This window comes from Lepisma saccharinum, chromosome 24 (assembly GCF_977018435.1).
Source record: "Lepisma saccharinum chromosome 24, izLepSacc3.1, whole genome shotgun sequence".
NCBI lineage: Eukaryota > Metazoa > Arthropoda > Insecta > Zygentoma > Lepismatidae > Lepisma > Lepisma saccharinum.
Genome location: NC_139252.1, coordinates 44,438,963 through 44,548,012, shown reverse-complemented (window position 1 = coordinate 44,548,012; position 109,050 = coordinate 44,438,963). Strand labels below are relative to the sequence as shown.

The 109,050-nt window shown below is 38.0% G+C and overlaps 1 protein-coding gene across 1 annotated transcript; it reads left to right on the top strand.

Annotated features, from left to right (window-relative positions):
• The first annotated feature begins 6,565 nt into the window (after window positions 1-6,565).
• LOC145978170 (uncharacterized) lies at window positions 6,566-105,713 on the top strand. Its single transcript, XM_083110609.1, has 15 exons — window positions 6,566-6,674; window positions 11,892-11,939; window positions 12,509-12,550; window positions 13,272-13,436; window positions 15,383-15,524; window positions 34,413-34,518; window positions 55,707-55,934; window positions 58,766-58,894; window positions 71,011-71,257; window positions 92,613-92,663; window positions 94,670-94,834; window positions 98,533-98,671; window positions 101,786-101,891; window positions 104,287-104,511; window positions 105,168-105,713. Exons 2-15 carry the CDS (start codon window positions 11,903-11,905, stop codon window positions 105,357-105,359), a joined length of 1,974 nt encoding a protein of 657 aa, XP_082966735.1. The 5' UTR covers window positions 6,566-6,674; window positions 11,892-11,902; the 3' UTR covers window positions 105,360-105,713.
• The last annotated feature ends 3,337 nt before the right edge of the window (window positions 105,714-109,050 follow it).

The window sequence follows — 109,050 nt, the reverse complement described above, 5'->3', positions numbered from 1 at the left end:
ACCAAATAAATATAAATAAGCATACTTTGATACATTTTTTTACACCAGCGAGTGATCAGACACTATCCATGTCACCATTGAACTCTAAAAATTGGACATGCATCACTTCAAAGAAAAATTATTATAAAAATAATATTTTTTCATAAAATATATTCTTTATTTGTCTAAATTTGTCAAAATACAATTGCTTCTGTTCTGTTAAGAAGTATTTCACTGCAGATTCTTCGCTATAACCTCTTGTTGGAGTGCAGTAACATTCATTTTTTCCTGAAAGGAAATAATGTCATAATATCAATTCTGGTCAGAATTTTCATTTCAAAAAACAATATTTTGCACAAGTAAAATAAACATCTTAGCCTTGAAGAAAATTGCAAAGCAACATCAAGAATTTACATTCTTCATGTCAGCACCATTCAGTTTTTTTTATAAAAGTAACCTTGGAGAATGCCGTAAAACCGATTGAATTTTGGCAAAAAAATTGCTTTTACTTCATATTATTTACTCAGAACTAGCATAAAGATTTTTAGTGAATGCTCAATATGTTATGTAACATCTAAATCTTTAATATTAGTGAAAATCAGTGTTTCCATCTACTTTTTTTAGAAAATTCCTCAGCATTCCGCAGAAAAAATGTCATATTTCATCTTTCTTTTAACATGCCAAATTAAATACAACATCTGCAACTTGTGCAATTATGCAGTATCATAAATAGATTTTAACCTTTTATTTTATTTTTGTCAATAATCTATAATTCTACCTACCTAATTACGAAGAAATTATGATTGTATGTATTTTTAGCATAAAAACAACTAAATATTACCAATTTTTTACCTCTTGAAACTTAATAATAACAATTGAACCACAAATGACCTAAATCTAGTATATTATACTTGTATTGTTTCATAGTTTTGAATTATTATAACTTCAAATCCAAATTTTGTCCAAAAATGATCATTCTTGCAAAAGAAACTAATCTTAAATCAGCCATAAAATACTTAATTACTGCTAAATCTGCATGAAAACTAACTGTTGGAGGCATAAACATCTTAGCCTTGAAGAAAATTGCAAAGCAACATCAAGAATTTACATTCTTCATGTCAGCACCATTCAGTTTTTTTTATAAAGGTAACCTCGGAGAATGCCGTAAAACCGATTCAATTTTGGCAAGAAAAATTGCTTTTACTTCATATTATTTGCTCAGAACTAGCATAAAGATTTTTAGTGAATGCTCAATATGTCATGTAACATCCAAATCGTTAATATTAGTGAAAATCAGTGTTTCCATCTACTTTTTTAGAATATTCTTCGGCATTCCGCAGAAAAAAATTCATGTTTCATCTTTCTTTTAGCATGTCAAGTTAAATACAATATCTGCAACTTGTGCAATCGTGCAGCATCGTAATTACATTTTAACCTTTTATTTTATTTTTGTCAATAATCTATAATTCTACCTACCTAATTACGAAAAAAATATGAATATAGTATATGGAGGGCATCACAAGCCTCATGAGAAACACAACTATACAAGACTACATGAGAGAGAAAGAGAGAGATGATTAACATAAGTGAGTAACCTAACAAGTGATTAAGAGAGAAATATAATTAGGAATTTAGTTTTGTCACACAAAAAATTACCCATATGGTGATTGATGGCTGGAAATATTGGAAAAGCTAGCTTTGCACATTATCTACCTAACCTGATAAGCAGCATGAAAAAATGAAAGTATACAACAAAATCTCTTCTGATTTTACATGTATTTCATAACAAGAATTTCTCACATTATAGTGGATAATGAGACAGGTCAAAATACTTATATAAACACTAGCTTGATAGCCTGGAATAGCTAGTCATTTTTTTATAATATACACTGTCTAGTCATGGCACTGTGACACTACTAGTAGTCATGGCATACTGTCACTTTCAGAGGGCTGTGTTTTTTTAAAGCCAGTATCATGTTTGTTTTGTTTATAATAGCACTTCATTGTAAACAGAATTTTGATTATGACTGCTATGTTCATTTGAGCTATTATTAAAGGTTTTTTCATAGGATAATTTTATTCTTGATAGCTTGTGCAACCAATCGAGAGCTGATCTAACAAGTATGACCGTGGCTGTGGTGCTGCCGTAGACTTACATTACGTAACGATGTCACAGAACAAATTAGTTGATTCGTAATTTGTAGATAGAGGCTCTGAACGTAACAACTTACGTGGTATTCTACGCCTTTTCACAACGCACAGGGAAGTGAGAAACAACATTTTTTTTAAAAGAAGAGGACAAATTTTGTGCAAAATTTAGGGGGGGGGAGTCATATACCGTAAACGAAAACTATATAGCTATTTTTAACAGTAAAAACATGCAGGGAAATACTTTGCGTCTCGACCATTCACTTTTTCACCACACACAACGCAGGCAACTTATTTCTCGCGATTATAGTTTCATGAGGTGGAGAAGTTCAGTGCTTCTTTACGTCCACATATTTGAATTAAACAAACAAAACAAAATACTTCTTTAAACACTGGCTAAACTGCCTTGTTTCCACTCACCTTTTAACACACGTTACACAACACAGATTAAATATATAGCGTGCATAAGTATAACACAATTAAACACACTTTGGCATTAATAATATTCAACTTACCGCTCAATAAACAAGATTATTCTTCATAAGATGTGCACGACTCCCGGTCAGCGTTTAAGGTAACAATATGGCCGCCACAGAAAATGTCCCGGATGGCCGCCACGCATGCATGATGACTGAATCCAACGTTGCGGAAATGTCTCTGAAACATTTCTCAGAGATGTAAGAAAAATGAGACGTTGCAGAAACTAGACAATGAAACTATAACATTGCAATGTTTCAGAAACAAAACTGGGACTTCATGTGATGCTTTCTGTAACGTCAACGCGAAACCAGAATGTTAGAAACATAAGTGAAAGATTGTAATATTTCTGAAATATGTTTGAAACTTGGTGTGCTGTATGGGATGGACCCAGGAGCAATGAATCCAGGTTCTGTCTTACTAGTGAATCACGACGTGTCTTCATCTGGAGAGAATCCGGAACACGGTTCCGTCCAGCTAACATTACTGAAGTGGACCATTACAGGGGTGGCGGAATCATGCTGTGCGGTGAGATCATCCTGGGGTCTCGCACTCCCGTGCATGTCTTCCCACGGGATACCAACACAGGTGCGGTGTATCGGAAGGACATTCTGGACCAGTTTGTTCGTCTGTTCGGGGTGCAGTTGGCCCTGAATTAATTCGGATGAATGATAATGCTCGTCCCCATCGAGCTGGCATAGTGGATGTGTAGCTTGAGACTCAAGACATCAGACGATTCGATTGGCCCATTTGCTCACTAGACTTGAACCCAACAGAGCATGCATGGGACATGTTTGGCAGGCGAATTGTGCAAACTGTTAAAACAAGCTTTAAACCCGAATTTAAATAAATTATTTTAAGAACTTAAAGTTTGGTTTATGTACGCCACTTATTGATGCTCCGAATTGTGACGACCGAGTTTCCTCACCGATTGTACGCAGGGAGGGCAAGGGAGCGGAAGCGAGTGACTATTTGAAAACACGGGGCCTGCGTGTGGCCAGTTCACCGCTAGAAAGAGCGTTGACGGGAGAAAAGTGCTTGCCCCTTTCTGTTTCTCTGCCGCGCTTGGCAAAGGCAATGTTGCTACATGAAGGGAAATTTTGGTCACACATACATAAACACATACATACAGAAATGATAGGTACGGTTTTTAAGTATGCTAATGCAGAGATCAACAGAAGTCTGTGTAGCGGTATGTTTCAATTCTTGACTTGCATTAGCATACTTAAAAATAATAATCTATTCCTTAAAAACATTTAGGATATACCCAAATTCAAAAGAAATAGTAGGCGAATTGTCCATCACCATTTTCAGTCAGTCTGTTTTCCACAATTGGATGGTCATTAATTGAAATAAAAACGTCAATAAGCAGAGGATAACATCTGCTTCACATAATCGGAATTCCATATTTTAAAACAACACAGGATGTAGAATAAAAAAGAATTAAAATAGTAATGGGCAATTTGTCTACTATATTATTACTATATTAATGACAATGGTCATGGACAATTTGCCGATCAATAGTTGTGAATCCCTTTGTACGAAACCTTTGTAAGTTGCTTGCAAAGACAAGATCAAACCTGCCTCGTGTTGACACAAAGGGAATTTGCATAGATCGAATACGCAGCACACATCAGCTGGATCAAGCGCAGCACAAACAACTTGAAACGTGACCGAAACTTAAGACACCGCTGAGTGAAGGTGAGCAATGCATTATTTATGCAGGGTAACGAAAGCACGCTGCGGTGACCTTGCTTCAGCTATGCACTGCAGAGCGTGGTATCAGCTTTTATTGTCTTATCGTACTTCCTTATCTTTTCCCCCAATAGAGCTAGTCGCAAATAATGTGATTCAAATTGTTTCGCGAATGTTGTTTATTTTTGCCCCTTGCATTGATTCTGAGCAGTAGCGGCGATTGGGTTCCAAAACCTGGCGGGCAAGGTGACAAAACTGGGGGACAAAGACAGTATATTTCCCTTTGTAGATAAGGTTTAGCATAGTGCGGGGGTAAAAGTGGGGGGCAACTGCCTCCCTCATCACCGCTACTGATCCTGATGAATTACTTTGACGAAGGAGCGAATTAACAGGGGTGCCCCCACTAGACCACATGTCCCTGCCAATAAAGGTAATAATACTCATCTATAATACTGTAATACAAATATTTCCAGTATTTCCTCACGTAATGTCAGAATCATACGAGGCTAGATTTCCTGCTGGATGCTCCAGTTTGACTTGGACTAATTATACGGTACGCTCATCTGCTAGTTTTCGCCTCACGTTATTCGTTACCGTACTTGTTGGTATATTTTTGTTCCCACAAGGCATTGCGCAGTGCAGACAAACTAAAAAAAATGGATGACTGACTTGAGGTAGAACGTCGTACGAGAATAGACACTGCTGTTATTATTAAAAATTAAAAGAAAAGCATGGGCTAGAATCGGCTAGAAAGAAAATATGACAATGAAAATGTACTCAACAAGCTTTTTAATAATTTGGTATGTATATTCATTCATAAAATAATATTTTATTCAAGTAAATATGTCAGACATTTAATACACTGCTAATAAGAATTTGCATTATCTGCTAGTCACATCTATTGTGTACAAATCTCATCGCTTTGGATAAATTCCTAAATACAGTTGAGAGTACTTTATACGTAACTCAGTTCTGCGTAATTCTATTTTATACATAAATTACTGTAGGTCTCGGCAAAATATAATTTTAAAACGTAAATTAAACCCTATTTATATGTAATGCATTTATAAGTAATTCTGTGTTATACGTACTAATTTTCATAAAATACAGTTGTTTTGTACGTGACAATCTCACAGAAGTGATAGTTTTCAGTTTCTACTACCTAGGTAATCGGCCATGGAGAACAAAGAAAGTTACACGCTTGAACAGAAGTAAAATGTATACAGGAACTGGACGCTAATTCACACAAAACTAAAACTGAAGTAGCTGCAGATTTAGGCATCGCTTATAACCACACTTTGAAGTCATTAGTAAAATCAATGCTAATTTAGACGATTTTTTTGAAAAATCTGGTAGTAAAACTATAAAACTATAGTGTCTACTGTAATATTTCAGTGTCAAAGTGTTCACTAATAATGTGGCAAATGTATTGTATATTTAAGAATCAAACTTTTAGATTCGTTAATTTACCACTTTATGACAGAAATAACCTGTAGAATATATCTTGTTCCTCAAAATAGATACAATTACAGTATTTTAATAATGATATGACATGGTATCTAAATCTGATTTGTAAGTAATTCTCAGTTATACGTATTATTTTCTCTTCACCTTGACATACGTATAACACGTTCAACTATTAATGAACACTAATGAACCCCATCGGGCGAGTGCCCTAGTTGCTCTGCCTGAAAGAAAGCCGTTCTAGGAAGACCTGAGTGGACGAGAGGCTGACTTTTCAGTACCTTCCAAGAAGGTTGCCCCTTACACCCCTCTCCGCGATTAACGTAAAGGAAGGGGAGGGAGGGAAAGTAAATATGGGTGAAACTTCTATTAATGACCACATGCCCGCCTTAGTTTATCCATACATATCTCCTCCCCGCTATCGTCACTTCTGCATAAACCCCATCAAACTTTCGTCGAGCACCAATGTTCGAACATGAAAGAAAGGAGTGGTTACATGGAACTAGATGTTTTTTCATACTCTTCGTCATCGCTTCTTGAGCAATTTCCTCGCAATCTCGCAAACTTCCCGATTCACCGATAAAGCGTACGTGATTGGACGTTCCTCGCCGAGGAAGAGACTAGTAAAAAGAAGAGAAGTTGAATACGAATGGGGAGGAAGAAGAGAATAAATCGCTGGGACAGCTGGAGGAAAAAAAAATCCGGTGAATGCCCGCAGGTGGAAAAGCTTCATTCCTTGTTCACATGGGCAGACTGTGGCACGACGTCTGGGAAGGAGTGGGTGGGTGATGGAACTTCAGATAACGCTTGCATATTCACTTGTGACTGGTCCTAATTAACGAGGCTGACATAACAAGTGACAGTCGGTGCCTGAACATCAGTGCCTGCTCGCGAGGTGGACGTAGCTACAGGTGAGTGGAAAGCTTCTTTACGTTTCTGCATACACATTCACTGTACTCGCGCATGCGTATTGCTCACGAATTCCACTGCAAATGAAGGTGATTCCTTTTTAATCCTGGTTTCTTCTTGATTATTTTCATGTGTTACTTTACAGGGGCGGCTTAAGGGCCGGGGCGCCGCCCTCAAGGGGGTGCCAAACCGGTACGACCCTCTTCATTAATATCAAAACCTTATTTCTGATTATATGATTGTTTGAGTTTATTTTTAAGTCAGCTTTATGCACCGAAAGCTCAATAGAGATCAAATCTATAGTTTAAAGTGTGATCCAAACCACCATGTTGCAGTACCAGGTGCGTGGGTATTTATTTTAAAAAGAGCTGAATTTATTGTTGACAAGAATGGTTTGAGTTGGCGTTTTAAGTCCACTTTATGCGCAGTAAGGCTAATCGGGACTGTACCTACGGTTTAAAGTGGGATCCGAACCACTGCTCCTGCGCCGGGTATCGAACCCGGGACCCCTTGATTACAAGGCTACAACGCTACCACTGCGCCATCGGGGAGGCTATTGTTGACAAGAATGAACTGAAGTTACAGCTGCATATCACAATACGTAATTATCTCAATATTGAACTAGAAATTGCAAAAAATGGTCTATTTTGATAAGATAATTGACGATTTTGCTTCATTGAAAACAAGAAAAGTTAAATTCTAATTATTTTTTTCTGAGATATCAGTTAAGTTTTGCAAACATTTTGTAGTAAGGCTAATCGGGACTGTACCTACGGTTTAAAGTGGGATCCGAACCACTGCTCCTGCGCCGGGTATCGAACCCGGGACCCCTTGATTACAAGGCTACAACGCTACCACTGCGCCATCGGGGAGGCTATTGTTGACAAGAATGAACTGAAGTTACAGCTGCATATCACAATAAGTAATTATCTCAATATTGAACTAGAAATTGCAAAAAATGGTCTATTTTGATAAGATAATTGACGATTTTGCTTCATTGAAAACAAGAAAAGTTAAATTCTAATTATTTTTTTCTGAGATATCAGTTAAGTTTTGCAAACATTTTGTAATTTTTTCTTAGAATAATGTTTGATACATAGTTTATAGCGATGTTATTTTTCCAAGAAGAGTTGAATAATCTTAAATTGCAAGTTTTTCTACTCGGAACATACTGCACGCTGTATTATTTACTTAAATTATTATTCTTAACCTTTTTCATCTTCGTTTATATTCTGGTAACACACTGCTGAAATTTTCTGTTTCCAAAATAGTAGTAATAGATGTTCTCCAGACACTAAGACGTAACTGAAATATTCTTAAATGTGCTAAACTTTGTTTAAAATCAGAAATACAAACTACGAATCTTTAAATATAACCTATATTATTTCTAATAGTTTTTCTTTTCTTTCTTATTCCAAAATTTGTAGGATGTAAATATCACAAACCATGGCATAAGAAAATATTGAACGAAGCGTTTGGTAAAGGTGGGCCTGGTAAATTTTCGAATATCATATCGGTCCCCATCGAGACCGAGAGGGTGGGACACCAAGTCTCGGTCGGGACTCGAACCGCAGAACCTTCGGAAGCTAGATCGGGAGTCTACTACTACGGGTGGTGTAGATGTTTCAGAAAAAAAGTGAAAATTTTAGATGTTTCATGTTGTGGATGTTTAAAATATTATCTGTAGTAGTGTGATGCTTATCGCGAACCATTCTTTTACGATATCGTTATCGATATCGATATGTTAACACGGAAAAATGTTGTATAATACTTTTGATGGGGGAGATAAGTGACATTCCTGATATTGTGGATGTTCTTACAATGACGTAGGAGTTCGTTTTCTTCTGTTTTTCTCTTGGTGTTTCGACAAACCGAAAACGTTTCCCTTTTAAAGTCCAAAGTTGTCCACTTTGCAAGTAAAGCGTTGTCGTACCGGAATCTACCAGTTCTGGCGGTGGCCTCGATTACCATGCGTCGGGAAGACTCAAAACGAATGAAGAGGAACCGAGACCAAGCTTAAAATCGGATACGAACCACTGATCCCCCCATGGAATCGGAAGTTGCGTATTCTTGTCTCCCTCCTCTCTCTCTTTCCATCTTTCTTCCCTCTTTTTCTTCTTCTCTTTGTATTTTAATATCTCTTTGTTATTCTGTTTCTATTTTCCATCTTTCTCTCTGATTTTTTGTGTATCTTTGTTTTTCTCTCTTCTCTCTATCTCTCTCATTACATATTCGTTCGAATCCCACTCTAAACTATAGGCCCAGTTTCGATTTGCTTATTGGAGCATAAAGTTCACTTGAAACAAAACAGAAAAATTTTGACGGTGAAAAAAGGCTGCCATTTGTCAATAAAATGTGCAACTAATACCAGTATTAGAAGCTAGGTATAGAACTAATTTACGTTTATATCGTCAAAAACGTTGTAAGTGTGATTAACCATCGACGTCTTGAAGGGGGGAGTAAGGGAACCACGCTCCCTGGAAAATAAATGTTGCCACGCATATATTTCATTTCAGTCACAGTAATTTATGTTAATTATTAGAAGGATGTTGCAGGAACATAACTTCAAACGAAGGAGAGTTTTTTGAGGGGCAACACTATTAAGGGGGGAAAATATTCCTCGTTCCTCCCCTCTGAAAAAAATATATTGCGTGTTCCTCCATGAAAAAGTCCTGCGGACGTCCATGGTGGCCCCTGCAAATGACTGATAAAATTATTAAGAATAAACTTAGATATTATGCAAGATACAGAGAAAGAAATATTGTGTAAAGGGGGTGGGGATCGAATTCCCGCGCAAGAAAAAGTGATTGTTGGAAATCCAACAGCTCTTCGTTCCCCTTCCCTGAAGCTGATTCTTAACAAAGAAAATACCATTCCTCCCCCCCACAACCGTTGCCTTGGGCCGACAGTCGAAGCTCTTAAAAAGGCCTTACTCATCCAACTATCTGTGCGAGACTCAGGGAAGATTTCTGTGAAATATTTTCTTCTTTCTGTACGACAGTCTGAAGCTGAATGATGTTGAGCGAATATCATGCAACAAACTATTGGGCGCCGATTTTGTAATAAGATGTCGCAACTAAGTAGCATAATCTTAGTTCATTCTCCTACCCCGTCCCCCCATCCTACTCATCGCACGTAAGTCAAACACCTTCTCGGTCAAGCTCCGTATTTCATCTTCTGACGTAAGCGCGAAATGCTTTCGTGGTTAGGTTTGTTAGGTTTAAATATTTTAGCATAAATACACTACATTTAGCCCAAAAAAAGCATTTAACCTGACGTCAGAAGACGAAATACGACACTTAACCGAGAAGGTGTTAGACTTACGTGCGATAAGTGAGACCCGAAGGGTAGAGAGGGTGCGAGAAAGAAACGAAAGTTAGAGAAACGTAGTGGCTTGAGAATATTTCCATCATCCTTCGAACCCACTCGAACAAATATCCCTGTCGATGGCACTTCTCTAGCTTAATCACGACGGCGAAGATGGTTTGTTATAATGATGAGATAGATGAAAGAACGCACAATGAAACGTACATGCCTTATTCAGGATTTGATTTTGATTTGATTTATTTTATTTTACTTCGCGTTTTGTGCCTCTTGGCTAATTTGCGAAGATGAGGATGAGTGATGAAATGATGAAATTGATGAATGGACATTCACAAACAACCATGCCCGAGCGGGATTCGAACCCTGGACCCTTGGCGTCGCAGCGCGATGTGCTAACCACTCTGCCACAGGGTCCGGCTATGCCTTAATCAGGAATCGAGTCTAGCTCCCTTGGTTATCCCAGCACGCTGACCATTTCGCAACCTACAGAATTTTCCACATGGGCGAACTAATTGGTAGAGTAGCGAGTATATTTGTTTTGTATCCTTGTTTTGTCTTTATTGTATATATGTTGAGAGAGACTGACATCCTTAGCTGTTTTGTTTGTTTTTCGTTATTATCCTTGGTAAAGTATATTTGAATCAAAACTAATTGCTTATCTTTTGTTGTTACAACAAAAAAAACTCGTCGTACCTACGCCTTGTAATCAAGGGGTCCCGGGTTCGATACCCGGTGGAAGCACATTGCACAGTGGTTCGAATCCCACTTTAAACTGAAGTTTCAGTTCCGATTAGCCTATCTGTGCATCGAGTGGACTTAAAACAGCAATTCATTCATTCATTCATTATAACAAAAACTATCTTCCTCGGAAATTTTTGGTTGGGTTTCTTTTTAGGACAAGATTGTTGCTGGGAAGATATTTCCCCTTCTCCCCCAGGATTTCGCACCCTGGTTATTTATCCAAACATTAGGTCATAACTGTAAATTTTATTTTGCATATTTTGGTCACTTTTATATCATAAAAATCCTAACTCGGATATACGGAATTCAGGACACAACCGACGCCAACGATCTTCTTTATTTCTTTCTTCTTCCGTATCATTGTCTGCCCCAGTCTCGAACTTCACAAATACCGAGCCACTTAACTCTGTTCGGCGCAGTTCGGAAGACGGTAGGAGAGTTTTCCTACCAACAATGGCTCACTTGAAGGTGAATAATAATTCCTCCCATTATTCACCCATGACAGATGTAATCGTCTTGAAAATGATCGTGCAAGGGCAGAGGCGGGAATCCCGCGTGAGATTAAGCTCTCATTAAGCAGCTTTAAGAACAGATAATGCCATCATCTGTTTCATACTGACTTGTTTCTGACAAAACGACAGACTAAAGTTCACAGATTACCCTTTACTCTAAAATTTGATAATTTATCGTACGATTGTTTAGGCAGGTTACTTCTTTCTACCATTGTGACATGTCCAACATTTTGTAGTAGTAAATACGAGTAGTATAGAGTGGCTGAAGTTGTATCTCTCCTGAGTCCTGAAGCACATTGAATGAGAGATTGAGATCTTCCATTGGTGGAAAACGAACCACGTGATTTGCGCACGCAGCTGCAAGTTGGAACTTAGCCCTGTCATTGGACGACGCAAACGACCAGCAGAAATAGTAAGGTAGGATCTCGCATTCATTTTGTCTCAACAAAAGACTGTCGGTTTCAGCATTTCCGCCTTTCTATCCCTTCCATACTTCAGAGCAGCATTATCATTGATCCTTATCAAATATACAAATAAACCACCCATTCTTTTGTTAGGATAAAGTCGATCAGTTCATTTAAATAAACTTGTGTTTTCTGAGTTCCAGAAATTATATTTTTCAGTCATATTTATTTCTTGCAGGTGACGTGAAGATGCTGAGGCTTTTGCTGCTAGTTCTTCTGTCAGCAGGTAAAAAGCACGAAATGTTGCCATCCTCTGAAAAATGTCCCTGAAGGTGTAAATGACACAGATGCTTGCTTCTCTAATTTCTCCCTTCATCAAACAAAATCAATATGTACCACATCTAAATTCAATTGTAAAGCTGTGTATAGATATGATTTTTTTAATCAAATCATTTTGCAATAGGTATCGAATTTTGAATTTTTAAATTTCTTTTTTTTTCATTTACGGTTGTTACAAGCAAGTTAACGTTTTGATATACTCATATTGCCTTCGTCAGATGTTTATTTTTAAATTAAAATATTATAGTTATTATATATATATATATATATATATATATATATATATATATATATATATATATACACGAGTACGTTGTAAGTATGTCATACATAACTGGAAATTACATCAAGGAACTTGTTCATTTAGTTGTAAAACCGAAAATTAGAAGATATAACTCTATAGTGTACAATAACTATTCATTGTAGGATACCTATTTGATTACTTTATCGAGTTGTAATGTTTCACCGTGGCTAATTGTTAATTGTGAATTTTCATTAAATCTTATTTTCTTCCAGGCCTGCATTGCCACAAAACCCACCTCGACTACTCAAAACCAGGTGAGCTGTTCTGAAGAAACCACAACTTTCTTTTCTATCTTTGAGGTAGGTGACGTGGGGTGTAGATGGGCGTAGGTAGCTAGGTACTTTCTGCATCCCCATGGGCAAGTACACCCTTCGTTCGTTAACAATTTTTTTTCTATTTTCCTCATTTTTACGTCAATTTTCTACCTCTTGTGTTAATCGCCACGATGAGAATGAATAACTGATGAATTTGATGAAGGAACAAAGACACGCACGCCTTAAACAGTGTTTGAACCCGACGCCTCTGATTTCATAACACGTTACGATGACCACTCTAGTAACGGAGGTCGGAAATTGTTATTTTAAATGAATTCCGAATTCTTTCAAATACACCAAGTTAATTTCTTTCTTGGTGACAGGCAACCTCAATCCAGTGCTGCAATTCTGCAACTGTCTCAACGAGAGAGTTGTACACCGCGCCTTTCAGATTACCCCAGGCACAAAAATCGAAAGGATTCAAGCCAGGTGAGCTGAGAGGCCCACTTCGACCGATCCATCGTTGACCATATCTTCGAGTTAGATGCCGTCTCACAGTTACATCAAAATGTGTCGGTGCACCATCATGCGTAAACCATAGCAGTGGCAGCAACTACAGTACATTCGTACGTTGTCAGTATCTCGCAAACTGTTCATTTTCGGTTATTGTTGCGCTTTTATATTGTTTCCAATTGTATTGTAAACGTCTTGGCTCTTGCAGGCCAGGAGTCGTGGAAGTCGGAGCACTCGTCATGCGGCGGACATCGCCAGTCGCCCATCAACATCATCAGCCACAGAGCCGTCCCGGAAGATCTCACGGCTGTCGAGATGGTCCACTACCACAACATCCTGGAGAAGCCTTCCATAAGGAACACCGGACACTCAGGTGAGGAACGTCACTGTGATCCATTCTATTGTCCTTATAATAAAAGCAAGCACACGAAACTTCTGCATGATATGCGTTAAGTCTGCTGGAAAATTTTCATGTCTTTTAATTAGCGGCTAGCGGTAGCTATAGCAACTTGGAGGCTAACAGCATCAAGCCTGAGCTCTCTAACCTACTCACGTATGCATGCAATGCCAAAAATATAAAACAATCGAACCTGTCTAACCTATTTACATGTCGCTAGCCGCTGGTTTCTTTTTCTTCTCCTCCGTGCTACTATTCTCGGACTGGTGAGACTTCCTAGCTGTCAGCGAACATTTGTCACTTTTGTAGGCGGGTAGATCTATAGAACATTCTGTGTTGTCCCTTGAACCAATCAAGGTTCGTTACCATGGGGACGATTTGTATTTGTTTTGTCGCTGTGGCTCAGTCGGTAACGCGTCTGACTACCATGCTTAAGGTCCCGGGTTCGATCCCCGGCCGGTTCAAATACGGGAACTTTTCTAACGTTGGGAGTGGCTCTGGCGCCCACCCAGCGTCGAATAACATGGGTACCTGGGGAGAACCCTAGGGGGTAAAGGCGGTCAGGGGCGTAATGCTGGTCACATCACCCCCACTCACGACCGGATCAAGAAAGTGTGGGACGTTACCCCCACACCCCCTATACGCGTTCATGGCGTGGTGCTAAGCACAGGGGAGCACTTTACCTTTTTTGCCGCATTGCCAAACTTGCAATGTTTTAGTAACAGTGGGTGGGTAACTTCATGGAACGTCTCCGGTCCTCCCAACCCCACCTTCCACGCTTTATCCATTCTTGCATGTATCAATTTCCTTGGCACCCTTTCCTCATTCATCCTCTCCACATGTCCCAGCCAACCCAGTCTTCGAGACTACAAATCTCACTGTCTTTTCCGTTGAGAGTGTTTTCAATTTCTACAGTGGTTTTTATTCTCCATTATTCTTCATCTCTCACAAAGCAATATATCCTTCGTTCTTAAGATTTTCCTCTCAAAAACATGTAAAGCATTCTCATCAACGTCTGTCACAGTCCACGTCTCTGATCCGTAGGTCACTACCAATCTTATAAGAGTCATATGGATCTTTACTTTCAAATGTTGAGACAGGAGAGTTGATTTCAATAATTTATTATTAGCATAATGTGCTATATTATTCTTTTATTAATTTCTTTTGTCACTGACTTCTCACTGTTGAGGATCGTGCCCAAGTAGCTGAAGTCTTTCACATTTTGAAAATTATGTTGACCAAAGTTTATACGAGGGTTGGGGCATAGGTTATCCGTCATGGCAACTATTTTTTTTGACGAGAATGCGGAACGGGCACGAAAATCCAAAATATACAAATTCAAGGGGGCAGTGTATGATACTGACGAATTTATGAACAATGCAGATCATGTGTACCAGGTGTAGGATAGGAAAGCGAGCAAATCATCCTTAAAGATAGCATCGTGCCATACGTGTTTACAAGCCAGAAGGCATACGTTAGAATTACAGGAACAAGATATGTGCATACTACGGTAGGACATTATTCCCCACAGTTTTCACCAGCTCCCTGTGGCATTCTTTCGCAGTTCTTTCCTAAGAACGGCTATATTGATACAAGAACGCTGTTCACGCAGTGCGACGGCGGTACGATAACCGATCATCACACTGCCATCTAGTGACACGTTTACATACTACAGGTGCCACCTTCTCTGGAACATACGGTCATATTGTGGTACCACAGTTTAACTTTCAGAAAAAAAAACAGGTTGCCATGACTTATGTCCCAGTCCTCGTATTTTGATCCTATCATCTTTCTTCCGATGCTAATATTTTCATATATTTGGCTTTTTCTTTAATATTAATATATATGTATAAGTAAATACATGTGGAAAAATAAATTTCTGGGCTTCATTCTGTTCATTTCGATAACTGGTGTCTCCACAGTATCCCTAACGGCTGAGCAGTCGAAGGCAGTGCCGTACATCTTCGGAGCGGGTCTCCACGGTCTCTACAACTTCCGGAAGCTGCACTTTCACTGGGGGGCCAGGAACACCAGGGGCAGTGAGCACCTCCTCAACGGAATCAGGTGGGCCCTATTCTTCGCAAATACGAGACGCATCCAGAAAGTTTGGTAATAAAACAAGAACGAAAAAATTTAGGTGAACAAAATCTTTATACTCTGAAAGTTCATACCCTGAGTCAGTGGTACAGGAACGTTGTTCATTTGCGGGGGTACAAAATTCAGCCTCTCATATATATGTATATATATATATATATATATATATAAAATATACTCCACAGGGACCTAGGTATAATGTGAAGGCATGAGAAATATTCCATTTTAGGACAACTCACACGAATTTCCGTTTTTTAATGCAAAATTTGCATAAATGATTTTTTTTCTAGCTTTTCTTAGAATTTATGGATATTTAAAGAACAGATTTTAAGACCAGATAACAATTCCGAAACATATAAAGCTCTGAACCTTCTTCTGCGCCCATCTTGAATTTAATGGAACGGAAAGTCAGGAGTTCGAAATGTGAAAATTGTGAACAAAGATACAAAGATTCATTTTAATGCAGTGTGAGATTAAAGGGGATAAGGAGGATTCATCCTCCTCTATCTTGAGCCATCCCAACCAGGAATAATCATCTCTCACCCACTGGATATACAGATCCTAGTATTGAATATATCATACATATACTTATAGAGTTCCACTTCAGTTCAGTTTAATTTTAAAGTCCCATAGCTACATATAAAAATATCTTTAATCAATTTATGGGAGATGTGTACCACATCCAATACCTTTTAGAAGCCATATATTCGGTATTTTCTCAGATATCTAGAGGGCGTTGTAATAAAAAAATACTGATTTGAGATGGTTCCCGATCTACTCGTTAGAGGTCAAACTTTGGAGCATTTGTAAAACATTTGACAAAGCATTTGTTTGTAATGTAATTAGCTGTAAGTAGAGGGATTGGAGGTGTTCTGCGCCATACTTGGTACGAGGCCTATTATTTTTATTAATTTAACCACAATAGAAAACCTATTTTGACGATGTTTTTGTCGATTTTATACTATTGCAAATCTGTGTTTTTTCATCTCATACTTGGTACGAGTGGTACGAGGCCTATTGTTTTTATTAATTTAACCACAATGGAAAACCTATTTTGACGATGTTTTTGTTGATTTTATACTATTGTAAATCTGTGTTTTTTCATCTCGTACTTCGTACGAATGTCATAATTTCTTACGAGTTAAAGTACGTAACGCCTACACCCACGCACACCTACACCCACGCACACCTACACCTATTTATTTCCGGTCCACTTCCGATCCACTTCCTGTCCACTTCCGGTCCATTTCCGGTCTACTTCCGGTCTACTTGACAGACACTTGTGAGTTTTTCCAGGTTTTTATTGAAGTATACACCCACACCCACCCACGCCCACCCACACAAATTTTACTTTCGGTCTACTTCCGGTCTACTTCTATTATCTCTGGAAATTCTGTATAAATAACATAGCTGAAAATTTTGTCGTAATACAGTAGCTACAATTATTTTATCTTGAAGAGGGTTCAAGTCGTTTTTCACACAGATTGAATTTGTATGAATTTGTATTTGTATTGAATTTTGTATTTTTTTTCGGAGAAAATTTGTATATAAATACCAGAGCTGAAAAAAATTATTATAATTATAACTATTGTCTTTTTTTAAGTTACATTCTATCAATTATCGTAAGTTTAAAATTGTCTTATTGAATCTTGACATATTAAAAAAAATGTCATCTACCACTTTCATCGAATGTGTCATTTGTGGAAAATTCATCTCCAAAACTAATATTAGCAAGCATAGGGCAAGATGTTGCGAAGCAGGTTCGAAAATAAATCGTTTGTTACCTACTAGCCCTTGTACTCAATGCGAAAAAATAATTATCATTGCTAATTTAAGTAAACACATGAAAAGTTGCAAAGCATCAACCGGACACGGAATATTGAAAAGAAAAATTGATCATCCTGAAACTGAAGCTTCTACTTCTAAACAAATGAAGATGTCTAATGATCAAAAGCCGATTAGATCTGCATTCAACGACCAACTCTTGGATTTATGTTTTACTTCGAATCCACGCTGTGATATTTCTAGTTTCTTGAGTGAAATTAAAACATCTATCATAAATATTCTGAAAAATAAACTAGAAAACAACTGCATAAAAGTCTATGTTGATCTAATTTGTGAATATGAGAAACCCAATGGTACAAGAAATATTTTCTTTCACAAAACGAGAAACCAAGTTCTTTATTTGGCAGACATTGATAATTTGAACGTTTTTTATTCTAATCTTACTAGTGAATTGATTAGGAAACACGATAAGTTCGAGGCTAAGGGATCTATGCGGAAGTCCTCACAGGTTAATCGCTTATGTAAACAAATTTACACCTTTTTCTGCTTCGAGCTACGTTCCACTTCCGGTAGAAATTCAGCATAAGAGAGCTGTGCTGAACATTTATAACACCGACAATAAGTGTTTCATGTGGTGCATTTTAGCAGCGCTTCACCCGGTTCATTGTTCAAATAATCCGCAACAGGTTAGTCATTACACACAATATATCGATGAGATTGAATATGCTATGACAGGCATCGAATACTCTGTTGGTATTTCCGACATAACAAAGTTTGAAAACAGGGTACGAAATAGAGAAGGAAAACGATTAGCGATAAATGTATATTCGTATACTTCAGTTAAGAATTTTGTGCATCCTGTTAGGATAACTAATATTGTTGATGACGAAGCCGTGGAAATCAATCTGCTTCTTATTGCTGACGATAACAAGTTTCATTACACGCTAATTCGTTCACTCTCCCGCTTAGTCAGAAGCCAAACAACCAAGCATGAACACAACATCGAGGTGTGTCCAAGATGCTTGACCACGTTCGACGATCGAAAACAAGTCGACTACAGAAAATACACCGGACGTCAAATTGCTGCTTAAAAACTTGCTGAACATAAAGTCTACTGTGGAGCCAACAGACCGGCTCGCATGTTAATGCCCAAAGCGAATGAATTCGAAGAATTTAAAATGCACAAGGCCTTGTTGGAACATCCGGTCATCATCATTGCGGACTTTGAGGCTTTTCTCAAACCATTGTCTTATTGCGATCCGGATCCAGAATTGTCTTCCACAACACCGTACCAGGTTCATGATCCAAATAGTTTCGGATATGTTGTTGTTTGGCAAGATAGGATAGATAAGCCATATATATATCGCGGACCGAATGTTATTGAGCACTTTTTCAAAAAGATGATGGAGGAGGTTGAGAACAATGGCAGCTTCTTATGTCAATCGAAATCAATGCTTCCACTATCTAGCGATGAACTTAAATCTTACAATAACATTGAGACGTGTCCAGTGTGCGATCAACATTTCACGAATGAGAATCGGAAAGTATTTCACCACAATCACTTCACCGGAAACTACATTAGTGGAATCTGTAACACCTGCAACCTCAAGATCCAGAAGCCCAAATTCGTACCAATATTTTTCCACAATGGATCCAATTACGATTTCCATTTCTTAGTTAGAAATCTTGGATACGATACGCAAAGAATAGATATTCTTGCTCAAAAAGAAGAGCGTTATATTTCTATAAGTAAGAAAGTTAAGATTCCAGCAACGAATGAAATCATAGAGATGAGGTTTCTAGATTCTTTTAGATTCCTATCGGCAAGTATCGATGCTTTAGCGAGTAAACTTACTGACGAACAGTTTAGAATTACAAAAGCTAGTTTTCCCAACGTACACCTAGAGCTGATTAAACGTAAAGGCATTTATCCTTATGAATATGTAACAGATGTATCTAAATTTGACGATGACACTCTCCCATCTCAAAAAGAATTCTCAGTCAACTGAAAAGAACCGGAATCACGAACGAAGAATACGAACATGCGAAATTAATATGGAAGGAATTGAGATGCAATACTCTTGGCGATTATCACGATGCGTATCTCAAATTAGACGTAACGATACTTGCTGATGGATTCCAAGTGTTTAGAAAAACAGCAATAAATATTTATAAATTAGATCCAGCACAGTTCTACAGCGTTCCAGGTTTGGCGTGGTCTGCTATGTTGCTCCAAACCAGGATCAAGTTGGAATTGATATCGGACGTGGACATGTTACTTTTTATAGAAAGGGGGATACGTGGGGGGATGGTACAATGTTCGCAGAGATACGCAAAGGCAAACAATATTCACATGTCTGAGAATCAATACAATGCAAATCGGCCATCGAATTACATATTTTACGCTGACGTAAACAATCTATATGGGTTTGCAATGATACAGAAACTTCCATACGGAGGATTCGAGTGGCTGGATCCTATTTCAATTGATATTAATCGTTTCGACGATCGTGAATTTGGTCTGTTCATTGAGGTGGACATTGAATTTCCAAATACTTTGCATGCTACTTTTTCCGATTTGCCTTCGGCTCCAGAAATTAAATGTCCACCTGATTCTAATCAAAGTAAGCTTATGTTAACTCTAGAGAGAAAAGAGAGATATGTCGTCCACTACAAGAATCTCCAGTTTTTGATTGGGAAGGGTGTTCAGGTAGTACATGTGAGAAGAATTCTCAAGTTCAAACACTCTGCATGGTTAAAATCTTATATTGAGACCAACACGAGACACAGAACAGCTGCCATTTCAGAATTAGATAAAGATTTTTATAAACTAATGAATAATACCGTTTATGGAAAGACAATGGAGAACGTCAGAAAGCATGTAGACATAACATTGGTTTCGGATAACAATAAATGTAGAAAATTAGTATCTGATGCTAGATTCAAATCGCGAAAAATTTACAACGAGAATTTAACACTTTTTAATCTAGATATAAAATTGATAAAATTCAGAAAACCTATTTACGTTGGCGCAACGGTTCTCGACTTGTCGAAACTGTACATGTTCGAATTTCACTATAATATTATGAAACCTTTCTATAATGATAAGCTGTCAATTTTGTACATGGACACTGATAGTTTAATTTATGACATACAAACATCTAACCTCTACGAAGATCTTAAACATCCTTCCATGCTTGGGTATTTCGACACTTCTTCCTATCCTCAACCCAACAGATTTGGAATTCATTCCCACAACAAGAAGGTTCTCAGCAAGTTCAAAGATGAGTGTAACGGCGATATTATTGTTGAGTTCGCTGGTTTGCGTTCGAAGATGTATACATTCAGAACAGAGAACAGCGTCACGAAGAAAGCAAAAGGAACGTGCAAAGATACTGTGAAAAACAAACTAATATTCCAGGATTATATTTGTTGTCTTTCTTCACAGTCGAGGATACTTCGAGAGGATAATAGAATACAAAGCTCAAACCATGAGATTACAACGAATAAAATAAAAAAGTAGCCCTGGATCCACATGACGACAGGAGGTGTATTCTCGAGTGTGGAATCCATACTTTGCCTTGGGGGCACTTTAGTTTAGAAGTTAATAATAATTGCAGTCTACACGTAGTTTAATTTTTTATATATTATTCTCTACTATACTATTAAAGTTTTTCTATCACTCTTTCATTTTTTACATCATAAATATATGATCTCTCCACAATTAAAATTGCACTGCATGTAGTATTTTCAGATAGAGTTTCATGAAATTCACATATCAATTTTATATTAGTTCGATCATTTATAACTACCAATTTTCTTTTTGATGCGTTGATTAAAATGATTGGTCTGTGAATTATGAACTCATCTGGATTATAATACATGTCTATGCTACCTTCAGTTACTCGTTTAAATGCACTGTAAGCTTCATATAACTTTAAATAATCTTGTTCTGCAATGTTTAAATTGTAATTTTCACGAGGAAATACTTCATTTCTGCCATTCTTCAGATACACATTTTTAACTTTACAATTATCAAACTGGCTGCTATCTTTTTCCTGATTGTCATCTCTCCCTGTCTGAAACAGCACAGCTACGAACTCTGGCATGTCATATTGCAAAGATTGGAACTGATTAGTAAGATCAAATTCAAACAATTTACCCTCCACTGACCCCTGTATGCATTGATAAGTATAAAACTGAATCGGAATTTGGGGATTTTTGAAAATGTTCGCTTTGTACGTATTTGAGAGCATAATTCGATTCATATTCAACTATAGGCATTCGCAACTCCATAGACTGGATCACACATTTCGCAGCTTCGGGTAAACTAGCCTCATTGGCTGTTCCATCTGCATTCAAAGTTTTGTATCTCATGATGGCATTATGATCATTGGGTGCTCTGCGAAATATGACACTCAAACCACCTTTCCACATAATTTCTTTATAATCAGAGAAAAATCCAAATAGCAATCTCATGGGGAACAGTACTGTGTGACTTGTTGCTTGAATTTTTGTTCCAGCTTCGAACCCACCAACTTTATAATATGCACTCTCTGATTTGGACAGTTTCAATGTCCCTACTGTAGTGGATGTAATTCCAGGGCAATCAATCCTGTCAATCACTGTACCATGCTTTCTGACTTCAATTTGAGAGAATAAGAATGGAACAAAATTATCTATAAGTTTTATATTAGCCCCAGGGAGGGGATATTCTTCACCATTACTTTGTTTTACAATATCAAATTTTATATACAGATCAGATCTATGTGGATGAATAAATCCATCCCCTACTGTGATGTCATACTGTATCTTTTTGTTGGACTGATTCAAATTTGCAAATGTACTCCCGTTTGGAGGGAAGAACTGTAATTTCATAACTCTCGATATTTTCCATCTTGGTATTTATTTATATATTTTTAATATTAATTTATATTATCGCAGTGCTATTAGCACCGGCAAAGTCGATGATCTCATTTTTCTCATTCGTAATTGTTATCTCTATGTAATTAACTTTATCAATAGAAACAGGGAAATAGACTGGTGGGATTGGGGAATAGAAGATAGGTTCCATAAATTCCGAATTCGGTTTAAATGTAGCAATGATACCTGTCTCCTTGTGGCTGCCAATCAAATTTTCTTCTGCTTTGATAATCATACCTTTGGCAATGTTACAGTGAATATTCAATGTCTCTATAGCTAAGAATTTCGGTATAAATTTACCTACATGCCTAACACCTGGTTCTAATTTGCTATTGTTTTCAAATCCTAAAAGTTCTCCCATGGTAGATAAATTCACTGTTTCATTAGTAGTTACAATCTCCACTCTGTGTGTTACAGAATTTTGAGAAAGCAAGACAGTAGTTGGAAGTTCAGACTGTAAAGTAGATAAGTTAACTGTCCAGGAGGAATAATTATTTTTTCATTACCTACTAATATAGTATTGTTGTAGGTAGTTACATTCGGAATCAGATACATACTGTAGAATGCTCTCAGAGCTATGGATTTTGGATAGATAATATAATCGTGAAGATGTAGTTTCAAAACCGAAGCCTCGCTGGAGAGAGGAAAATTCCCATACTTAATATATAATACAGCTTTTGAAAATCTTTTAATTTGATGTTTGGTATTTTATTTAAAATTCTGAGCATCGTAATGCAAACATGGCCACATATAATTTGATCGAAATCTTGAATACGATCGTCGTTGTAATAAATTTTAACATGTTTCAAGTAACGAATTAATTCTGTAGGGGGTTTCCCTCCGAAAGAATCGAAAATAAAAGCATTGTCATTTTGTTTATAATAGCATATCCAGTGAGTACCAACGTTCTCGGACTTGTCCAAATTCACCACGCCACATTCTCGAGAGTAAGTACTACCTTTAGGGAGAGAATCAGACATGAAAACCCCCCCTGAAGTGTTTAATTTTAAATATTTTAACTAAAGATTCAATGTCTTGGTTCGTGAGTGCTTCCTCTTTTTTTTTAATTTTCTAAGTGCTCTAGACTTCACACCTTTGCCTATTTTTTTCTCCATGGCAAGATTATGACGCCTTTGCTCTTCTAGTTCTGCCTTATTCTTCTTCGAATCAATCACAGTTTTGGCAATAGCAGCACTACCCCCAGCCAAGCTCTCAACAGCCCCCAATGCAGCCAGGATAGCTGGAATGCTGAATATGAATCCACCACTGTGTGTTTTCTTTCTTGCATTTTGCAAACGTTTTAATTGTGACGTACTGAGTAATAATTTTATTCCGTTCCCTTTGGCTATACATTGCCTCTTCTTCTCTTGTTGTTTTTTTAGTTAAAATCGAATTAAGTTTTAAATTTTTAAGATCGTGATACGGTATTTGGTACACAACTCCTTTTGGTTTGATGTTGTTGTTGTTGTTATTATTATTATATTTCAGTGTATTTATATTACAAACCCCACCCTAATTTTTGTTTTGTATTCATAGCAATAGTTGTACCCAACGCTGTTATTTTTTCACCCTACAATGCATCTCTGCTTGTTAATCTTCCAAAAGCTGCCTCTTCCAGTTTTTGATCAGCCACATGACGATCATTCAGATCTTTGTGTGTGTTGTATGCAATATCATGTTCTTTGCAAGCTGCATCCAGAGGATTAATACCCCTGTCCCCTCTCTCTATTCGTTTCTCAAGTTTTGTACCAGGACCACAATATTGGTAACCAGGTACGTGTAACTCGAACGGAAGTTTATTAATAATATCATTCACTAAACCTCGACCCTCTGATATATTCCAGAATCTAGCAGGTAGAGTATTGATAATTTTAATTAAGTATCCTATACCTTTAGGATCGTTTACAATAAAATTAGCTAATTTGTCACTAATCATGTTTACAATACCCATTTTCTCATTATGGAAATTATTGTTCCCAGCATTTTCCTCTCCTGCTATAACAAGCAACCTATCTATAAGTTTTCTCACATCGTTTACCCATACAAATTGCTTAGGTAGAGTATTGTATTGTTTTATACCACTACCGGTTTTGAGTTGATTCCAGATAGGTTTAATCAGATTCTTGTATTTATCCCCGCTGCTCGATTTTACACGCTTTTGACTAGCATCGTTATTTTGGTACAAAGTATCAGAGAGTGTCAAAATTTCAGAGTAACTTTGATAATCATCTTCTGTAAAATGTTTTGGTTGTTTTTTGGTAATAAGCTCCCATAGCCCTACGGTACCAGGATATCTAGACCAGCTGTTTCTCCCACTCAAATTAATTTTTATGTTGTCCCCTTCGAATGTTACTTTAGACTTGCCAATTTTCCATACTACGCCTTCATTACCCTTCATAGTTGGATACAATCCAAATACTTCATCTTTTTCGAATTTTCCTGTACTCAAATAATCCCTTGCCAGGGGACCCGACTCGATTTTCTCTGACACCTCTATAGCTGCTTTAGCAGGTGGTTCCTTGAGTACCAGGGGTGTGTGGATGCTAGACAATGGCGTAGGAGGGAAATCTGCATAATTTTTAGCAGTAAGAGGTACCAATTCATTGATGAGGTTTTTATTTTGTTCTGTCACACTCTTAATCTCTTTACCGAGACCACTGATTGCATCGATAATAGGTTGGTCTTGACGCTTGTGTTGTTCGTAAAAACCTCGATTCTTTGATTTCCAGCCTTTGAAACGTTTGGACAAGTACTCTCGTAATTTCGAATTATCTTCTATTTTATGTTTTGACATTTTTTTGATTAATGGTTATTTTATATCGTTTCAACGATTAAAAAGTCGTTGATTTTATTTCTAAATTTACCATTGTTAGGTTTACGAGTCATGTCGATAGTGAAAAATCCAAAATCGTCGCTGTTCCAACAAGATGAACAGAATTTTGAAAATTGATTGTAATTTAAGTCTCCTCCCACATAATCATCGTATACATGTTTCAAATTAGTATGATCTTGACGAAACAAACAGATTAAGTTTGTATTATTTCGTAGTAACTGTTTGGGAATTTTGGAATAAGTTTGAGCTAAATAAAAGCAGTCTATTTCTTTGTGACGACCCTGTGTAAAGAAATTTCCAATCTCATTCTGATTTTTCAAAATAACATCATCGAACACCACAACAGAATTTTTCAAACATTGATCGAAAGGTTTTATTGTTGATGCAAATATAGCTATGCCCAGTCCCTCGTACAGCTTCATGAGTTGTTGGTATTTCGGTTGTTTTAAACTCTTTGAGAATACATACAAGTGTCTATTTTTCCAATCTAGCCAATTGGGGGCAAGCAAGAAATTATCAACCAGCAAAGTGGTTTTTCCACAACCTGATGGGAATGCAATGAGGCATCTTATGTTATCAGGTAACAACTCTCCATTTTTCTTATTAGTTTCCACTACATCTGGTAAACGCTGTACCACATTCCATGTTGGTGTCAAAGAATCACCTGGTTTGCTTCTATCCAACTTTTGTCTGGCAGACCTAGCCATTTTCACATACAATTTATTATTTTTTTCTTCAATATTTTCTCGATTAGATATGTATCTCGATATTTTGTTTTACTAAGTTCCTCTTCATAGAATCTCCCTTTCAATATTTTGTTATGATTATCTTTTATGATATATGTATTTCTATTCCCTGGTAGAACTTGAACCACTGAGAATAACTCCGTACTCCAATTTTTAGTGAATCCCTTCTCGAATAACTGTTTATATTTACTGACCCTTACCTGATCCCCTATTTTAAACTTTGGCTTCTTGGTAGTGTATTTATACTTTTTACAATAAACAGTAGAAATCAATCGTTGCTCATCAATTATCCTATTAATTTGTTTAATATGGAATAAAGAAGAAATCCCTCAACAGTGGAAAGAATCCATAATTGTTCCTGTGTTTAAAAAAGGTGATAAAATGAACTGCAATAATTACCGTGGAATTTCTCTACTCTCAACAACATATAAAATATTGTCTAACATTATTTTAACAAGACTGACCCCATATGCTAATGAAATTATAGGTGATTATCAATGTGGATTTAAACGCAACAGATCAACTACAGATCAAATTTTTCACATCAGACAGACACTTGAAAAAAAGTGGGAATATAATCAAAATGTCCATCAGCTATTCATTGATTTCAAAAAAGCATATGATTCGGTCAAAAGAGATAAATTATATAATATATTAGTAGAGTTTGGAATACCTAAGAAGCTTGTTAGTATGATAAAAGTATGCACCAGTGAAACAGAAAGTAAAATTCGTGTGGGTATTAATATGTCTGACAAATTTACAATTCATGATGGGTTAAAACAAGGAGATGCATTATCTCCATTGCTCTTTAATTTTGCCCTGGAATATGCTGTTAGGAAGGTAAAAGAGACTAAAGAAGGACTAAAATTAAATGGTGTGACTCAGTTGTTAGCATATGCAGATGATGTAGACTTACTGGGGGATGATGTGAATACAATTAAGAATAATGCTAAAATATTTTTCAAAACTGCTAAAGAGATAGGTTTGGAAGTTAACAAAGACAAAACTAAATATATGCTTACAGGCCGAAACCAAGTGTTAGGTAATAATCAAAATCTAATTATTGATAACAACTCGTTTGAACCAGTCTCCAAATTCAAATACTTAGGAGTAATATTAACAAATGAAAATTATATTAAAGAGGAAATAAAAAGTAGGCTTAATTCAGGAAATGCATGTTACTACTCTCTTCATAAACTTTTGTCTTCTCGTTTAATATCTAAGAAACTAAAAGTTAAAATATATAAAACAGTAATTTTGCCTGTACTATTATATGGATGTGAAACTTGGTCCCTTACATTGAAAGAGGAACAGAAATTGAGGGTATTTGAAAATAAGATCCTTAGGAAAATCTTTGGACCTAAAAGGGATGAGGAGACAGGTGAGTGGAGAAGGTTACATAATTTAGAACTACATAATTTGTATTCATGTCCAGATATTATTAGAATAATTAAATCAAGAAGACTTAGGTGGGCAGGCCATGTGGCACGAATGGGAGAGGAAAGAGGAGTTTACAGGATTCTTGTTGGGAAACCTGATGGTAAGAGACCTGTAGGAAGGCCAAGACGAAGATGGAGGGACAACATTGAGATGGACCTAAGAGAAATCGGTAGGGATGGAAAAGAGTATATAGATCTTGCTGAAGATAGGGAAAGATGGAAGGCCTATGTTGCTGCAGCCATGAACCTTCGGGTTTAAGAAGGCTAGGGAGTTAGTTAGTTTGAGTTAGTTGCATTAACTTAGCAAATGTAGCATTGTAAAATTCTTTCCCTCTATCTGTCTGTAAATATTTTGGTATCCTTCCCTCACTGAATATCGACTTAAAGGCCTCGGTAACACAAGTACCAGTCTTGGATTTTAGGGGAACAGCCCATGCATATTTGCTAAAAGTATCAATAACTGTAAGCATATATTTGTAAGCATGATTTATCTTATCCAAATTTTTTAAAGTGCCCCCCTTTAGGCGAGGAGCCATCTCGATCAGATCAGCCTGAAACAAATCATTTACACCTTTCGTTACTACGCTTAATCGCTTGTAATTGCGACGGGCTGGTTTGTGTAATTCGTGAACTATATCTTGTCTTGACATCGAGTTCGAAGTGAGAATATCGCATAAAATGGATTGTCCTCAGGGTATAACCGCTTTATGTCAAATACTAGCTTGTCACCAATTTCAATATCAAAAACTGATAATTGTTCGTCGTCATGTACTTTATATTTATTTGTAGACTCATCCCAGTATGCAAAAGTTATTTGAACTGCCTTGTGTATACCATCTTTTCGCACTATAGTAAACTGTGGAACTTCAATATGTTTTCCATGTTTTAGAAAACTAAACTTCAGAAATCGTAAACGACCATCGACAAAAAAATTCATGTACCTGAGTGTACGGATATAATTTGTAAACATTGCCAGCATTGACGTACGTCCAGTGCCCTCGAGCATTTGGAACACTTTGTAACCTAACAATTTCCATAGAATAAAATTGACGAGTATCTACGTCATCTAGTCTGTTTAATACCGATTCCAAGTGTTCGTTGATAGTACGAACCAACTCATCGTAGCTAGGTTTTGGTTTTTACATCAACATACAGTTGTTTATATTCCTCTTTGAGATCGTGAAGTTGAGTAGCAAAACCTGATAAAGCAGATTCTTGACTTGCTTCAAGAGTGGTAATTTGTGACGTAATATTAGAAATAATCTCTTGTAAATTTTCTACAAGTTTCAATTTAGAACTTTGCGTAGCAAGATCGTGTACTTGACTTCTGATTTCTGTAAATAATGCATGTAGTTCGTTAATTATTTGATTGTTGGGGAGACTGGCAACAGTTTCTCTGATTTGCGCAATTCCTGCTTGAATGTTTTTGATATCTTCAGATTTTAAAATTCGATGTACTGCTCTCCTCATAGCTCTGATTTCTTGAGAAGTAGGCAAAGCAGCTACAGTATTCTGAAGTGTGGTGAGAGTTAATTTTATAGCATCGAGTTCTGTTGCATCAGCTGCATTTTTCAAAATTTCTTGCAGTTCCGTTATGTCATCCTGCGTAGGTGTAGACTGTTGCAGTGTCTCTAATTTACTCTGAATGTCGTCAATAAGATGATGGAAATGCGATAATTCTGATTCGGTATTCAAGCTTTCAAGCTTAGTAACTTGCTGTTGAACTATAGCTAGGATATCAGTAATGCCAGGCAGTTTCGATTCCAGTTTCCTGTACACTTATTAGCTCATTTCTCATAGTTGCCATAGTATCTTCTATGTGAGCTATGGTACCTTGTATCTTCCCAAAATCTTCATAAGTCTCCAACTGCAATTTGATGCCGGCAACGCTCCGAGCAATAGCATTTAATTCAGAAGATGAAGGTAAATTATTGATAAAATCTTCCAACGTCTGCAGTTTCGATTGAACTTTCGTTATAGCTGTATGCAGTTCATCTGTCTGTAATTCAGATTTGATACTTTGCAATGCAGGAACTTCGAAAGATTGAAACTGTTCTTGCAATTTAGCAATACTAGCATTTACCTGCTCATATTCTTCTTGAGTTTTGATATTCTGGATGATGGTTTGCAGTTCGGTACGAATACTGTTTGCCTGGTCATTTAATTGCTGTTTCAGCTGTTCGGTATTCGTTCTCTGGATTTGTCTAAATTTATAAAGTTCTTTTTTCAAGTTGGCAATATTCTCTTCTAAGTTCCGAAGATTATCTATTGAAGCTAAATTAGTATATTTCTCAAGCAAAGATCTGAGTTCTCCATCAATTTTTACTATAGGATCAATCAGTTGAGTTTGAAGATTTGTAATCTCTGCTTGAATATTTAGATTTAGCGAATTCTGTAATATGAGTAAATCTGATTTCAGTTTCTTTAGACGTGCATCTAAACTAGCAATCTCGCTTGAATTACCTGGAATCTCCTGTCGCCTTCTATTACCAAATATATCCATGTTTTTTTGTTTTAGGTATTTTATATATTAATAAGAGGATAGATTATTCTTATTTCGATAAACAGAGGAATCAATTTATCATACTCTCCAATTATCTCAGCATACAAAAATTCACCAGCTTCCACATCATAAGACGTATCAGGAAGTAATGTACTATGTTTAATTCTATACAAATTTCGACCTATGTGCAAAACTGCCGCATTGGGTGGTGAAACGTTTATTTGAATTTTCCCACTAACAGGTAACTTATATGATGATAAGTTATTATTAAATACAAATAAGTGCTTTACAGTATCCTCGTCAACATGAGACCAAATACTATTCAAGTGAACAAGAAGTAACCCTTTCAATTGATGAGAAATTTCTCTCAAGACATCCATGTTCACTTGAATTCTCTCTACAGGCTGATTATGTTGTTGCTTTTTAAACCCAAAAATATTCATGTAGTTTTATTTTATATTAGCTATTTTTTTACTATACATAAAATATATATTTGTACTAAGTATAAAAAATATCACCCTGTGCTTAGAACATGAAAAAAATTATGAGCAGCACTGCAACAACACGTCCGCACTCTTCAAACGCTCTCACGATACTGATTGACCTGTAATGCTTTCGCATTTAAATAACCTAAGCGCGGACCGCGTTGAAAACATCAGAAACAGTGAGCCAATCATATACACCCATTACGTCATAACCAACCAATCAGAAAACAACACATCAGATACAGGGTCATCACAATATTGCGTAATAACTTGTTGCATAACATTGCGCAACATGATGCAATACAAGTAGACCAGAAGTAAATTTGTGTAAGTGTGCATGGGCGTGGGTGTGCATAGGTGAGTGTAGGTGGGCGTGGGTGTGCATAGGTGAGTGTAGGTGGGCGTGGGTGGATGTGGGTGTAGGCGTTACGTACTTTAACTCGTAAGAAATTATGACATTCGTACGAAGTACGAGATGAAAAAACACAGATTTACAATAGTATAAAATCAACAAAAACATCATCAAAATAGGTTTTCCATTGTGGTTAAATCAATAAAAATAATAGACCTCGTACCACTCGTACGAAGTACGAGGTGAAAAATCACAGATTTGCAATAGTATAAAATTGACAAAAACATCGTCAAAATAGGTTTTCTATTGTGCTTAAATTAATAAAAATAATAGGCCTCGTACCAAGTATGGCGCAGAACACATCCAATCCCTCTACTACTGTACCTAATGACGCTCTTCAAGCACTGAAAGTACTATCATTACAAATACAAAACCGAAATCCTTCAGATCTCAGAGCAAGGAAGGAAAACTTCAATTCTTGGCGGACAATATGAATAACCGGCCAAGGTTCCCTTTCGTATGTAATGGTATTAAATGGAGATACGTGCGTCTGTTTTAAGGTGATATGTGAATTTAAAGTGAACGTTAAAGTATAGCAAAGCATGTGCGCGTCACAGTTAGAAGATTTTCACATCTACAAAGAAAATCCAAAACACATTCCCATTTCGCCGGCCACCGTGGCGGAGTAGTTAGCATATCGCGCTACGACGCCAAAAGTCCCGGGTTCGAATCCCGTTCATCATCACTCATCATCATCTTCGCGATTAGCCAAAGTGGAAGAAATGCGAAGTAAAATAAACCAAACCAATCAATCAAACATTCCCATCTCACTCAAAGACCTTGTGAATCCAATCCAAAATTGACCAGTATCTACAGCTGAATGTGAAAGCGGGTTCAATGCCATAAACCTCGTCTTAAATGATTAGAGAAATCCTTTAGAAGTTTTAAACCTACTTTTCCTTTCCTTAGACCCCCAGTGCAATGCTTTCAAGGAGAAAAAATTGCAAGAAATTGGATCATGTATAAGTATAACAGTGTCCATGACAAGCCAACTGGCAAACCATAGAACCTGCAGTGAGTCTCATTTATCTCGTGCATTTATTTGACTAATGTAATTTTCTTTCAGTTTGACTTTAGAGTTTAACTTAAAGTGGCGTTTGTGTTACATTCGATATGAAAATTAGATTTTATGCAATTAATGTTCAATTTTAACTATACCTAATAGGAGGTAAAAATAAGTCCTCCCCTCTGATAAAATCACAAATTGCACCCTGTTTTAATGTCTAGAAAACATTTCATTTCATGTAGGAATGATATCAAGATGCGACGACTCGAGAATTGTCACAGCCTCATCCCGCCTCCTGTGTGGTTGGTGAGGTCCTTCTCTTTCTTGTTTGTGCTTATTTTTGTTTCGGTTTCCACTCAAACGTTGGTAGAGCTTATTCTTAGATTCACTTTATGCTCAGATAGGCTAATCGGGACTAAATTTACTGTTTAAAGTGGAATCCAAAGCACTGTGCATGTGGAACCCTTAATTACAAGGCGAAATTGCTCGTCATGACCCACGAAATGTTTAGTATAAGCAACACGTACATTGTGTCACCACTCAACGTTTTACAACGTATATATACGTATATGTCATTGAAGCAAAAACTTTTCTTAATAACGTTTTTCTGCTTTACATCTTGTTTCGACGCTGCGAACCGTCGAAATGCGAAATTGTATCGTGAATAGATGATACCGGGCATCAAAGACTCGCAATTGTCACTAATGGATTAACTTTGCAATTACGGTAAACAAATATACGATTTACTTGAAAAAATCAATACGATATACGCTTGGTATGTCTGGATAAGTCATATAGTAATTTAAATTTATTTTAAGCAATTTCTTCAAATATGATACCAGAGTTTCGAACGAAATCGTCTCGCTTTGATATTGCAGATATTTATTTCAGCCTCATCTCGGAATTTGAGAGGAAAAAGACTTTTTCTTGTCTCAGTACCATCTCTATTTTTTTAAAAAAATATTAATGTATAGGTAGGTTTAAGTATAGTTTTCCGAACACCCTCTTACAAAGTTATGAAAATTATGCGTGAGGTACAGGAGTACATTGTACCCCCTAAGTTGGTCTGTCGTTTCTCGTCTCGTTTGTGTAAATATTTCGTTTCGAAAAATTCCATTTGAAAAGTTCATATACCTTCCAGATGAAGATTTGTATCTTATCTTCGAATCGATGCGACCCCTTTTTTAGGAAAGTGTACCCCCCCCTTACGCAAATGAGAATTCGTCTGGAGCGTGATTTTTTGAGAGTAAACTTTATCTGATTCAATTATTCCACACACATTTTTTAAGAAAAATCATATCCTTAAGGAGGTTTCCAAGCAAGCACAATGTAGTAGAATAAGTTTACAATGGTTTGAATTTCTGTGGTAAGAAAGATAATGCTTTAAGTTATAAACAATATATATATATATATATATATATATATATATATATATTAATTGAGCGACTTGAAAATATGTTCTTTCAACAGTAGCACCTTGCATCTGTAAAATTATCGAAGGGGGTACAATAGAATTTACGGATTTAGGGGGTACAGCACACCCCTTCCAAAATTTGGGAGGTAAATGTACCCCTGTACCCACCCGTTCCTGCGCCACTGCCTTGAGTTATTTTTCTACATAGGCATCATAGCACTGAAAAACTTATCGTATCGGGAGATAAGTTTATATTTTCCCTTATCATACATTTATTCCGTCACCTGACTTGTGGCGACACCTATGTGCAATCTTTTGGCGAAAAGTAGTAGGAAATCAAGGGAATTCCAAAAAAAATCTCAAAAACGTCAAGGAAAATAAAATGTCCTTGTTGTGATGTGTATTTTTTCATGTACAAGGGAGAGTCAAATGAAACCCTTAATTTGTTTTTATTTCTTATCTAGTAGATTCCTGTATGTACGGTTGCATAAGTTGGCTGCATTTTAGCACAGACCTATTGCTGATCTACATATATTTTCAACTTTGAGTTAGTGCTTGTATACCTTAAGGAGAATAAAGTCTTTGGGGTTCCACTGCGAAGGTTTTCCACCCATCTGCCTGCGAACTGAGGCCATTGTCGAACTTTCTCCTCCATTAGTAAACTTGCTGGTGCGGTAAGCATGCACAGAGATATTATTGAATTTACACTTGCCGAGAAATTTCTGCACGTTTTAGGCTAATAGAGGGCAAGAAACTATTTCTCTTCACTCGTGCAAGTGTGTATAGGTTATGCCATCTTTAAAATAACAAAACTGGCGTTTTGAAGCTCACTGGATTAGTGTTGCAGCCTTGAGGTCATTTTGTAAATAACAGTTGATACCTCATGTAAATTTGAGCTGTATACAGTCTACCCTCCTACAATTTTTGGGGGGGGGACTCATGTAATATTTGCAAATACTAATTTGCTATCAAATTTGTGCTTTGTATTGAAAAAGAAATACGTTGAGAAATTGTCCCTTTTTAGCTAGAACCAGCACTTCCACATTTCCGCTCTACAAATGTACCGTAAGCAGAGTTATAGTAAGTTAAAATATTCGAGAATAACATGGAAATGTATGTCAAAATGTCTGGAAGAGTCACGGAATTTGATTTTGTCAACTGAATGGGAATCTTACATGCATATTACACCTGGTCAAAGCAATTGAAAGCTGAGACGTTCACAGTAAATAAAAAATGATTGAATGTAGACAAACTTAAGCTTAATAACTTGTAACATATTTGAATTTTGCTTATTCTTCCTCGCCTTTTCCAGATTCCCCATGGAAATGCACGTCATCCACTACAACAAAAAGTACGAGAACTTCCACGAAGCTCTTGAACACAAAGATGGCCTCGTCGTCCTCGCCTTCTTCTTCCAGGTACGAATTCGAAACGTGATTTTTTTTTCGTTGTCAGGTTGGGGTTTTTGCTGAAATCTCATTATACATTATTTTTACGTGATTTTCTGCTATGCATTAAAATATTTGGTACAATCCCTCCCGCAACTGCCGCAGGGAGGAAATATCTAAATTGGCCAGACGACACAATACAAACACAAACATTGAACATTAAATCAGGTCAGAGAGCCGACAGCAGCTCTTGGAGTACGGGGGAGGGCTTGAAGTCCATCCACCATTCTGCGCAGAATCTGGAGAAATGTTGGTTCCAGAAGTAGAAGTAGTAACCGACGCAGGTTCTCCATGTGGTCGGTGATCTGAGGTGAACGTCTCCTTGTGGAGATCTGTGATTGGCTGGGAGAAGAAGCAGCCACGTTTGGACTAGGAGCATGCTTCTGTGGTTGAATGGCGCTATTCGTCAAAGTCGAAGATGGTTGAATAGGTGTCTTTGTTACTTGAAGTGGAGGCAACTTCTTCTCATTGGTTTTGGGGTTCCTATTTGACTTGGGCGAGCCTGTAGAACGTGAAGCCTGAAGTATCCGTAGATATAAGGGACAACCCTTATAATTTGCCGTGTGACTCCCAGCGCAGTTGGCACACTTTGCTGGGATATTTTGAGATCGGTTTGGAAATTCCTTGATCCAATGTTCTTCCGCGCACTTAACGCACCGTGGGGGTGTGTGGCAGCAGCGTTGGCCGTGGCCGTACCGCTGGCACCGGTGACATTGAAGCAGCTGTGGCGATCTGAGTTTTTCCACCGTAACATTAAAGTTTGCGATGGAGACGAGTCCATAAATATCTGTAACAGGGCGCTGATATTCACTGCGACGCAAGGTTACGACTATCATGAGTGTGGGTACCTTGGTAACTAACTAACTCTCTAGCCTTCTTAAACCCGAAGGTTCATGGCTGCAGCAACACAGGCCTTCCATCTGTCCCTATCTTGAGCAAGATCTATATACTCTTTTCCATCCCTACCGATTTCCTTTAGGTCCATCTCAACGTTGTCCCTCCATCTTCGTCTTGGCCTTCCTACAGGTCTCTTACCATCAGGTTTCCCAACAAGAACCTTGTAAACTCCTCTTTCCTCTCCCATTCGTGCCACATGGCCTGCCCACCTAAGTCTTCTTGATTTAATTATTCTAATAATATCTGGACATGAATACAAATTATGTAGTTCTAAATTATGTAACCTTCTCCACTCACCTGTCTCCGCATCCCTTTTAGGTCCAAAGATTTTCCTAAGGATCTTATTTTCAAATACTCTCAATTTATGTTCCTCTTTTAATGTAAGGGACCAAGTTTCACACCCATATAATACTACAGGCAAAATTACTGTTTTGTATATTTTAACTTTTAGTTTCTTAGATATTAAACGAGAAGACAAAAGTTTATGAAGAGAGAAGTAACATGCATTTCCTGAATTAAGCCTACTTTTTATTTCCTCTTTAATATAATTTTCATATGTTAATATTACTCCTAAGTATTTGAATTTGGAAACTGGTTCAAACGAGTTGTTATCAATAATTAGATTTTGATTATTACCTAACACTTGGTTTCGGCCTGTAAGCATATATTTAGTTTTCTCTTTGTTAACTTCCAAACCTATCTCTTTAGCAGTTTTGAAAAATATTTTAGCATTATTCTTAATCGTATTTATATCATCCCCCAGTAAGTCTACATCATCTGCATATGCTAACAGCTGAGTCACACCATTTAATTTTAGTCCTTCTTTAGTTTCTTTTACCTTCCTTACAGCATATTCTAAGGCAAAATTAAAGAGCAATGGAGATAATGCATCTCCTTGTTTTAACCCATCATGAATTATAAATTTGTCAGACATATTATTACCCACACGAATTTTACTTTCTGTTTCACTGGTGCATATTTTTATCATACTAACAAGCTTCTTAGGTATTCCAAACGTTACAAATATATTATATAATTTATCTCTTTTGACCGAATCATATGCTTTTTTGAAATCAATGAATAGCTGATGGACATTTTGATTATATTCCCACCTTTTTTCAAGTGTCTGTCTGATGTGAAAAATTTGATCTGTAGTTGATCTGTTACGTTTAAATCCACATTGATAATCACCTATAATTTCATTAGCATATGGGGTTAGTCTTGTTAAAAGAATGTTAGACAATATTTTGTATGTTGTTGAGAGTAGAGAAATTCCACGGTAATTATTGCAGTTCATTTTATCACCTTTTTTAAACACAGGAACAATTATGGATTCTTTCCACTGTTGAGGGATTTCTTCTTTATTCCATATTAAACAAATTAATTTATGAATTTGACATATTAATGAATTTCCACCATATTTAATTAACTCAGCTGGTATTAAATCAATGCCAGGTGCTTTGTTATTCTTAAGCCTTTTAATAGCATCTTTAACTTCAGTCAAGTTAGGTTCTGGAACTAAAGGTTCTGCTGTGTGTACTTCATTTACTTCTGATTTATCTCCTACAATGGTACCTTGGTACTCGACGAATTTTCTGGAAGTTGGTATAGTCGACTAACAGATTCTGGAACGAATCCTAAATCCTGAAGAGCTTCAAATAGTTCTCCTTCCGAGTGATCCGGGGGACCTTGACAAATAATGACTTTTAGGAAGCTTTTTGACGCTGATCCTATAGCGAAGTTGATTGTTGGTTTCCTGTCGCTTCGCAGGAAATGATTGACGATTATAAAATCTTCGTTGGTTTTACAAAGAATCTTGAAGTAGTTCTGGTTGTAGACGAAAGTTGGTGGTGGTTCCGAGGTTATCTTAATCGCCTCCTTAGCAATTGGGGTGCAAAATGTCGTGTAGACGAAGAAAGCACCATGCTTGGTTTTGTAATATCCTTTGGGGCCGGAACCCCTGACCAGTGACTGCCTGCGTCTTTTACCCCCGATATGGGGTGTCGAAGAACGAGAAGAACTAGACATCCTGTCTCTATTAGGTCCGACGCTGGGAGTGCGAAACGTGAGAGAACTTGTTCTCTTAAAAGACCACCCCTTCTGGCTGTCGCATCCGTAATTTTTATTGCAGCCAATCAAAAGCATTGTTTTCAACCATTGGTAAAAGGGTCAAATTTGTTTAACCTATTGCAGACCTAGATTTCCATGTGCTGTGATGTAAAAATGAAAATCGTATTAATTGTAGTCTGTAGTAGAGTTGAAGTTGGTGTTATCTTTGTAATAAATGGCAGTCCTCTCAACAAAAGTGTATTTTATCCATATTTACTCCAGATAATGAAAGTTATAAAAATAAAATATATTTGAAATTTTACAAAAGAGAAACCCAGAAACTTTCGCATTTTTTCCATTTTTTTAAGTAAAATGTGGGGACACGAGTGACATGTCGTGAGTTCCATCAAATTTCAGGCGATTTGTGTTCATACGTCGGATGCCAGAGGTAGATTCAATACCATTGCAGACCTTTTATTGAAAAAAAAAAACTTTTGTGAAAAGCGTTTTAAATGACACTACAGGTAACTGTATTGTTCTGTTATTCGAGTATGTCAAAAAATCATACGTATATTAATGGATAAAAATCAGAAGTGATATATCGTCATCAGTAGGGCTCGGAAGTTGAAGACCTATAAATTGCCAAAAAAAAAGACCTATAAAAAAACCTAAAAATATTAAAAAAGGACCAAAAAACGGAAAAAAGGACGTATAAATGTGATCCAAATTAATTAATAAATTGAGTTTTAGTTACATATTTAATGAATAAAAAAAATACAAAATTCTGGTAGTATGGAACACACAGTGCGAAAAAACTGAAAGCTTCAAAACAAGAGAAAGTTGCCAGTTACAGCGCGACCTTCCAGACAAGTTACGGTTAAAGGACCTTGTACCGTACCTGCTTCAGTCGTCCAAAAATGTTTTTCTCTCGTTTCAGGGATGGTTCAAATATATTTATTTATTTATTTTTCTTATTTCTTTACTACAGAAAGGATGTTTAAGAGGTGATGAACTGATGATGATTCGAATTGAGAATGGGCCATAATAACGTTGTCGAAAGAAGATGAAGTTGAAAATAAAAGCCGTTAAGACCTATAAAAAAGGCTAAGAAAGGACCAATAAGCCAAAAAACGCCGATAAAGGCAAAAAAACACATAAAACTCACCTTTTTTCTGGCGTACAATGACTCAAAATGAACATATATTATGTTTGGCCTCGTCTTTGGACTCTAGGGGAAAAAAAGATTTTTCCTCAACTTCCGAGCCCTATTCATCAGTCTTGGAATCTCATGGTACTAGTCGCAGATAATAGCCTCTATGCACTCACTCGTCTAGTTGTTTGCAAAGTGCTGACTCGTCTATTTGGTCGATTCTGTGTCAAGTACTAGTGCATTTGGTGTCTACACCGTTTGCACCACGTTCCGGAGCGGTGTACAGTGTGGTGTATGGTAGCGTGCTGCGCGCTAACCAATCAATTGAATGTTTAAAACAGCAGACGGGCACTTGTTGAAACTTCTCAACTTGAACACCTCTACAGCGTCTATTTGGTTGAACACAATTTCCTTGCACCAACCTGACACCGGTTACTTGTCGAGTGAGTAAGATCAAACAAGCAATAAATACATCCGAAAAAGAACAATAGCCGTTTTTCAGAATGATAGTAACGAAAGTCTGATTCAGTATACGAGATCAAAATTAAGGTGGCTTTATTATTTCACTGCGAAGTCGCTGGCACACTTTCGAAGTTCGTTTCCTGATAAACCAAGTAGCGCCGAAGGACAAACCAACGAAAAACTTTATTCATGCCCTGACAAGTAGTAGGACCTTCCCGATGGCGCAGTGGTAGCGTCGTCGCTTTGTAATCAAGGGGTCCCGGGATCGACACCCGGCGGAGACACATAATGATTCGGATCCCACTTTAAACTAGGTCCCTAGGAGTCCCGGGTTCGATACCCGTTGGAGGCACATAGTGGTTCGGATCCCACTTCAAACTGTAGGTCCAGTCCCGATTAGCCTTTCTGTGCATAAAGTGGACTTAAAACAACAATTCAATCAATCAATAAACTAGGTCCAGTCCCGATTAGCTTACTGTGCATAAAGTGGACTTAAAACACCAACTCAAGAAGCGAAGTAAAATAAAGCAAATCAATCAATCAATTAAAACACCAACTCAATCAATCAATTAATCTGACAAACGGTAGTTTAGCTGTGATATAATGCAGTCAACAATGGGAAGGAACACGGGTACACGAAACTTATCTTTGGAGGCATTCAGTCTGCTGTCGGAGGTTAGTTCATAGGAACTTGTTTTGCATAGAGTCTAGTAGAGAGGCAGCACTTCGTTCCTACGCGTCAGCAAAAATTTGATGCGACTGGTGTTATGTTACATCCGGTCGTAGCGGGCCACGAGCGGTTTTATTGTTGAGTCAGCAGAACGTGTCTGATCACGTTGAAGACATCGGAAGCGGTGGGGGGAGGGGGTCAATGGATTTGTCACGTTGTTTCTTGATGTATGCTAACCTAACACGTGCATATGTTTGTGTGTGTGTGTGTGTGTGTGTGTGTGTGTGTGTGTGGAGGAAATGCGCGCGCAACCATTGCGTATGATGGAAAGACATGAAGAAATGATTTAAAGATGGCGCCGAAGGTGCTGTATCCCCCGAAAGCTTAGCGGCTAAGGTTATTGCTCTGTAAAACAAGAGGCGTCGAGGGTTCGATTCCTCACCTTTTTATACTTCAAAGTAGACGGTACACGTCACAGTAGATTCCAGAACCAATTTGATCTTGACCACCAAGCTGTTTATCGTTGTTGAAACAATGGAGAGTTATCTAACACAACGCTGATGCTCGGAATATGAAGGCGGGGTTTACAAACGCGCATGCGTACAGTGGTAATGCTACCTGGCATTTGTTGTGCTGTTGTGAAGTGAATTTTGTACTAAATGAAAATTGTCTGTATGTGTGTGTGTGTGTGTGTGTGTATATATATATATATATATATATATATATATATATATATATATATATACAGACACACACAATTTATTTATTGATGAAGTATATATATATATATATATATATAATACAATACAATATAATATATATATATATGTAATTTGAAGATACAACATATCAGTAAAATCTAACAACTAGAAAAATATTCATAACATTCGACTTTTATATTATATGTAATTTAAAACATTCTTCACAGTTTGAGAAATGGAGTGCTTGTGGAAACACCCGTTCTCTGCAATATTGGCTGGTCCATCAGGATGCGGAAAGACATATTTTGTGAAGCATTTTCTACAGTGTTTACCCCAAATGGTAAATGTAAAATTCAACAATATTTTGGTGTGCTACGGGGAATGGCAATCTGCATACAATGATTTCCCTGGTTTTGTACAATTTCGGGAAGGAATGCCTAATATTGACCAATTTGTGCCAAATTCTGGACCTCATCTTATTATTATCAGATGAGGGAATGCGATCAAAGAGTCACAGATTTATTCACAAAAGGGTGTCATCATCGTGATATTAGTCTTTTCTTTATCACTCAAAATCTATTCCATCAGGGAAAAGGGAATAGAGATATATCTTTAAATAGTCATTATATTGTATGCTTCAAAAATCCAAGAGACAGAGCCCAAATTAATTATTTATCTAGACAAGTATACCCGGAGAATCCAAATTTTATAAAAGATGCATATTACAATGCCACCGCTGAACCCCATGGATATTTGCTGTTTGATCTGAAGCAGAACACTCCGGAAGAAGTACGTTTTCGGTCTCGGATATTTCCCGACGATGATATCAATTATGTATATATTCCTACAAAAAAAGCAAGCATAATCACTAGTCGTTTATTCTGTCATCATGGCTCCAAGAGTGAAACACGCTAAAGTGCTCCAAGTTTTGTCGGATGCTAAACCAGCTCTTCGCAGAGCGATATTACAAGCTGCTGATTCTTCCTTAGTTAATTCAATCTGTGAGTGTTGTTACAATGTTCTAAAAGGGAATGTTCCTCTTTCAACACCTCAGAAAACAAGATTGAGCCGGTACAAGAAGGTGATACGTAATCTCTCTGCCAAAGGACACTCTACAAAGCAGAAGAAACAGATACTAGTGCAACACGGAGGATTTCTACCTGCGTTATTAGCCCCTTTAATAGGAGGTGTGTTATCAAGTTTATTTAAGTGAAAAAAAAATCTGAACATGGAGCATGCCAAAAAAATGGTTATAATACCTCAAGAATTTATGGATAACATAAGACATCCTGTTATGTCTGCACCATCTACATCCTTATCGCAATTGGATCAGGATATGCAAGTAATTTTGAATCTCAAAGGTCTTTCGGATGATGAAAAATGGAATCGTTACAGCATTGTGCTCCAAAAATTTCTGTCTATTACTCGAAAACAAAGAGAACCTGTGTCGCTACCGATTACAGAATCTACTGAGAAGTTGACTGATATGAAAGAAGAAATTCTAGCTGCTACACCTAGCATGTATCGTAGAAAAGCCGAACTGTTGTATGAACGTCTTTTACATAATAGTAATATTGTTTGGGATAAATATGGGGCAGTTTTTATTAACAATAATAAAATTGAAGGCTCAAATATTGTCGATCTAGTATCGGATATAATTCGACCACGAAAAACAAGCAATCCTGTTGGGTGGCAACTGTTCAATAGAGCTCTGGCGTTATCTAATATTCCTCAAGAATATATTGGAAACCCCCGGAGACAGGAGTTTATTCAACAGATTGTTTTTGGCAACCCCGGAAGCCATATCCCGCTGTCCGGGGCTAACCAAGAAGAGGCACAAGAATTAACAGAAGCAGCAGAAGAAGAAGAAGAAGAAAAAGAACCAATTTCTTTTGTATCATCATTTCCAGGGCACAAACGTAAACGTACTGTTCCAGTTTGGTCAAGATACAAACCATGAGCGAAAAAATATTAGAGAATATCTGGTACAATCCATCTCATCCAGCATCCTATTCTACAGCTTCAACACTATGGAAAGCTGTAAAAAAATCCATACCATTGTCAACAATCAAACATTGGTTGACAAAGCAAACTGCATACACTTTGCATAGACCTGTAAAGCGTCGATTTCCGAGAAACTTTTATTTTGTGCATAATATCGATGACCAATGGCAGGCTGACTTGAATGACATGCAGAGTTTGCGGAATCACAACAAAGGGTACAGACATATACTCACAGTTATTGATATTTTTAGCAGGCATGCTTGGGCTGTCCCTGTAAAAAATAAAACTGGTGTATGTATAAAAAAGGCTTTCCAGCAAATTTTCAAACAAAGCAAAAGAAAACCTTTGAAATTACAAACTGACAAAGGCCGTGAGTTTACCAACAGTATTGTGCAGGAATATCTCAAAAAACAAAATATTTATTTTGCAACAAAGAATCCTGATATTAAACCTAGTATTGTTGAAAGATTCAACAGAACTTTAAAGGAACGCATGTGGAAGTATTTTACTAAGCAAAGAACCAGCTGTTATGTTAATGTACTCCCAAAGCTTTTGAAAGCTTATAATCATAAAATTCACTCGAGTATTAAAATGGCAACAGCAGATGTTACTCCTGAGAAGGTTTTGAAAGTATGGCACAATATGTATGACAAAAAACTCAAATCTGATTCATCTCCACTATTGTCATTGAAGATGCCATTCAAAATAGGAGATACAGTGAGAATAACAAAAACCAAAAAACGCTTTGACAAAGGTTACATGGAAAATTGGACAAGAGAAATATTTGTGGTGGAACGTATTTTGAAAATAAATCCTCAAGTGTATGAATTAAAAGATCTACAAGGACATAAAATCGATGGAACATTTTATACGGAAGAGTTGCAACTGGTCCGCTTACCGGATATGCATGAAATTGATAAAATCCTTGCGACCAAAGGTAAAGGAGCCAGTAAAAAGTTGTTAGTTCATTGGAAAGGTTACTCCAGATTATTTGACAGTTGGATTAGCGAATCGTTTTTGGAGTCAAAAAAAGAGAGAGAGAGGCATAAATTTTTGTAGATATTCTCATCAGTGGTTCAAATAACCTTTATAACACATTATGAGAAAAGCAAACGCTTTCTACATTACTTTGCCTAGTAACAGTTCCATGAAATATTTCCCCAAGTAATACTCTAACTAATTACAGCACAAAGCTTCAGAACCGTGTGGAGTTGGACACCAACAAATGGGAGATGGCATTGGTAGAAGTGCATTATCCTTATTCAATACTAAACGTTACAAGATTTAACACTATATTCAATATAAATCTATGGATGATGTCAAATGGAACGAACTTCGAATATCCGAAGGCTATTACGCATCTATAAACAGCATTGTTGCAGAAATCAATAAATATTCTGAAACATTAAATTTTAGTCTCCGAAATCATCCTGCGTACAAACATGTGACTGTTGATATATCTACCAAGCAGAGAAACATAAATGTACAATTGTCACCTCAACTGGCACGGATATTAGGTTTTAAACCGACCGATGATCTATCAGAAGTAAAAATTGGACGCTCGCCTCCAAATGTTGTGAGAGAGATTCCTTCCCAGATGTATATTTACACAGATATTGTGGAATCACATATGGTGGGAGATGCTATCGCCCCTCTATTACGTATTATAAACATTAATCCTATGGAACATACTTTTGGAAGTGATGGTGTGCAAATTTTCGATTCACCACATTACATCCCAGTGCAGGAACATAATTTCGAACAAATAGAAATTGACTTAAGGGACAGCACTGGTGCACACATCCCATTCTCCTTCGGACTAGTGTGTTTGAAACTTCATTTTAGATGTTGTGGTGAAAAGCTGTGATTATGAATGACCCATATTTTCAATACTACCATCAACAAGCTGGATCTGGTGTGGGTAACATATATTACGGTGCTGCCTATCAAAAAGGACATGGCATTGGAAGTTTTCTTGGAGGACTTTTTCGGTCAGCTTTGCCTCTTATCAAGAAAGGAGCGAAAGCTGTAGGGAAAGAAATGTTAAAAACAGGGGTAAATGTGTTAGGTGATGTTGTAGACAAAACACCCCTAAAACAGTCACTACAATCCAGAATTTTGGATGCCAGATCAAATCTTAAAAGAAAAGCTGAAACAAAGCTAAAGGAAATGATTGGTTCAGGTTATCAGGGGCATAAACATTTCAAAAGGAATCACTCTGCTTCGGGACAGCGAACTGGAAGGACCGCTCAGAGAAAGAAGAGATCCAGTGCCAATACAAACACCAAGAAAACAACCAAACGCAACCGTAAAAAATTTCAAATAACGTCAGATATTTTTGATTAGATATGGCGCTAATTAGGGAGAAATCATGTGAGTGTTTTAAAAGTGAATTGGATATTTTCTTGGTAAAACCTACTCAGACAAGCATCTTAGAACACCACACCATCGGATACAAACCTGTTAGTTCTCTGGCAGATAATGCCCCCACCGAGTTTGTAATACCTAGACATGGTGATGATTATATGGATTTAGCACACACAATGTTGAATATAGATGCCAGAATTGTAAAAGCGAATGGTCAGTTATTGCTACCCACAGATAAAACAATTGGGCCTGTGAATGATTTTCTCAATGCAATGTTCAGCGAAGTACAAATCTACTTAAATAACAAACTCATCTCGTTTCCATCTCACATGCACCCATACAGGTCTTATTTTGAAAAAGCACTGAACTATGACATATCTGCAAAATCATCTCATCTCCAAAGTGCATTGTGGTACAAGGATACAGCAGGCGCTTTTAATAACGTTTCGGAAGACAACAAAGGCTTTACAAAACGTTACCAACTAACAAAACAGAGTAAAACATTTGATATGTTTGGTTACTTGCATTCTGATATTTTCAATCAAGAGAAATTTTTGATCAATGGAGTGGAAATGCGAATAAAACTGATTTCTTCGAAAAACTCTTTCTGCTTGATGGGATTAGATGACAGTGAAGGCAAAGTGGAAATTCTGGATGCTACACTATATGTGAGAAAAGTATCGGTCAGTTCATCCATCAAACTTAGTCACAATCGCATACTGCAAAAACATACAGCAAAATACCCTCTAACAAGAGTACAACTTAAAGCTGTAACTATTCCAAAAGATATTGTTTCAAAAACAATTGACAATGTGATACTTGGACGTCTTCCGAAACGATTAGTTGTGGGGTTTGTTACCAACGATGCATTCAACGGCACTCTGTCGCAGTGGCGATGCTACATAAAGGGCAACTAGGGCACTGCCCCACAACAATTTTAACATAAAAAGTTCATCTGAAGAGACGATCGGTATATACGCGTAAATATTTTTTTTTCCCTCAACCCCTACGTTACTGCAACCAGACTTACAGGGTATGCACCCTGTGCGAGGTTAATATACGTATTTCTCCGTCCTGTTGGAGAGAGTTCAATCTCGGCTCTGCCCCGGAGACGTGACGTCACTGACTGATCCAAACATTTACAGCATCGGCAAGGGACGGTCCCCTCACAATGGAAAAGCGCGAAATTCGTAGCCGTCTCTGGGCAGGGAACGAGGTGCCCTGCCCATTCATGTTTGCCTCATTCGCCGTTCAGTGTTTCCAACGCTTGGCAGGCAGTTCATTCGTTCTTCCAGCCTGCAGCAATAAGATAGAAAAAAATCCCTCGAATGCTTTTCTTCGCGCTTGTTCCGGCGACCTGAAAAGTTGACAACACTTTTTATTGCACAAACTAGTCCCTCGTATTTTTAAAAAGATCCTTCTTTCTTCCCATTGTAATACGGATTTGGATTTGAGTTAGTGTGTGAGTTTGCGTTGCGTTTCGTCTGTGCGTATTGGTCGCTTATGAAATAATTAGTTTTTCGCGATTTTATAGTTACTGTACGTGTTTATTTATTTGTGTAATTGTGTCTGTGTTCCAGCAACTTGACATGCAGAATATCTTCGTAAGTATAAACGAACTTTTTGGGGGTACATGGCCATTGTAAAATGTTGTAACTGAACTTAACGCTGCATCATCTTCCTAGTTAGTCATTGATATTAGTGGATACTTGGTGAATATGACATTGAATCATGTAGAAACTTTAATATCTACGCCTTTCAATTCATTGACAATGGAAGAGAAACTGCAGTGTAACATTTTCCTAATCATTCCAGTATCAGTGACGTGCACTGAGGAGTAGCTAGTCTAGCAGAGATAGATCAATCAATCTCAAATCTCTAATTATTTTCAAATCACAATATTTATTCTTTTGTTGAAGCCACAGTTCATATGCAACACTTTTTTTCACGCGCTTCTCGTCCCTCGGTGCGTTCAGCGGCCTAGCTCGCTCTTTCTCTGCCTCACAGTTCCACGTAGAAACGGGTTTTCGAAGGGAATGGGAAGATTTCTGCCTGTACCTCCCTTGGCCCCTCGCCCCCGCTCCAATGGTTGAAAGCCCGTGCTTTCAGGTCCTCCAGTCTATCTCCTATAGGACAGATAGGGGATTGGATTCCCTTCGCTTCCTTTGTAAATCCTCTCTAAGGGGAAATTTTTCTGCAGTACTTCTATTCTCTGTATTTACACTACTTTTTACACGTTGTAAAATATGGGATGATGTACTTTTATTATTTATGCAATTGGAACGTCTTACGTGCAGACAAAAATGTTACGCTATGCTTTTTTTTAAATATGGAATATATAATGATTAATTAACAAATATTTGCTCACGCTCTCTCTTGCTCTCGTTTTAGTAGTGTTTAATTTAAATATACTAATCTCTTGGCCTCCAATAAAAAAAATGGATAAGCTAAACAATCATAAATACGGATGTACTTATTTGGGCAAGTGAACGTGCGTTCTAATTCTTGTTGTTGGTTTCGTTTATTTTACTTCGCTTTTCTGCCACATTTGGTTATCGCGAAAATGAGGATGAGTGATGATATGATGAAACTGATGAACGGACCTCACAAACAACAATTCAGGCTAGAATTCATGACGAGCGTGCATTCTTGTTCTTATGTGTTCTACTCTGTCTGCAGTGAATTATGAAAAAATTAGAAATGAAAAATGTATCCCAGAACTCAAAAAGCCAAATGATTATCATTGAAGAAAGTAGAAAAAAGGTATGTTTATAGGTGTGTTTTATTACCCATCACTTTTTCTAGCTGTATTGATTTAATCGGAATAAGTAGCTAAGAGCTTGGAAAGTCGTGAGGGACAATCATGAACAGAGAATTCTAGGCTCCTGATTTCACAGTGCCCTGCAGATGCACTGGGAAGAAAATATTTGTATTTTCTTCTCTCATCCATCGCTTTACCTAATTTCTGCCACGACGATGAACGTTGATTAAATTAAACTGGTGAAGATTGGTTGCAAAAAAAGCACTCATGCAAAGGCCAGGACTTGAGCCCGGATCCTTCAGTAACGAGATCGTGAGATGGGGAAATTAGGGAAATCAAGCAATGCAAAATTTTTGAAAAAAAACGTTAATCATATATAAAGATGGTATTTCAAAAATTCAATTGAAAATTACTACTCAGGAAAAATGCAGTTTGCTTTACCGATACCCACGTATCCGAATGGTTAGCGCCTTCCTCACATGTTTGTTGTCGGCCGACCTCTGCGGAGGAGTGCAAGTGGTCCCGGATCTGTACCCGATGGAGGTATATAGTGGTTCGGATCCCACATTAAAATATAGTTCTAGTCCCGATTAGCCTTTCTGTGTATAAAATGGACTTAAAACGTCAAATCAACCAACCGGGGGGGGGGGGGGAGTGGTTACCACAACGCGCTACAACACCAGGAGTTCCGGGTTCGAACCCCTACCTGGACATGGGTGTTCTTTGTGTTTGTCCCTTCATTAATTTTGTCGTATCATCTTCGCGATTAACCAAATGTGTCAAAAAAGCGAATCAAATCAAATCATTCATTGATTTATTGTTTGATTTGGTTTATTTTACTTCGCTTTCCGCCATTTTTGGCTAATCGCGAAGACGATACGATATAATTGATGAAGGGACACACAAAGATCACCCATTGTCAAGCCGAGATTCAAACCCGGCATCTCTGGCTCAGTAGTCAAATCAAATCGTTTTTGATTTTCGAAAGTGGGTGGAAGTTATGTGTACAATTTTTTGTACTCATTCCTAACTTTGCAATTTTTCCTGTATTTGACGTTCTTCTTTTAGGAATACTGGGCCCTAAAGGGGGGGGGGGTTATGACCCGTTGGGCACGCCACTCATTGCTACCCCAAGTGTCGACGTCACCGCACGTCACTGTCCAGTATCTACCCAAAGTTTAGTTACTGCAAGCGTATAGGGTTCCGACGTCAATATTCGAGTTTTTTTTTTATTCATGTAATTTGTTCCATACGTTGCTGATTTTTCGTATTCCTACGTAGTGAGTATTTAATGCTCTTTGGAGAGATATCTTGATCAGAATGTTAATTTTATTCCAAATTGTTCAAACAATTTACTTACTCCATATCAAGGAACTCCCCTCAAAAACCTTAAAGAGGAATATAGAGGTAAACTGACCCCCTCCCCACCCAAAAGAAAAATGTGCCCTGCCTGACTGAAAAGGCACGCGCCGCCCCTGCTCTGTCTACAAACCCATTCAATTTTCAACATTTCAATTACAACTTCTTTACTTTATATGTTGATGGAGTCCAAATTCCCGGCAAACCACTTCAACCAGACTTTGAAAACAACAAGTACATAACAGCATATCACACATTATTCTCTGGAACAGGGATACACTATATGGATGAAGGAAACAATATATCGCGTGAGGAATACCCCCAGGGATACGCATTACTTGTTTTCGATATAACACCAGACGCAGCTGCAAGTGCCATATCCCACTGCAGTCTTCAACGGCAAGGGGCTGTTAGCTTGGAAGTCCACTTCAAATCGGCTTTGGAATCTACTGTGACTTGTGTTATCTACTCTGAATTTGACGCTCTCATGGAAATTAATAATCAAAGAGATATTCATCTGGATTAATTGTATAACAAGGTGAGTTGCACAATATTACTATTTAGTGTCCAGCAATGCTGTCGACTTTAAATTTGCTTCACGGGTTAATATCAAATAGAGCCTTTGACAATCATCATGTTGGGGTTTTCGCAGCTAATGAATTACCTGTACATGTGGAACTACCAGCAGCGTTGATTGTAAATACAGATCCCAAAGATAGCCCCGGGAAGCACTGGGTAGCAATTTACATAGACAGTAACTCCCGGGGGGAATTTTTTGATAGTTACGGAAAACCTCCACATGTGCATAACCATTTGCGATTTTTGGAAAATAACTCTAAATTCTATACGTACAACACTCATCAGATACAAAGTTACGGGTCTGTGTACTGTGGGCATTACTGTTTTCTGTATTTATTCCATAGAGCCTCTGGTAAACCCATGCATAAATTTCAAATTTTATTCCCAGTACCGATAAAAAACGACAATATTATAACAACTTATTTGCTGACTCGTAAATTAAATTTATAATACTCGGTACGTATACTAGAAAATATTGACAGTAAATACTGTTTGAAATTTTATACAAGTTACATATAGTCCTAATAGTATATTAATAATTTTGTAGCGTTACAGTTTACAACAGCTTACTTATAATATTTATCTTGTTTTGTGTCTTTACAGAACAATGACGCAATATCCAGAGATGGGATCTTTCAATGCTAGATTGTCCTCTTTCAGAAACTGGCAATCAAAAGAATTCCCGTTTGTAGAAGCTCTGTCCGAAGCAGGATTATTTTACATTCAAAAAGAGGATAAAACAGTATGCTTCAAATGTGGTGGAGGATTATACCGATGGAAATACAGAAACAATCCAATACTAGAACATCGTCGATATTTTCCATTTTGCCCCCTGTCTATAAACCTAATTTCAGATCGACAATGCGGTTGATGCTTTAATTAAATTAATTAATATTTGTTATCCAATATTTCCTCAATATGACGTTTATGATATTCTGCTGATTTTTCTTTCACCATTGATCTTTGTAACGCCCCGCCCCCTCCACCTTTTTTGTCCAGCACATGCTTGGTTTGCTACGCGCGCATGCGTCTCAAAAACACACCCACGCATGTCTTCAAATGTATATCTGCACGCTGCGACATGCAGTATCTCGCAGTTCTTAGTCATGGAATCCTCTATTTCGATGCCGCTGAAAAAAAGATTTCAACCGTACACTAATTTCAAGGGGGTTCTTCAGAAAGAGAGCGATCAGCATTTACCTGAAGAACAAAAACAAGTAACTAGTCTTATACGCCAGTCGATATTATTTGATCACGTCTACTATTTGAATGCTTCGAAAACAAAGGTTATCTCAATCGGACTTTCCTCTCATCTGGATTTCCAACCTGTGGTCAGGCTACACAGAAGCGGGGCGGCCGGTGTTGAACTACAGTTGCAGGAGTGGCACGCTCTTCAGGAATTGTTTCCAGTAATCGACAATTACATCGCTATTCCAGGTGAGCAGCCTCGTGTTTCCTACCCACTAAGTGAGCAACATGAATTGCTGATAACCACACTGTACAATCGCCGTCAGATCATTATAAGGAAGAAACCAGCTTACGGTTCCCTGGAGATAGTGTTCATCGCAGAAAGTTCGTGGCGGAACTTTATGAACATATTTGTGTGCATCGAGCATGCGAAAGTTATGTGTGAAACAGTGTCGCCGTATCTGAAATCATATTTTGGAAACTGTGTGGAATCTTGCATTCTCGACCTTCGCGAACAATGTTTCGGTTGCACAGATATTTCCCCTGTCCATGCATGTAATAAGGAGAAGTTTGTGCTTTCCCATCTACATGGATGTACAAAACCTGAGCCTTTGTCTATACAAAACATCGACGGAAAAAGACTTTCCAAAGAAGTGTTTGTTTTTTGCGAGAACATGCTTGTGGAAAAAATAGTGAAACATTTTAATTCAGTGGTTGCAGCAGAAAATGGATATGATAGTGACACAATTCCTTATGTGGGTGAGTGAACAAACTTGAAGAATAAAAACTTGTTAAATAACATGCTGATAAACTGGTGACACAATATAAACATTTTACATATGTATGTGTGTGTGTGTGTGTGTGTGTGTGTGTGTGCGGCTCTTTTGAATTTTGTAAATATTGGTAATAAACAGGGATAAAATATATGTCTTGGTTTTTTTCACTTATCACCCTTTTAAAAATCCTCATGGTTTATATTTTTACTGGTAACAATCGTTAATAACAACATTAATAATTAACTATATAATGAAAAAGTGTGCATTGTGGACTTGTCGGAGATAAAGCATGAGAGATTTTCTTCACACTGGTAAGAATCTGTGTTAATAACAACATTAATAATTAACTATACAATAAAAAAAATTGTGTATTGTGGACTTGTCGGAGATAAAGCATGAGAGCTTTTCTGCACAGCGCTGGACACGCAAAAGCAAGTATCTTTATTTTCATTCTATTTCTAACAGTGATTCGCTATTTTTTCTTGTCACTATAAAAAAACTAATTCATTTTTTCTTTTATCACATCTGTCGCCATTTTGCTTGTTTTTGTTTAATTCCTCTTTATGCATTGAGGTTAATCGAAACGTAACTTTAGACTTTTACATGGAATTGAAACATAGAATGTTGCCTCCTTTGATTGAATCGAACCTGTGACTCCTCTTTGATCACAAAACAATAGTGACGGCCATCTTGCTTATTTTACCTACTCTTTATGCATTTAAGATAATCGTTACTGGGGCCCCACACGGCAAAACAACAGATTCTAATTTATTCACATTTATTTTTTTTTTATTTTAAAAACAACATCATTATCAGCCAATTTGACCTTGTGAATCGAACCCGGGGACCTTTTCATTACAGCATAAACATCCTTGCACAAAAAGCTAATCGGAACTTTTAAACAAATACAATTGAATATCCAATTTTCACCAACATTGGGAATCGAACCCCCAACCACTTGGTTAAAACATCTCGCTGAATAAAAAACACCCCCCGCGCCGCGCCGCCCCACCCCGCCCCGTACCGCGCCCCGGTCGCCACCGCCGCCGCCGCTAAACACAAAACGCGGCCGCCATTTTGATTTTATTGAAATACTATTTATGCACAGATGGACTAATCGGGACCTATAATGGCGGGACAAAACAATTGGCCTCATTTAACTACCTAGAAAATCCAACCCGCGACCTCTTCATTACCAGGCGACAACATTAACCACTAACCCAACTCGATTTTCGAACTCAACCATTTTGTTGCCTTTATTTACACACAGGCTAATCGAGACCATTCAATATTGACATCGTCGCCTTGTAATCAAAGGGTCCCAGGTTCGATACTCGGTGGAGGCACATAGTGGTCCGAATCACCACTTTTCAACTGTAGCTCCAATCCTGATTAGTTTTGCCGTGCATAAAACGGACTTAAAAAACTAACTCAATCTATCAATCAATCAATATTGACTCTACCAGGAATCGAACCCTCGACGCCTCTTGTTTTACAGAGCAATAACCTTAGCCGCTAAGCTTTCGGGGGGTACAGCACCTTCGGCGCCATCTTTAAATCATTTCTTCATGTCTTTCCATCATACGCAATGGTTGCGCGCGCATTTCCTCCACACACACACACACAAACATATGCACGTGTTAGGTTAGCATACATCAAGAAACAACGTGACAAATCCATTGACCCCCTCCCCTCACCGCTTCCGATGTCTTCAACGTGATCAGAAACGTTCTGCTGACTCAACAATAAAACCGCTCGTGGCCCGCTACGACCGGATGTAACAACACCAGTCGCATCAAATTTTTGCTGACGCGTAGGAACGAAGTGCTGCCTCTCTACTAGTCTTTCTTCTCCGAGGAATACTCAATTTCCTGCAAAATGACTTCGCGTCTGTATCGATTACATCATACTTTTTTCTCTTGTTTCTTGTAGCAGATGGAAGGAAGTCTTGACGTTTCTTTTGCATTTGTTGAAGGTTGATGTTTTGATGTTGGCAGCCTGGAGAGACTGACTTTGCGTGTCAAAGACAAGGACGCTCGCAGAATTTTTCTCAGATGGGCAGCAATGTTCAAAGTGAGGGGGATTTTGGGGATGCTATCCCCAGTTAAGAATATTCTCATAAAGCATCCTCCAAAAGGATATTTTGCATAGGCATCCCCAAAGCACTGCAATTTCTCCATGTTGATCCATACAAGCATCCCCCACCTTTCCCTAAACTGGGTAAGAATCCCCCCCCTTTCCTCCCTAGGAATTTTCACTTCGAACACTGTGAGCAGAGTAAGGTTTTATACGTATATTGCCCTGCAATAATAAAAACTGATCTTTGACCTTTTATTATTATACAAATCATAAAATTGAAATTGAATTGAAAATACCTTGGCGTTGTTGTCAAGTTCACACATGAGTCCACTATTTAGAAAGTGGATTCGCCTTGCTTCTTTTCCGTAAACATCTATCTCTTTGTTGATGTACAGTTTTTTTGGTTTTTTGTGCTTTTTCACGATTCACAGATATCAGACAGAGACCATTTAATTTGCTCTTTCATGGCACCTCTCATCCATGTTTTCACGCTATAATTTCATCATTGGAATTTTATAAAGGTTTTCCTAATCAGGGAGGGCAAGTGCCTCCTCTGGCCCCACTCTGCGGGCGCTCTTGTGTAAAGATCTCAAGATGTTTTCCCGCTTGAAAAATTCTTACGATTCTAATTCCTTTGAGGCTTCACCTTGCGGTTCTTGTGGTTTAGGCCGGTTAGAGTTATAGCTGTTAGTGATTTCAGAACATATAAGTTGCGCATCTTCCTGGTAAGGACAAGGTCGTGGTCAGGAAACGCGAGGCCCTGTGTTCTGTGTGAGGTCATCATATCATCTCTAATCCTCATCGTCGCGATTAGCCAAAGATGGGAAAAAAGCGACACTAAGTAACAAAAATCAATTAATCAAGGAAACCGGAGGCCTTTAGTGAAAATATTGATAAATTGAATTTCTCGTAGAAATTCTTTGAACAACAAGTTATTGAAAATGCATAATTTTTCACATTGTCTCTCTCTATATATGTGTGAGCGTGTGCGAATAAAGTAATATAAGTCATCCGTTTCTCAACTAGTTGCTATTAAGATTACATTTCATTCAGTGGTGCACAACTAATTTAAACCTAATTATATATTTGTCAACAATCGTAGAGATAATCGAACAATCACTCTTTATGATTGTCATAATTTCTTTATTAATATTTAATTTCAAAATTACATGTTAATGAACGCATAAAGTTTTTTAAAAAAATTAGAAATGCATTTACCAGTAAAGTTTACCGAGCCGTGGCTTCACGAAGGTTGAGGACCACTGCTGTATAGAACATAAAGGCAAACAACTTTTCTTTATTTTTTTAATTTTAAGGCTTAGCATTAAGAGGATATAGTGCGGGGACAAAAATGGGGGCAAGTGCCCCGACACCCCTATTAACTATATTTTTATTAAAATTAGTAAATTAGAAATTATTTTTACGTGGGCAGGTAAAGTAATGGTATAAGAATAGGATATACGTAATATCACTCATTCTCTAGCTTATGTCTAGTTAAAATCACTAAAATCTCTCAAAAAACAGTCACCCTGCCAAAGGAATTAGTGTCGATTTTTTAATGGATTATTTCTTCAATACAAAATGGTTACTAGGTACAGCTGGTGAAAAGAAAAGTTCCTGATCATTATTTTTGCTTATTATTATTACCAGTAGTAGACATAAATTTTCATAAGCACTGTGAGCACAAAGCTGACAATCTAATCCACTCAATGAATCAACTTCACAATACACAATAGCAGTGGCGGCGATTAGGGGGTGAAGGGGGCAGTTGACCCCCACTTTTTGTCACTTTTGCTCCCGCTCTATGCTAAACCTTATCCACGAGGGAAAGTAAACTGTCTTTGCCCCCCAGATTTGGCAACTTGCCCCCCTAGTTTTGGAACCCAATCGCCGCCACTGCACAACAGTAAACATGTAATTTAGTGATTTAATAATGGACGAGGTATGTGTTTCGGGGGGGGGGTCCAGACCCCTTGGAACCACTTTTAAATACGCCATTGATTTGCAACAAAATTTGTAATAACTGAAAGATACTACCCTTTCTATTGTTAGCTTCGCCATTTTCAAACTCTCCGTATCGTACTTTCAAAACGAAGTGTCGTCCTCTTAATTCCAGGTAGGAGAGCACCACAACAAGAAACTGGAGCCTGTCATCCGACACCTGACGGACGTCGATGAGGTTGGCACCGAAGTGGCCCTGAACTATACGTTCCCCCTGTCGTCTCTGCTTCCGGAGGACTTGGACCACTTCTACAAGTACGAAGGCTCCCTCACCACTCCCCCCTGCACGGAGGTGGTCACGTGGGTCGTCTTCCCCGATGCCATTCCCATATCCTTCCACCAGGTGAATGCCAAAACTTTTATGTAATTTTCATGCATATGCCAGTTGTGTTATGCCTATATTACAAAACGCCATTGGTCTATATAACAAAAGAGAGTAGTTCAGTTTGTGTCCAAGAGGAGAGAAGCTACTACAGCGCTCGACGGATTTTTTTCTTAACGGCAGGAGGAACAGTTTGTGTTTTCAAGCCACATTCGAGGACCCTAAACTGCTCCTTCCCCACCGACCTTTCTCCTAGAGCTGGCGAAAGAGAGGCCTGTGCGCTCTTACGCTTATGGTAACATTATTTTACTTGATCTCTTGGCAATACCAAATTTTCGAAGGCGTAGAAGAAACAAGAACGGAAAGAGGACACGTTGAAGGTTTGCCTTGTCGTAGGGAAAAATCGAAAACTCCCATTTGTTTAGCCGTAGTTGTTGAGTTTTATCGTCATAAGGAATGAATGGAATCTGAGAATTCTTATCATATTTTTCAAACATCGTTTCCAGCTTAATCAACTTGAAAAATCACTTCTACTTGCAACATGGGGAGAAATTCATACTCTCTTGTATAGTCAGGCTTCTTTTAAGCAGTAGGGAGCCCATTCCGACCATATTGAAATAAATTACACTTGGTCACTAGAAAACGACGGTACCAAGTATCTGAGATTTAGCATCATGCTCCAGTAGCCGAGAAGGTTCTTTATAACCTGTGGCATGGGCCTCAAAATTTTTTCCATGGATGGCAAACGAGGTATATCCCCACAATAGTGTTGTTCCATGAAAAAGTCATTCAGTTTGAAGTTATCATTCTCTTCCAACTCCCTTATAATAACTGACATTACTGTGACTGAAATTAATTTATACGTGTAAAATCGATTCTTATAGATTGGCATTCATTTTCAAAGGGGAAAAGAAGAAGGGGAGGTAGAGAAACAAAGTTAGAAAGAGACATAGAAAGATTGAGAAAAAGAGGGAGGTAGAGAAACAGGTTTTCAAACATGTATTCTGGCATTGCAGTGTTGCCACCTGTTCGGCAGGAAAAAGTAGTTGCCATATGTGTGCTTTGAATGTGTGTGAGTATGGGGTGGAATGTGAATTCTTGTGAAAATCTCTCAAATTCTGCACACTATCTTCCCCTGAAGATAATTGCTTTCGAATTTCTAGAATAACGAATTCACATTTCCAAGAAATTTCCGACATGCATTTCATGCATTTTGCTTTAATTTTAGTACTACTACATCGAAGATATTTCGGGGGATTGAACACTCAACCTCCCCCCTCGGCACACGTCTTTTAAAAAAGTTAAGGCAAATCTCTGAATCAGTCGTTTTGTACAATGCCACGCTTTCCTAGTGCAACTAACAACGACCTCGGCAGCAGGAAAGAAACATGGGCTGGGAAATGCGAGGCCTATTCCATGCTTATCGGATCGTAACGAAGGGATTTAATAATGAGAAATGCCTTCGTCATTTCATTCAAATCCAGGTGTTGAATTTCTATTCAGAAATCGCACAGCCTTAATCCTCTTTGGTGTTACAGGCCATGCTTTCCAATTGAAATGAGGCCTTCAGATTTCCTCTTAAAATACTTTCAGTGCTGGCATTGGAAAAGGATTTTCTGTAAATGTGTCGATAGAGAAAAGTAATATCTGTCAGCGTAGCTATCCTCTAATCTTTCACTTTATTTTCAAATGGTCAACCTTCGTGGTCTAGCGATTAAGGTGATGCGGGTTCGAATCCCGTGTCGAAAAGGTCCTTCTTCGTCTATCTTCATGTCCTTCATGGACATTAAGTTTGAACTTGGTAAAATAAATTTGGTCAACAGTTGTAGGTGCTACTATTTGTATATCTCTTTTGTGTATGAGTTTGGGTTTACTTAGAATGTAAATATACTAGCCTAAGACATCACTAGTTTTCCAACCAGATGTGTTTATTTCGCTTCCAAGCACTTCCTCTTGCATAGTGACAAAACTTAAGAAAGTTTTAAGAATTTTAAGTATCTTCGAAAGTATGAAAATATTAGTTAAAATATTCCAAGTAATCGTTCAACTTACACATTGGAAATTGGTGTATTAGCAGACCTTCTGGTTTGTATGGACGTAGATGTCTGTTTCATGTAAGGAAGACAATTTTGCAGAAAACTGACAGTAATCTTGACTAAGCGATAATACTTGACGCGACCATACAGGTCACAAATTAACATTCCATGACGTAATTTCAGGATTGTCACATTATCTCATGTAATAATACCGCAATTTGCTTCTTTATACATCATTTTTGTCCAGAATACACTTCGACCGACGTTACTAGTTTTTTAAAGGTATAATTCGTGAAATTAATTAGTTTTTATTTCTCCTTAACGAAAGTAAAAACTTTAATAATTAATTTTACATATGAGTGCATGAAAATTGCGCTGTACAAATTACATGGTAAATTAAATCCGCTGACTGTACGTTGTTGGTGTTGCCGTGAGTTTTAAGTCCAATTTTATGCACAGATAATCTAATTGGGGATGGGCTTACAGTTTAAAGTTAAATCCGAACCACTGTGTGCCTCCATCGGATATCGAACCCGGGACCCCTTGATTACCAAGGTGAGCCCGTTGGCTGTTCATCTCCCAACCTTCATTAAGTGGCTCTCTCCCCCATGTCCCCCCGCTTTCGGGGCCCCACTAAGCACGCACTTTAAATGATGAGCTCACTAAAGGTACATATCGTCGCGATTGTCCTTAAACGGAAGAAAAGCGACGGGAAGTAACAAAGGTACTGTAAGAATGCATGAAACTTCTTTTCTAAATGCCTGTACGAAACTAATCTGGAGACAAACAATTACAGATTTTTTTTTCCTTTTCCAGATGCACAAATTCCGAAAACTGGCGTCAGCTGGTTGGCCATTCAAAGACACTTTCCGCCAGGTTCAGCCAATGGGAGACAGGAAAGTTTTTGTCAGAAAATTCATCAACGGTCGTCACGTGTTGGTCGCTTGAGTGGGCCTCAGAGCTACGTTTTTGCTTTTAGTCGTTAGAGTGCTGAAAGGAGCCAAGGAATGGTACAAATACCACACGTCGTGATCAGAGCTTCTGATTGGACAGTGAGCGAGAAGATACGTTGAGAGAACCTAGCATCTATGAAGTGAGAACTGTGAACAATGAATTTTGACTCTACAGGATTTGGTCCGACTAAATTTTACAGTAGAAGGTAGATCCTAGGAGTGTTTAGGTTCTTCATGGCATTCGGTAGAAGTGAAACTTCTCTACGTTTGCACTCCGTGTTGTCGAGACGAGAAAAATGTATCAAAATATTTTAATAAAGATAATAGTAATACAAGAACGTTCAGAAAGCATAAATGCATGTGGATTCCTATGGAACATAACTTAGGTTTTCCCTTTTCAAGTATCTCACATGTCAATTGTTAATATCAAACTCAAACGCCATGTGCACAGTGGTATGCATAAGTATTACCAAGCAAATTGTCCATCACTATGTTCGTTCGCTTTGTTGTGCACAATGAGAGCTTCGAGGATTGAAACAAAAATCCAAACGACCTCTGCAGCAGCATAAGTAAAAATCCATTCCTTATAAACATGTAGGATGCAAGAGAAAATTTAATGTAAGTAGTAATGGACAATTTGTCGTGCACCACGCTGTATGTAAAATGTACATTTCATGTTTCAACTCTTGAAAGTGGAATAAATAAAACTTGTGCAACCTTCAACACGAGCTTAAGACAATTGCAATTAATGCAAAACTGGGGACAATTGTAATTAGTTCATGGATAACTTCCTTTTAAAATTTGCAGGTAAGGACAATTGTGACCAATTTGACTTGCCCTGGGTGGTGACAAACTTTAATCCCACCACTCCCCACCATTCATGAAACTTTGTCAACTGACCTAAAATTAAGAACATTCCTATGGATATGTACTTAATAGCCAATTGCATGTGCAATTTTACGATCTATTCCCAACATATAAATATTATAATTAATATTAATGATACCACCAATTCACGATAAACTTTCCAGGATTACGATACTACCCTCCAAATCAATTGAAATGAATTATAGTATCAACAATTATCTTACTAACCTGAACTAGAACTCGTCAAGTAGAACTATAAAAGTACATGTTTGAACTATTATAGGCCTATATTTTATATGCTCCCTACTTTCCCGTGTCATATTATTCTGAGATAAATTAACTAAAAATTATTCCAACCCGCTACCCTATTAAATAAATACGATTGACGATCGTAAAGCTTGCACCAGTTAATATGCAACTTAAGAATAAAATCCTTAAATTCGGGCAAAAACTCCCCCCCCCCCACGCGCGTAGTTGTAACGTCGTCGCTATGAAATGAAGAGGATCCGGGTTTGATACCCAGTGGAGGCACATAGTGGCCCGGATCCCACTTTAAACTACAGATTCAGTCGCAATTAGCCTATCTGTGCATAAAAGTGAACTTATAACTCAAACAAACAATGGGCAGTACACGATATCTTGATTTGGCAACACTGAATGATCGATGTATAAAAACGTCTTTGTATGCACTTTGAGGACAAAATTCAACTCAGTCATTCTCTAGACATGGAAGGTCGGCTGTTCGATTTTCCACGATGCACAGCGTGCTTGTGCAGAGGGTGGGGTCAGGCAGGCTCCAAGCAAACTGAAAAATTAATTATCGGTCGTTCGAATCACAGGATAGTCGTGATTCTTCAGGAACATCAGGGCGGTTCACATGCAAAGCTTCACTTTAAGTGACGGACACTGCAAACAGGTGACCAGGTGCATAGAGCTGGAAAACAAGTTGCTTCATTGCACAGCTTGGGAGTAACGGGAGCAACGCATACGCAACTCTATCGGTACTTGGGTCCGTTGGCGGATTTAGCGGAGGGGACACGGGGGCATATTATTATAACGAACAAAATAAATGTTTCACCAATCATTTTCTATATAGTAAAAGAAAAAATAAAGTCTAGCACAAATGAATTGATCGGGAATAGACTTACTGAACACTTATAATAAGTATACCCCGGAAATCGAATCCGGGACTTTGTTTATACTTGTTCCATTCCAGGATGAAATCTTTAACACATTTGACAAGATAGAAATGTTATACAAAAATTATACAATTGTTCTACAGTTACAGTTTTACAAATTAAAATAAAACATTATAATATATGCAGTGTTATATAATTACAAAGTGTAAGACTAACAAGGGAGGTTATCTAAGTGTCCCCCTCCGATTTGCATGAAACTTGGCAGGTGTATAGAGGGGCCCAAAGGAAGAAATAGGTGTTTCGGCTAAAAAACAGTTCTAGGGGACAACTCCTCTCAAATGTCAAAATGAGGACAAATTGAAATGGGCATTTGACCCCTGTGTCCCCCTCCGATTTTCATGAAACTTGGCAGGTGTATAGAGGGGTCCAAAGGAAGACATACGTGTTTCTTTTTGCTTTGGCTGCCAAATTACACCTGCCAAGTTTCATGGAAATCGGAGGGGAACACTTAGATAACCTTCCTTGTAAGTGTATTAATTACAAATCGCGCACACGCACACACACTATACTATATATATATATATATATGTATATATATATATATATGTGTGTGTGTGTGTGTGTGTGTGTATGTGTGTGTGTGTGTGTGTGTGTGTGTGTGTGTGTGTATATATGTCTGTATGTATGTATGTATGTATGTATATTAGCAGGTAACAATATGTTATAAACACATTCTTACTTTCCAAAGAAGCGCTCATGTGGGATGGCCAAACGGAACCGGATCCGAAAAATTTTAGGATCCGGAACCAACCGGATCTGGCCATCCCTAGTGCTAACCTCTCAGCCACGGAAGTCGTCACCATCAAACACAGATTGTGTGTATTCAGTCTCCGTGACGGAGTGGTGAGCGCAGCACGCTACACAAGGGGAATCGGGTTCGAATCCTGGCCTAAGCATGGGTATTCTTTGTGAATGTTCTTTCATCACTCATCCTCATGTTCGCGATTAGGCAAAAGTGGCAGAAAAGCGACGCTAAATAACAAAAATATAATAACACACTGTGTTTAATGTATGGACGTATCAAGTGTATGGTTAAACGGTATAATGAACTCTGCACAGCTGTAACACTGTCATCTAAAATAAGCCAATAATAAGTAAATAATTTCTGAACATAACTAAGGAAAAATATTAGTGAGGCAGTGATGTGGCAACACTGCCGACGTCCCCCTTGAAGAGTGTCGTGTGAAAAAGTGATGAGTGGGCTTCGAAAGGAACACAGCCTGAAGGCCACGGGTCCTTCTTTCTAATTTCGCCACATCAAATATTTAAGTATGTCAGGAAAAGGAACGATCTCGTAAAGGAAGAAAAAAGCAAATAAAAAGGAAGAGACACGGAATACCAATAATCAATGAAGCGAGTTGCTCCATCTTCGTCCACATTCTTGTATTATGATGTCTCGCTGTGAAGACGAGAAGCTGAAATATTCAAGTGTCGTGTACTGTGGCGATAATCAGACCAACACAGAGGAAGGGGTGACCTAAAGAAGGGTCCTCAAAGGCTGATTTCATAGCAGAGTCATTAGGGAACCCTTGTTCTAACCATTGGAGAATTTAGCGGGAGAAACAGGGGCATGTGCCCCCACACCAAATCCATAACTAACAATTATGAAAAGTGACGACATCGAGCAACACAAAATAGAGTCTTTCAACCAGATTATTTTTCAGACTGTCAAAGAATGAAAATAAACATTTTAGCACAAATAGTCTAATCGGTACTGGATCTATTTGAAACTCAAAAATGACGTCACTGAAAATCGAAGCCGAGACATCTTAATTACAAGTAGACAATGTTATTTATCTTTCTCTTTTAATATACGAATAGCGTTAATGCTTCCCTACCACCACCACTCTGTATAGAGTTTCCAGCATGCTAGATTTTTTACGTAAAGAAATCTAACGAGAAATTTAATTTAACGAGTTTTCACCTGGCTCCACAGAATCAAAAATCAAGAGATATACATACCTAGGTATGTAAGTGCCCGTACACATATAATCTGCTACAAATTACAACGATTTTCTTGTGAGAAAACACCAAAACTGGTTAGAGATCGGTTAGTTATTTGAACTCTCCAGCCTAACTATTGCCTATTTGGAGGGAAGCAGGAAAAGGTTTGTTAAGATCTTGCCTTGACTCATTCTCATCCAACAGGTTGGTAGGTGCCAGGTCTTGTCCCGAGTTGATATCTTCCTGGAGAAGAGGTCTGCTCTAAAAAGGTTTATTAAACGATTTTCTTGTGGCATATTTGAGGTGAGCGTGGGTTGGCGTTGCTACGGCTGCATAATTTAATGTTCCATCACAGCAGTTGTTTTTTTTCCCTACGTCATCCTCAGTGTAACACGTTTCCTCACACTTGTAGACAAACGTCGGCCCCATTTGCAAAACAGAAACACGGCTCGTTACGCAAAAGGCGGTCGTTTACGAAGAGATGCGTCCCTCGGCCTTGAGAGTCAGGGGACGCATTGACAAGGGTCATTAGTGGAGGAGAGATCCACACCTCACGGTGCAGTGGTAACTGATGCGTGATCAAACAAAGAGCTTCCAAATCGCCTGATTGGGAAACTGGCGGCCGAGGTGTTTACAAGAAACGCAAACGAAAACTCGGAAATAAACTATGGTCGTTTATCAAATAACTTGAAGGTAACTGAGTCCTCGTCTTCTTACGAAGCTCTCAAGGCTCCAGGAATAGTTTCGCGGTGGATGTGAAGGTTCTCCTCACAGCCACAATTAATCCGAATTTGTAAAATTTGCTTTGTAGGCCAATCCAATGGTTACGTGAAAACAAAAGTCTTGTGAATAAGCACCAGATCACCAGATGGCACTGATGTCCTGAACAAATGCTGGTAGAAACCGGATGAAATATTATTTTCCCCTTGCTTTCATATCTGTCTCTTTATACTGCAGAAGCTTTTGCAATACGACCAGCATTGCTATTCGTACCAGAGAAGTTGAAATTAGTTTTAATTGTAACTGATTCAGCCTCTGTGTCAAATTCATTACGGTCTACATTGTGGTCTTGTCACACAAATAGTATATTATGAATATGAGAATATCGACTCAGTAACTGAAAGTATATGATATCAACTTTATTTGGACTTCTGGACAAGGGAATCGTTAGCAGATACTTTGACAAAGTATGCAGCCAATCAAACAATGCAACAGCTGCTTACAAAAAAGCTTCCGTCGGTATTTTTTAATCATACATTTAAAAGAAATATTGCTCAGTGACTAACAAAATTTGTGGACTGATCCCCAATGCGGTAAAGCATATTATTTTATACGACTCTCCCGAGGTTCGCTCACGACTATAATGCACAATCTCTCCAGCTTACTAAAGAAGAACTTAGTGCCTCCACCAGTTTATTCGTGTAGCGAACACATTACATATATATATTTCAGTGCAAACTTCAGGAAACATACACAGAAAGAAGAATTCTTACAGGACTTACACAAGACATCAACCATCACTGGCACTACTCTTTTTACTGACTTCTCCTTCGTTCGGAGTGATCAATATTCTTACAAAATATTCCACCAAGTCATATTATTCTATTAACGACTCTATACTTTAATAACTTTTGTTATATACTACATAGTACTGCATTGAAAATTACCCAGTAGAACAGAGGAACGAACAAGACCAAACGATTTGTATTTGTAACCCTTTCCGTAGAATTTTGCGGCTTAGAATTTGAACATTGTTACAGTGAAGGGAAAAATTGTTGCAGAGATAAATTTGATGGAATTTTGGTTACTGGCCAGGTGTGCGAATAGGTCTATTAAAAGGAAGTTTAAGATTTATCTAGTGGGAGAAGGGCGCCGTATTGCGTGCAGGGGACGCAAAATATCTTCTTGCCCCGGGCGCAGAAATCTCTATTTTCGGATCGGATTTATACATAAATCTAAGTGCCCCAAAGGAGCTAAAAATTTGCAAAGTGGGGAATTCGCCCTCCGTCCCTATAACTCTTCTCCTTATAAATAGCTCCTTGGACATGGGCGTATCATTCTCTTTCTTCCATCGTCGCTATTAACCCAAGGAGTAAGGAAAAACTTACTTTCTGCACAATTGCAACATGCTATCTAGACATATTGGGGTGGGTGTGGAGGTATGGCCCCCACACGTTTACAATCTCACCCGTTTGTGAATGCGATCAGAATCACACATTGACCGTCTCAATGGTCTCACAGGTACAATTTTATTAGAGGCTTTGTAAATCTTAGAGCCACTTTTATGACATTGTCGATATAATTCCCACTTGAAATCGAATTCGAGTCTCCTGCGTGACAGACGACGCCCTACCAACTGGGCCACAGGAATCTCAAGAGGTAAAAAGCGATGTAGAATTACCAACTCTGCTACAAACAAGTAGAGGTTGACCTTTGGGTGCTTCTCCAGAAATTCCCACGAACTACACCACATTCTCAAACAAATTATAGTTTCATTTGTGTATGTATTTTTGAATTTTACCTCCTTTTTTTGCCATTTTTGCCAATCGTGACGATCCCAGACAAATCACTAGAAGCGCCACTCTATTAGTAGCGGAATGTGAAGGAAGCTTGAAGTCAATGTGTACGTACTACAAGGGAAGAGATCGTTGGCTTGGAGTTACAGAATCGCTTCCTTTGACAGCTGAAGATAAGCAGGAAGTAATGTAGTGTTGAGTTCGTGTTGCATGCAAACATGTATAATCACCTGAACAGCGCACATTGCGTCATGTTTTATCCTTATACTTTTTTTTAACTTATCCTGAACCTCCGCGTACTTACCTCAAGTGACGTCATGTGATAAGGAAATTGCCTTTTGTTTAATCGGTGTTATTTTCTAATTTTTCGGTGATATTTCAACCAAAATTGACGTTTTAGAAAACAAGCCGTATTTAGCATAAAATAATAAAACCTCTAACTCCAAATTTATTCGCTTTAGAACTTATAAAATTCGTAAATTAATTGACGTATAACCGTCTGAGACTTCAATCACATTAAAATATTGATACAGAACCTATGTTCTACCCAAAACCATCGCGCACATTTTTGTTGAGAGTTACAAAAAATTTTGGTAACCAAATTTAGTAAAGTTTACCAAATATTTGGTTATGTTCACCAAAATTCCTGACAAGAATGTGTTTTATTAATTCATACAAATCAGTTTATTCTGTGTAGTGAAAAATGGTAGGATTTAATGCAAAAAATATTGCAAAGTAACCCTACACAAAAATGAGACAAGGATTTTGGCTAATCACGTAGACTAGAATAGTTACAAATCTATCATTTTGGTGATATTTTTCATTGCGCGTGAAAAAGAGGCGAATTTCGCGGAATTCACGACTTACTATGCATAAAACATGTGTTCAGCATATGATTTTATTCACTTGAAACCAACCATTTTCTGTCAACAATCAAATTATTTCGATGTTATCGCGATTGCATAAACTTAAAGTCCATAGCTAACCTGGTTTCTCGCAATAAGGAGGTCAATAACAGCCAATGCTTGGCAAATCATTTGCAATGGAAACAGTCGGGACTGTGGCTAAAATCGAGTTCGAACCTCATAACCACCGAGAATCGAAACCGTGACGCCATGATTACAAGGCTACGCTAGCGCGGGAAAAAAATACATTGCATGGAAACTACACCCACACGGTGTGGGAGTAGGGGAGGGCACTTGAAAAGTGTAACAAACGCCTTTCGCAACCACAAATCCTGACCTAATTCCGAGTTGCTGTTCAGCTTTACGGCCGCTCAACCTGTGGAAGTGCATACTTATTAATCCTTCTGCAAGGCACAAGAACTTAGGGATCAGGAGATAACGTGCTGGGATTTGTATTGCATTGAGCAGAAAACATAATAGTTTTTTCGAGAATACGCAGCTAAAAATGATTGAGAAGGTTTGCAAATCATAAATCATTAGTTAGAAGTAGCGAAAATTGAACTTTAAAGTGAAAGAGGCTTCTCTTTAATCAGATATTATTTTTTGTGGCTATTTATGGCTGGAAAAGCAAGAAAATAGTAAAGGAACTTAACAAAAAAATCACCAAACAGATAATATACGTCATTCTATTTTAATTAATTTTACGTCGTTCCCCCTGGGCATCCAGGTAAATCGTAACGATTAGAATGAAATATATAATGGACAAGACTACAATCTCAAATTAAACGCATGGCCTGTTTCTATTTTCACAGGGTGTTAAAGATACTAAATAAGTATTACAGCTGAGTTACTAAAATATAGGACCACGTTTTAAACCAATATTGTACTTCTTGTGATATTTATTCTCTTCCATTCTGTGACAGGGTATGAAATATTTCAGGACACACACGATTTTGAACGAGTAATAATAAAAGTTTTATTCGCAACTTCCGGTTTAAAATTGCCTGATATATCCTTATAAGACCTTTACGAACTATGATTGCCTCACTCATTAAATTTCCCGTTGAGGTTTCACTTCTAAGAACATAAAAGAACTCTTCATAAAAGTGTACATAAGATTGCGGTTCACAAAGCAAACAGATAGAAGGTCACGCCCAAGATGTCCACATGCGGTTGGGGATAATAAAGGTTGAGAACAACTTTTGTTTTACAAGAAATGACGTCAGATGAGTTTAGGAGAAGCATAAGAGTCACAATCACACGTTTTATTTTCAGGAAGATTCTGCACAGAGACTCACTCTTTCTAGTAAAGGAAGCAAGGTTGAAATGAAAAGTTGCAAAGTTCGAACTTGTTTACGTGCATTGAGAAGTCTGAGAAACGAGCTCATATTTTACCATTAAAAAAATAAAAAATTAATTCATACATATACAATACTGGCTAACTAGATTATTTATTGAATTTACCCTATAACCAGGAAAATGTACGGAAGAAAGGAGTCAGCCTCAGAAAGTTGTAACCCAATTTTATGGCGTTTGCTTTAGGAGAGGAGGGCATACACATGAACTTTCAACATAGCTATCGAACTGACATTTCAGCTCTGAAAATATTGTGTCAACTGTATCCCAGCAGAACCTGACTATCCATACTTTTCTTATCTTTATTTCTTTCACTATGACCTACTATAGGAACTGAACATCCAGTAGACCATTTCTTTCCCAAACACTACTTCCGTTACACCTACATTTAAATACCCTAAGCTACTTCTCACGATACGTCTGCAATAAGAATATTATATATTATATCTAGAAATACGTTAATAAAATATAAATAATGCAAGCACAGGAATAAAAACTTGCAACATTACGTTAAGTATTGTCGCAAGCTGCATGTTCCTTTATCTTAAACTTTAAAAGCTATAAATTGTCTTTATCAGGAAAAGGTTTTATGACCACAATGTATATTACTTGCAGAATTGCTTACATTATCTTTCTCCCCCGCTGTATTGTTCTCTATCTTCAAATTCTAAATGTTTGCTATAGGCTTTATTTTGGTACAATAGAATAGAATAAAATAATAAAATAGAATTGTCTCTATTGAGCAGGCTGCTTTGGTCTTGTGGCTCGTTTTGACAACAATCCTTGTCAAATACATATTGCAATAGTAGCTACTTTACATTGTCGATACATTGACAATTGACATTATACTTGCCGAAATCATTGTTACAATAGGATTTTTTAAAAAAATAAAGTGTAGAAAAATACAGCATATGTATTTATAATATAAACAATTAATGTAAACTTTGAATACAGAGTCAAAACTAAAGCCCACAATTAAGTTACTATGAATACAAAGTTAATACTAAAACATATGCCTTCTCATTCCTGTCCATTACACAACAAATACATTATTGTTTAGCCACTAAATGCTTCCTTAAGTTTAATTTGTGTTTCAGGATGGAGGTTCCCTCCAGTCAGTAGTGAGTGTAGTTTATTCCACTCTTTTATCTTAGTAACTATAAAAGGATTCCCGTATAATGTTTTCTGTATGAAACTGGATTTTGGTTTTCTGACGTTGGTTATTTTGTTTGGTAATTTCTTACATTTAATTCATACAGAACAAATATATGCATTGTTAATATAATTGTATAACATCGAACTTTCACGTATTTACGTACCAAAACAAAAATATAAGTTTAAGTGTACGTGCCGCTATTGCAAATAATAATAATCAAATAAATTACGTTTTATTCAAAGAAAGAGTGAGCGTATTATAACTTGAACAGTTTTATTTGATACTAGCTATCCACCCGCGCCTTAATTCTCGTTGTATTGTATTATACACATATGTTCGATATTCTTGTTAGTACATTTATGTGGATCTCTGCCAAACACAACCATATCCAGATTTATAATACACACAACACATCTCTTGAGGTCTTTTGTTTACAATATAAGTGTGCTCTAGATTCAGGGGTTTGGGATGTAAACGTATCAATAGTTTTGAGCTGTGTCGACAAGTGAGAACTTTACAAGCACAGCTATGTAAAAATACTTAATTATATTTCGAAATTTGTATATCTTCTATTTTGTATAAATGTATACAATTACGTCTTAAACTAATAGGACCGGATGTGACGAGTTGTATGGTTGGCCTACCCGAATGTGAACACCCTGTGACACGCCCTCTGAATATTTCCTGAGCGCTTGACCTTCGAGCGAATCCTGCGAAGGCCAAGGGCACCCTCGCGTGTTCTGTGCAATTGATGGAACAATACTTTGTGCAGCGATGCACGAAATTCCCTTTCACAGAAGCCTAGCTTCCAAATAGGTCGGAAATTTGTTGAATGGCCGGTTGCGTGAGCAGGATTTTGGGCTGGAACGGGTCATTACCTTCACCACTCTGCAAAGGTTTCGTTCTGCATCATTTACTTCTCTTCCTACGCAACATTGCGAGTTGCAAGTGTGGAATTGACATTTCCAATAAAAACTGGAAGGGCAAACGTATCACTTCCCCATTTATAGCAATTTTTGTTTGTTTTTTCTTCTTTATTTTCTTTTTCGGTATATTCTTCCGAGATGTTGGTGTTCTTTTTATCGCCAGCTTCGTGTTTATATACATTTTATTTATTTACTTGTAAAATCCCGATAGCTTTTTAGAAGAGCTGGTCTCTTCCACTGCCTGTGAGGAAGTTTTTAGTTTATTCTTACTGTTTAATGTGTTGTGTTTGTCTTGTGCAGGTCCCTTTACAACCTCGCAATATTTAACTTTTCTCAAGGGGCTTCTTACACCCCTTGCTTTAACATTTTAAGTAGGAATTTTAGATAAGGGGATATTTTCCTGTATACATATACATCGAATTAAGTAAATTCCAAGGAATGTTTGGCGTATAAGGAGTGGCCTGAAAAAGTACCCAAAAGTCATCCTCACTTGTTCGTAGTACATTCAGTAACTGTTTCTTGCAGGCCAACGAGGCTCTGGCGGCTGGACCCATGCCCACTTTGTTTCTCTGTGGGGTTGTACTGTCATGTAGCCCGAGCTTTTAACTAGGATGTGGAGATTTTATCCTAGGGTACAGACTTATTAAGGAAGCTATTACTGTGATTAAAAATTAGTGAGGGAGTTCTAACAAACATATTTTATTATTTTCATGTTAGGGCACGTCCTCAGTTTTGTTTTAGTTAAACTTATCCCAGTAATGTGTGACGGACAAGAATAGCCCATAATATTGTATAACAATTCACCCAATCAAACAATCCAAGGAATTTTGTTACAATAATAACAAGATGTCCATGAAATCATGTTGCCATAAAGAAGGTGGATCCTACAGCCTCTGCAATAGTAAATGGAGCTTCATAGTATTCATAGCCTTGAAGGGTGGTAAACAAACGCGCTTATCTGTGAAGCGCTAAGCCCAGAGGGAAGCATTGATGCTATTATAGCAAAAATGCAAAGGGAAATGAATCCGTCTAAAGCGCGTCTTAGCCTTTCTGTGCATAACGTGGACTTGAAAACTCAAACACACTTGGTGAGCATGTGCCGATCGGAAATCCTCACCTCAGTTGGGAAATTTCGAATTACCGTACAGCTATTTTTTTTTTTTTCAGGAGATAGTATGTGGGGAAAGGTGGGGGTGGGTTGGAAACGTTTTTCTTCTTTCCTGAAAACAACGTCGACAGGTCGTTCCGGTGACTGGTGCCGTGCTTTTGTTTCGTCGAGGCACGACTCTCTCGGGCGAATGGGATTGGCACGCTCCATTGGGCACACGACTGGCGATCGCTGGGCGGCGCCCTCCCAGCTGCAATATCACGTGCTCCGGTTGCCATGACGCCCACCGACGCCCGGCCAGGCATTTCAGGCGGCGTCAGTCGTCGGCATGCTGCAGGACCATGAGCTGTTCGACGCTTTTCGTGCTGCTTGCGGCAGGTAGGGGCCTTCTGTCTTAGCAGGTTACTTATGTAGACACACGTCCCGGATAGCAAAGTAAATATATCGGCTTGTATTCTAAGGATCCAGAGTTAGATCGCAGTGTTCGGTATCTCACTTTAAACTAGCCGCCAAATCTAGGTTGTAGTGACATGCGTGGTTTGTTTTCATATATAAATTCTTGTTTCGTTAACCATTGTTTTAGAGCTGAGCCCATACCGATTCCATGACCGATACTCACCGATACTTGTATAATTCCAGTATAAAATAAAAAGGCTATTTACCGAGTCATACTAACTCGTCACATCACTAGGCACGTATTCAGAAATACGGTATGTAATTTGGGGAACCAGTCCGAGCCAAGTGTCTCAGAAATATAATAATAAAAGTGTATCTATTTAATACGTTAATATAATTATTGGTCGATTCGTAATAATATGTAAATTAATTAATTAGTTCTTTATTTCTCCGATGCGTATGAAGTATTGTTGCATGTAACCACAGACTAAGAAACGTTGGAAAGACAACGTTAATAACCCTACATATTTTGTTATTTATTTCTTGACTAAAAAATATTGTTGTTAAATAGTAAAAAGACGCTATAAAATCAGAGATATAACAGCAAATATTCATCATCTAGCTTACGTGTAGTTAAGACCGCTAAAATTTGTGTTAAAACAACTGTCCTGACAAGGAAATTAATGTCAAAGAAGTAAAAAATTGAATATATCTATTGAATAACAAATGGAATGATGGTACGTCCATTTGATGAAGAGTAAAGTTCCTGATAAATATTTTATGTACATTATTCTAAGTAGTGGTGTTCATAAATCTTTATAGGGGCCTCCCCGATGGTGAAGTGGTACCGCCGTCGCCTTGTAATCAATAGATCCCGGGTTCGATACTCAGTGGAGTCCCATAGTGATTCGGGTCCCAGTTTATAATGTAGGTACAGTCCCGATTAGCTTATCTTCCTTAGTACTGCCATTCAAAGCAGTATGTTCCAAATCTAATCTCGGCGGAAATAATGACTGATTTGCTTTATTTTACTTAGCATTTTCTGCCACTTTTGGCTAATTTGCGAAGATTGGGATGAGTGATGATGTGATGCAATTGATGAATGGACACTCACAAACATCCATCCACAGGTCGGGATTCGAACCAGAGACCCCTGGCGTCGTAGCGCGATGTGCTAACCACTCGCCACGGGGCTGGCTTTCGGCGGAAGTAAACAACCCTCATTGGCCGACACCGGCAGTCACGAAAGGCAGAAGTGAAGAGGATGTGTATAAATTGCTGATTCCCCTACCCGCTTGAACGTAGATATAGCAAAGCTAATTTCACAGTGATCTTCATCCCTCTTTTCCAAGAACTCCGCAACTACCTGACCTGTCATTAGTGCGGCGGGGTGTTAAAAACATTTCCCTATCCAGTATTTCTAGGAATATCTATGGACCTTCTTGTCCTGGTCTTTCAATCTGTCACAAGGAAGGGTGAACGAACTTTTAGAAGGGACAAATGTTGAGACGACCTGTTGCCTTTGCCCGCTTTTCTAGCCACTGAAAATCTTTGGTATCGGATGGTATCGGTAAAAGGAAATCAACCGATACTCACCGATACCGATATCGGTATCGGCTCAGCCCTAATTGTTTTACAACTTTCATTTATACATTTAAGTTCATTGATTTATTGGTTATTTTACGTCGCTTTTCTATATCTTTGACTAATCGCGAACATTGATGAAGGGACAGTTACAAAAACACACATGCTCAGGTCGGGATTCGAACTCGGGATCCCTGGTTTTGCAATGCATTCTGATAACCATTCCTCCGCGGAAGTCGGTTTAATGTGGATGGGTAGGAAAATTCATTGAGAGTGTCTGGACCTTGGCCCTGTGATCGGAAAGCCTTTTTATAAAATTTCTCCCACTTTGAAGAACAGCATACTTATTCTAATTTCTGAAGGGGAAATATTGATTGATTGATTTGTTGTTTTAAGTCCACTTTATGCACAGTAAGGCTAATCGGGACTGGACCTACAGTTTAAAGTGGGATCCGAACCGCTATGTGCCTTCACCGGGTAGAACGCTACCACTGCGCCATCGGGGAGGCTAGAGGGGAAAGAAAACATTTATTGAAAATTCCTTCTACAAATCACATTTATATTCGTATGTGTTTTTTCGTTGTAAGTTTTCTGACGCTGTCTATCGCAGGTAGACTATATCAACAATAGCGAAATAAAAAAACGTAAGGAGTGTCCTTTTCTAAAGGTACCAGATGTTAACCTCTATTCCAAATAGTACACCATTGACTGCCTTTTACAGACTAACTAGGCTCTGGCGACTGGACCTGCAGCCAGGATAATCATCCGTAGGAACTGTGTTGTGCCATCCATGTGTGTCTCTGAGTGTCTCGTCACCTATGTCATCGTAACACCATTCATCTCCATCTTCGCGATAAGTCAAAAGTGGCAGAAAAGGGACGTAAAATAAAACAAATCTATCAATCAAACGGTATGAGGGTCCCCTTGAATGATCCAGGGTAAATTCTGATCAGACGAAATTTTTCACAGAATATGGATGCGGTTTTCCAAGACGAGAGAGAATTTTGAAAAATCTTACCCGAGACAGACTAAAGGCCCAGCCTCTTATTAATACACATATCTTACCTTGGATTCGAACTCATGACTACTTATTTTCGCAGAAGTATACCGATCCGTTTCCTTTTCAGTACCAGTGTATACAACAGTCTGCATAAAATAATGTAATAAGTATGGCAAATACATTCGCACCTTCAAAATGATTTGCAGCGCTCCGCCACTGTGCCTCTGTTGTCGAACACTTCTCAGAATCGCGTCTTCGAGGGTTTAAGGTTCGAGTCCCAGCCTTTTTTAGCATTCCTTTGTGAGTGTCATTTCATCAATTCGTAGCTCAATGAAGGCACATCTTTAAACTGTAGGTTAAGACCAGATTAGCCTAATAGCTGCGCATGAAGTCGAGTTAAAAATAAACCAGAAAAACTTCAACGTTTTCCCCTAATTATTCTCATTGTACGATTATTCAACAAGTGGCGGAAAGGCCGCGAAAACTAAAAAAAAAGAATACAATTTCGCACTTTAAAATGTAGATCACTTCATCCTTCCCTTTGGAATAAGAAAAAATTGCCTACTTCTTCATTCTCCATCCCTTTTATTTGTAATTCTTTTGTCTCTTTCTTTCCCTGTAGCTTTCAACCTTCGTTTCTAAGTTTTAGTACCTCTTCCTTCGGATTTACTTCCTCTGTTCTTGAACATTTCTTTTTCTATATTTCCCTACCATTTTATGTCTTATTTCTTCTATATTCTTTCTTTCTATCGACCTTCAGTTATTTCTCTTCCTTCCCTATCTCTTTCTTCGTATATTTCTTCTATATTTATCTTCTTCCTTCTCTTATTTCTCCATTCTTCCTACGTATCTCTCGCTTCTATATTTCTATCCTTCTCTCTCTCTTTCTCCCATCTGAATTTCACTCGTCTTTCTCTCTTTCTTTCTCCTTTGATTCGCTATTTATTTCTCTTTTCCCCCGCTACTCTATTTCTTCCTTTCTTTCTCATGCTTTTATATTTCTTTTCTATATGCGGTGTATCCATTTCTTTTCCTTCTCTCCCCTGTTAGCTTGTGTTTTTTTGTCTCGCTTCTTTATTTCTCTTTCTTTATGTCTCTTACTTATGTTTCTCTTCTCTTTACTTTTCTCTCGCTCCTTGTCTCTTTAATTATCTTCCTTTCTCATTCTCCGCCGGTTCTTTAGTCTTTCTTTCTTCCTATCTCCCTTAAGACACTCAGGGTTGCGATACTTGTTTTACACAAGTCAAATGGTCGGATTATGTTACAAAGTAACGGCAAAGCGTTACCTATGGACGCAAAGTAACAGTAACTATAACGCCCTACTTTTATTTAGTAACTCTTAACTCAGAAGGCAACACTATTCTTGGCAACACCACTCATGTCTCCCTCTAATTTACCTGGATTGCTATTTTAATCTGATTCCTAATTGAGCATACGTAAAGTTGACAAGACATCTCTCTGATACTGGAGAACTGAATTCTATCTTTGAATCGTAAACTTTAGTATGTCTTGAAGTTAAACATTTTTTTTCCTATCTTCAAGACATACTAAAGTTTGCAATTCAAAGATAGAATTCATAAACATTTTTCGTTCTCATGCGAAGGAAAAGGTCGAGTGCATGTTGTTCACGGTTTGTGTAAAACTGCATTACGAGACCGACTTTGCTATCGCTGGCGCTTCAACGAGTGCCTCCACCTATCATTAGCTTCCCTCGTTCTCCCCGACCTCTCAAAGGAACGCTGTCGTCGCTTGCGTGTTGGAAAATACGCTGGCTACAATCTTTACACGAATGTGCTATCTGTGGCGAACTCAGTCTTTTTTAGACTGATCAGCGCTCGCCGGAATTTAGAAATGTATTTCCATAGGTGTATTTAACACAAGTTAAAATATACAAAACAGTAATTTTGCCTGTAATATTATATGGATGCGAAACTTGGTCCCTTACATTGAAAGAGGAACATAAATTGAGAGTATTTGAAAATAAGATCCTTAGGAAAATATTTGGGCCTAAAAGGGATGAGGGGATAGGTGAGTGGAGAAGGTTACATAATTTAGAAGTACATAATTTGTATTCATGTCCAGATATTATTAGAATGATTAAGGTGGGCAGGTCATGTGACACGAATGGGAGAGGAAAGAACACTTTACAAGGAAATATGATGGTAAGAGACCAGTAGGAAGACCAAGACGAAGATGGAGGGATAATGTTCAGATGGACCTAAAGGAAATCGGTAGGGATGGAAAAGAGTATATAGATCTTGCTCAGGATAGGGACAGATAGAAGACCTGTGTTGCTGCAGCCATGAACCTTCGGGTTCAAGAAGGCTAGGGAGTTAGTTAGTAATTTCCACAGGTTAAATGTAGAAGATGGATTATGGAACATCTAGAATGTTATAATGTCTATGTTCAATTGAGTTGTTGATTCGTTGTCAAGTTTCGAGCGATTTCAAGTTATGGATAAGGTGACCAAACATCCTGTATTAGCCGAGTTGTCCCTTTTTTCTGACAAGGGAGGTTATCTAAGTATTCCCCTCCGATTTCCATGAAACTTGGCAGGTGTATAGAGGGGCCCAAAGGAAGAAATACGTGTTTTTTTGTTTCGGCTAAAAAATTGTTTTCGGGGGCAAAACCCCCCTCATATATCAAGATGAGAACAAATTGAAGTGGAGATCCGACCTTTGTGTCCCCCTCCGATTTCCATGAAACGTGGCAGGTGTATAGAGGGGCCCAAAGGAAGAAATTCGTGTTAAATTTCGATTTTAAAAATGTATATTGGGACGCCAATCCCTATTTTGTGACAATCACTTATGAAAGAGAATTGCTGCAACAATGCACCTTATCTACTATTACTATGAACTATGGTATACTAACATCCAGTCATTTATGTCTGACTACAGGGGTCCCGGATCGAATCTCGGCCTGTTATGTTCCTTCATCAATTTCATTAGGGGAGAGTCGTACAGTACCGGCCACCTTAAGCTTATTTATTATAAATGATAAAAGATTAGGAGATAGTCGGATTGAACATAGTAATACGATACCTCAATGCATACTTTAAGGAACACGGGTTCAATTTCTCTGAAATGTTTTCAGAACTACATATATATAAAAAACGAAAAATTGTCGTCCAGTATCGGCCAGTCAATATTTTAATTTTAGGTGGTGGTAACTATTTATAAATGCTTCAGTTTTATGAAGAAACTGTAAACTATGTGTACAAAGGTGTGGTAGTTAACAAATGTGGGAATAAAGTCCGTTAAAGCGGAGTTGAAATCACATTTATACAATAGTCACAAAAATACAAAATATTTTCTTGGTCTACGCATTCAACATGTGCCAAACTCCACATTCGGTACACTGAACCCAATCTTCCTCAAAGGACTCTAGACAAATTATGCATTGTGCAATTTCTACAGTTGTCTTCTTTGGCTTCTTATTTACTGAAGCCAAGTCTTTCATATACGAAAGTAATTGTTGTTTCCATTTCGTCATCAAAAGTCTTCTTAAATCAGCCCATCTGAGGTGTCAGGTCCACATCCATACCACGTTGAATTGCTCTCAATCTATTTCCTAGCGTGATTCTTGGTAAACAATATATACTAGCTGCTTGTCTTGCTGTCATTGCCTCATTTACCGCCCCTTTCATGGCCTCTTCAGTCCATTTACCTCTTTTGTTGCCCTCCTCGTCTGCCATCTTACTCTGAAAACAAAAGCAAGCAGGACTGCAGTAGGTGCGTACGAAATTCTGTGTGGCCGATACTGTACGATCATTAGGTGGTAACAAAAGTTCCGATTACACTTTGTTTATAATCAATTTGCTAAACTATTTACAGGTTTTTGTATCCTTATAGAATACCGATAAACTGAATCTGAAAGTAAAATCAAACACTTACCTCGAACATGAATACCAGGGCCCAGAAATAACTTCTCTCAGGCAGCCACTTGACTCTTCACAGTAACACAGGCACAGCTCTCAGAATACTGCGTGAAAGCGGGTGACCCCGAACTATAGCACACACGAATACATGCCCTTCCCTCCTACTCCCGTGAACTACTGCTATGTAGCGTCAAATGTCCGAACTAGCAATTGGCCGATACTGTAGGACGGCCGGTACTGTACGACTCTCCCCTATATAATCACATATCCTCATCTTCGAGATTAAAGAGAAGTGACAGAAAAGGGAACTAATAAACAAAATAAATTAATCAAATAATTAGTATCTAATAATTAATATCTGACTACAACGCGGTTTATAGTAGAGGACTGCACCTCTGCAGTTATGTAGGAGCATAAGAGGCGATTAATTGACTTTCGTCGCTCTGCGTTATTTACACAGCATTTATTGAATTAGTTTTCAAACATAAGGATTTATGACGAAACAGTTTTTATATTAAAATGTGTACATTTTGCCGTCTCGTTTTGTCCCGTTTTTCCTTCGGGAAAATATGCAAAAATGTCCCGTTTCGTTGTTTTAAAAATCTGGTCACTTTAATTGTGGATTACATTTTTTAAAAAATCGGACCTGCGTGCATTAGTATATTACCGTGTTTGGAATATAGCATCCCTAAAATCCTCATAGTTTTTTTTTAAAATTTTGGAAGACAAGCGAGACAATCGTAAAAATGAAAACGAAATACATAATACAAGATCGTATTTCAGGATAGGATATAAATCGTAGAAATTTGAGCATGTGTTTCAACAAGTTCCTGAGATAATTTTCATCTGACTGTTGAAGTATGCACATTCCTTTTAAAACACCGAAAAGAGATTGGGACTACTAATATGGTCCTGCCCCTCTGTTCATGCATGGTTGAGTGCGTTGAGTGCTGTGCTGGGTAGATTTCCCGAAGTAAATTCTGTACCCCCTAAATCAGAGTGTTCCTGCGCCATTGGTACGTTATTCTTTTTTTTAGTTTTAAGTTTTCTTTATGACCAGGTAGGCTAGTCTGGACTGGACCTGAGGTTTGAACTGGGATGGGAACCACTTTGCAATATGCATCCACTGGGACTCGAACTCGGGATCCGTTGATTACAAAGCGAGAGTGTAAGCCACTACATATCTCGGAGACGCCAGTCAGTGTCACGTGCTTATTTGTGCTGTTTACATACTGTACTTTAGTCGGTTGCGCAACAAACTAGGTGTTGCTATCGATGTTGGCGCCATAAACAAGTGGAGGATAAGGCAGCGGCGGCCTAAATATCAAAAATGTTTTCTCGTTTATGAGGGAATCAAGGGGTCCCGGGTTCGATTCCCGGTTTAGGCACCTAGTGGTTCGGATCCCACTTTAAACTGTAGGTTCAGTCCCGATTAGCCTTACTGTGCATAAAGTGAACGTAAAACAACAAATCAATCAATCGTTTATGAGGGGGGAGGCGTATGCCTCCGCTGTTCCCCTCTGGCGCCATCAGTAGCTGCTACTATCCGAGATACGAGAATTTCTGGCTGTTTGTTGATATTTATCACAAGGGTGTGCTAGTCCGGGAATAACTGGCGTACGCAGAGGGGCTGGTGAGGCTACAGCCCCGTACGAAGTTTTGAGGAAATCAACATTTTTCAACTCGAGAAAAACCAGAGTGGTAAATGCAAACCTCGCTCAAAATGCCCGCCAAATTTTTGAGAGTTGAAAGTTCTAAATATACGAACTATCTTATCATTAGGGCTCGGAAGTTGAAGACCTATAAATTGCCAAAAAAAATACCTATAAAAATACCTAAAAATATCAAAAAGAGGACTTAAAAACGGAAAAAAGGACGTATAAATGTGATCCAAATTAATTAATAACTTCAGTTTTAATTACATATTTAATGAATAAAAAAAATACAAAATTCTGGTGGTATGGAACACACAGTGCAAAAAAACTGAAAGCTTCAAAACAAGAGAAAGTTGCCACTTACAGCGCGACCTTCCAGACAAGTTACGGTTAAAGGATCTTGTACCGTACCTGCTTCAGTCCTCCAAAAATATATTTACTTATTTATTTATTTTTATTTCTTTACTACAGAAAGGATGTTTAAGAGGTGATGAACTGATGATGATTCGAATTGAGATTGGGCAGTAAAAACATAGTCGAAAGAAGGTGAAGTTGCAAAAAAAAAAGCCGTTAAGACCTAAAAAGAAAGGCTATAAAGGACCAATAAGCCAAAAAAAAAGCCGAAAGAGGCAAAGAGGACAAATAAAACCCACCTTTTTCTGGCCTACAATGACCCAAAATGAACATATATTATGTTGGGCTACGTCTTCGGACACTAGGAGAAAAAAAGGATTTTTCCTCAACTTCCAAGCCATAATTATTATTAGGGAACGGAACTTTATGTGCTAAAAAACTCAGAAATATTTATTTTTTATGTGTCATAAATGTTGAAAATATGTGATAAAAACAGGAAAATATGTGACAAAAATAAAAACATTTGGTAACAAAAACAAACTATAACATGCATTTTAAACACCTGAAATTAGTTTCTAAATGATTACCTCTTAGCGACCTATTTTTTGGAAGAGTTGCAGCGGATCACCATAGTTTTTTCCAAATTCTCCATTGTAAATCTGTGACGATTATCTCTAAAAAGCATTTATATTGTGAGAAAGATCGCTCCACGTCACAAGAAACAATTCTTGCATATTTGAAGCACGAAATGTCACTAACGCTGAAGTTTTCCAAAGCTTCCTCTTCCTCTACTTCACCTCCTTCCAAAACACATGCAATTTGGCACAATGTTTGAAAACCTTGGTTTTTCCCCAAAAGTTCTGTACATTTAGACATTTAGATCCAGTGAGTTCTTTCAGTTTCGTTTCTACTATACGGACTTTACCAATGGAAGCTGCCAAAGTGTTTGCGGACGATTCAAGCTTTCATATGGAATTAGAGAGAATGGACAGGTTTGTTGAGATGTATGCCAATTCGACTTTTAAGGAGGGCTCCATCAACAGTTCTTGCAGAATTCTTCTTTGTCGAGATCATTTACAACAGATACAATTTTTTTCAAAGTTCTGGGCATAACATCTGCATCGCGTAACTACAGGTGTAGGGGGAAGGGGAACCTCAGGACATTTTTGTTTAAAAATGTCTATTCTTCTAGGCGACTTGACAAAAACTTTCTTCCCATTTGAAACCAGTTTATCGACATTGGGAAAAAGAGCTCTTATCTTTTCACATATTCTATGCAACGCATGCGCGACACATGTAACGTGCACCATTTTGGGGTAGCTAACGGCAAGACCACTGCATGTAAGCTGCAGCATCTGTCAAGAGAAGAACATTGTCAAATTTTATGCCTTCTGGCCACAATAGCTGCATTGCTTCATTAAAAAGCCTTGCTATCGTTACGTGTAGCCAGCCCCAGCTACTCACAGCTATTTTTTTCCCAATAGGATCGTAGGCGAGGTGCCAGAAGTCTGCCAGCGAGGGTGCTCAAAGACAAAACAAACCTAGCACTCTCGATATGTAAGAGGTGGGGAGAATAAACATTTTTCCTTCGAGGATTTCGAGGTAGATGAAGTCAATGAGCGATTTTATGTATTTAAAATGAAAATTCGCAAAATATGTATTTACATACGGAAAACTGGAAAATATGTGTTTTTATGTAAAATAAAATTTGCTGTGTTGACATATAAGGCTATGATCAGAATTTTTGCAAAAATGAGGGTCTCTATCTTATCGCAGAAAAAACATTTATTTACCTGAAGTTCCTTTCCCTAATTATTATGTATGCCGCCCCCTAGAGAGCTGTTATGTACGTACTATCCACCTTTACGTCAGTACCGGAACCAATAACGGTAAGTTCGTTACCATGGAGACCGAACAACCGTAGAAAGAGAAACTGACAGAGCAACAACATTTCTAATAAACCCCGACAAGCGTATGTTCCAATGTTTATTGGAGGATATAACGTGCACAATTTTGAAACGCGTCTATTTTGCTCATACACAAGTTTTAATCTGTGGTGGATTCATTTCCTTCTGTCGTTGGGGAGGAGGGAAAATTACCAATTTCTGTTTTCTTTACTGTCTCTTTTTGACAGACAGTGAAACAAACACGTGTTCTGCTATACATAGCCATATCTCTCCGTCTCTCTGGTTTCTTCACTTCTCTTCCTATCTCCACTACTTTTATGCATATTCTCTTTGCTCTCTCTCTCTCTTTCTCATGAAGAGCCTTAAAAATCACAATGCACACTTTTCGCCGATTGTAGAGGGAGATTATTTCCGTAACATCTTTGGCAGTTATGCATTTGAAGCTTCGGAACGAGTCACAACTCTCGAAGCAGCCAATTAACCAAGCGAGCCGCTGACGTCATCTCCATCCAGAACCTATCGCTAAGCCCCTTGCTCAGGTTCTACACGCCCACTAGGCTCGCTAGACAGACTCGCGCAGTCCGCTGGATATGTTCCGAAAGTAATTCGACTCTACCTCTCTTGAAGTTTTCCTATCATCGCCACTCATGTAAATATTGTTTAAAAGGACGCTTTGTTATGACAAGAATCCCCGTGCCTTAATTTACATCACGATTTGCAATCAATATGGCACCGGAAATTGTGTTGGAAATTGATTGGAGAAGAGCAAACACCTTTTTCTTGTAACGATTGCACTTTGTATCTCTTCCATCACGCGCCTGACATACGCATCATTGTTGGCCAAAACATTGATTAAAAGAGAAGGAAGAAAAACATTGCAAAAAAACTGCTAACGAACAGGGTGAAAGAATTGCAACGTAAAAGGCTGCGAAACAAAAGCTGTTTGTTTATCTCTTGCATGCAATATTGGGTGCGGATCCACGCATTTTCTCTTGCAAGGACACAAAAGGATATTTTGTTTTGTTGCTGCTTGTTCTCACGTGTCCAGCGTGACCAGAGGCGTAGCAGCCGCTTGCGCCAACCCCACAAGGTTGACCATGTGTCATGCAAATGTAAAACCGAAGAAATTCAACGGATACTCTTATTTATATTCTAAACTCTAGTTAAGTAACAGGTGTATGGTACTCGTAATATAAACTTGGCAAGAAATGTAGGCTTGGTCAGGACTTGAGCCCTGTTATCTGGCATATGATGCCATTTTCTGTACCAAGTTTTTATAAAAAAATATTATTGTGTAGATGCGATTCTTATTGTTACGTGAATTGACTACCAGTAAGGAGGTAAGGCTCCAGGGGTTCTCGACCTAGTGGAGGTGAGATCTGTACCACGTTCCGGCCATCTCTAGCCATGCCCCCCCCCCGCATGCATTAATTAGAGGCTGGGTGAACTCCAGAAACACTTTATGAGGATATATTGTCAGAAAATTCACATCTGAGATCACCAACCCTGAGGATCGAACCTAGGTCTCCTTTGTAATCAAAAATCGAACGATTTCGAGATTTCAAAGACAGGGCAATTAATTGTGTTTGCTCACGTGATACTAGCTAACCAAACAACGTCGACCAATGAACGTCGAAAGCAGCAGGCAGGCATTTATTGAATATTCTGAACACCACTATTTTTGTCTACTTGGTTGAACACAATTTCTTTACATCAGCCTGATACTGCGATGCACCTGAACTACACCTAGTGTACAAACGTGTAGTGAACCAGACGGGGCAAATGAGTGAATCAGGCCGTTATCCACTCGCCATCTGAAATACCCACCTTTTTATGTGCTGTCGGTTGCCTTCTTCTTCCATTAGCTGCGATTTTCGCAACCAGGGATTCAAATTTCCCTCCTGAAGTGAACTTTGAGCTCTGGTTGGCAGAGAACAAAGCACATGCTGTCTCCAGCGCTCCTCTTAGTGGGTGGAATCACTTATGACAGCTGCCAAGATCTTCCAGCAGACGACAAATCACCCAGTGGCGGTTGATCAAGAGTGGATCACGCAGGATATGTACAGATGAAACTTGTTTGCCTTAATAAATCTTTGGATTTATGAATGCCAGAGTTAGTTAAGCATGAACGCGATTACGCGAGCTGGAGAGCTTGAGAATTGTGATGCATTTCGAAATTACTGAAGCACAAGATGATAGGGGCGACTGAATTCGCTCTAATTGCGGCTTACTTGAGAGCTGACCTTCATTGGCCAAGGCCGTGTTGTCTGGACGAGGCATCCCGTCGACACTTCCGTTCATTCCCCATAATTGGAAGACAGATGCAACAATTGGCAAGAAGAAAAGATTACAGGAAATGGGTGATATAATGCACACAGCAGGACATCTGGGTGAGAAAGATGCAACAAGGGGATTCGAAATAAATGGGGAATTCCCTGAGAAAGAAGATTGCTTCCTTGGTCCGCAGGCCTTGACTTTTAGAATCGCAGCAAGCACCACTCCGTGGTGTACCCGATGACATTTCATTGTTTGCATTACCACGCAGCGCCAATCCCCAAGGGACATCTACTGGATATCAAGTATGTTCAGTTTAGCTACGTGGATATTATATATATCCAGTTTTAGGATTTCCGCCAGACTTATTTTAAATGTCTAAATATGTTGTTTTTTTTAAAGTAATCTAATTATGGATATCCAGAATATCCACAGTAGGACTTTTCAATATCCATGGGATATTTTTTGGACTATTTTTAAAATGAATATTGTCATATAACATTTTAAGAAAAGTAAAATTAGGTTCATTTTTTCATAACCGTTCTGGCTTAATTTCACTCCAATCTCCAAGCTTCCACCTTAGACTTGATGTCAGTTTAGGAATCATTTAATATAATATGATGCTTCAACTGATATGTTGGTTGTTCTTCCCCGAATCCTTTACCCGTTCACCATTCCTTCCAATCGCCTTTTGGCAGACACTTCCTCCGGTGTCCAACCAATTTCTTTCTCTTTTCTTGATCACTGCCAGTATCGCTCTTCTTTCATCAACTCTTTCCAGCACAGTTTTATTTCTTACTTTGTCCGTCCATTCACACACATTTCTTAAGCTTCTAGTATAGCTTTTCCTCACTTAGTAGCGTCCAAGTATCTTCGTCATACAATACTATACACCCCATTATATTCATTCAGGCTAGTTTTCTTAGGCTAGTCAGGTTTAGTTCTCTTAGCATAGATAATACCTTTTTTGGTCAAGCCCAGATAAAATGGCAGTGTATTAATGCTAAGAGAACTAAACCTAACAGGCATTCCTCGCTTACGTCACTCAGAACACAATGTTGGTCGTTGCTTGTGTTATGAGCGAGACCCCCTCTTATGCGGGTTGCCCAGATAATTCAAATGCAAGAATTTATAAAATTAATTTTATGTTTGCACAACAGACATACTAGATATTTGATCTGGGCAATCCGAGAATATGCACCAGCTTTTCCCATTTACGGCAGAGCCTTCAACTGCACATTATGTACGCAGGAAGCTACGTGTCTTAAAAAATGTTGCGTATTTCTTTTTACAATTCCCTTCCACGAAAAAGCTGTTATTTTCTTCGACTTTGGGTTTCGTGTTTCTTTGGAATGGAAAAACCTAGCGTTATTTAGATATATGTTATCAGCCGGCGCGTTAACCGCTCTTAGCAAGAAAATTTGTCCTTCGAGTTCTGGCGTCTCCATATTGTCTCTGCGGCGCTCGAAAACATCTTTTCCTATTCGTCTTCTTCACCTCAGGAGCGTCCTGGAGCAGCAGCTCTTCCAGAGAGACTCATTCGAATGTAAATGAGCTCGCGTGTTGCACCAAGTAAACAGCCGTTTTTTTCCGCAGAAGAAACGACCACTGACAGCTCTTGTTGGGGGAAATTGTTTCGAAGAAAGTAATGAGATTGTTTTGCATATGACGTCATACATTCATACCATTAGCCACTTCAAATGTGAAATATAGGCATTGAAAGGGGAAAGCACATAGCTACGACTCCAGGGGTCTCAGGTTCGAATCCCAGCCTGGGTATGGATGTTTGTGAGTGTCCATTCATCAATTTCATCATATCATCATCACTCCCCGCAAATTAGCCACAAGTGGCACAAAAGCGAAGTTGAATAAAGCAAATAAACAACATAGCTATAATTAATGAAGATTTTTCTATGATACATTCCACAGGTTCAGGCGATAGGGTGTCTGACTGCTGCACGGAATACTCGAGTTGGATTCCCGGTGTGGGAAATTTTCATTCAGTTTTCGAACATCGGGCGCTCCGAAGAGCCGTGTCTTGGGAAATTATAGCATTTGCCGCCAGGAAGGCCAAAACTACACGAAGACGCACGAAAGGGCAGGGGAGCGCATTATCCGAACGGAAAAATAGCCTCTGGAATTGTCGCATGGAAATTCCACAGGCTGCTCTCACGTGTTTCGTGCAAGCTTAATGTACTGAACGTTAGGCCATTCGTAGGAAGCAGGCAACGAACATTTTATTATTGGCGGTTCAGGGCTGTCTTTTACAAACGCCGACCTCCGTGGCAGAGTGGTTAGCACAGCGCGATACGACGCCAGGGGTCCCGGGTTCGAATCCCGGCCTGGGTGAGTGAACCCTCACGAAATTTCATCATGTCATCGTTCATTATCATCTTCGTCATTAGCCAAAAAGCGAAGTAAAATAAACCAAATCAGTCATTTACAAGCGACTCTGGCTACAAACCAGTGGGAACCTGGGGCAACCCTTGGGAGAAAGAGTGTAATAGTGGACGGAGCCTGTTACTCACACATCACCTTTATGGTCGAGAGAGACAATATTTTTGGACCCATTCGCCCAAATGTGCCGTCGTAAACTATTAATATTATTATAATTATTATTAATTTCAAACCTTTAGTTTGTGACTGTAATATAGGCTAGTAGGATAGGGAAGTTTGATAAGGTAGATAGAAAGATAAGATAAGAAAGATAGGAAGATAACAAAGAGAAAACTAAATATATGCTTACAGGCCGAAACAAGTGTTAGGTAATAATCAAAATAATTATTGATAACAACTCGTTTGAAACAGTTTCCAAATTCAAGTACTTAGGAGTAATATTAACAAATGAAAATTATATTAAAGAGGAAATAAAAAGTAGGCTTAATTCAGGAAATGCATGTTACTTCTCTCTTCATAAACTTTTGTCTTCTCGTTTAATATCTAAGAAACTAAAAGTTAAAATACACAAAACCGTAATTTTGCCTGTAGTATTATATGGATGTGAAACTTGGTCCCTTACATTGAAAGAGGAACATAAATTGAGAGTATTTGAAAATAAGATCCTTAGGAAAATCTTTGTACCTAAAAGGGATGAGGAGACAGGTGAGTGGAGAAGGTTACATAATTTAGAACTACATAATTTGTATTCATGTCCAGATATTATTAGAATGATTAAATCAAGAAGACTTAGGTGGGCAGGCCATGTGGCACGAATGGGAGAGGAAAGAGGAGTTTACAGGATTCTTGTTGGGAAACCTGATGGTAAGAGACCAGTAGGAAGGCCAAGACGAAGATGGATGGACAACGTTGAAATGGACCTAAGGGAAATCGGTAGGGATGGAAAAGAGTATATAGATCTTGCTCAAGATAGGGAAAGATGGAAGGCTTGTGTTGCTGCAGCCATGAATCTTCGGGTCTAAGAAGGCTAGAGAGTTAGTTATATAGTTAGTTAGTTAGTTAGTTAGTAGGAAAGGGAAACAATGGCCTCTAGTAACAATATACAAATTCGTTTACAATACAACACATGCATTGCCTTGATGGCTGAAGGTGTTGTGTGCTGGATTCACGTTTCTGGAGCTACAGATTGGTTTGGATTCCAAAACATGTACTCTCACCGGCAATAAAAATGGGACGTCTAGATTCTGAAATACTCGCTTCCCTGCAGGGCGTTGTGTGTGTTGCCTAACTCCACGGCAATAAGTGGATTTTAATAGTAAATTTTCAATGGCAACTTCTACCACCGCCGTAGAGTTAGGCAACACACATAACGCCTTGCAGGGAAGCGAGTATTTCAGGATGTAGGTGTCCCATTTTTAGTGCAGGTGACTGTACGTACATGCAGGAGGAACAAATAAACTCTAGGAATCATACCATAAAGTTTCGAAAGAGCACAATCTAGCGAGATGATGTTGACAAAACTTTTTGCGTTTAGCAACTAAAAACGATTCTTTGAACGGTATAATCTTGTATAATAATAATAATAATAATAATAAATTCTTTATTTCCGTAGACCCATATCCATGGGTGTGGAAAACGTCATACAATACTAAATATTACAAATGGAGTAGGATTACAATGAAAAGAACAAAATGCAAACACAAAAATACAAATAAATCATATGGGTTAAACATAAACAGTTATAAGTGTCACATACTAAACTTGTAAAATAGTAAATCCAAATATAGGAGACGTACAATATCAAAAGAATTTAAATGCTTCAATTTACTAATCCAGTTTAACTACTGAAATTCATTGAGATTATATAGAGGTATATCTGTTAAATACTGTATAATTGCTTTCAGTTTCTTGTGAGTTTCTGTAATTTGTTTGATGTGTGTGGGAAGTTTGTTACGGTATTTTATTCCTGCAACATGAGGTGACAAGTCTGAAGAGGGTACAAGGGGTACAATTTGGATCAAAGAATTTAGAGGTTACTGTACCCCTAACAAAAAGTTTGGAGATTATAACGTACACAGTTGACCCCTTTTTTTCGCCACTTTAGCCCCCGCACTATGCCAAACCTTATCTACAAAGGGAAATATACTGTCTTTGCCCCCCCCCCCCGTTTTGGCACCTTGCTCCCCCCGGTTTTGGAACCCAATCGCCGCCACTGATCCTTTGTTATCACAGATTACTGTCATTTCTATATATAATCTGAGGTTCCTATTGCAAGAAGAATAAGACCTGGTTCTTACTGCTTTTAACCACCTTGTAACCCTTAAATTGTTTACGCTAGGATGTCCAATTGTTCGTTTATCCTGTCTATTCCGGCATTCAGTCGATCAGGGCAATCAGCGCTGTCTGGTGATGTGTTTATTTACAAGATATTCGCGAACACGTCGTGGACGTCAGGTGCAGAACGTGAGCGTCAGAAGCCTTGAGCAAGGAAATAAGGCCGGTCAGTGGCTGTTCCCCCCTCGCTGCACTGAGTCATGATCAAAGGAAACGAGCTTCGAAACACTCAGCTGTTTTCTGCACACGGAGAAAGCGTGAATAAACCATTAACTCCTTTCCTGGTCCGGAAGGCCGAGTTCAGGGAGTACACGAATGGGTGTCTCACAACTTGTTCCAGCTCGTGTTTCCAGTAAATCAAATTGAATGTTTTACGCATTCAACGATAAAGCTAGGCAAAAAGGGAATTTCCGCTTCTGTTGCTTTGTAGGCCAAGCATCGTGTCTGCAGTTGTTTTGCTGCTCTTAGCAGTCGCAGCGATAAGGATGATGGAGTGGGGAAGATAAGAACCCATGTCTCACCTAGATTTGAACCCGAAACGTTTACAATGAACCTCTGAGGTATTTTGGGATAATCCATGAGATGCGGGGCGTTTCCAATTAAGTTCTTCGCGTGTGTGTGTGGGCAATGGCGCGGGATCCTTCTTTTATTTGGCCTCCCCGATGGCGCAGTGGTAGCGTCGACGCCTTGTAATCAAGGGGTTTCGGTGGAGGCACATAGTGGTTAGAATCCCACCTTAAACTGTAGGTCCAATCCCGATTAGCCTTACTGTGCACAAAGTGGACTAAATACACCAACTCTATCAATCAATCAATCGTTTTTTTATTTGTGAGGTACAAAGCTTCCAGATAGCACGAAAGCTTATGGCAAGTTTGAGGTAGCTTGCTTATAGTTTGCCAAAGCCATTTGGATACGGTAAGCTTGGTATAAGCATGACACGAGTTTGTTTGAAGCCTACAGCAATTTTGACACCCAGTAACTAGTTGGCTTGATTCAAGCCTGATGCAAGCTTACAGCTTGCCATTTTATGCTTGCAGAAGCTTGTTCGTTTTACACGAAAAGCTTGTTTCAAGCTTGAAGGAGGTTTAATATGCTATCTGGGTTTAAACTCCTTACACACACACCCACCTAGTCGAGAGAAGAATTGTCGTTGTTATGGAAACACGCCCTAAAATTCCTATGTATATTTTTGGCAGCCAAATCGTTCAATGATAAAAATTAAGATGCAGTGCAAGGTTGTTTTCCTAGGAGAGAGAGTAAGTTGTGAATTTTAACGTGTTTTTCCATTCCTTGCGACGGTAATTTTCTTCCTACTGAGCAAAGAGTCGTTTCGATCGATACATTGCATTGGTGACAGTGATAGATCGACAGAAGTGAAAACAAGGATAGAAAAGACGAAATGGAAAACACTATTTGTATATTTGTGTCAAGGGCGCGCCGAGGCGGGATGGGCTTAATCTCCCCCCCAGAAATCTATTCGAAATAGGATTACTAAAAGTAAAGGGTGTACACTCACCTCACTTAGTACTCCGGCAGTTTGTTTCTTTATACAGCATATTTGCAGAAGATACAATTCAACCTACAATTGTATCTATATACGCTGTATAAAACACACCTTATTACTAACTTCCTTGACTGTGCAGTGGGATCCATGAGTATTACCGTGCAAATTGTCAACCACCATGTTCGTTCACTTTATTTGACCCAATAAGAGCTTCAAGAATTAAAAGAAAACTCAAAACAAGCTGTTGACAATTTCTCCACTAACATACATAAAAATCCATCGCTTAAAAACACATAGGATGTAAGAGAAAAATTGATGAAAATAGTCATGGACAATTTGCACAGTAATGCTCATGGATCCTACTGTACAGTGGGATCCATGAGTATTACCCTGCAAATTGTCCATCACTATGTTCACTCACTTTATTTGACCTAATAAGAGCTTCAAGAATTAAAAGAAAACTCAAAACAAGCTGTTGACAACTTCTGCAACATCATACATAAAAATCCATCGCTTAAAAACATATAGGATGTAAGAGAAATTTTAATGAAAATAGTCATGGACAATTTGCACGATAATACTCATGGATCCCACTGTACAATTGGCTTTCTTTGCCCAAATCACAAGATTTCTCAATTTCTTGCCGAGAGATGGAGCAGAATTGCTATCTAACCATGTGACTGACTAAAACTCCCTTAAACTTTAAATCCATTGAAGTCATGGGCGTCGGTAGCGGGGGTCGAATTAGTTCGTCGACCCCTACCCCCACCCTACCCCGCATTTCAAGTTACAAAAAAAAAAATGTTGTTAATAACAGAAATAAGGCTCAGTTTAGTAAGGATGTGAACAGGATAGCCAAAGTAGAAAATGTGTTAGAAAAAAATTAGCGTAAAATATACGAATCGGGTATATATCTCCATTTTCTACCATTTACTTAAAAGAATAAATTGTTTCCCAGTTTTCAAAATTCAAAAAATTAGAGTTTTATGTGAAAGGTTACACGACACACAAACTTTATAACTAAATTTTCCCCTGCCATAGCTTTTTGCGTGAATGTTAGTAACAAAATAGAATAACGATGTATTTCAGTAAACTAACCTTTTGAAATGTAAAAACAAAATAATGCAAAACAGTTGTGCTAGATATTTATTCATTCATCTGGTAGATCATGTAGAATGATCTTTATAGGGAAATAATAATAATAAAATTTGATTTATTTTTATTAATTTATAATAGGTATTATTGTTATTATATATATATTTATTATTATATATTCGTTATATAATAATTATTATTATTTCTACTATTCTGCTTCTATCATTGGTCTGCAAAAAATTCTGGCGACGTCCATGACTGACATAATAAGGATAGAGTTCGAAAACTCGAACAGCTTTGGGGAACAATAAGCAAAAACAAATTTGGTTGTGTCTTGTAAGTGAAGAGGAAATTGCCACCACACACTTCAAGTTTATTTTACTACAAGTCACTACTACGTGGGTCTAGACAATTGCTCGTTCAATATAGGTTTGGAGAGAAATTTGGTAAGAGATAGCTCAGAAATACAGTGTGTCTATAAAGTCACTTAACATTTCAATGAACTAATGACAAATCTTTTATTTTTCCAAGTGATCTGATAAAATGTACTCTATAAAAGAGAGAATAGGCGTTGTTTGTGCTCGTCTGCGTGGAATGACGTATGAACAGGTGCGGACGGACTTCACTCGGAAATTCAGAAAACCAGGCCCCACCAGGCTGGCTATTAAGAACCTGGTCAACAAATTCAAGTGAATTGGTAGTGTTGAGGATGAAGAACGTCCTGGTAGGCCAGCCATAACACCACAAATTGTGGAAAATGTACAGGACGCGATCACACGTAGCCCCACCGCATCGACCATGCGACTCAGTATCCATAATCCCAGCATCCAACAACTGTGGCTCATAGCACGGTGGATTGGGGTACACCAAGCTTCTTACTATGCACCAACAGGATGGGGCACCACCCCATCTTGCCATCATCGTTCGTGATCACCTAAACGAAGCTCTCACCGGTAGATGGATTGGTCGTGTCTCGCAACGGGGAGGCCCCCCCCCTCAATCTGACCCCATTAGACTTTTTCATTTGAGGATTTATCAAGTCTAAGGTGTACGGGGCGAGGATCCACAGCATAGCCCAGTTGTAACAACGCATTACGGCCGCAGTTGCTGAGATTACACCAGCTACGTTGGATAAGGTGTTTCGGGCTGTGGTGGATTGTTGGGATATGTGTCTAGACTTGAGGGGTGGTCACAATTGATTTATACTGATTTTGTGTCCTACTGTGATCTATGTTTCAGTACATATTGTATTTTGTACCATAAATCCTGTTCATGCAGAAATGTTAAGTGACTTTATAGACACCCTGTAGATATCTTTGTGGACTTGAATTGAAATCTGTTTCCTTTCTCTTCCAGTTAGTTCCATTGCAGCCCAAAATAACACTTTCGGTTATGAGGGACACAAAGGTAAATATTGAAGCTTCTCATCTTTTTGTTTCTTGTCTCAGACATGAATCAATGGTAGAGGACTTTGAAAGTCCGACTTATATCTAGCTACTGAAAGTTCTGTTCCTTATGCTTTCAGAAGTAAAAAAGCGTTAAATACCAGATACAATTTAGAACTCAACGGTAATAAAAACTAATATAAAATGAGAAAATCGATACGTAGGAGAGAGCTGCCTGGTTTGATACACACTCATAGAACTTGAAGTTGTAGTAGGACTAGGGCGCCTGCTGCTAGTGTTGCCCACGAGACGAGACTTTGGCCTGTCTCGTCTCGTGGAAATGCTGTGAAATGCTGTCTCGTCTCGAAAATATTCGTTTGTCTCTGGACACATGATCAATCTCGTCTCGTCTCGAATTTTTAAAAGCCTGTCCCGTCTCGTCCCGTGGGCAACACTACCTGCTGCTGTCTACCCGCTGACAGTCTAACTATTTCATGAAGACCGTGAAGAAACCGGCGTCGATCTTCTGGACAGCCAATGCCTTCTTATAGCACACTGAGACTGAGTGAGAGGACTACATGTTTTAACCATATGTGTTCACGACATCTTTGACATGCGTAAATCTAGTCAAGGAATGTTCTTTTCGTATCCAAAATATGTGTGAAACATATCAGTAGGGAGCGGAAGTTGATGAAATGTCATATTTTTTCTGACATCTCGTACACGATGCCCATTAAATATACACAATATTACACTTCGTCTAGAACCCAAAAAAGGTAATTTTAAAGTGCATTTTTTGCCAATTTTCAGATTTTAAGTAATTTTACCCGATTTTCGGCATTTTCCCGTCATTTTTCGCAATATTCGGTGTATTGTTTCGTCATATTTTGTCAATTCTTTAGTTTTGGTAATATTCTTGAGTCTTTTCACCAAGGTGAACATAGGCCTATATTTATCTCTCAGGATTGCAATTTACGAGCAAAAGAAATGCTGAACTGGTGACAGTCTTTGTTGTGTCGGGGGAAACTACCAGGTGCCCGTCTGGGGCAAACTCAGATTTAAGATCAGATAAGGAGTGACTGGATTGTTTAATTTCCTTTTCATTTCAATTTTTAACCTGAAACGAACAAATTTAATGATCATTTTTTGCATTTTTACGTCATTGTTTCCCATTTTTTAGGACATTCTGTAGGTCATATAGCTATATTTTTTAGGTCAGGTCATCAACTTCCGCTCCCTATATATCAGCGTAATGTCCAGATTAGGTCCAATTCTAGTCCAGAAATTATTCTTATCTACAATCAAATAAAAATATCCAGAATACATGAGAAGTCGCACTAATGCTCAAAACACATAAAAAAGTGATGCCTAGAATGTCCAAAAATGATCCACAGAATTTCTAAAACATATCCACGTTTCACAGAATGTCCAAAAACATATCCTTCCTGGATATCCAAGGATGTCCGCTGGACGGACATATAGATATGCAGAGAATATCTAAAGGATGCCTACTAAATATTCCTGGATATCTGTTGTATATCCAGAACTTTGGCACAAATATCGAAATGAAATTCATTAGATATATCCCTACATTTGTGTGCTGTATGGGATAGATTGCGTAAAATGTTTGGTACTGGTTCAATACAACTTCAAAGTTTTTCACTGTTCACAGTTTTATATTTTTATTTTGACAAGAACTGAAATTTTGAGAAGAATGAACTTCTTCGTGAAGTATGTATGATGTAGTAGGAGTAGTCTTATTGATTATAAATTTGGGAATTTTATACTCAGCAATTCATTTGTAAAAGAAAAACCATTACTTTTAAACTGAAGATAAGTCAATTTCATACTATTTGCTAATATTATACTCTGTTTATTGTGAATGATTCTGGCTTACATTTTGAATTAAAAGTTCTAAAGTTTGCTCATCTGGCGACTCTACGAAAGTCGAACGGTACGCCATTGTAACCGGGAAAAGCAAACCGATCTTCATTCTGTGCATAACAATCTTGCATTCTTGTTTTCCAGGGCCCAGCCACTGGGCGGACGAGTTCCACAACTGCGCGGGGAAGCTCCAGTCGCCCATAGACATCGAGGAGCACCTTGTGACCCACGTCACCCTGAAGCCCTTGCTGTTCCACGGCTTCCACGCTCGTCCCTCCTCAGCCACCCTCCAGAACAACGGTCACACGGGTGAGTAGGTCCAGTGAGGCCATATGAAGAGAAATTTCCCTAGGCGAAGGGAAAATCAGGTAGAGTTTTAGGTGAAAGAGAAGAAAAATATCGAAATTGTATTGAAATTCGAAGACACCCAGTACATTTGACTGACGTCAGCTAAGCCTTATGTAGCCTCGAAACTATTGAGAATATGAAGGCAACAGCGAAAGAAAACCACACGAAGATACACGTGAATGCTCTAGAAGGAATTCTAAGAAGATACGATGTTTCACATTTTGGAAAATTCGAAAACGACTTCGCTGACGTCAGCCGAATGTCCAACTGCAGGGTGCAAAATCACTGAAGATTGGTGGGGGGAAGGAGCAGACAGACATACGCAATATATATATCCCATTATCATTACATATCATTTATATATATATATATATATAAATGTAAATAAATATTGTGTATATATATAAATAAATGTCATTAAATATGTGTCAATTACTAAATAATCAAATTATATTATAAAATATACAATATATCGACTGTTCTTCATTAAAAATCTAACTAACTAACTAACTAACTCTCTAGCCTTCTTAAACCCGAAGGTTCATGGCTGCAGCAACACAGGCCTTCCATCTGTCCCTATCTTGAGCAAGATCTATATACTCTTTTCCATCCCTACCGATTTCCCTTAGGTCCATCTCGACGTTGTCCCTCCATCTTCGTCTTGGCCTTCCTACTGGTCTCTTACCATCAGGTTTCCCAACAAGAATCCTGAAAACTCCTCTTTCCTCTCCCATTCGTGCCACATGGCCTGCCCACCTAAGTCTTCTTGATTTAATTATTCTAATAATGTCTGGACATGAATACAAATTATGTAGTTCTAAATTATGTAACCTTCTCCACTCACCTGTCTCCTCATCCCTTTTAGGTCCAAATATTTTCCTAAGGATCTTATTTTCAAATACTCTCAATTTATGTTCCTCTTTTAATGTAAGGGACCAAGTTTCGCACCCATATAATACTACAGGCAAAATTACGGTTTTGTATATTTTAACTTTTAGATTCTTAGATATTAAACGAGAAGACAAAAGTTTATGAAGAGAGAAGTAACATGCATTTCCTGAATTAAGCCTACTTTTTATTTCCTCTTTAATATAATTTTCATTTGTTAATATTACTCCTAAGTATTTGAATTTGGAAACTGTTTCAAACGAGTTGTTATCAATAATTAGATTTTGATTATTACCTAACACTTGGTTTCGGCCTGTAAGCATATATTTAGTTTTCTCTTTGTTAACTTCCAAACCTATCTCTTTAGCAGTTTTGAAAAATATTTTAGCATTATTCTTAATTGTATTCACATCATCCCCCAGTAAGTCTACATCATCTGCATATGCTAACAACTGAGTCACACCATTTAATTTTAGTCCTTCTTTAGTTTCGTTTACCTTCCTAACAGCATATTCTAAGGCAAAATTAAAGAGCAATGGAGATAATGCATCTCCTTGTTTTAACCCATCATGAATTGTAAATTTGTCAGACATATTAATACCCACACGAATTTTACTTTCTGTTTCACTGGTGCATATTTTTATCATACTAACAAGCTTCTTAGGTATTCCAAACTCTACTAATATATTATATAATTTATCTCTTTTGACCGAATCATATGCTTTTTTGAAATCAATGAATAGCTGATGGACATTTTGATTATATTCCCACTTTTTTTCAAGTGTCTGTCTGATGTGAAAAATTTGATCTGTAGTTGATCTGTTGCGTTTAAATCCACATTGATAATCACCTATAATTTCATTAGCATATGGGGTTAGTCTTGTTAAAAGAATGTTAGATAATATTTTATATGTTGTTGAGAGTAGAGAAATTCCACGGTAATTATTGCAGTTCATTTTATCACCTTTTTTAAACACAGGAACAATTATGGATTCTTTCCACTGTTGAGGGATTTCTTCTTTATTCCATATTAAACAAATTAATTTATGAATTTGACGAATTAATGAATTTCCACCATATTTAATTAACTCAGCTGGTATTAAATCAATGCCAGGTGCTTTGTTATTCTTTAGCCTTTTAATAGCATCTTTAACTTCAGTCAAGTTAGGTTCTGGGACTAAAGGTTCTGCTGTGTGTACTTCATTCACTTCTGATTTATCTCCTACATGGACATTTAAAAGGTCATTAAAGTAGTTCTTCCATCTATTTAGAATATCGCTTGGGTCAGCTAGAAAATCACCGTCTTTATCTTTTATCAAGTTTACTTTAGGTTGCCACCCCTTTCTAAACTCATTTACACCTTTATATAAATCTCTGATATTTTTATTTTTGCTGTTTGTTTCAAGTTCGTTAATTTTGCTTTTCAAGTAATCTCTTTTTTTACTTCTAAACGTGCGGTTAACTTCTCGCTTTATTCTATTATAATTGTTTAGATTTGTATCATCAGAGTTATTTAACCACCTAAGTCTAGCCTGATTTCTTATTTCTATTAGATTATGACATTCATTATCAAACCATGGCTTACTTTTTCTCGGTTTATGGTATCCTATACTTTCTTTAGCTGCTGATTCTATTGCATTACGTATGTGCTCCCAATTCTTATTTACGTCTGTTTCATTTATATTTTCATCATCATTTAAATCCTGCAAAACATCAAATCTATTTGACAGTTTAATTTGGTAATCTTTCTTAATTCTTTCATCAGTAAACTTTCCTGTATCAAATTTTAGAACTTTTAGATTTTGTTGCTTATGATTTATCACTGAGAGTCTTTCTCTTAATTTAGCAATTACTAAATAATGGTCACTGGCACAGTCAGCACCTCTATGTGTACGAACGTCAATTATACTAGTATGCCTTCTCTTATCAATGAGAATATGATCTATCTGATTATGAGTTTTACCATCTGGAGAAGACCAGGTATATTAGATTGTAAATTGAAAATTTTAATATACTACTAATGCTATGAACAATGATTTCCGTGACTAGGGGGAGGGGCAAAAATTAAGAAACATTAGGAAGATAATAGTTTTCTACATAAAATTCACATCTGAATGCTATTACATGTTATATTCATATATTTAAGTACTTTTAGTAGCTGACGAAAGGCGATGATAAATGGAGAAGAAATAACAAGTCGAACTCATTCCTGTATTCTGAGGATTGCTGAGTTCAGTGTCCTTAGAGATGAGGCTCTTTGTTGTCCGTTCTTTGTGTATGTTTTCGATATTATTCCAGTAAAGTATATTCGACTCCTAAACTAATTGTTTATGTTTGCTGTTAGAAGGAAAAACTCTCCCCGCCGGAAACGTTTGGTGGGGGAAAATTTCAGGACAAGATCGTTGGTGGGGGGAATTCTCCCCTGTCCCCCCGGGATTTCGCACCCTGAACTGAGCCTTAAACTCAATCTGAACGAAGTGAGAAATAAATTTTCCTCTCTTTTCGCTAATTTATTCATTCAAATATTATTTAATATTTTAAATTTGGCGCTTGCGAAAATTACTATTTCCCCATTATCGTTAACGTTTATGTAATAATTCAGTAGGTATAAAACTAATCTTGTGGAAATTTTGGCATTTCATATATTTTTTAGCAAAGTGTCAAATTTACTGTCAATAATCTTCATTATAGCTACCTGACTTTCATACTTTCAATAAGTTGTAATATTTCCATGATTCAGTTGAAATCAGTGTCAATCATTGTTCTTCCAGTTGTACTTCAGTTCAACTCGTCCGACAAAGTGTCTATCGCCGGAGGACCGCTCGTGGGGACATATGAGTTCCAGCAGCTTCACTTCCACTGGGGACAGAACGACAGCATCGGTAGCGAAGACACCATCAACAATCACAGGTAAGGGTCAGTGGCGGCTGGCCAAGTGCAACAAGTGCAGATGTTTTCACCTAATTTTCAAATTAATATTGACATTTTTCATTTGCTTGTTAAATTAAACTATTTCTCAGCAGAACGTACGCGATAATACTCAAATTACGCCGCTCTGCGCTACGCACGTGAGTTCGTCGAAGAGCAAACCTCGCCAGGGTGCGGAAGACTTAGCCGGTTGTCATGGCAACGGTGACGTCACCTAGCGTTGGCCTTGAACATGGTGTCGCCCTCTACGTGAATCAGTTCTCTCGTCGGAGAAAACATCGCATCCAGTGCTTGTGGCAAAATCTTCGCGTTCTCGCGAGATCTTGTTCCGCGTGTGTGTTTCGCGTTTCCTATCGTGTGTTGTGTTCATGTGTTGAGCTGTGGTTTCTACAATGAACCCAGTAAATGACTTAGTGTGTAATTTGTTGCAGACACCATTTTCCAGATGGACGGATGAAGACAAAAAAGACGTTTTAAATGGGGGGGGGGGCACTGGCACTTACTATTTGTTTTCATTGCCTATAAATATACTTCTTCACCTGTTATTTTAGGCACGAGCTTACTAAGGGTAACTCTTCTTTCCAGACGCCGATGAATGAAGTTGCTTACCTCTTTGATATGCCTCTGGGTGAGTATTTCCTTTTTTACACTGGGAACCCAAGGTCTTCCTAGAAGTTAAATCTTAATCCTACAGATGACACTAGTGACGTTTCACTTTCTTCGGCCTTTTCTGCCATCTGGGGCCGAGCTTGAGAACTACATCATGCCATTATGAAAGAAAAATTAAAGCCGCAATTGAAGCAGAACAGAACCGTCAACCTGGCAACCTGTGTATCGTGGTTGTATATATTCAAGCAGTATGTATGTAACATCTAACAGAAAAAAAGATTATTAAGAAAACAGTGGCATGCCCAAGTTAGTAGGTGTTTGGCCAGGGGTGCTCCCCCCCCCCAAGGCCAATGGCGCAATCCCCCCAAATCTTGTCATGTCCCCCTCCCAAATCATGTGGTAATCCACATGAAGTATTTAGTTACGATAGCGTGTCTAATGAAAGTAACGTTTTTTTAAGCTTTATTGAACACGATACTTGATCTGGCAATTACCCCTCAAAATGTTTTGGTGAATACGTAATAATTCATTTTATTTTAATACAATAGCCTGTTAAACTATCCATATTTGTTAATGGTTCAATTTTTCGAAATAACGGAAAGCTAGCAATCTCAAGTGTCAAAATTATATATAAATAAGTATTTAAACAGAGTTTGTGATTGGAGAACAAGATTTCAATAACCCACAATTTGGGTATTTAACACAAAGTCTTACACAACTTAAGATCGAAAATTACAGAAGCCTAGCTAGAAATTCCTAAGGCCGGGACGAGAATATAATAAGGTGCCTCCTCCTCCACCACCACCACCACTCGCTGCTATACAGATGCTTGCTGAGACTTTCGGCAGATTTCAAAATAAGCTCAGAAAGTTGAATCTGAAAAAGGCATAGAATACCACTGCTCATTTGATGAGAGAGATTTTCATATTTTGTTTGATTTTTTACCAATTAATTTTTTTAATAATCCTTAGCAATAATTACATGGATTTCATCTTAAGTGCAAATTTCACTTGCTAAAGCAAAATTGCCCTGCAACAATAAGTTAGAAATGCGAATTTGATACTATTTATTTTTCTGTTTTATCGAGTAATGTGCAAGGCGTTACTATGAAGTACACAGTTAGTACGAGTACAACTATTGCAGCATAGCCTACAGGGAATCAATAATACGAATATTGCTAATAGAACGATATGATCAAACTGACTCACCTGCTTTAAATTAAGAAGTATACCGACACTAAACATTATATTTTAAGAAATTATATTATTAATAAATATCGAGAATATTGTTTATGTCTTTTAATGCAGCTACAGTATAATTCTTCATATCGTCTCATAAAAATGCCAGACACACATTTTTATATCCATTTCTTTGCAGGCTTGCAAGAATATTATTTTAATGGGACTCCAATACTTTCATAGGATCCCTCGATATTTACTCTTTTCCCATGTTCGACGCCGAAACGTGCGCATACCATATCGCTAAATATAGTCCCCAAATATAATGATCGAACCCTAAATAAATCCCTTGACAATCTAAGATTTTACACTTTAGTAAGAGCTCCATATCTCCTCGCCTCAAATTTATTATTCAATCCTTCAACCTAGATATTACTCCCTCCAAAAGAAAAAAATCTCCAATCCACATTTTCCTCTACAATCTCAGACGTAATATTAATACACAAGAGTTGGATATCCCCCCAAATTTAATGCTCAGCCCCCGCTAACTAAAATTTCCACGATAATCTAAAATTTAACAATGATATTCAATAGTCGAATATTGCCCCCTCCCCCAAAGTATAATCCCCAATCCCCCACCAGAATCCACGTGTCGATTTAAGATCCAATGTGTAAGAGTTGGATATCCCCACTTCCTTAATAATATTATTACCCGTTACAATTTCCTTGGCAGTCTAGAATTTGCTATTTATGTAACAGCAATGGATAGTTAATAACGTAATTCCACTTGTGCCAAATGCTGTACTGTTTCACATCAAATTTCTATCACAAAAAATCGTCCCTCCTCAAAAAATAATTAATTTCGTTGCATGGCCCACCTACCATCGCTACCTCTAAATACTTAATTTTCTTCATCTAATGGATTAATATGGTGTAAGGTGTAAACGTCTTTACATTTATTTTGGAAATAATATATAAATGTTGAATTTTATATTTAGGAAAAAATCCCCCAAAAGTTTCGATGGCGCAATCTGCGCCACAACCCCCCCCCCCCCTTCCTGTGGGCACTCCTGTGTTTGGCTCAACATCTCTAAAAGAAATAACCATAAATGGAAAATATGGGAAAATATATGGCAGACTACTAGAAAAAAGGACAATCCCCATTTCAAAAATCCTGGCCACGCCACTGCAAGAAAAGCTTCAAACGCTGTTCAGTGACACAGTCTATATGTTGCACATACAATATATTTAGAGATGAAACAGACAAGACTGAAAACGCCATGATATGATGAATTCCTCTTCATTGCAGCTTCCCCATGGAGCTTCATCTTGTGTTCACCAAGATCTCCTACGGCAGCTACGACGAAGCCCTGAGGCACAACGACGGCATCTGCGTCCTAGCCTTCTTCTATAACGTGAGTTTGCAGCATTTTGTTTACATTTTCATTTCCACATTAGGTACTCATTTATTTCAGTTCTGTCGAAATGCATTCTAGAGGTCAACAGCGTCTGCGATGCATTCTAGAGTATGTATTTGCCCTCGTGGCAGTCACAGCCAGTGAGTGATGTAAGGGGTGACACTTTCGGAAAGCACCCGAGTCCTCAGTATAATCCTCTGTGACACTGGTGTTCTGTGCTGTCCATGTGTTTGTGACTGTCCTTCAGTGGCGTACGCAAGGGGGGAGTTACCGGGTTTAAACCCCCCCCTTGAGCTCTTGAAATATTATGGAAAATGCTGTAGAAAAAATTAAAAATGGCTAATTTATCACAGTCAAAGATCTGAGACAGTAATAATAATAATAATAATAATAATAATAATAATAATAATAATAATTTGGATTATTATTCCCATGCAGCATGAAGAAAAACACAACATTCCAAACACAATCTAAGCGGCCGCAAAGTTCAATTTTGCAATTTTCTTTTGCAAAAAGTCGCGCAGTGACTCTTGCGAGAATTGTGAAAATTCCTTGCTTCGTCCTTATTGCAAACGTTCTTCCCGGTACTGATTTCACATCCCCTTGTGAACTCTCAAGTGATGCTGAGTCTACATCCACATCATTAAATAATGTCGAAGAAGTCTTTTGTGAATCACCTAGAAGGGATAAATGTGTTGGAATGTCTATAAACTTACTTTACAACGAAAACATAGACTCAGTGGAATTTAGCAACATGTATTCTCGCGCTTCATCATCACCCTGGGTGAGTTCCATAGGTAAAGGTAATGTAAATTCCCCCGTGTATATAGCACCGTGCCATGAAGTCACACATAGTGGTGTGGTGGGCCCCAAAGATTCTTGATCTCGAACTATTTTGCAGGTGATGTGATCAGCACCATGCTCCGGCAGCCTTCATCCCCCAAGGTTGCTCTCAGATACCCATAGGCTGGGTGCGGAGACAAGGCTGGATAAATTCCAACCAATTCCGGGAATCGAACCCGGATATCCCACGAAGTTGTCAGACTAGACCAGCGCGGCTCCTTGAATGAGTTTCATATTTCGATTATTTCAATAAATTTAATATATTTGCTTGTTTTTATGGATTTTCTTCACACTTAAAATGTCTCACTTATCATATACAAATAACCGTTGACTAGACAATTATTTTGAAACAAAAGAATTGTAATTTTGTTCTATTTCTTTCATAAATAGCAGCTGCATTAGTAGTAATTAAACTAATTAATTAATTATAAGAATTATTAATTAATTAATTATTATTATTAATTAATTAAAGTATAATAAAACAATGGTAATGTGAATTTGTAGAAAGTTTTCGAGATAACACCCCCCTTGATGAAATCCTGCGTACGCTACTGCTGTCCTTTCATCAATTTCACCTTATCATCATTCATCCTTCGTGATTAGCCAAAAGCGGAAGAAAAGCGAGGAAGAATACGTAAAACAAATTAATCAGCATGCAGGCAGTGACGTAGGAACAGCGGGTACGGGTGCAGCTATATTGTACCCCCTAAAAATTGTAATCTGAAATGTAACCTTTGTATACCCTCAAATAAGTTCACTTTATGTCTACATTAGCTCCCTATCCAAAAGAATTGAAACCACCAAAAACTATTATACTGCATTGCGGTACTACTTTAGTCTCTTGACATCAGTCATATATACCTACTTACTATTTATGAATTAATACTGATTTTGCGTTTAGCATCAGCATCTATTTTGCACGGTAACAGTTTCATACATCGGAGACACATTTCTTCATTTTTACAGAATAAACTACTTACGGAAATGAGTTTCTCTAAGGTTTCCAACGTTAGTCGAGGTATTTTCTTTCATCGTGGTATTTATTTGACCGGGAAATCATGTGAGTGTTTCCAACACTTTTTTTTTTAACTATGCTTGCCTAACCTAACCAAACCTAACCTAACCTTATCGGAATGGTTCGTGGGGCTATCCGTCAGCTACCCGTGCATAATGTACAATTTGCACACGTGACGAACACGATAGTAGGTATTTTTCGGTGAAGAAGGTTGGAAACACTGATATTCGAAAACAAAAGAAGCGATATCATTCGCAAAGTAAGCGATATCGTACCGTTACGTGCGTTCGGTAACACTTAGAAAAATGCTTTATTTTAGTAGAAAAAGGGTTTGCTTTCGTGTAAAAAGCATAATGGCACCTTGAACTATGTTCCGCAATACAAAATTGGCAAGTACGAACCATGCGAAACACAAAATATCAGATTTTAATGTGTCTCCGATCTATGAAACTAGTACCTTTTGTACTCTATTCTGCTCAAAATGTTCTCTCTATTATTGCAGAACTAATTATTTACGATTTCTGATTTCTCCAGTTGAGTTCTGAGAACCCAACCTACGTGGAGCTGGTCGAGCATCTTCCGAGAGTCTCTCTCTCGCTCTCTTCTGCCCATCTGGAGAAGCTGTTCCCGCTGAACAACTTGCTGAACATCGACAGGACGCACTACTACACGTACAATGGGTCCCTGACAACCCCTCCATGTGCCGAGGTGGTCACGTGGATAGACTTCAAGGAGCCTATTCCAATCTCTCACAATCAGGTACGTTCATTACCCACAATTGGGTTAAGTTAGGCCGATTGCATGTTGTGTTCTGATGACGTAGTTGTAGTCGAAAGTGAACATATCCATTTAACCTGTTACGGAAATATATATGGTAGTTAGGACTACAGTAATTTTCCTCGGCACCAGAAATGACCTACATTTTGAACATCATGTAATTTGAAATTTCAGTTGGAGAAACAGAAAATCACAGGGGAAATTACGTATTTCCGAGGAAATTTAATTGTCTTGCTACCTGGCAACATTGATTAAGTGTCGACGATTAGGGGCACAAATCCTTGCTCTAGTGGCGTGCCCAGGATTGTCTAAAGGGTGAAAGGGGGAGGGCGTACGAATGCTTTTTTTAATGTAGTCAGCCTTCGTTTTGTCATTTCCCTGCCTTTAACGTTCTTTTTTTTAGAAATAGTGGTCCAAAGGGAAGGGTTTCTGAACCCCACCCTCTTTGGGTACGCCACTGCCTTGTCCCCTTAGTTTTGGCACACAATTGCCGCTACTCGTGCCTAGAGTTCTAGCTATGGACGGAACATGTCATTTAGATTCATTGCTTACTACTTGACTCATCCATATAAAATGGACGACTATATTTAACAAATTAATTTTTCATCTGAATCTATCACCACCGCCATTTCTTCCAGATTGAAGCTTTTAGAAAACTTCACACAGATGAAGGCTTCTTAACACACAACTTTCGGCCTGTGCAACCGAGAGGAGAAAGGAGCATCTTCTACAATATGAAGAACCAAAATGACGGCTCTACGAGAGCATCTGAAGTGTGTATCACCGTCCTCATCATTTGCATTCTCTCAGCGCATTGGCTAAAGAACTAGAGGGAAAACCACAGCTTACCAATATGTCGATAGAAATATTCAGTGCACAAGAAGTTGTTTAATATGTGATAGTGTTGTTGTAAAAATGTACTGTAAATAATCAAATGAAGATTCTCCTTTGTTGTAATATTTATTAAATTTTTGCGCAAAGTGATAATATTTAAGTTAAGAAGAAGCGGAAAACGACAAAGTAACTCAATAAAATGTAAGTTTGTAAATGTACATAGATAGAGCAGAGAAGAAAATTATTATTTCTAAGAAACATATACATTTTGAATTTTTGATAGAATTCAATTGATTGTAATATAATCTAAAAAATTCACGTTTTAAAATAAATATGCACTTTCATTTTTATTCTTGTTATTTAACATAGTTTTTGTACATATTTTAGTTCATCGCGACGACGAGGATGAATGATGATCAGTAGGGAACGGAACTTTATGTGCTATAAAACTTAGAAATATTTAATGTGTCATAAATGTTGAAAATATGTGATAAAAACAGGAAAATATATGACAAAAATAAAAAAAAACATTTGGTAACAAAAACAAAATATTACATGCATTTTAAACACCTGAAATCAGTTTCTAAATGCTTGCCTCTTAGCGGGCTATTTTTTGGAAGAGTTGCAGTGGATCACCATAGTTTTTTTTCCAAATTCTCCATTGTAAATCTGTGACGATTATCTCTAAAAAGCATCTTATATTGTGAGAAAGATCGCTCCACGTCACAAGCAACATTTGAAGCACTAAATGTCACTAACGCTGAAGTTTTCCAAAGCTTCCTCTTCCTCTACTTCACCTTCCAAAACACGTGCAATTTGGCACAAAGTTTGAAAACCTTGATTTTTCCCAAACATTTCTGTACATTTAGACATACGCGCTTGAGAGTTAGAACCAGTGGGGGTAATATTTTCCCCCAATAGGATCGTAGGCGAGGCGCCAGAAGTCTGCCAGCGAGCGTGTTCAAAGACAAAGCAAACCTAACACTCTCGATATGAAAGAGAGGTGCAGAGAATAACATTTTTCCTTCGTGGATTTCGAGGTAGCTGAAGTCAATGAGCGATTTTATGTATTTAAAATGAAAATTTGAAAAATATGTATTTACATACGGAAAACTGAAAAATATGTGTTTTTATGTAAAATAAAATTTGCTGTGTTGACATATAAGGCTATGATCAGAATTTTGGCAAAAACGAGGGTCTCTATCTTATCGCAGAAAAAAACATTTATTTACCTAAAGTTCCGTTCCCTAATGATCAGATATTGAACTCAGAACTTATCACGGTCAGTCACTGACGAAGCTGTTTCCTCTTTAAATTATATAAAGTTCATTAAAAACGTCCTAGATATGCACATTCTTACGGAGTAATCGTTGGTAACTTACATGAGAGCCTTAGCTAGATACGTGTTTCTATGCTTGGCAAGTCGAGAATTCAGTCCCCGCCACACACACACACACACCGAATTTGGCCGCCTTCCTTCGTGTTTGTGACATCAGACATTCCTTCTTTAAAGAATAGCCAACGAGTGTTATAATCCTTCCGAACCGGCATGGGGTTTCGTTCCTGAATAAAGTATTGTAATTATGTTAAACAACTTTTGGCGCACCCTGCATTTGCTGAAATCCTATAATTGCATTTCCTTCCGTGGTGTGGCGCTAGCGCATGGCACATTGCGCTTGCGTGAACTCGTGTGTTCGATTTGGTAATACTAGTAAGTGCGCTTTGGTTTGAAAATTGCAAAAATTTCGTGGGTTTTTATTATTATTGTTCTTGTTCTTGTGTGAGTTAACAGTAAAGACTTCTAAATCCAAGAAGGATGCACTGACGCACCATAACAAACATCAGATAAAGATAAGAGAAAATGTATGAAATATAAGTGGTGGAATCTAATGAAGTTCGTTTGTTTCTGAAACTTCTAATGATACAGTATGCAACATTCTTATTCGTACACACGGATTTTCAAAGAAAATGCTTTAATATCTTCAAGGAAATTCACTCTTTTGAAATTGTTTCTAAACAATTCAATAACTAATATCATTAGGAACATAAAATCATACCCAAATTCTGTATAACCAATGACATTAATAAATTAAATGAAACTGAAAGAGAAACATGCCATTTTTTGTACAACTTTTCTATTCGTACACTTAATAATATAAAAGAAAAAGTATTTTCAGAGCAAATTGACTCACAGTTCTAATACTTTGATGCGTATCTTTTGGCTTTAAATACTGCTTGACTCCTGTTCTTCATAGAATTAACCAGTTTTCGGCGTCTCAGAGCTTATTTTATTCCACTCGGCTTGCACAACAGTTTTCAAATCTTGTTTGGACTCGACGTCTGCTTTATGGACTCGCCTCTTCAAAATTGCCCATAAATGCTCAATGGGATTTAAGTCTGGACTTTGAGGTGGTGTTTGTAGTAGTTTGGGCACATTCCATATTAGCCAATTCATGTTAACTCGCGCCTTAAGCTTACTGTCATTGTCTTGTTGGAATCTGTAGATAGGCGGCATGTCCATTTTTTGGGCACTCTGCTTTACATTGTTCTTCAATATGTCCAAATAGACGTATGTATCCATCATACCATCAATAAACTGGATGGTACCAACACCTTTAGACGACATACAGCCCCAAATCATTAATGACCCACCACCGTGTTTAACTGTTGGAACTGTGTTAAGGTGATCATTGTCTTTATTTGATTTTCCCCACACCCTATTTATCCCATCTGACCCGTATATATTAGTCTTGGACTCGTCTGACCATATGACACTATCCCAAAATTCCTGGTCCTTGTGGATGTGCTCTTTCGCGAATGAAAGTCTATTCCTGCGATTCACCTTATTTACATACGGCCTCTTTCGTGGTATTCTGCCATGATATCCATGATTCCACAAGGCACGTCGGACAGTTTGATCGGACATCATCTTGCCAGCAACATTTTCTACTAACGTCGTAACTGAGGAACACTTAGTCGGGGGTTTTCTCGCACTCTTTTTAAAATAAAGCGTTCATCACGTTTATTCAACCGTCTCTCTTTTGGTTTTCTCGGCACATTCTGTGTTGAACCTTCCTCTCTAAATGTGTTTACTATGTATTGAACTGTGGAGTGTGATTAATTGACTGTGTGTCCATTTTTTCTTAACGAATATCCTGTAAGGGCCAAATTTATAATAACATCCTTCAGATCGGAACTAAGTTTCTTCACCTTGCCCATTTCGAACACGCTGATAGATAGAGCAATACCTACGCCAACATTCCACTTGACGGGGAGCGCGCCTGCATGTTCAAACTTGTTACGAAGTTGCAAACTGGACGAAATCGCCCGAATAGCGGTGGCGTTGTATGCGAGGAAGATTGAAACTCTTGTCTGTACGAATAACAATGTTACATGAAACAGCGTGTTTTTCTCTTTTCACACAAATTATATGCTCTGTTTATTCACTTTGAACATACATTTTTATTGACATTTGTTGGTGAAACCTTCATTAACATTAATTTCCAGGTACATATGAAAATGATTATATTACTAGTAGATATGACACTTTTTCCCTCGGAAATTCTATGTGTACGAATAACAATGTTACATACTGTATACATTAACTGCTATCGCTGCCAGATTCCGATGCACAACCAGAATAGAAAGCCACTTAACCGTGGCGTAAAAGACCTAAGACACGAGAGA

What these genes read in the sequence shown, in the direction of transcription:
- LOC145978170 (XM_083110609.1), top strand. Translation starts at nt 11,903, where the DNA reads ATGCTGAGGCTTTTGCTGCTAGTTCTTCTGTCAGCAG. An exon ending in CCTCGACTACTCAAAACCAG is followed by an intron (nt 12,551 to 13,271) that starts GTGAGCTGTTCT and finishes TGGCTCTTGCAG; the next exon opens with GCCAGGAGTCGTGGAAGTCG. An exon ending in AAGGAACACCGGACACTCAG is followed by an intron (nt 13,437 to 15,382) that starts GTGAGGAACGTC and finishes GTGTCTCCACAG; the next exon opens with TATCCCTAACGGCTGAGCAG.